This window comes from Gopherus flavomarginatus, chromosome 2 (genome assembly GCF_025201925.1).
Source record: "Gopherus flavomarginatus isolate rGopFla2 chromosome 2, rGopFla2.mat.asm, whole genome shotgun sequence".
NCBI classification, from domain to species: Eukaryota; Metazoa; Chordata; order Testudines; family Testudinidae; genus Gopherus; species Gopherus flavomarginatus.
Genome location: NC_066618.1, coordinates 1,305,818 through 1,426,762, shown reverse-complemented (window position 1 = coordinate 1,426,762; position 120,945 = coordinate 1,305,818). Strand labels below are relative to the sequence as shown.

Sequence of the window (120,945 nt, the reverse complement as noted above, 5' to 3'; positions counted from 1 at the left end):
CAAGAGGGGATGCCATTTTAGATTTGGTTTTGGTGAGTTGTGAGGACCTCATAGAAGAAATGGTTGTAGAGGACAACCTTGGTTCGAGTGATCATGAGCTAATTCAGTTCAAACTAGATGGAAGGATAAACAAAAATAGATCTGGGACGAGGGTTTTTGATTTCAAAAGGGCTAACTTTAAAGAATTAAGGAAATTAGTTAGGGAAGTGGACTGGAGTGAAGAACTTGTGGATCTAAATGCGGAGGAGGCCTGGAATTACTTTAAGTCGCAGCTGCAGAAACTAATGGAAGCCTGCATCCCAAGAAAGGGGAAAAAAGCCATAGGCAGGAGTTGTAGACCAAGCTGGATGAGCAAGCATCTCAGAGAGGTGATTAAGAAAAAGCAGGAAGCCTACAAGGAGTGGAAGAAGGGTGGGATTAGCCAGGAATGCTACCTTAGTGAGGTCAGAACATGTAGGGATAAAGTGAGAAAGGCTAAAAGCCATGTAGAGTTGGACCTTGCAAAGGGAATTAAAACCAATAGTAAAAGGTTCTATAGCCAGATAAATAAGAAGAAAAAAAGAAAGAAGAAGTGGGACCGCTAAACACTGAGGATGGAATGGAGGTTAAGGATAACCTAGGCATGGCCCAATATCTAAATAAGTACTTTGCCTCAGTCTTTAATAAGGCTAATGGGGAGCTTAGGGATAATGGAAGGATGACAAATGGGAATGAGGATATGGAGGTGGATATTACCACATCTGAGGTAGAAGCCAAACTTGAACAGCTTAATGGGACAAAATCGGAGGGCCCAGACAATCTTCATCCAAGAATATTAAAGGAACTGGCTCATGAAATTGCAAGCCCATTAGCAAGAATTTTTAATGAATCGGTAAACTCAGGGGTTGTACCGTGCGACTGGAGAATTGCTAACATAGTTCCTATCTTTAAGAAAGGGAAAAAAAAGTGATCCGAGTAACTATAGGCCTGTTAGTTTGACATCTGTAGTATGTAAGGTCTTGGAAAAAATTTTGAAGGAGAAAGTAGTTAAAGACATTGAGGTCAATGGTAATTGGGACAAATTACAACATGGTTTTACTAAAGGTAGACCGTGCCAAACCAACCTGATCTCCTTCTTTGAGAAGGTGACAGATTATTTAGACAAAGGAAATGCGGTAGACCTAATTTACCTCAATTTCAGTAAGACATTTGACATGGTTCCACATGGGGAATTATTAGTCAAATTGGAAAAGATGGGGATCAATATGAGAATTGAAAGGTGGATAAGGAACTGGTTAAAGGGGAGACTCCCATTGGTCGTACTGAAGGGTGAACTGTCAGGCTGGAAGGAGGTTACTAGTGGAGTTCCTCAAGGATCAGTTTTGGGACCAATCTTATTTAACCTTTTTATTACTGACCTTGGCACAAAAAGCGGGAATGTGCTAATAAAGTTTGCGGATGACACAAAGCTGGGGGGTATTGCTAACACGGAGAAGGACCGGGATATCATACAGGAAGATCTGGATGACTTTGTAAACTGGAGTAATAGTAATAGGATGAAATTTAATAGTGAAAAGTGCAAGGTCATGCACTTAGGGATTAATAATAAGAATTTTAGTTATAAATTGGGGACACATCAGTTGGAAGCAACAGAGGAGGAGAAGGACCTCGGAGTATTGGTTGATCACAGGATGACTATGAGCCGCCAATGTGATATGGACGTTAAAAAAGCGAATGTGGTTTTAGGATGCATCAGGCGAGGTAGTTCCAGCAAAGATAAGGAGGTGTTAGTACCGTTATATAAGGCGCTGGTGAGATCCCACCTGGAATACTGTGTGCAGTTCTGGTGTCCCATGTTCAAGAAGGATGAATTCAAACTGGAACAGGTTCAGAGACGGGCTACTAGGATGATCCGAGGAATGGAAAACCTGTCATATGAAAGGAGACTCAAAGAGCTTGGCTTGTTTAGTCTAGCCAAAAGAAGGCTGAGGGGGGATATGATTGCTCTTTATAAATATATCAGAGGGATTAATATTAGGGAGGGAGAGGAATTATTTAAGCTTAGTACCAATGTAGACACAAGAACAAATGGGTATAAACTGGACACTAGGAAGTTTAGACTTGAAATTAGACAAAGGTTTCTAACCATTAGAGGAGTGAAGTTCTGGAACAGTCTTCGAAAGGGAGTAGTGGGGGCAAAAGACATATCTGGCTTTAAGACTAAGCTTGATAAGTTTATGGAAGGGATGGTATGATGGGATAGCTTAACTTTGGCAACTGATCTTTGATTATCAGCAGATAAGTATGCCCAGTGGTCAGCGATGGGATGTTGGATGGGATGGGATCTGAGTTACTGCAGAGAATTCTTTCCTGGGTGCTGGCTGGTGAGTCTTGCCCACATGCTCAGGGTTTAGCTGATCGCCGTATTTGAGGTCGGGAAGGAATTTTCCTCCAGGGCAGATTGGCAGAGGCCCTGGAGTTTTTTCGCCTTCCTCTGCAGCGTGGGGCACAGGTCACTTCCTGGTGGATTCTCTGCAGCTTGAGGTCTTCAAACCACAATTTGAAGACTTCAATAACTCTGACATAGGTTAGGGGTTTGTTATAGAAGTGGATGGGTAGGGTTCTGTGGCCTGCTTTGAGCAGGAGGTCAGACTAGATGATCACATTGGTCCCTTCTGACCCTAAAGTCTATGAGTCTATGAGGAACTTTTTCCTAATGTCCAACCTAAACCTCCCTTGCTGCAGTTTAAGCCCATTGCTTCTTGTTCTATCATTGGAGGCTAAGGTGAACAAGTTTTCTCCCTCCTCCTGATGACACCTTTTTAGATACCTGAAAACTGCTATCATGTCTCCTCTGAGTCTTCTCTTTTCCAAATTAAACAAACTCAATTCTATCAGCCTTCCTTCATAGGTCATGTTCTCAAGACCTTTAATCTTTCTTGTTGCTCTTCTCCTGACCCTCTCCAATTTCTCCACATCTTTCTTGAAATGCGGTGCCCAGAATTGGACACAATACTCCAGTTGAGGCCTAACCAGCGCAGAGTAGAGCGGAAGAATGACTTCTCGTGTCTTGCTCACAACACACCTGTTAATGCATCCGAGAATCACGTTTGCTTTTTTTGCAACTGCATCACACTGTTGACTCATATTTAGCTTGTGGTCCACTATGACCCCTAGATCTCTTTCTGCCATACTCCTTCCTAGACAGTCTCTTCCCATTCTGTATGTGTGAAACTGATTGTTCCTTCCAAAGTGGAGCACTTTGCATTTGTCTTTATTGAACTTCATCCGGTTTACCTCAGACCATTTCTCCAATTTGTCCAGATCATTTTGAATTTTGACCCCGTCCTCCAAAGCAGTTGCAATCCCTCCCAGTTTGGTATCATCTGCAAACTTAATAAGCTACTTTCTATGCCAACATCTAAGTCATTGATGAAGATATTGAACAGAGGCGGTCCCAAAACAGACCCCTGTGGAACCCCACTTGTTATACCTTTCCAGCAGGATTGGGAGCCATTAATAACTACTCTCTGAGTACCGTTATCCAGCCAGTTATGCACCCACCTTATAGTAGCCCCATCTAAATTGTATTTGCCTAGTTTATCGATAAGAATATCATGCGAGACCGTATCAAATGCCTTACTAAAGTCTAGGTATACCACATCCACCGCTTCTCCCTTATCCACAAGACTTGTTATCCTATCAAAGAAAGCTATCAGATTGGTTTGACATGATTTTGTTCTTTACAAATCCATGCTGGCTATTCCCTATCACCTTTCCACCTTCCAAGTGTTTGCAGATGATTTCCTTAATTACTTGCTCCATTATCTTCCCTGGCACAGAAGTTAAACTAACTGGTCTGTAGTTTCCTGGGTTGTTTTTATTTCCCTTTTTATAGATGGGCACTATATTTGCCCTTTTCCAGTCTTCTGGAATCTCTCCCGTCTCCCATGATTTTCCAAAGATAATAGCTAGAGGCTCAGAGACCTCCTCTATTAACTCCTTGAGTATTCTAGGATGCATTTCATCAGGCCCTGGTGACTTGCAGACATCTAACTTTTCTAAGTGATTTTTAACTTGTTCTTTTTTTATTTTATCTTCTAAACCTACTCCTTTCCCATAAGCATTCACTAGGTTAGACATTCCTTCAGACTTCTCAGTAAAGACCGACACAAAGAAGTCATTAAGCATCTCTGCCATTTCCAAGTTTCCTGTTACTGTTTCTCCCTCCTCACTGAGCAGTGGGCCTACCCTGTCCTTGGTCTTCCTCTTGCTTCTAATGTATTGAAAAAAGTCTTCTCGTTTCCCTTTATTCCTGTAGCTATTTGAGCTCATTTTGTGCCTTTGCCTTTCTAATCTTGCCTCTGCATTCCTGTGTTGTTTGCCTATATTCGTCCTTTGTAATCTGACCTAGTTTCCATTTTTTATATGACGCCTTTTTATTTTGTAGGTCATGCAAGATCTCGTGGTTAAGCCAAGGTGGTCTTTTGCCACATTTTCTATCTTTCCTACCCCTCAGAATAGCTTGCTTTTGGGTCCTTAATAGTGTCCCTTTGAAAAACTGCCAACTCTCCTCAGTTGTTTTTCCCCTCAGTCTTGATTCCCATGGGACCTTACCTATCAGCTCTCTGAGCTTACCAAAATCCACCTTCCTGAAATCCATTGTCTCTATTTTGCTGTACTCCCTTCTACCTTTCCTTAGAATTGCAAACTCTATGATTTCATGATTACTTTCACCCAAGCTGCCTTCTACTTTCAAATTCTCAACGAGTTCCTCCCTATTTGTTAAAATCAAGTCTAGAACAGCTTCCCCCCTAGTAGCTTTTTCAACCTTCTGAAATAAAAAGTTGTCTGCAATGCAGTCCAGGAACTTATTGGATAGTCTGTGCCCCGCGGTGTTATTTTCCCAACATATATCTGGATAGTTGAAGTCCCCCATCACCACCAAATCTTGGGCTTTGGATGATTTTGTTCGTTGTTTAAAAAAGCCTCATCCACCCCTTCCACCTGGTTAGGTGGCCTGTAGTAGATTCCTAGCACGACATCACCTTTATTTTTTACCCCTTTTAGCCTTACCCAGAGACTCTCAACACTTCCGTCTCCTATGTCCATCTTCCCAGGAGCTTTTCTAAGCAACAATTCACCCCTCACAGAAATTCTGCTCTTACCCTCTTCACCTAGGGCTTGCTCTAAAGGAACACTTTTCTGAGCCACCACAGGCTTGGTCTACACTACGCGTTTAAACCTATTTTAGCAGCGTTAAACCGATTTAACGCTGTACCCATCCACACTATAAGGCCCTTTATATCGGTTTCTGTACTCGTCCCCAACGAGAGGAGTAGCGCTAAAATCGGTATTACCATATCGGATTAGGGTTAGTTTGGCCGCAAATTGACGGTATTGGCCTCCAGGCGGTATCCCACAGTGCACCACTGTGACTGCTCTGGACAGCAATCTGAACTCGGATGCTCCGGCCAGGTAAACAGGAAAAGCCCCGTGAACTTTTGATTTTCATTTCCTGTTTGCCCAGCTTGGAGCTCTGATCAGCACGGGTGGTGATGCAATCCCAAATCCAAAAAGAGCTCCACCATGGACCGTACGGGAGATACTGAATCTGATCACTGTATAGGGAGACAAATCTGTTCTATCAGAGCTCCGTTACAGAAGACGAAATGCCAAAGGATTTGGAAAAAAAATCTACAGGCTACACAGTGCTGCGTGACAAGCGTAATGGGAAGCCAGAGACTCAAATGGATGCTCATGGAGGGAGGGAGGGGGTACTGAGGACTCCAGCTATCCCACAGTCCCCAGCAGTCTCTGAAAAGTATTTGCATTCATGGCTGAGCTCCCAATGCCTGTAGGTTCAAACACATTGTCCGGCGTGGTTCAGGGAATAGATCGTTAATTTACTCCTCGCACCCCCTATGTAAAAGAAAAGGGAAAGAAATTGTTTCTTGACTTCTTTCAATGTCACCCTTTGTCTACTGAATGCTGCTGGTAGACGTGATGCTGCAGCAGTGAAGAGCAGTATCCACTCCTCTCCCCTGCCTGGTGGCAGATGATGCAGTAGGACTGGTAACTGTCCTTCTTATCAACCCGTGAGTGCTCCTGGCTGGCTTCAGGTGAGGCTGGCCGGGGGCACCTGGGTGAAAATAGGAATGATTCTCGGTCATTCCCAGTAGATGGTACAGAACGGCTGGTAACTGCTTTCATCATAGCAACTGGGGGCTGAGCGCCATCAGTCCTCTCCCTTTCCTGTGTAAAGAAAAGATTCTGTCCTGCCTGGACTGTCATAACCCCGGTAGGCTGCCTCCCCCTCATTTTATCTCACTAACAAGTCACTGTTTCTTATTCCTGCATTCTTTATAACGTCATGACACAAATGGGGGGGACACTGCCACGGTAACCCAGGAAGGTTGGGGGAGGAGGGAAGCAACGTGTGGGGTTGTTGCAGGGGCACCCCCCATGAATGGCATCTAGCTCATCATTTCTGCAGGATCTGACATGGAGCAGCTGTGCTCTCTGATACACTGCTTCTCTAGTACACTTGCCCCATATTCTAGGCAGGACTGACTCTATTTTTAGAAACCATAAAGGAGGAATTGACTCAGGGAGTCATTCCCAGTTTTGCCTTTGTGGCCCCAGCCAATCTTAGCCGGGGCACCCATGATAGCAGCAGACAGTACAGAAGAACAGATAACCATCATGTCATTGCCAATTTACACCGGCAGCAGATGGTACAGAATGACTGATAACCATCATCTCATTACCAATTTACACTGGCAGTAGATAGTACAGAACAACTGGTAACCATCTCTGCTATCACACAAAAGCAAATGAATGCTGCTGTGTAGCGCTGGAGTATCACCTCTGTCCGCGGCATCCAGCACACATACAGTGACTGTAAAAAAAAAAAAGCTGAACGGGCTCCATGGTTGCCGTGCTATGGCGTCTGCCAGGGCAATCCAGGGAAAAAGGGCACGAAATGATTGTCTGCCATTGCTTTCCTGGAGGAAGGAATGACTGACGACATTTACCCAGAACCACCCGCGACAATGATTTTTGCCCCATCAGCCACTGGGCTCTCAACCCAGAATTTGAAGGGGCGGGGGAGACTGTGGGAACTATGGGATAGCTATGGAATAGCTACCCACAGTGCAATGCTCCGGAAATTGACGCTAGCCTCGGACCATGGACGCACACCGCTGAATTAATGTGGTTAGTGTGGCCGCGTGCACTTGACTTTATACAATCTGTTTTATAAAACCGGTTTATGTAAAATCGGAATAATCCCGTAGTGTAGACCTACCCACAGACTCTCTCCGGGTCTCACTTACATCCAGGATCACGACTGGCCCATGAGCCAGATTCTTACACAATCCCCTTTCAGGTAAATTCATAGACTTCATAGTTAAAAGGTTAGAAGCCTTCTCCTTCTTGCTACAAGTTTCCCAACTGTCAGTAGGTAACACAATCAGATCACCTTCATGCTCTCCTTGTGCCCTGGCTAGGGTATCACCCTGATCAGACAGAGCTGCTACACCCTTTTCCAACCACACAGTAGCAACTGGCAAATTACAAGCACCAGAGTTGTCTGGTCTCTGGGATTTTGCTTCGACACTAACTGGATGCATCCTAGTCACAGGGCTATTCTCCCCAGCAGACACAAACTTAGGACCATTCCCTTCCTGGGCTTTAGCTGTATTTACAACCAACTCTGAGACAACTGCACTATTCTCAACCCTCTCAGGCTGAAAGGCACCTTCTGTCTGCTCCACAGACAAAGAAAAGCTGGAGACACTTTCTCCTTCACCAGACACACAGCTTGGGATTTCACTTCCCTTGTCCCAGCACACAGGGCTGTTCACAGACAACTGCTTGGAGACCGGGGTAGCTTCCTCCATAGGCAAGTCAATACCTCTGACAAAAACTTGTTTGCTTATATCACAAGACCTGAGAAAACACCTCCCCTTCTACCTCTACCAATGCCGGCTGCATTTCCAAGCTCTGGTCATTTACATATTTTCCTAACAAGTCTGGGAGTGAATTAACTCTTTCTGGCCCTGTCACCTTCCAAAGAGATATTAGATCACACTCATAATGTCACAGCCCCCTCCAACAGCTCTTCTGGTGCCCCTCGCTCCTGACCTGCAGCCCCTGCTAGCCCAACTCTGTGCCCCCCACCAGCTCTTCTGGTGCCCCTCACCCCCAACCCACAGCCCCTGCTGTCTCAGCCCTGGGCCCCCCAGTCACTGCTCTGCTGGTGCCCCTCACTCCGACCCGCAGCCCCTGCTAGCCCAGCCCTGGGCTCCTCTTGGTTGCCGGCTGTACTGCCAGCGAGCCCAGGCCACACTATGTGGATAATCCTGATAGCAAGTATCTGGGCAGGGCCTGGCAGGATGCACAGAACTGCAGACGTGTGGCACTGAAAGGGACCCTCCATAGGTCAACCAGTCCCATGCCCGGCACTCAGGCAGGGGGACATGCCAGTGCTTTGCAGGACAGGCTTAAAATTCAAACGGCTCTGGACAAACTGGAGAAATGGTCTGAAGTAACTAGGATGAAATTCAATAAGGACAAATGCAAAGTGCTCCCCTTAGGCAGGAACAATCGGTTGCACACACACAATGGGCAGTGACTGCCTAGGAAGGTGCCCTGTGGAAGGGGAGGTAAATTGTTCTCCTTAACTTCTGAGGACAGGACAGGAAGCAAAGGGGTTAAATTGCAGCAAGGGAGATTTAGGTTGGACAGTAGGAAAAGCTCCCTAGCAGTCAGGGTGGTTAAGCACTGGAATAAATTGCCCAGGGAGGTTGTGGAGTCTCCGTCACTGGAGGTTTTTAAGAGCAGGTTGGACAAACCCGTCGGGGACGGTCTGGATAATCCTTAGCCCTGGCGTGAGTGCAGGGGACTGGACCAGGTGACCCCTCGATGTCCGTTCCAGTTCTGCGACTCTGTGATTCTACATAACTAGACCATCCTGCCCCTCTGTCCCTGTACAGCCCCCAGGAACCGTGGCGTTCCCATGGAACCCAGCTGGCAGCCAAGGCCCGGCTTCCCATGTGCCCCGCAGACGCTGTGGCATGAGCAGAGCAGACAGGGCTGGAGGGAGCGGGGGAAGGGGCCCTGGCATGTGCCCGGGAGGGTGACCAGCTGAGGAACTGGGGCTGCCCGGGGCCCTGTGGGGAGGGTGGGCTCCTGGGATGGGGTGCAGTGTGGGTTGCCCAGGCTGTCAGCCCCACAGCTGGCCCTGTGGTGCTGCCAGCCCATGGAGGCAGCCCCCAGCAGTTTCCCCTGCAGAGCCAATGACCCGGCCCCTTGGGGGGCTGAGCCCAGGGCTGCTGAGCAGGGCACGGAGCCCCCAGCTGGGTGTGCAGAGCCCAGTGTGACCCGTGTGGTGCGGCTGGGGCTGGGGCTGGGCAGGGGCAGTGGGACCAGGCTGGGCATGGCTCCTGGCCCCTCTGACCAGCCCCTCGTGGTGCCCAGGTTCCCAGCGGAAGGATGTGGCTGGAGACCCTCCAGTGGGTGGTGGCAGCGCTCGGCGTCCTGGCCAGCGCCAGTCCCATCCCCGCGCCCCAGCTGGGGGCATCGATCTTTGCTGATCTGAGCCCGACGGAGCTGCGGGCGGTACGGACCTTCCTGCTGAGCCGGCCGGAGCTGGGCCTGGCGGCCGACCACAGGGACTCGCTGGCCAGCAACAGCCTCTTCCTGGTGGAGCTGCAGGTGCCCCGGAAGAGCCAGGCCCTGCAGTTCCTGAATGGGGGCAGCCCCCGCCCGCCACGCCTGGCCCGCGCCATTGTCTTCTTCGGGGAGCAGGCCCAGCCCAACGTCACCGAGTTCGTGGTGGGGCCCCTGCCCTGGCCCAGCTACTACCGGGCAGTGAGCTACAAGGGCGGGCGGCCCATCCCCTTCGCCGCGCGGCCCGTCACCCTGCTGGAGTACGAGCTGATGCACCGCAGGCTGCTGGAGCTGACAGAGCCGCTGTACCGGCTGCTGCGCGACACCACCGGCTTCTGGTACCACAACTGCAGCCAGCGCTGCCTGACCTTCTCGGACGTGGCGCCGCGTGGGCTGGGCCCTGGTGAGCGCCGCTCCTGGCTCATCCTCCAGCGCTTGGTGGAGGGGCACTTCCTGCACCCCGTGGGGCTGGAGCTGCTGCTGGACCACCGCTCCCGCGACCCCCGGCGCTGGGCCCTGCAGCAGCTCTGGTACAACGGGCAGTACTTCGCCAGTGCCCAGGAGCTGGCCTGGCGCTACGAGCGCGGGGAGCTGGCCCTGGCCCGCCCGCCCACTCCCGAGCTGCTCTTCTCCACCTACGTGCCCCGCGGCCACTTCAGCACCGGCACCCCCACGGCCGTGCACGGGGCCAAGGTGTGCGAGCCGCAGGGCAAGCGCTACCGGCTGCAGGGCAACCTGGTGGAGTACGGGGGCTGGCGCCTGGCCCTGCGGCTGCGCTCCTCCGCCGGCCTGCAGCTCTTCGACCTGCGCTTCAACGGCGAGCGGCTGGCCCACGAGCTGAGCGTGCAGGAGGCTGTGGCCTTCTACGGGGGCAGCACGCCCGCCGCCATGCAGACCAAGTACATTGACGGTGCCTGGGGCATGGGCACCCTGGCCCACGAGCTGGCGCCCGGCATCGACTGCCCGGAAGTGGCCACCTACCTGGACGCGCATCACCTGTACGACGCGGCGGGGCCGGTGCGCTACCCTCGCGCCCTCTGCCTCTTCGAGCTGCCCACGGGGGTGCCCCTGCGGCGCCACTTTGACAGCGACTTCCGGGGCGGCTATCGCTTCTACGGGGGGCTGGAGGGGCAGGCGCTGGTGCTGCGCACCACGGCCACCGTCTACAACTACGACTACATCTGGGACGTGCTGCTCTACCCCAACGGCGTGCTGGAGGCCAAGGTGCACGCCACCGGCTACGTCCACGCCACCTTCTACACGCCGCAGGGCCTGCGCTACGGCTCCCGTCTGCACCGCGACGTGCTGGGCAACCTGCACACGCACCTGCTGCACTACAAGGTGGACCTGGATGTCGCCGGTGCGTCCTCCCACCCCCTGCGCTGGCCAGGCCTTCTCTAGGGCGGGCCCCTCCTCCTCCCCCCACCAGCCGGGCCTTCCTCAGGGCGGGCCCCTCCTGCTGGCTGGTTCTGCCCCAGGGAAACTCTCCCATCCTTCCCCAGGGCAGCCCCCTTCCCCCCCCCCGCTGGCCAGTCCTTCCCTAGGGCAGCCCCACCCCCAGCTGGATCCTTCCCCAGGGCAGCCCCCACCACGCATCCTTCCCCAGCCCAGCCCTGCTCTTGCCCTGCTCCCTGGTGGCTACTGGGCTCCCTCCCTGGCCAGGACCTGCTCCTAGATGCCCCCCACCCCACCAAGCTGAGGTTGGAGGGACCCAGGAGTCCTGTTCCCATGACACTGATTGGGCCAAAGGGAGCGTCAGCCCCAGCCCCCTGCCTTGGCCCTTCAGGGCGTCGGTCCCCAGGGCGGGGGTGGGGGCAGGGCCGGGGCCCCCCTCACGGCCTGTCCCCCCCGCAGGCACCCAGAACAGCTTTGAGACGGTGGACGTGCACTTCGAGAACATCTCCAACCCCTGGAGCGCGGGCGAGCGGGTCGTGCAGCCCCGGCTGCACCGGCGGCCACGCCGCAGCGAGCGCCAGGCCGCCTTCCCCTTCGGCAGGGCCCTGCCCCGGTACCTGCTGTTCTCCAGCCCGACCCAGCGCAACCGCTGGGGGCACCCGCGCAGCTACCGTGTCCAGCACAGCTCGCAGGCCAGCCGCGTCCTGCCGCGCGGCTGGAGGGAGGAGCGGGGCGTCGCCTGGGGCCGGTAAGGCTGTGGTGGCGGATGTCCCGGTGTTACAGGGACAGGCCCGATTTGGGGGGCTTTTCTTATAAAGGCTCCTATTACCCCCCCCGACCCGATTTTTCACACTTGCTGGCTGGTCGCCCTAGGTAAGGCTGGGACCCAATGGCCAGCGGGGCCCCACCCCACGAGAGGGAGCAGCTGGTGCCCTGGGCCGAGCGGTACCTGGGGCTGGGACAGCCGGCTCCGGCAGGGGCCGTCCTGGGGTCTCGGGCTGGCGGGGGCGGTCTCAGGGCGGCTGCCCAGTGATGGAGGCGGGGGGGGCATGCCTGTGGGGGGGCCTGCCCAGTGGTGGTTTCTCCCTCGAGCCCACAGGGCCACGCCCCATGGGGGGCCGGGGCTCAGCTGGGGGATCCCTGGGGCGAGCGTGCCGGGGGGGGCCTGCCCGGTGGTGGTTTCTCCCTCGAGCCCACAGGGCCACGCCCCATGGGGGCCGGGGCTCAGCCATGGGCTCCTCGCCGGCAGGTACCACCTGGCAGTGACACGGCACCACGAGAAGGAGGCGACCAGCAGCAGCCCCTATGCCCAGCACGACCCCTGGCAGCCGGCCATCGACTTCGAGAGCTTCATCCGCAACGACGAGAACATAGAGAACCAGGTGTGGGGCGGGGCCTGGGCTGGTGGGGGGCGGGGCCTAGTGTCACGGAGTGTGGGGCAGTCGGGGCCCTGCACCCCACGTCCTGCGATTCCCGGGACTCTCCGCCAGCCAGTAACACAGAAGGGTTATTAGACGACAGGACACAGTCCCAACAGGGCTTGTAGGTACAACCAGGACCCCCCCCAGCCAGGTCCCTCTAGGGGGGCAGGGAGCTTAACCCCAGTCCTGGGGTTCCTGCCTCTTCCCAGCCAGCCCCAAACTGAAACCCCAAACCCTTCCAGCCGGCTCTTCCCCTCCTCTCCCTCCTCCCTTTGTCCAGCTCCCCAAGCAAAGGTGTCGCCTCGCCCCACCCCCCCTCCCGGCTCAGGTACCGTCCCTCACCTAGAGTCACCCCCTGCTCCCCCCCCCCCGCATGCAGAGTCCCTACTGCGTCACACCTAGGCGGAGGTGGAGCTGGTGTGGGGCAGGGCCTGGGCCAGGCCGGAGTTGAGCCATGGGGGGCACAGAGCCTGCCTCAGCCAGGGGATGGCTGTGGGGTGGGCCCCTGAGGGTCTGCTCCCTGCAGGGGGGCGGGAGAGACAGTGCTGGACCCCCAGTGTGTGCAGGGGTGATGGCTGTGGGGGGACAGTGCTCGGGCCCCGGGGGCCCAGGGACTGTGTGGAATGGGGCTGGGGCCCTGGGGGGGGCCAGGGGGTCTCCAGGCTGTGGGGGGCCCCGGTGACCGTGGCTCTCGTCCGTGGCAGGACCTGGTGGCCTGGGTGACGGTGGGTTTCCTGCACATCCCGCACGCCGAGGACGTTCCTAACACGGCCACGCCCGGCAACGCCGTCGGCTTCTTCCTGCGCCCCTTCAACTTCTTCGACGAGGACCCGTCGGTGGCGTCGCGCGGCCCCGTCATCGTGCGGCCCCAGGACCCAGCCTTCGCCCATGTGGCTATCCAGCGCTGGACGCCCGCCAGCCCGGGGCCCTGCGTCTCCGCCGAGCCCTTCACCTACAACGGCACCTACGGGCAGGAGTGAGCCAGGCCCTACCGGGGCCTGCGGGCATCACTGGCGAAGGGGCCCCGGGCTCTGCTCTGGCTGGCTGGGGCCAGGGCAGCTCGGCAGCTGCTAGCCCCCGGGGGTCGCCCCCAGAGAGCTGGGCCTGGGGGGGCACAGAGGTGGGGGGACGCAGAATGAAGGGGTCAGCCCCTCGCCAACGGGACTGTAGTCGGTAAATACACGTGTCTTTCCCAGCCAGGGGTGTCAGTGGGGCTGTCGGGGCTGCAGGCCCCCGGGCGGAATGTGGGGAGTTCTGAGGGGCTGTGCTGCAGGCGTGGGGGGCGGGTGTGTGTCAGCGGGTGGTGGCTCTGTGAGCCGGGCGCTGGGTGTGTCCGTATGGGGAGCTGGGGGAACACCATGTCTGCAGGCAATGAGGGGCACTGGGGGGCTGTGTGTCTGCGGGCGTGGGGGGCTGTGTCTGTGGATGTGGAGGGGTGTCCGTATGGGGAGCTGGGGAGCACCGTGTCTGCAGGCAGTGGGGGACTGTGTCTGCAAGTGTGTGGAGGGTGGGGGGGCTTTGTGTCTGCAGGCGTTGGGGGGCTGAGGGGGGCTGTGTGTCTGTAGGCATTGGGAGGGTGGGGGGGCTGTGTCTGCGGGTGTGGGGGGTGTCCGTATGGGGAGCAAGGGGGGCACCGTGTCCGCAGGCATTGGGGGGCTGAGCGGGGCTCTTGGGCCGGTGTGGCACCCCGGGCACAACCAGCTGCTGCAGTGCTGGGTTCCATCCCCAGGCCTCGCACACCTCACAGAGCAGGACAGGGGCTGCGCCGGGGCCCCCAACACTGGCAGGACTCAATGGGGGGGCAGCAGGTGCAGACAGCGGGGGGGGGGAATAGGGGAGCAAAGGGGGGGACACACCAGGGGGTGCTGGGCTGCAGGAGCCCTGGACATCATTTCCTGACAAGCTGGTGCTTGTAGTGACCGGCCCTGCCCCACCCCCTGGCAGAGCCGCGTCCCAGGGCTGGACCCGCCCTCATCCCCCCGGTCCCAGCGCTGGACCCCCTGTCCCCCCTGAGCCGCGTCCCAGGACTGCACCCTGCCGCCCCCCCTCCCCCGAGCCCTGTCGCAGTGTTGGATCCCCCCCCAGTCCCCCATCCCGCGTCCCAGGGCTGGACCCCCCCCATCCCCCTTGAGCTGCGTCCCAGGGCTGAACCCTCTCGCCCTCGCCCGAGCTGTGTCTCAGGGCTGGACCCCCCGTGAGCCGAGTCCCACGGCAGTACCCCCCCATCCCCCTTGAGCTGCATCCCAGGGCTGAACCCTCCCGCTCTCGCCCGAGCTGTGTCTCAGGGCTGGACCCCCCGTGAGCCGAGTCCCATGGCAGTACCCCCCCATCCCCCTTGAGCTGCGTCCCAGGGCTGAACCCTCCCGCTCTCGCCCGAGCTGTGTCTCAGGGCTGGACCCCCCGTGAGCCGAGTCCCATGGCAGTACCCCCCCTGCCCCACGTCCCAGGGCTGGACCCCCATGCGAGCCGCATCCCAGGGCTGCCCCCCACCCAGGCCGGCGCGTTTCCGTGGTGCCCCCCCAGGCAGAGGCAGAGGGAGGCGTGGTCGGCTGGTTTATTGGAGCGCTGGGGGCGGGTCGCGTGAAGGCGCCATGCGGGGCCGTGGGGGGGGGGGGGGCACAGACCGGGCAGCGCCCGTTACAGGACACGGCACGAGGATGCACTCGCCACATGGAGCTGCCGGCGGGTCGGCCCCAGGCTGGGCTGCTCCCCCCACCCTCCCTGGAGCTGCCCCCCGGCGGGTTCGGGGCGGTACCTGCCACAGCTGGGGAGCAGCAGCCCAGAGGGGGTGCAGGGGGGGCACTAGCAGGAGACGGGTCCGTGGGCAGGGGCCACCTTGTCAACAGGGATGGGGAGCAGCCCATGGCCCTGCCAGTCCCTCCCCCCACAGCAGGGCCAGCCTTGTGCGCTGCACCCCCACAGGGAACGGGGCCCCCCAGACACACACAGGGAACCCCCCCAAACACACACACTGGGAGTGCCCCCATAGACACACACAGGGAACCCCCCCGAGACACACACACACACACACACACACACATTGGGAGTGCCCCCATAGACACACACAGGGAACAGCCCCTCCCATAGACACACACACACAGGGAACCCCCCCCAGACACATACACACACAGGGAACACCCCCCCCTCCCCACAGACACACACAGGGAACACTCCCCCCCCCAGACACACACACACACAGAGGGGAAACAATCTCCGCCAGACACATATCCAGGGAACAGCCACCCCACCCCACCCCCAAACACACACATCCAGTGAGCAGGGCCCAGACACACACACAGTGACCCAGCTGCCCCCCTCCCCAGCTACAGGGAAAAGCCTCCCCCACTCCAAACAGCAGAGGGACATCTATCTATAGACACACACACACACACACAACAGCCCCCCCCAGGGAACAGGGACACACACAGACACAGAGAACAGGGCTCTCCCGCAGGGAACAGGGCTGTGTGCACGCACACACAGACACATACACAGAACACAACTGTGCACACACAGACACACAGACACACAGAACACAGCTGCATGCACACACACACACACACACAAACACAGCCATGCACACACAGCCACACACACAGAACACAGCCACACACACACAGCTACACAGAACACAACTGTGCACACACAGAATACACACACACACAACACAGCCGCGCACAGCCACACACACAGAACACAGCCGCACACACACACAGACACACAGACAGACCACAGCTGCGCACAGCCACACACAGAACACAGCTGCGCGCACACACACGCACACACACACACACAATACAGCCGTGCGCACACACACACAGAGAACACAGCTGTGCACAGCCACACACGCACAGCCACACGCACACACAGCCACATGCAGAGAACAGAGCCGTGCACAGCCACACACACAGAACACAGCTGCACACACACACACACACACACACACACACACACACACACACACACACACACACAGAACACAGCTGTGCACAGCCACACACACACAGCCACACACAGAGAACACAGCTGCGCACAGCCACACACAGAGAACAGAGCTGGGCACACCCAGACACACACACAGAACACAGCCGCACACACCCAGACACACCCAGAGAACACAGCTGCGCGTACACACAAACACATACACACAGAACACAGCCACGCACAGCCACACACACAGAACAGAGCTGGGCACACACAGAACACAGCCGCGCACACACACACACACAGACACACAGAACACAGCCGCGCGCGCACACACACACACACACACATACAGAACACAGCTGCGCATACACACACACACACACACACACACACAGACACACACACAGAACACAGCCGCGCACAGCCCCACACACAGAACAGAGCTGGGCACACACAGACACACACAGAACACAGCCGCACACACCCAGACACACCCAGAGAACACAGCTGCGCATACACACAAACACATACACACAGAACACAGCCACGCACAGCCACACACACAGAACAGAGCTGGGCACACACAGAACACAGCCGCGCACACACACACACACAGAACACAGCCGCGTGCGCGCACACACACACACACACACACACAGAACACAGCTGCGCATACACACACACACACACACACACACGGCCACACACACAGAACACAGCCGCGCACAGCCACACACACAGAACAGAGCTGGGCACACACAGAACACAGCCGCACACACACACACACACACAGAGAACACAGCCGCGCACCCACCGACCCATTCCACACCCCTCCGCCAGCGGCGCACACGCGTGCTCATAGCAAGGCACCCACGGGGCAGCCAGGCAGGTGAGACCTGGGCCCCCGGCCTGCTCAGCCCTTTGGCCCGCCCGCCTGGCACCCATGGGGGCCAGCCCTGGCCGCGGGGACTGCGCTCTTGGTCCCGCCCCATGGTAGTTCCAGGGTCCCGGGCTGCGGGTCCGTCCCCGGCCAGGCTGCTTCTTCGTACCAGTCTCTGGGCAGCGCCGGGCGCGCGGGTCCCGTCCCGGATCCGTTAGGCCGGCTAACGTCCTGGCAGCGTGGGCTCGGCCGTGGGTCCCGCTTGGCTAGCGTGCGGCCAGGCCCTCAGCCTGGCAGCACAGTTGTCCCTGGGGGCGGGGAGGGGGCAGCAGCCCTGAGGCCCTGGCCACCCTGTGCAGGGCTCTGTGCCCCAGCCCCGGCCCCGTCCTGCCGATTAACTGCCCGGGTCGGAGCAGTGTCTCTGTAGGGTCTCTGAGTCCGGCGTCTGGGCCAGCTGTCCGGGGAGGGAGCGGCGCCGGGGGGGTGTGGGCGACGGCTCCACCAGCAGCACCACCTCCGCGGGGAGGGGCGGCTCGCAGGGCAGTGCTGGGCTGGGCGGCTGCGGGGATGGGAACGGCGCCGGGTAACACAGAACCTGCCGGGGGTGAGATGCTGTCAGCCAGGGAACCGGGCAGAAAACACCACGACCGAGCGCAGCCCAGAACTCACCGAGCCGCGGGCACTGCAGAGGGGCAGGGCTGGGCTGGCAGGGGCTGCGGGTCGGGAGTGAGGAGCGCCGGCGAAGAAGGGCCCAATGTGCCCCAGGGATCTCGGCTGGGATCCCGCCCCGCCCCACGTCCCCGGGGGCAGAGCCCCGGCCGGTGTCCCTCGGTGGTTGGCCGCAGGGGGTGTGCCAGACCGACGCTGCACGGGGGGGCTCACCTGGGGGCAGGGCTGGAGGGGGGTGATGGGCAGGACGGGCGGTGGGGGGCGCTTCGGGCCGGGGAGCGGCGACGACACGGTGCTATAGGCCGGCGGCACCAGCCCAACCTGCCGCTGCAGCAGCTGCATGATGGCGCCCACGTCGGCGGCCATGCGGGTCTCCAGCCTGCCGGGAGAGGGGGGGTGAGCCGGAGGGGGGGGCCGGGGTGCCCCCCCTCCAGCCCAGGGACCCTGCCACACACCAGAGACGCCCCCGGGCATCACCCTACCACCGCTCGGCAACGCCTCGGCCGGCAGGAGCCCCCAGCCCCGCCGGCACCTGGCCAGGCCTGAGGGCTGGAACTGGGGGGCTTCTAGGGGGCCCCTCCGGGGCCTTTCCCTGCCATGTGCCCCCCTCACCTGTCCTCTGGGGCCTTTCCCTGCCATGTCCCAACCCCCCGCACTTACCCCGCAGGGCCTTTCCCTGCCATGTCCCAACCCCCCCCCACCTACCCCGCAGGGCCTTTCCCTGCCATGTCCTAACGCCCCCCACCTGCCCCCCAGGGCCTTTCCCTGCCATGTCCCAACCCCCCCACCTGCCTCCCAGGGCCTTTCCTTGCCATGTCCCAACCCCCCACCCCACCTACCCCCCAGGGCCTTTCCCTGCCATGTCCCAACCCCCCCCACCTACCCCTCGGGGCCTTTCCCTGCTATGTCCCAACCCCCCCCACCTGCCCCCCAGGGCCTTTCCCTGCCATGTCCTAACCCCCCCCACCTGCCCCCCAGGGCCTTTCCCTGCCATGTCCCAACCCCCCACCCACCTGCCCCCCGGGGCCTTTCCCTGCCATGTCCCAACCCCACCACCTGCCCCCCGGGGCCTTTCCCTGCCATGTCCCCAAACCCCCCCCTCACCTGCCCTCCGGGGCCTTTCCCTGCCATGTCCCCAACCCCCCCCACCTGCCCCCCGAGGCCTTTCCCTGCCATGTCCCAGCCCCCCACCTGCCCCCCGGGGCCTTTCTCTGCCATGTCCCCACTCCCCCACCTTCCCCCCTGGGCCTTTCCTTGCAATGTCCCCCCACACCTGCCCCCTGGGGCCTTTCTCTGCCATGTCCCCACTCCCCCACCTTCCCCCCGGGGCCTTTCCTTGCAATGTCCCCCCACACCTGCCCCCCAGGGCCTTTCCCTGCCATGTCCCAAACCCCCCCTCCTGCCCCCCGGGGCCTTTCCCTGCCATGTCCCAGCCCCCCACCTGCCCCCTGGGGCCTTTCTCTGCCATGTCCCCACTCCCCCACCTTCCCCCCGGGTCCTTTCCTTGCAATGTCCCCCCACACCTGCCCCCCTGGTACCTTTCCCTGCCATGTCCCCACCCCCTCACTTGCCCCCCCCTCAGGATCTTTCCCTGGCATGTCCGCATAAACCTTCCCACATGCGGCCTGCGAGTGCCATCAAGCACACCCGACCTAAGGGAGGGCGTGAGACTGGACTGTCCTGGTGTAACTCACACCAAGGAATGGGAGAGATGCTGGGGCATCTATGGGAACGTTGATGGGTTCGAACTTCCCCAGGTCACTGGCTGGAGTGACCTGGCTCAGTCTGATCTCGAAGGGGGGAGAGATGTGAGGAACTGGGACTGTTCTTAATGTTTTCTCTGAATACTGTGTTGGTGCCTCAGTGTCCCCTCTGCAGTTCTTAAGTATCCAGGTGGTGGGATAAGGATGTGTGATTGCTACAGAGCAAAGGGCCAGTGCACCTAAATGCCTGGCACTCGGTCTCCTAGAAACTGATGGCCTGGACCCCTCCCCTGCAAAGAGGAGGGTCTGGACGGGGTTGTTAGTCTGAAGCTGGCTGGGGACAAGGTGTGAAGAGCAGACGTGGGGGTCTGGCTCACTGACCCCCACAATGGACCCAGCCGAGGGGTCCAGTTCGCTGTACCTACAAACTCTGTTGTAGCCCATGTTCCTGTCATCGAATAAACCTCTGTGTTACTGGCTAGCTGAGAGTCACATCTGACTGCAAAGTAGGGGTGCAGGACCCTGTGGCTTCCCCAGGACCCTGCTGGGGTGGGCTCGCTGTGGGAAGCGCACGGAGGGGCAGAGGATGCTGAATGCTCCAAGGAGAGACCCAGGAGGTGAAGACGTGTGAGCTTCTTGCCCTGAACAAGTCTGCTCCGAGGGAGAGGAGGCTCCCCAAAGTCCTGACTGGCTTGGTGGGGAGCAGTTCCAGAGCATCACCCAGTGACTCCGTGACAACTGGTGGCAGCGGTGGGATGTACTGCACCCCGTGAATGGCGCTGCTTGCAGTAAGTGACTGGGGAGCAGTAAAACAAAGGAGGGATAATGAGGACCAGGCGTGCTGAAGGCTCAGAGAGGGACGGTTTCAGGGGGCAGTTAACCTCTGGAAGTGTGTGACCAGCGAGAAGGACTGTTGGAGTAACGGGGTCCCCCTGAGGACTGCAGCGAGCAGTCTCGCGGTGGAGGAGCTTGCCGCTCGACCCTGGGAGAGAGAAGGATTTTTGCAGTAGCACGGTTCCCCTGGGGATTGCAGGAGCAGTCCCAGGGGTGGAGGAGTCTGCAGCTCGACCCTGGCAAAGAGGTGGTGATCACGAGAAGGGCTGGCACACCAGGGGTTCTTCCTGGAAACCATGGGGGAGCCAAGAGCACACAGGCCTGTGAGTCCAGAGCCACTTGGGAACGGTGAAGTGATGGCCTATCACCATCTCCTTGAGAAGGACATTGTGATCCTGTGCACAAAGAGAGGGTTACGCATGGGGAAGTTCACCAAGGCACAGTTAATCGTGCAGTTGGAGGAGGAGGACCGCTCTGAGGAGCAGATTCCTGGCCCAGATGGGGCTACAAGAGGATCTGGGAGCAGCTGGAGCAGCAGCCAGGCATCCCCGAGAATCTGGTCCCCAACCAGATGAGGGTCTTCACAATTGGATTCCCCATCAGGAGATTGGAGACGGATGGGATGGGAGCAGAGTCCGAGAGAGAGAGAGGATCGTGACAGAGACCAAGAGCCGGAGGAAAAGCTGCAGGAGAAGCAGCAGCAGCATGGACTGGCGATGGTGGAGCGGAGAGACATAGGGGGCTGCCCAGGGGTCAGTGGGGAAACATGCCTGGGGTGGCGAGATCCTGGGACAGAGGGAACTGTGGTGGTGCAGCCCCAGATGCTGAGGGACTGTGGGACCTGGGTAAAGGTCCCTGGGGTGAAGCCCCTCGCCCTGCATTTGGCTCGGATCCCTGTACAGACCAAGGAGGGGTCGGGCTGGCTGGTTGTTGCGATTCTCCAGGATATCGGCTGGGAGGCCCTGTTGGGGGGTGACTGTGTCTCCTTGGGACAGGATCCACGCTGGCTTTGATGCTGTGACCAGAGCAGAGAGTTCGCTGCCTGCCCCCACTGGGACTGCAAGGGCAGTGCTGAGCACGGGGGGAGCTGAGACCCCAGCTGAGTGGGGGGACACCCAGGCAGGGCAGGTCGGCTGCTAACCAGGTTTGCCTGGTCCAGACGTGCTGCTGGGAAGTGATTACACAGCAGAGAGGGAGCTACCAGGGACAGGGCTCAGGGGGGCTGTGACCCCAGGACCAGCCAGCGAGAGGGAGCAGATCCCACTCCCTTCCCCAGCAGCTGAATCCCAGACCGAGCTGCAGAGGGATCCCTCCTTGGAGAAGCTGAGGGAACTTGCTGGCCACAGCGCTGCAAACCCCCTTGGGGAAGGCTGCAGGGACAGAGTCCTGCGGAGAAGGGATTCCTGTACCGGGAATGGGCTCCCCAAGGGGAAGTAGAAGTGGGGGGAATCGCGAGGCAGCTGGTGGTGCCCCAGGAATCCACAGGGTTCATCCCATTTGAGCTGCTGGATGGGAGGAGAGTGAGGGGACCCCTGGACCTGAAAGGGGAGGATTGGGAGGAGAAGGGGGAAGACCCCCTGAGGGATCTCTTCCCTGAGGTGGGAGCCAATCTCCTCATCAGGTGTTCCCCGTTCAGAGTCACTGGGAAAGCAGCCCAGAACCTGGAGAGAGAGGTCAAGGACCTGCTGGCTTTAGATGGGATCCAGCCGTTTTACAGCCCATGGGCCTCACCGGATGATCTGGTTTAGTAGGGACCTTCGGAAGCTTAAAGCCATCACGGTGTCCGATGCCGACCCCATGCCTAGGCCTGGGGAGATTCTAGACAAGCTGAGGGGGATGGAGAACTTGGCCCTGGCAGACACTGATAACATGTGCATCTTTAGCCAGACCTGGGAGGAACAGGTGTCCCAGGTGAAGAGCGGGCTGGGCTGCCTCAAGGAGGTGAGACTGACGGTAAAAGCTGGGAAGTGTAAGGTGGGGACGGCAAAGGTGTTGTGTCTGGGTCACAAGGTGGGGAGTGGCTGCCCAAGCCCAGAGCTGGCCAAGGCCAAGATGGGGGCTCTTTACCAAGAGAGCCCGAATCGCAGCCCAGAGGGCTGGGAGAAGACCCCGTCCCAGTTTGAACCCCAGGGGTATTGGGGTGGCAAAAGGGTTCAGGCTGCAAAAACCTTCCCACATGCGGCCTGCAAGTGCCATCAAGCACACCCGACCTAAGGGAGGGCGTGAGACTGGACTGCCCTGGTGTAACTCACACCAAGGAATGGGAGAGATGCTGGGGCATCCATGGGAACGTTGGTGGGTTCGAACTTCCCCAGGCCACTGGCTGGAGTGACCTTGCTCAGTTCGGTCTCGAAGGGGGGAGAGATGTGAGGAACTGGGAATGTTCTTAATGTTCCCTCTGAATACTGTGTTGGTGCCTCAGGGTATGGCTACATTTGGAATTTCAAAGCGCTGCCCCGGCAGTGCTTTGAAGTGTGAGTGTAGTCGGAGCGGCAGCGCTGGGAGAGAGCTCTCCCAGCTCTGCATGTAAACCACATCCCTTACGGGTGTAGCGTGCAGCGCTGGGAGCCGTGCTCCCAGCGCTGCCGCCCTGATTACACTGACACTTTACAGCGCTGTATCTAGCAGGGTGTTTTTTCACACCCCAGTTGCAGTGCTGTAAAGTGTGAGTGTAGCCAAGGCCTCAGTGTCCCCTCTGCAGTTCTTAAGTATCCAGGTGGTGGGATAAGGGTGTGTGGTTGCTACAGAGCAAAGGGCCAGTGCACCTAAATGCCTGGCACTCGGTCTCCTAGAAACTGATGGCCTGGGCCCCTCCCCTGCAAAGGTGCCAACTGAAGGTGTTGGAGACAAAGAGATCAGGTGACCTCCTGGCCCGGGAAAGGAGCTGAGCAGAGAGGAGGGGCGGGGGGGGGTGGTTAGTCTGGAGTTGGCTGGGGTCAAGGGGGGAGGGCAGACCTGGGGGTCTGGCTCACTGCCCCACAGAATGGACCCGGCCGAGGGGTCTGGTTCGCTGTACCTACAAGCTCTGTTTTAGACCCTGTTCCTGTCATCGAATAAACCTCTGTTTTACTGGCTGGCTGAGAGTCACGTCTGACTGCAAAGTGGGGTTGCAGGACCCGTTGGCTTCCCCAGGACCCCGCTGGGGTGGACTCGCCGTGGGAAGCGCACGGAGGGGCAGAGGATGCTGAATGCTCCAAGGAGAGACCCAGGAGGTGAAGACGTGTGAGCTTCTTGCCCTGAACAAGTCTGCTCCAAGGGAGAGGAGGCTCCCCAAAGTCCTGCCTGGCTTGGTGGGGAGCAGTTCCAGAGCATCGCCCGGGGACTCTGTGACAGTCCTCACCTCCCCTCACCTGCCCCCCAGGGCCTTCCCCTGCCATGTCCCCCCCTCCTGCTCCCCGCACTCCCCGCTCAGGCAGCTGCCCGGTATAAGACCCCCCCCAGCTACCTGTTGAGCTGCTGCTGCAGCTGGTCCAGCCGGCTCTCCACCTCGGCGTGGGGCCAGCGGGCCCGGGGGGGCAGGGCCATGCTGAGGCCGGCGTGGCCAGGGACGGTGCAGCGGGGCAGCTCCTGGTACCTCTGCTCCCGGCTCTCGCCCCAGAAACTGAAGATGTTGGATACCCCCGAGAAGGCCCCTGAGGGGAAGGGAGAGATGGGTCAGGGCTGTGCCCGAGGGCTGCTGAGCTCTGAGACACAGACCTCAGGTGGGGCTCGACTGGCATCGGGCCCAAGGGACTCACCGCAACCTGTGGAGCCCACATCCCTCCCCCGCTGTCTCTGTGGGGCCCGCACCCCCCACTGTCCCTGTGGGGCCCGCACCCCTCCCCCGCTGTCCCTGTGGGGCCCGCACCCCCCACTGTCCCTGTGGGGCCCGCACCCCTCCCCCGCTGTCCCTGTGGGGCCCGCACCCCCCACTGTCCCTGTGGGGTCTGCACCCCTCCCCCGCTGTCCCTGTGGGGCCCGCACCCCTCCCCCGGTGTCCCTGTTGGGCCCGCACCCCTCCCCCACTGTCCCTGTGGGGCCCTCACCCTGCACTGTCCACATGGGGCCTGTCACCGTCCCGTGCCAGGCCTTTTCTCACCCCCACCATACATATGGGACCCTCCCCCGCTAGTGCCATGGGGCCTGTGAGGACTGTGGGCGGGGGGGCTGCACGAGTGCCGATGTCGGGGTGTCTCATCCCCGGGCTGCTGATGTCATGGGGCCGGGGCCGGGGTCGGGGCCAGCTGGCAAAGGGCCCCTGAGGTTGGACTTGCTCTGCACAACGGGCTGTCAGGGGAGGGGCGCAGGCACCCAGGGCACCCGCCAGCCTGAGCCCCTGGCCCGGCAGAGGGGAGCAGGTGGCTGTGAGGAACTGGGCATGTTCTTAATGGTCCCTCTGAATACTGGGGGGGGGGGGGCGCTGCCTCAGTTCCTGGCCGACCCACTGTCACCTGGCAACTAATGGCCAGGCCCTTCCCCCCGCAAGGGGATCCTAAGGTGGGGGAGACAGAGAGCTCAGGGGCCTCCTGGCCTGGGAAAGGGGCTGAGCAGAGAGGAGGGGCTGGAGGGGGGTTCAGTCTGGAGCTGGCTGGGGATGAGGAGTGAAGTGCAGACGTGGGGGTCTGGCTCACTGACCCCCAGATTGGACCCGGCTGAGGGGTCCGGTTCGCTGTATCTACAAGCTCTGTTTTAGACCCTGTTCCTGTCATCAAATAAACCTCTGTGTTACTGGCTGGCTGAGAGTCACGTCTGACTGCAAAGTGGGGGTGCAGGACCCGGTGGTTCCCCCAGGACCCCGCTGGGGTGGACTCGCTGTGGGAAGCGCACGGAGGGGCAGAGGATGCTGAATGGTCCAAGCAGAGACCCAGGAGGTGATGCCGTGTGATCTTCTTGCCCTGAACAAGTCTGCTCCAAGGGAGAGGAGGCTCCCCAAAGTCCTGCCTGGCTTGGTGGGGAGCAGTTCCAGAGCATCGCCTGGTGACTCCGTGACAACTGGTGGTAGTGGTGGGATGTACTGCACCCCGTGAATGGCGCTGCTTGCAGTAAGTGACTGGGGAGCAGTAAAACAAAGGTGGGATAGTGAGGACCAGGCGTGCTGAAGGCTCAGAGAGGTACGGTTTCAGGGGGCAGTTAACCTCTGGGAGTGTGTGACCAGCGAGAAGGACTGTTGGAGTAATGGGGTCCCCTGGAGTACTGCAGTGAGCAGTTTCAGGGGCGGAGGAGCTTGCTGCTCGACCCTGGGAGAGAGAAGGATTTTTGCAGTAGCAGGGTTCCCCTGGGGATTGCTGGAACAGTCCCAGGGGCGGAGGAGTCTGCAGCTCGACCCTGGCAAAGAGGTGGTGAGCACGAGAAGGGCTGGCACACCAGGGGTTCTTCCTGGAAACCATGGGGGCGCCAAGAGCACACAGGCCTGTGAGTCCAGAGCCACTTGGGAACGGTGAAGTGATGGCCTATCACCATCTCCTTGAGAAGGACATTGTGATCCTGTGCACAAAGAGAGGGATACGCATGGGGACGTTCACCAAGGCACAGTTAATCGTACAGTTGGAGGAGAAGGACCGCTCTGAGGAGCAGATTCCTGGCCCAGATGGGGCTACAAGAGGATCTGGGAGCAGCTGGAGCAGCAGCCAGGCATCCCCGAGAATCTGGTCCCCAACCAGATGAGGGTCTTCACGATTGGGTTCCCCATCAGGGAATCGGAGACAGATGGGATGGGAGCAGAGCCCGAGAGAGCGAGAGGACCATGAGAGACAGCAAGAGGCTGAGGAAAAGCTGCAGAAGCAGCAGCAGCATGGACTGGCGATGGTGGAGCAGAGAGAGATAGGGGGCTGCCCAGGGGTCAGTGGGGATAGACCCCAGGCTGCCAGTTCCGCAGGGAACCTCAACACTAAATTGCTGTGCCTGGTTAAGGAGGGAGGGATGTGGGTACCCACTGTACTGCCTTCGAGCCGGTGGGTGATTTGACCCAGGGGAACCCTGCGGAAAAGCCCCGGTATCTAGCTTCCTTGCTGGGTCCCAAGGCCATAGCCGCTGTCAGCCAGATGGGTGGGGTGGTGGACAGGCTCCCACTCCTGGCCCCGGCCTATATGTCTGCGTGGAGTCTCCTGGGCTCAGGCCTCTTGACCCCCAGTGGGAGTAGAAGGTGGTGGTCAGTGGGGAGACACGCCTGGGGTGGCAAGACCCCTGGGACAGAGAGAACTGTGGTGTTGCAGCTGCAGATGCTGAGGGGCTGTGGGACCTGGGTGATGGTCCCCGGGGTGAAGCCCCTTGCCCTGCCTATGTCCCGGATCCCTGTGCAGACCCAGGAGGGGTCAGGCTGGCTGGTAGTTGGGGTTCTCCAGGATATCGGCTGGGAGGCCCTGTTGGGGGGTGACTGTCTCCCCATGGGACAGGATCCAGGCCTCGCTCCTGTAACGGCCGAGGGTTTGCATTCAAATCCAGGGAACCAATTGGCTAGGATGGAAATGGTCAGTGAAAATGCAAATGACCTGGCTGGCAGGGGGGAGGGGCTGCTGGGCTCAGGATACCTGCCTACCTGTAACCAGCCCCCTGGGGCTGAGTGGGAGGGAGAGATGCTCCCCGCCCCCCTGCACACAGGAGAGGAGAGGGGGCTCACGCTGGCTCTGATGCTGGGATCAGAGCAGAGAGCTCGCTGCCTGCCCCCACTGGGACAGCAAGGGCAGCGCTGAGCACGGGGGGAGCTGAGACCCCAGCTGAGTGGGGGGACACCCGGGCAGGGCAGGTCGGCTGCCAACCAGGTTTGCCTGGTCCAGACGTGCTGCTGGGAAGTGATTACACCGCAGGGAGGGAGCTACCAGGGACAGGGCTCAGGGGGGCTGTGACCCCAGGCCCAGCCAGCAAGAGGGAGCAGGTCCCACTCCCTTCCCCAGCAGCTGAATCCCAGACCGAGCTGCAGAGGGATCCTTCCTTGGAGAAGCTGAGGGAACTTGCTGGCCACAGCGCTGCAAACCCCCTTGGGGAAGGCTGCAGGGACAGAGTCCTGCAGGAGGAGGGATTCCTGTACTGGGAATGGGCTCCCCAAGGGGAAGTAGAAGTGGGGGGAATCGGGAGGCAGCTGGTGGTGCCCCAGGAATCCACAGGGTTCTTCCCGTTCGAGCTGCTGGATGGGAGGAGAGTGAGGGGACCCCTGGATCAGGAAGGGGAGGATTGGGAGGAGAAGGGGGAGGACCCCTTGGGGGATCTCTTCCCTGAAGTGTGAGCCAATCTCCCCATCAGGTGTTCCCCGTTCAGAGTCACTGGGAAAGCAGCCCAGAACCTGGAGAGAGAGGTCAAGGACATGCTGCCTTTAGATGTGATCCAGCCATTCAACAGCCCATGGGCCTCATCCATGGGGCTGGTCCCCCAGGAAGACAGGATGATCTAGTTCTGTGGGGACCATCAGAAGCTTTAAGCCATCACAGTGTCCAATGCCGGCCCCATGCCTAGGCCTGGGGAGATTCTAGACAAGCTGGGGGGATGGAGAACTTGGCCCTGGCAGACACTGATAATGTGAATCTTTAGCCAGACCTGGGAGGAACAGGTGTCCCAGGTGAAGAGCGGGCTGGGCTGCCTCAAGGAGGTGAGACTGACGGTAAAAGCTGGAAAGTGTAAGGGGGGACGGCAGAGGTGTTGTGTCTGGGCCACAAGGTGGGGAGCGGCTGCCCAAGCCCAGAGCTGGCCAAGGCCAAGGTGGGGGCTCTTAACCAAGAGAGCCTGAACCGCAGCCAAGAGTGCTGGGAGAAGACTCCGTCCCAGATTGAACCCCAGGGGTATTGGGGTGGCAAAAGGGCAAAGTCCACATAAACCTTCCCACATGCGGCCTGCGAGTGCCATCAAGCACACCCGACCTAAGGGAGGGCGCAAAACTGGACTGTCCTGGTGTAACTCAAACCAAGGAATGGGAGAGATGCTGGGGCGTCCATGGGAACGTTGGTGGGTTCGAACTTCCCCAGGTCACTGGCTGGAGTGACCTCGCTCAGTTCGGTCTCGAAGGGGGGAGAGATGTGACGAACTGGGAATGTTCTTAATGTTTTCTCTGAATACTGTGTCGGTGCCTCAGTTCCTGGCCGACCCTCTGTCTCCGGGCAACTAATGGCCAGGCCCTTCCTCCCTGCAAGGGGATGCTAAAGATGGGGGAGAACAAAGAGGTCAGGTGACCTCCTGGCCCAGGAAAGGGGCTGAGCAGAGAGGAGGGGCTGGGCGGGGGGTTCAGTTTGGGGCTGGCTGGAGACGAGGAGTGAAGTGCAGACATGGGGGTCTGGCTCACTGCCCCAAAGAATGGACCCGGCTGAGGGGTCCGGTTCGCTGTATCTACAAGCTCTGTTTTAGACCCTGTTCCTGTCATCGAATAAACCTCTGTGTTACTGGCTGGCTGAGAGTCAGGTCTGACTGCGAAGTGGGGGTGCAGGACCCTGTGGCTTCCTCAGGACCCCGCTGGGGCGGGCTCGCTGTGGGAAGCGCACGGAGGGGCAGAGGATGCTGAATGCTCCAAGGAGAGACCCAGGAGGTGAAGACGTGTGAGCTTCCTGCCCTGAACAAGTCTGTTTCAAGGGAGAGGAGGCTCCCCAAAGTCCTGACTGGCTTTGTGGGGAGCAGTTCCAGAGCATCGCCTGGTGACTCCGTGACAGTGGCACAGGGCAGGAGCCCTGCCCGGCTGGACAGAGGGACCTGGGGTGCCAGGGCAGGGGGCTAACAAGGTGAGCAGGGGGTGAGCCAGGAAGGGGGCTGCGCCTTTAGGAGTCTGATCTAATATCTCACTGGAAGGTGACAGGGCCAGAAAAAGAGGGTTATTCACCTCTGTAACTGTTGTTCTTTGAGATGTGTTGCTCAGATCCATTCCAGTTAGGTGTGTGCGCGCTGCGTGCACGTTTGTCGGAAGACTTTTTACCCTAGCAACACTCGGCGGGTCACCCCTGGAGTGGTGCCGCTATGGTACCGGATATATACCCCTGCCGACCCAGCCACCCTTCAGTTTCTTCTTGCCGGCTACTCCGACAGAGGGGAAGGGGGGTGGGTTTGGAGTGGATATGAGCAACACATCTCGAAGAACAACAGTTACAAAGGTGAGTAACCGTCTTTTCTTCTTCGAGTGATTGCTCACATCCATTCCAGTTAGATGATTCCCAAGCCTTACCTAGGTGGTGGGGTCGGAGTGAGATGTGGTAGAGTGCAGAACTGCTGAGCCAAAGGCTGCATCATCTCTAGACTGTTGGACCAGAGCATAATGAGAATCAAAGGTGTGGACCGGGGACCAGGTAGCTGCGTGACATATCTCCTGGATTGGTACATGGTCCAGGAAGGCAGCAGATGAAGCCAGAGCCCTGGTAGAATGTGCAGTGAGATGGCCCAAGGGAACATAAGCCAGGTCATAGCACGTGCGGATGCACGCCGTCACCTAAGAGGAGATCCTCTAGGAGGAGACAGGTAGGCCCTTCATCCGGTCTGCCACTGTGATGAAGAGTTGGGGCGATTTACGAAAGGGCTTCGTCCGTTCGATATAAAATGTGAGCTCCCTACGGACATCTAGGGAGTGCAACTGTTGCTCCCGTCGTGATGAGTGCGGCTTCGGGAAGAAGACCGGAAGGAAGATGTCCTGATTGGTATGGAAGGCCGACACCACTTTAGGGAGGAACGCTGGGTGTGGTCGCAACTGCACCTTGTCCTTGGGAAAGACAGTATACGGTGGGTCCACCGTGAGTGCCCGAAGCTCGGAGACTCGTCTGGCCGATGTAATGGTTACGAGGAAAACTGTCTTCCAGGACAGGTATAGCAGTGAGCAAGTTGCTAACGGCTCGAATGGTGGAGACATAAGTCTGGTTAAGACCAGGTTGAAGTCTCAGGTAGGGGCAGGGTGGCATAGTTGGGGGTATAGAGGCTCCAAGCCCTTGAGGAACCTGGAAACCATAGGGTGTGAAAACACGGAGCAGCCACTCTCCCTGGGTGGAAGGTAGAAATGGCCACCAAGTGCACCCTCAATGACGATACCGCTAATCCCTACTGTTTGAAAGACCAGAGGTAGTCCAGCATGGTGTGGATAGAGACCTCGGTGGGAGTAACATTTTGCGTTTCGCACCAGCAGGAGAAACGCTTCCACTTGGCCAGATACGTAGACCGAGTGGAAGGTTTCCTGCTATCCAGAAGTATTTGTTGTACTGAGGCAGAGCAGTATAACTCTGACTGGCTCAACCACGCAGGAGCCACGCCTTGAGGTGAAGGGACTGCAGGTCTGGGTGGTCCTGAGTTATGAGGTCTAGGAGAAGAGGCAGGGTAATTGGGCTGGCTATCGACAGGTCGAGCAACATGGTGTACCAGTGCTGCCTGGGCCACGCTGGAGCGATCATGATCAAGTGAGCTCCGTCCCTGTGGAGCTTTAGCAAGACCCTGTGAACCAGCGGGAACGGTGGAAAGGTGTAAAGCAGTTGGCTCGTCCACGGTATCAGGAAAGCGTCAGAGATCGAGCCCGGGGACGGACCTTGGAAGGAGCAGAACATCTGGCATTTCCTGTTCTCACAGGAAGTGAAGAGGTCTATGTGGGGAAAGCCCCACTTCCAGAAAACAGAATGAATAATATCCGGACGGATCGACCACTCGTGAGAACGGAAGGATCTGCTGAGTCGATCTGCCAGAATGTTCCGAACCCCTGGGAGAAAGGAGGCTACCAGGTCTATCCAATGGGCTATACAAAAGTCCCAGAGTTGAATGGCTTCCTGACAAAGGGGGGGAGGACCGTGTCCCCCCCGTTTGTTTATGTAATACATGGCCGTTGTGTTGTCTGTGAACACTGAGACACAACGACCTTGCAGATGCTGTTGAAATGCCTGGCATGCAAGGCGGACTGCTCTCAACTCTTGGACATTGATGTGCAAGGCCAGCTCCTGAGATGACCAAAGGCCTTGAGTGTGAAGATGTCCGAGGTGAGCACCCCATCCAAGAGATGACACATCCATTGTCAGGGCCATAGAAGGCTGGAGCGGATGGAACGGCATCCCTGCACACACCAGGAAGGGCGTCAACCACCAGTCGAGGAAGCCTAGGAGTCTCGGGGGAACTGTGAGGATAAGGTCTACATTGTGTCTCCCCCGGTGGTATACTGAGGAGAGCCAAGTTTGAAGGGGACATAGGCGTAGCCTGGTGTGCTTGGTCACGAACGTGCAGGCAGCCATGTGACCCAGGAGGCCGAGACAAGTTCGAGCTGAAGTGGTTGGGAATTTTTGTAGGCCTTGTATAATCGATATCATTGCGTGAAACTGCGGCTGTGGTAAGCAGACCCTGGCGAGATTGGAGTCCAGAATGGCCCCAATGAACTCTATTCTTTGTGTGGGAACCAGAGTAGATTTCTCTAGGTTGATCATCAGGCCTAGTCAGATGAATAGGTCCTTGACGATGCCGACGTACCGCGTTACTTGGGTCTCGGAGACCCCGCGAATGAGCCAATCGTTGAGATACGGGAAGACGTGTATGCGTCGACGATGGAGAGAGGAGGCGACTACGGCCATATACTTTGTGAACTGTGGAGAGGCCAAACGGAAAGACCGTAAATTGGAAATGTTGACGGTTGACCACAAACCTGAGGTACCGTCTGTGTGGAGGATAAATGGCAATGTGAAAATATGCGTCCTTCATATCGAGGGCGGCATACCAGTCTCCAGGATCCAAGGATGGGATGATGGTCCCCAGGGATACCATGCGGAACTTCAACTTTATCAAGAACTTGTTGAGTCCCCGCAGGTCTAGAATTGGTCTGAGACCTCCCTTCGCCTTGGGGATTAGGAAACAGCGGGAGTAGAACCCCTTGCCCATCAAGTCCTCCGGTACCTCCTCTATAGCTCCCATGGCAAGGAGGGAGGACCGTACCTCCTGCAAGAGGATTTGCTTGTGAGAGGGGTCCCTGAAGAGGGACAAGGATGGGAGGTGGGGGGGGGGGCAAAATAAACTGAAGGTGGTATCCAAATTCTACCATGCGTAAGACCCAACAATCTGAAGTTAGTTGGGTCCACGCAGGGAGGAAAGAGGAAAGGTGGTTGCAAAAGGGAGGGAAAGGATCCTGTTGAACAACTGGTACATCGCCCTCGGGCGCACCTTCAAAAGTTTGGTTTAGGTCCCGCAGGGGGTTTGGTGGGGCCATGATTCTGACCCCCTTGGGGTATGGACTGCCGTCTAAGATTGCCTCGGCCACGCCTCCTGCCGAAGTCCTGCCGCTGTCTAGGCGAGGGTTAAGGGCGCTGAGGCTGGGGCCGGAAGAGTCCGCGCTGAGTCTGCGGTGTGTGCATCCCGAGTGAGCGCATGATCACCCTATTGGCCTTCAGACTCTGCAGCCTAGGGTCAGTATTTTCCGAAAATAGGCCCTGACCTTCGAAGGGCAAGTCCTGTATCGTATGCTGCAATTCAGGTGGAAGGCCTGACACCTGAAGCCACGATATTCGCCTCATGGTAATTCCTGCAGCCAGAGTTCTGGCCGCGGAGTTGGCTGCGTCTAACGAGGCCTGGAGAGAAGTTCTCACCACCTTCTTTCCTTCCTCCAAAAGGGCCGCAAACTCTTGATGCGAGTCTTGGGGGACTAGCTCTGTGAATTTCTCAACTGCTGCCCAGGTGTTATAGTTATAGCGGCTAAGCAGGGCTTGTTGGTTTGCCACCCTGAGTTGGAGGCCCCCAGCAGAGTAGATTTTATGCCCCAATAAATCCATGCTCCTAGCCTCCTTTGTTTTTGGGGCAGGGGCTTGCTGGCCATGGCGCTCCCTTTCGTTAAACGGTTGGACGACGAGGGAGCAGGGAGGAGGGTGTATGTACAGGTACTCGTACACCTTAGAGGGCATCATGTACTTCCTCTCAACTCCCCGAGCCATGGGCGGAATAGATGCTGGATGCTGCCAGATGGTATCAGCCTTCGCTTGGATCGTCCGAATAAATGGTAAGGCCACCCTTGTGGGAGTGTCAGCCGATGAAATATCTACCACTGGGTCCTCTATCTCCAGAACCTCCTCCACCTGGAGGTTCATATTCAGAGCCACCCATCTCAGGAGGTCTTGATGTGACCTTAGGTCAATTGGAGGAGGGCCCGAGGAGGACGTCCCCGCCACCGCTTCATCTGGAGAAGAGGAAGAGGAAAGGTCAGGCACAATCAGGTCCTCTGTTGTCTCGTGGACTTGGGCGACGTCCGGCTCCGGTGGGACCTGAGGGTCTGGTGCCTGAATGGGAGCGTCCTCCATAGCTGCAGGAGGGGGGCGGCTAACAGTAGCCTCCAGCACCCAGTGCTCTGACAGTACGGATCGTGAGGGCACTGGAGGTCCACCTTGGGCTTGGTGATATGTCCAAGGTGTCCAGAAGGACCACTGATGAGGTCCTTGGTCTTGAGCCTGAGTCTCTTGAAAGACACGGCTGGGAACATCTAAGTTACGGTCCTGTGCATAGGAAGCACTGTCCGCATGGGATGACATAGGTGCATGACAGGACAGCGGAGGAGAAGCTGAAAACCCCTGAGAAAGGTCTCCATCCCTGGGTAGTCTGTCTGTACCCTGCAGTGGAGAGCGGTACTGGGCGCTATACCGGCATCAGGAATGAGACTGGGACCTGCGACCGGAACGGTGCCGGGAGGTCGACCGGGACCTCGAAGCTCGACGCCGGGAGCGGCTGTGAGAGGTGCGGTGCCGTGAGCGGTGCCGCGAGCTTGATCGGTACCGAGAGTACCAAGCCAGTGAACTGGGTCTTGAACGGTGCCGTGAGTGCGACCGGTACTGAGATGGAGAACGGTACCGGGACTGCGAGCGGCGTCGGGACCGAGATCGCGATGGGACTGAGAACGCCGGTGGGACTGCGATCGTGATCGGTGCCTCTCAGCGGTGCCGACGGAGGATGGTCTCAGTAGGGCAGGCTTGCCTATGGACTGTATAACCCGCACCGGCGGTGCCGGGGATTGAGGCAGCGCAGACTCCATCAGTGCAATCAGTTCCCTCGCCGTAGAGAAAGTCTCCGGCGTGCAGGGAATAGTAAGCTCAACCACGGCACGTGCCGGGCAGCTGCCAGGCACCGGATTTGACGGCTCTTGCGGGACTGGAATCGACGGTGCTGAAGTTGTCGGTGCCACGGCAGTTGTTGGTGCCGGGCGGTCCGACTTAGGCGGGTGCTCCGACTGCGGCGTGGACACAGAAGCCGCAGGAGTCTTATGTTTTTTTACCCGCGGGGAGAGGGAGCGGTGCCGAGCAGACATCTGGGCCGGCGATGGTTGGTGCCGAGGGGCCTTAGCGGTACCGGTGCGCTCCGGTGCCGAAGATGCACTCCTCCCCGGTGCGGACTGTCCGGCGCTCAGTGCCAATGGTGGAGGAGTAAGAGCTGCCTCCATCAGGAGCTGTCTGAGATGAAAGTCCCACTCCTTTTTGGTCCGCGGCTTGAAGGCCTTGTAAATGCGGCACTTATATGCGAGGTGGGATTCCCCGAGGCACTTAAGGCAGGAGTCGTGAGGATCTCCTGTCGGCATCGGCTTGTGATAGGCTGAGCACGGTTTGAAACTCGGTGAACCGGTCATGGGCCCCAGCCACGGCACCGGGTGAGGGGAAGGGGCTAATCCCCGAACCCCTCTTAACTATATACACTAACTATGTTAAAGAAAATAATAAACTAACTGCAAGTATAAAAATTTTGAACTATATACACAATAACAACGAGAAAACTACGAGTAGCTAGGGAGGTGGAGATCAGCTAAGCCATGCTCCACTGTTCCAACGACCAACACGGGCGGTAAGAAGGAACTGAAGGGTGGCTGGGTCGGCAGGGGTATATATCCGGCGCCATGGCAGCACCACTCCAGGAGGCGCCCAGCCGACCAACCGAGTGTTGCTAGGGTAAAAATCTTCTGACGAACGTGCACGTGGCGTGCGCACACCTAACTGGAATGGATATGAGCAATCACTCGAAGAAGAAGAGTTAATTCACTCCCAGACTGGCCAGACCCAGGGCCCAACTTTAGAGACTGGTTAGGAAGATCTGTAAATGAACAGAGCTTTGAGATGCAGCCGGCATTAGTAGAGGTAGAAGGGAAGGTGTTTGCTCAGGTCTTGGGATGTGCGCAAACAGGTCTTGTCTATTGCTATAGCTTTAATTCAAAGATCAGAAAAGGAATATTAGCATTTAGGAAGACGCATGAGGGAAATAGGATTATTGCCTATGTGTCTCTTTCAAGGTTGTGGTGACCTGTATCTGAACTGTTTAATGGATAAATTACCCTGTGCTAATTGCCAGGATGTTTGGAAGGAGAGTTAGGCCTATTGTTGTCTCTGGCCAAAAGGTTGCTGGAAGCGTATAAAAACTCATCATCTCTGCTCTGTATCTGGACTTCAAGAATTGAATTCAAGTCTGTCTGTAGATTGATCTTTTAACCAACTCTCTCTCTCTCTTTTCTTTTTTAATACATTTTGGTTTAGTTAACAAGAATTGGCTGTAGCGTGTATTGTGGGTAAGATCTAAGTTATAATTGGACCTGAGCATGTGGCTGATCCTTTGGGATTGGAAGAATCTTTTCTTTTATAGGATGTGATAAGATTTTCAGGAATCATCAGCATATGTTTGACAGGCGTGTCTGGACGGAGGCCTGAGGCTGGGTACTTTAAGGGAACTGCGTGGTTTGGACTCTGAGTAACCAGTGAGGTAATACAGGAGCTGTTCTGTGCTGGTTGGTAAATCTAAGTATTGGAAGATCCACCAGCGTTTGGGGTTTGTCTGCCCCGTTCTGTTTGCAGTTCACCCTGATCGAGTGACCTCAGCTGGCTCCCCCGGGCAGCACCGGCACAGGGGCTCTGGGGAAGTGCGAGGGCTGCTTGCCCAGCATTAGCCAATGACTTTTGGGCAGGGGATGGGGGGGGCCCAGAGCAGGAAGGCTGCATGACTGTTGGTGCCCAGGAATGGGCCTGAGAGGCCAAGGGAGGGCCTGGCGCTGTAGCCTGCTCTCCCCATACACTGGCAGACAGGTATTAGGTCATACCCAGGCCTGACCTCACTGTCCCTGCCGCACTCACAGTTGGGCGCAGCCGGCTGCCCATGGGCCAGGCCGGTCAGACACATGGCAGCATCGCTCGGCTGTGCTCAGCATGGCCATGGCCTGGCACTGGTCGAGGGGGGTGCCTGCAGGCCTGAGCCACCCCAGGCAGCCATCAGGCTTGTGACGAGCCTGCACCCCCTGGCACCAGTTCCCTGGAGCCCCTCCCCTCCCCCCATGCTGTCCCTCATGTTCCTCTTGGTGTCCCCCCAGGCACCCAGTCCCAGGGAGCTCCCCACACCGCACCTGTCCTCGTGCCATGCCCTGTCCCACCTGAGAGGGGGCTGCACGTCTCGCTGCCACTGGGCTGCCCATCGCCCTGGATCAGCAGCTCCCCGTTGGCGCGGAGGGGTGACAGCTGGCCGGCGCTGGTGATGGGCGTGGGGCGCTTGCCCTCGTCGCTGGAGGGTGAGCTGGAGGGCTCCCAGTCGGGCTGATCCCCCGGGACCCCTGGCACCTGGTGGTTCCGACCTGTCCTCAGTGGCTTCTGGCTACTCCTCAGTTCCCCAGCATTCTCTGGGTCTGCGGAGTGGGGGACAGAGAGTGAATGTACTGCAGAGCCAGGCTGGGCAGGGCGCTGGCTGCTGGCCGGGAGCCAACTGGGGGTCCAGTGCCAAGGTGGAGCCTTCTGTGCCCTGGGCAGGGCACGGAGCCTGCGCTGGGATGTGGGTTTACTCCTGGGGAATTCTGCGCCACTGCACATGTGCCTAATTAATTAGCTGTGCATATTTTTTATTTTTTGCACAGAAAAAACTTCCGCTGAAATGTTGCTGCAGTTCTGCCTTTTGCCCACCAGAGGCCACTGTGACACTAGAACCGAGCAGCAGCTCCTGGCCAGCTAGGGAAGAGAAAGAGCCTGCCTTCTTCACCATGCCAGTCAGGCCAGGTCAGGAGACAGATGCTTTGGTGAGACAGCCAGTGTAGGGTGCTTGGGGCGGGGGGGTTAGACAAGGGCTCATAAGGACTAATGGGGGAGGACAGCCTGGGGTGGGAGTTGAATGGGAGTGGAGGTGCAGGGCCACATGGTGATGGGAGAAGGGGTGCAGAGCTACGTAGGGACAGGTAGTGGCTGAGTGGGGGCACAGAGACACACTGGGTTGGGGAGGGGGTACAGGGGCACATGGGGATGGGGGGAGTGGGTGTCCAAATGGGGGTGGAGGGACACATATGGACAGGTGGTGCAAGGACACATGGGGGTACAGGAACACATGGAAACAGGGGCAGCTGTGCCTGACTGAATGGGAGAGGCTATGGGTCAGCCAGGGTCTGCAGGGGGAAGCTCCCCAACAATCCCTCCCCACTCCCCAAAACCTGTTCCATACTCTTCTCACCCACACCCAACAACCCTCCAAGTTCACACCCAGGCTCCTTCCCTCTCCCTCAGCTCCTCCATTAGCCGACTCCCGCCAGCCTTTGCTCTGCTTACTGTTCTGTGCTGTAGTTTAAATGAATTATTGCTCAGTTCTGTAGGAATACGCCTAGTAAGGAATCTATTTGTCAAAAAACATTTCCTGAATCTTTGTTGTTGTCTGCATTGTTACAGACACACCTGCTGGTGGGTGTTTTGGAATAAATGACCAAAAATAGTTGAAACTGGTGTGATTACAGTGTGTTATTTTGACAAAATATTCAGAATTTTGAAGAATTTTAAAATATTGCGGACAGAATTTTTAATTTTTTGGCACAGAATTCCCCCAGGAGTAGGGGCTGGTGTTCTGGGCAGAGCCACTGACCCTGTGCTGGGAGAGGGGCTGGTGCCCTCAGCAGGGCACAGAGCCTATGCTGCAGGAGGCCCCCGGCCCCTCGTACTTGCTGCCCCCCCCACTCACCCTTGTCCGTGCGCCGGCGGAAGGACAGTTTGTGGCACCGCAGCCGGTTGAAGCCGCCATCCAGCTCGGTGCTTCCAGGGGAGCCAGGGATCATGTTGGTCTGCAAGGAGGGAGAGCCGTGAGCCGGGCCAGGAACTGGGGAGGACGGAGAGGGGGAAATGGATACACTGGTGGTTAGGTGGGTGGGGGTGCTGGTAGGTGGGGGACAGGTTGGTGGATGGCACAGTGGGTGGGTGAATACACTGGTGGTTAGTTGGGGGCAGGGTGGATGGCTGGGTGGGGGTGCAGTGGGGTCAGAAGCAGGTGGGGTTGTCCCCCTCAGCCTGGCTGAGAGCCCACAGAGTCCCCCCAAGCCTGTCTGAGCACCCCTGAAGCTCTTCCCCCCCAGCTTGGCTGAGCACCCTCGAAGCTCTCCCCCCCCCCCCCCACAGCCTGTCTGAGTGATCCCAGAGCTCTCCCCTCCGAGCCTGGCTGAGCACCCCTGAAGCTCTTCCTCCCCACAGCCTGAGTGACCCCAGAGCTCCCCCCAGCCTGGCTGAGCACCCCCGAAGCTCTTCCCCCCCAGCCTGTCTGAGCACCCCTGAAGCTCTCCCTCCCCACATCCTGTCTGAGTGACCCCAGAGCTCCCCCCAGCCTGGCTGAGCACCCTTGAAGCTCTCCTCCCTGGCCTGGCGTCCCCAGAACTCTCCCCCCTGGCCCTGGCTGAGCACCCCCAAAGCTCTCCCTCCCCACAGCCTGAGTGACCCCAGAACTCTCCCCCCTGGCCCTGGCTGAGCACCCCCAAAGCTCTCCCTCCCCACAGCCTGAGTGACCCCAGAGCTCTCCCCCCTGGCCATGGCTGAGTACCCCCTGAAGCTCTCCTTCCTGGCCTGGCGCCTCCAGAACTCTCCCCCCAGCCTGGCACCCCCCCACTTCCCCTGCCCCACTGAGCCCCCCGAAGCTCTCCCCCAGCTCTCACGTCCCGCAGGTTGAAGGTGATCTCCAGGCTGGCCCAGAAGCGGTCAGAGAACTCGGGGTACATGTCCAGCACCTCCAGCAGCTCCTCCCGCTGGATCTTGTGAAGGTCGCAGTAGGTCAGAGCCCGCACGTCCGCGTTGGACTTGCCCGGCCGCGCGTACAGGTTCAGTGGCTCCCCAAATATGTCGTTCTTCCCTAGGGGCAGCACGGCAGGGTCAGCATGGGTTTCCCCCCGGGGCAGACACCGGGGTGGGCTGGGCAGGATGATGGCGGGGCTGGGCGGGGGGGGCACAAGCCAGGGGTGGGCTGTGCCAGGGGGGTACTGTTAGGTTCTCCTGGGTGCCAGGCTGGGGGCTGTGCCATGGGGTGAGGAAAAGACGGTTACTCACCTTTGTAACTGTTGTTCTTCGAGATGTGTTGCTCACATCCATTCCAGTTAGGTGTGCGCGCCGCGCGTGCACGTTCGTCGGAAACTTTTTACCCTAGCAACTCCAGTGGGCCGGCAGGTCGCCCCCTGGAGTGGCGCCGCCATGGCGCCCAATATATATCCCTGCCGGCCCACCCGCTCCTCAGTTCCTTCTTGCCGGCGACTCCGACAGTGGGGAAGGAGGGCGGGTGTGGAATGGATGTGAGCAACACATCTCGAAGAACAACAGTTACAAAGGTGAGTAACCGTCTTTTCTTCTTCGAGTGATTGCTCACATCCATTCCAGTTAGGTGAATCCCAAGCCATACCTAGGCGGTGGGGTCGGAGCGAGAAGTCGCGGCATGGAGCACAGCAGATCCGAAGGCCGCATCCTCTCTAGACTGCTGGACCAGGGCGTAGTGGGAAGCAAAGGTGTGGACCGATGACCAGGTCGCTGCCCGACAGATTTCCTGGATGGGCACACGGGCAAGGAAAGCCAGCGACGACGCCTGCGCCCTGGTAGAATGCGCAGTCACACGGCCCGTAGGGACGTGGGCCAAGTCATAGCAGGTCCTGATGCAGGACGTTACCCAAGAGGATAACCTCTGGGAGGAGATAGGAAGCCCTTTCATGCGGTCCGCTACTGCCACGAAAAGCTGGGGGGATTTGCGGAAGGGCTTAGTCCTCTCCACGTAGAACGCGAGAGCCCTACGGACATCAAGCGAGTGGAGCTGCTGCTCCCTGCCTGAGGAGTGAGGTTTCGGGAAAAAAACTGGGAGGAATATCTCTTGGTTGACGTGGAAGGCTGAGACCACCTTGGGGAGAAAAGCAGGGTGTGGTCTCAGCTGCACCTTGTCCTTGTGGAAGACCGTATATGGGGGGTCTACCACAAGAGCCCGGAGTTCCGACACCCGTCTAGCTGAGGTGATAGCTACTAGAAAGGCCGTCTTCCAAGAGAGGTAAAGCAGGGAGCAAGTAGCTAACGGCTCAAAGGGGGGCCCCATGAGCCGGGACAACACCAGGTTAAGATCCCAGGTTGGAGCAGGGGGACGGACGTTAGGGTATAAACGTTCCAGCCCCTTAAGGAATCTAGACACCGTCGGGTGGGAAAAAACAGAGCGACCATCCGCACCCGGGTGAAAGGTGGAGATAGCTGCTAGGTGGACTCGTAACGACGATATGGCCAGACCTTGCCCTTTGAGGGACCAAATGTAGTCTAAGATGTCGGCTACTGAAACTTCCATAGGGCGGAGATTTTTCTCCACGCACCAAAAGGAGAAGCGCTTCCATTTGGCCAAATATGTCGCCCTTGTGGACGGCTTCCTGCTGCCCAAGAGCACCTCCCTCACCGGCGTGGAACAGCGCAGCTCAGAGCCAGTCAGCCACGCAGGAGCCACGCCGCTAGGTGCAGCGACTGCAGGTCCGGGTGACAGAGGGTCCCGTGCTCCTGGGTAATCAGGTCCGGATGAAGGGGCAGGGGAACTGGGTCGGCTATGGTCAGGTCCAGCAGCATGGGGTACCAGTGCTGTCTGGGCCATGCCGGGGCTACCATGATCACGTGAGCCCTGTCCCTGCGCACCTTCAGAAGGACCCTGTGGACCAACGGGAATGGGGGAAACGCATAGTACAGGTGGGTCGACCACTGGATGAGAAAGGCATCCGCTATCGACCCGGGCTCCCTGCCCTGAAAGGAGCAGAACGCTTGGCACTTCCTGTTCCCTTTGGACGCGAAGAGGTCCACCCGGGGATAACCCCACCTCCGGAAGATGGAGAGGGTGACGTCTGGGCGGAGGGACCACTCGTGTGACAGGAAGGATCTGCTCAATCGATCCGCCAGCGTGTTCCGTACTCCGGGGAGGAAGGAAGCCATGAGGTGAATGGAGTGGGGCTACACAAAAGTCCCAGAGTCGTATCGCCTCGTGGCACAGGGAGGAGGATCTGGTGCCGCCCTGCTTGTTGATATAATACATGGTCGTCGTGTTGTCGGTGAACACCGCGACACAACGACCCTGGAGCTGATGACAGAACGTTTGACAAGCAAGACGGACCGCTCTCAACTCCCGCATGTTGATGTGTAGCCGCACCTCCTCCTGGGACCACAGGCCCTGCGTCCTCAGGGTCCCTGCGTGGGCCCCCCCAGCCGAGATCTGAGGCATCTGTTGTTAGGGACACCGAGGGCTGAGATGGGTGGAAGGGGAGACCCGCACACAACACTGACTGGTCCAGCCACCAGTCGAGAGAATCTAAGACCCCCTGGGGGATCGTGATTAACATATCTAGTGGCTGTCTTGTCGGCCTGTAATGACCGATGAGCCACAGCTGGAGTGGCCTCATGCGGAGCCGAGCGTAATTGGTCACGAAAGTACAGGCCGCCATGTGGCCTAACAGGGTTAGACACGTCCTCACTGACGTCAAGGGGGCTGTCTGTAGCCGTTGCACGATGGCCGACAAGGCCTGGAACCGCTGCAATGGCAGCAAGGCCCTGCCCACAGTGGCGTCCAGGACGGCCCCGATGAATTCCACCCTTTGTGTGGGGGCCAGGGTGGACTTGTCTGTGTTCACCAAGAGGCCCAGAGCGGCGAACATGTCGGTGATCACACGGACATGGCTGCAGACTTGTTGGTGCGACGTGCCTCGAATCAACCAATCGTCCAGATACGGGAACACGTGGATACGACTGCGCCGAAGCTGCGCCACAACAACTGCCATGCATTTCGTAAACACTCTCGGGGCCGTGGACAAGCCAAATGGGAGGACTGCAAATTGGTAATGCAGAGACCCCACAAGGAAGCGAAGGAAACGTCTGTGGGGTGGCCAGATAGCAATGTGAAAATACGCGTCCTGCATGTCGAGGGCGGCGTACCAGTCTCCCGGATCCAGGGATGGGATAATGGTCCCCAAGGAAACCATGCGGAACTTCAACTTCACCAGGTACTTGTTGAGCTCTCGCAGGTCGAGGATGGGCCTGAGGCCTCCCTTGGCCTTGGGGATCAGAAAGTAGCGGGAATAAAACCCCTTGCCTTTCTCGTTCTCCGGCACCGCCTCTATAGCTCCTTTGCCGAGGAGCGTCTGCACCTCCTGCCGAAGGAATTGCTCGTGAGAGGGGTCCCTGAAGAGGGACGAGGAAGGGGGGCGGGGAGGAGGAAATGAAACAAACTGCAGGCGGTATCCCGAATGCACCGTGCGTAAGACCCAGCGGTCTGATGTTATTAGGGACCACGCCGGGAGGAAAAAAGAAAGGCGGTTGGAAAACGGGGGGAAAGGATCCAATGGGGAAACTGTTACTGCGCCCTCGGGCGCACCTTCAAAATGAAGGCTTGGGACCAGGCGGGGGCTTAGAGGAGCCTTGGTTTTGGCCCCCTTGGTTCCCCGAGTGCCTGCGCCTTCCGTTCCTGCCGCGGCGCCTGTTAAGGTCCTGCCGCTGGCGGAACTGGAGATACGGCCTGCGCTGTTGTTGCTGTTGCTGCGGCCGGGAAGGGTCTGCGTTGCGTCACTGGAGTGTGCATCCCCAGTGACCTCATGATGACTCGGTTGTCTTTTAGACTCTTGAGTCTAGGGTCTGTCTTATCCGAGAACAGCCCTTGGCCTTCAAAAGGAAGGTCCTGTATTGTGTGCTGGAGCTCCGGCGGAAGGCCGGAAACCTGCAGCCAGGAGAGGCGACGCAATTGTTACACCCGACGCGAGGGTACGGGCAGCCGAATCCGCAGCGTCCAGAGAGGCTTGCAAGGACGTGCGTGCGACCTTCTTGCCTTCCTCTAAGATGGCCGCAAACTCCTGACGAGCATCTTGTGGCAACAGCTCCTTGAATTTGTCTGCTGCCACCCAGGAGTTAAAGGCGTATCTGCTTAACAGGGCCTGTTGGTTGGAGACCCTGAGTTGCAGCGCCCCTGCCGAGTACACCTTACGGCCGAGGAGATCCATCCGCCTGGCTCCCTGGATTTGGGGGCTGGAGCTTCCTGACCATGACGCTCTTTATCATTGACGGATTGGACCACCAGGGAACACGGAGTCGGGTGTACGTGGAGGTACTCGTAGCCCTTAGAAGGAGCCATGTACTTCCTCTCGACGCCCTTCGCAGTGGGAGGAATGGAGGCCGGAGACTGCCAGATGGTGTTGGCGTTGGCCTGGATGGTCCGTATGAACGGCAGGGCGACCCTGGTGGGAGCGTCTGCCGAGAGGATGGTGACAATAGGGTCCTCTACCTCCGAGACCTCCTCGGCTTGCAGACTCAGGTTTTGGGCTACTCGCCGGAGGAGGTCCTGGTGCGCCCTGAGGTCCAGCGGGGGGGGGGCTGTTGGAGGAGGTCCCAGCCACCGCTTCATCAGGGGAAGAAGATGAGGAGACCCCCGGCAAGAGGGTGTCTAAAGGGGGGTCTCCCTCGGCCCTCGCCTCTGCCTCAGGAGCCAAAGTGGAGTCCTGGTGCTTGGATCCTTCCTCCCCATCCGGGGAGGGAGGGGGGCGAGACAACGAGGCCTCAGGTGCCCTGCGCTCCGCAGTCGCCGGCCTAGCAGGGAGCTGTTGGGGGCCCTGGGCCTGATGATATGCCCAGGGTGTCCAGAAACCCCATTGCTGCGGGGCTGGGTCCTGCTGTGGAGGCTCGCTGAACAGCGCCGCCTGCCGGTCGGTGCCCAGCGCGTACCCACTGTCCGCCAGCGAAGACACGGACGGCTGCCTAGAGGGCCATGGCGGGGCGGACCCTGGATGGTAAGGGTCCGCGCGGGCCGGCACGGGCGATCTTCTCGGTGCCGGGGACCGGTGCCGGGAGTCGTAACGGTGCCGGGAGCGGGACCGAGTTCTGCCACGGTGCCGGGATCTGGATCGGTACCGGGCGCCGCTTCGGTGCCGGGATCGGGACCTGCCACCGGTTCAGTACCGGGAGGTCGACCGGGACCGGGACCTGCCACCAGCTCGGCGCCGGGAGGTCGACCGGTGCGGCGAACGTCTGGATCGGCTCCTGGACTCGCGGTGCCGGTAACGACGGCTGGAGTCTGACCGCGATCGTCTCGGTGTCGACCCGGACGCCGCGAGTGCGACCGGTACCGCTGAGGGGAGGCGGTGCCGGGACTGCGAGCGGCGGCGGGATCTGGAGGCGACCGTGACGTCGGGACCTGGAGCGAGAACGAGAGTCCCGGGACGGTGCCGACATCATAGGCTTGCCTCTGGACACGACCCGCACCGGAGGTACCGGGGGTGGTAGCTGAGTGGGCTCGGTCATGGGCTATGAGGTCCCGTGCCGAGGCGAAGGTCTCTGGTGTAGATGGCACCACTATCTCGACCCCAGATGTCATGGGGGAGCTTGGGCGGCACCGGACTCGACGGACCCGCCGGGCCCGGAGTCGACGGTGCCGGCGGCGCCGCGGCCGATGCTGAGGCCGGGCGCTTCCACTCGGGTGTGCCTGGCCGGAGTAATGGACTTCGACGGCCTAGGCTCTGTCCCCGGTGCCGGAGAAGGTCGGTGCCGGGGAGTCTTCTCGGTGCCGGTGCGATCCGGTGCCGGCGCCGAGATCACGGCCTGCGAAGCCGCCGGGTCAAGTGCCGCCTCCATGAGGAGAGTCCGGAGCCTTTGATCCCTCTCCTTCTTAGTCCTTGGCTTAAAAGCCTTGCAGATGCGGCACTTGTCGGATCTATGCGATTCCCCCAGGCACTTCAGGCACGCGTCGTGGGGGTCGCTGGTAGGCATAGGCTTCTTGCAGGCCGCACACTGCTTGAAGCCCGGCGAACCAGGCATGAGCCCGGTGCCGGGTGCCGGGAAGGGCTAAGCCCCCGGCGAAAAACTATTTACAACTACTTAACACTTAACTACTACTATCTAACTTAACAGTCTAATTAACAACTACAATAGAGATAACGATAGAAAAACAAGGAGAGCTAGGGACGTGGAGGACAGCTATGCCGCGCTCCACAGTTCCAACGACCGACACGGCGGTAAGAAGGAACTGAGGAGCGGGTGGGCCGGCAGGGATATATATTGGGCGCCATGGCGGCGCCACTCCAGGGGGGCGACCTGCCGGCCCACTGGAGTTGCTAGGGTAAAAAAGTTTCCGACGAACGTGCCCGCGCGGCGCGCACACCTAACTGGAATGGATGTGAGCAATCACTCGGAGAAGAACAGAGAGCCCATGGCCATGCCCCCCCCAGCTGGCAGTGCCACCCCACAGCTCCTGCCCCCCGGCAGTGCCCACCCCCTGGTCAGCAGTCCCTCACCTCAACTGGCAGTGCCCCCCCAGCAACATCCACTGCCCCCCCACAGCTCCTGCCCCCACCCAGTCTGGCACCGCCCATCCAGCAGCCCCCCCAAACCCGGCAGTGCCCAATGCCCTCCCCCCCAGCTGGCAGCATCCGCCCCCCTCACCCCACACGCCCACCACCCTGCCTGCCCAGCAGCCCCCCAAACCCGGCAGCGCCCGCCCCCTCACCCAGGATAGCCACCACCATGTCGCGGCGCAGGATCTCGATGGAGCCGCGGGAGATGAAGTAGAGCGCAGTGAGCACGTCGCCGGCGTGCACCAGTGTGTCGCCGGGCGGGGCGTGCGTGGTCTTGAACTTCATGGCCAGGGCGCGCAGGCAGCCCTTGCTGGCCCCCTGGAAGGGCCGGCAGCTCTGCAGCAGGGTGCGATTCAGGTGCAGGCAGATGTCGGCCTGCAGGCACTCGGGGAAGCCCTTCAGCACCTGCAGGCGGGTGGAGAGACCCCATTACCGGGGAGGGCACCGCGCAGCGGGGGCAGAGAGCAGGGGCTGGCCGCGGGCAGGACAGCTGCCCACGGCCGTGGGCTGGTCTGTGGGGGCCGTTTGGATTGGTTGTGGCTCTGTTAGGGTGAGCAGACAGGGGGTGGGGAGTAATAGACGTCTGTATAACACAAAGCCCCGAATATCGGGACTGGCCCTATAAAATCGGGACATCTGCGCACCCTAGGTTCTGTGCGTGTACATGTGTCTCTGGGTTTCAGTGTGAGCGGGTGTGACCGAGTGGGGAAGTTGTTTTTCCGTGTTTTCCAGTGGGTTGCATGCAGAGCGGGTGGGACTCAGTGTCCCCGGGTGTTACTGGTTTAACGAGGGAGGGGAGAGGGAGTTTGTTGTTACAGAGGCCTGGAGAGGGAACTTGGGACCCCGGCTGATGGCCTGGAGGATGGAGACCCCAGCGACTGGTAACTCAGAGGTCCAGCTCAGGAGTCACAGCCAGTTCTGGCCAGTGGAAGGACAATGGGCTGCACGGAGAGGACCCCGGTGACCTGACCAGCCGGTTCCAGCCCGAGGGGCCAGAGGGGAGCTGAGAGGAGAGGAGGCCAAGGCCACCCTATTTACGATCCAGTTACCTGGAGAGAAGACAATGGACAGAGGGGGCTTGGGGCCAGGGATATTGGACGCCCAGCTGGGAAGCAGGCGGGCGCTGGGCTGGAGAGGGGGAGCAGGCAGAGCCCACCTGGCTGCAGGGGGACTGGGATGTGCTGGGCTGAGGGAGCCAGGCCTGAGACCCTGAGAGTTTCCTGTGCTGGGTTCAGATGCTCAATAAACCCTCCTGTGTTACGCTGGCTGAGAGTCGCTGCGGTCTGGAGAAGAGGGCGTGTGTGTGTGTGTCGTGGTATTATTCTCTTCGGGGGGTAGAGGCCCCAAGGGTCCAGAGCAAGGGGACTCCCTGAGGGGCCCACGGTGAGAGACAGACGTGCTAAGGCTCAGAGAGGTGTGGCTCCAGGAGGTGGAGGGGCCGGACCCCAAGAGAGAGTGGACCCCCGAGAAGGGCTGTCGCACTGAAACGGGCACTCCCACCCCCACGGACCGCACGGAGCCAGGAGTGGGCACGATCTGTGAGTCCGTGACAATGCATATACAGGTGTGGGTGGGTGAGCTCATGTGTCTGTGTGTGTACGTGTGTGTGTGTACGTGTGCGTATGGGTCTGTACATCTGTATGTGTGTCTGTACATCCCTGGCTGTGTAGAGGGGTGTATGTGTGTCTGGATGTGAAGGGGTGTGTGTGTGTGTCTCTCCGTTTGGGGTGCGGGGTCTGTCGGGGAGCTGGGTGCATCGGGGGAGCTGCGTGCATCGGGTCAGTCGGGGAGCTGGCTGTGCTGAGTGTGGGGCTGGTGCTGCGGGGTCTGTCGGGGACGAGGTGTGACGAAGTGGGACTGTTCTTAATAAGAACATAAGAACGGCCATACTGGGTCAGACCAAGGTCCATCTAGCCCAGTATCCTGTCTGCCGACAGTGCCCAATGCCAGGTGCCCTAGAGAGAGTGACCCTAACTGGCAATGATCAAGTGATCTCTCTGTTCCCTCTGAATACTGTGTGGGGGCCTCAGTTTCTGGCCGACCCTCTGTCACCTGGCAACTAATGGCCAGGCCCTTCCCCACTGCAAGGGGATGCTAAACCTCTGGCTGGCTGAGAGTCACGTCTGACTGCAAAGTGGGGGGGCAGGACCCGGTGGCTTCCCCAGGACCCCGCTGGGGCGGACTCGCTGTGGGAAGCGCACGGAGGGGCAGAGGATGCTGAATGCTCCAAGGAGAGACCCAGGAGGTGAAGCCGTGTGAGCTTCTTGCCCTGAACAAGTCTGCTCCAAGAGAGAGGAGGCTCCCCAAAGTCCTGACTGGCTTGGTGGGGGGCAGTTCCAGAGCATTGCCCGGGGACTCTGTGCAGGGCCATCCTTAGGATTTATGGTGCCCTAGGTGGGATAATTAAACTGGTGCCCTTGTGCCTGTCTTGCTCTTAGAAACACAAACATAAGTTTACACTATTGGAAAACTTGCCACATGCATGTTATTAAAACCATTTTAACGTAGTTAAACACACTGTAACGCTGATGGACTAGCACTGAAGAAGCAGCACTATAGAAAAAATTCTGATTTGTCAGAATGATGCAAATAATATAATTTTTTTAATTTGTCAACATTTTATTGGAAATTTCTATGAAGAGGTATTGAAACAAGGATTTGTTTTTAATTAAAAGCAATCGTTCTGGCTTTTTGGGCTGCAAAATCAGTAATAATGTCATCGTATGACAAAGACGAAGTGATGTCTTGCTTGATTGCAAGACTAGCAAGACCAGTCAAGTGTTCCTGACTCCTTGTAGAGCGGAGATAGTTTTTAATGAACTTTAGTTTTGAGAAACTCCGTTCTCCTGATGCTCCTGTTACAGGAATTGTCAGTAGAATACGACTGGAAATGGACACATTAAGATATATGTCAACAAGTTTGCTGGTACGAGTAAACTGTACAATGTCCATCATCGATTTTACATGTGGCAACATTGATGACATGTGATGAACTAGGAATGTTCTTAATGTTTTCTCTGAATACTGTGTTGATGCCTCAGTGTCCCCATGGCAGTTCTTAAGTATCTGGCAGAGCAAAGGGCCAGTGCACCTAAATGCCTGGCACTCTGCCTCCTAGCAACTGATGGCCTGGGCCCCCCCCTGCAAAGGTGCCAGCTGAAGGTGTTGGGGACAAAGAGATCAGGTGACCTCCTGGCCCGGGAAAGGGGCTGAGCAGAGAGGAGGGGCTGGGGGGGTTGTCAGTCTGGAGCTGGCTGAGGGCAGACGTGGGGGTCTGGCTCACTGTCCCAAAGAATGGACCCGGCCGAGGGGTCCAGCTCGCGGTACCTACAAGCTCTGTTTTAGACCCTGTTCCTGTCATCGAATAAACCTCTGTGTTACTGGCTGGCTGAGAGTTACGTCTGACTGCGACGTGGGCAGGCAGGACCCTGTGGCTGTCCCAGGACCCCGCCTGGGTGGGCTCCCTGTGGGAAGCGCACGGAGGGGCAGAGGATGCTGAATGCTCCAAGGAGAGACCCAGGAGGTGAAGCCGTGTGAGCTTGCCCTGAACAAGTCTGCTCCAAGGGAGAGGAGGCTCCCCAAAGTCCTGCCTGGCTTGGTGGGGAGCAGTTCCAGACCATCGCCCGGTGATTCCATGACATGACAGTGTACTCAATTCTTCATACAGTTCAAGTCCATTTAAATCAAAATGATCGCCATGCTTCAGGAGGCTCTCTAGGTCAGGGGTCCCCAACGCGGTGCCCGTGGGTGCCATGGCGCCCACAGGGGCTTCTCAGTGTACCTGAGTGCTGGCCGGTGGACAAGCATCCGCCGAAATGCCACCGAAATTTGGCAGCATTTTGGCGGTGACACCTCTGAATGACACCACTTGCCGCCGATAAGCAACGTCATCCAGAGGCATCACCACTGAAATGCCGCCAAATTTTGGCGGAATTTCGGCAGATGCCCGTCCACTGCCACGCTCCTTGGTCTGGCGCCTGCCAGACGAAACGAAAAAAGTTGGGGACCACTGCTCTAGGTTCTTGCACTCTGTCATTAGTTGCTCTTGTTTTCCTATTTCGTTGAATTTAGTCCCGCTCAGCCCACTGCCAGCTGAGTGAATGGAACCCCAGGCCGACAGCAGGTTGAGTGGCTCAGCCAGGGCATCAGCCGCTGGCCTGCTCAGCCTGCTGCCAGCCTGGGGTTCCTTGCGGGTCCACAGGCCAGCAGCAGGTGCTGAGTGGGACCAGCGGCCGGGACCCCGGGTGGCAATGGGGCAGCAGCCAGAACCCCAGAGCAGCAGTGGACTGAGCCACTCAGACCTCTGTTGCGTGCCATAAAAAATCAGCTCGCGTGCCACCTTTGGCATGTGTGCCTACCTTTGCCGACCCCTGCTCTATACGCTAGAAAGGAGATGAGCATATTACAGTTGTTGGACGGCTCCATTTAGCAGTAACAGGGCTATAGGAGCAAAGAATCCTGTGGCACCTTATAGACTAACAGATGTTTTGGAGCATGAGCTTTCGTGGGTGAATACCCACTTCGTCAGATGCATGTAGTCACATGCATGTAGGGCTATAGGAAAGTCAGTCAACATTTTTTGTTTCTCTGATGAAAATTGGCCCACTCCCTTCCCCATACCAAACTTGTCACAAATAATTGTCAACAACTTAATTTTCTGTTTTTGGCTAAGATACTGATTTTTTTTTTAAATATTGAAACTGAATTCAGGATTGTTAGCAAGTATTTTTGGCGAACAAATTTGTTAAATGACAATCTAAATGGCAACACAGCACTGCTTTCCTGCTTGGCTCACCCCCCAGCCTGCTGGTCCAACAGCTGCAGTAGAGGAGGAGATAGGTGGAAAACTGCAGGACCCCAAAATCCACCTCTTGGGGTGCAGAGTGGCAATAGCAGCAGCAAACCCTCAGCTCCAATCACACGGCAATGGGCACCGCCGCCAGCCCAACGGACCATGGTGAAGTTAGCACAGCATCTGATCTCAGGGACGGGGCACCCATGGAGCCACAGCAGCTCATCCTGCCCTGTGCAGCTCCCCCTGGATGAGATGGATCGCTGAGAGCCTGGGGGAGAGACGCGCTCCCCAGCTAGGGTGACCAGACCCAGATGTCCTGATTTTATAGGGCCAGTCCCAATATTTGGGGCTTTGTCTTATATAGATACCAATTACCTCCACCTAGGGTGACCAGACAGCAAATGTTAAAAATCGGGAGCGGGGTGGGGGGGGGAATAGGAGCCTATATAAGAAACAGACCCAAAAATCAGGACCGTCCCTATAAAATTGGGACATCTGGTCACTCTGCAGGTAAATTCTTTCCCCCACCCCTTCCCAGAGACCCCAACAGCCAATCCTCTCCCTCAGACTGTGCTGCATTTGGTTCTGTCTAGGACCCAGCAGCCCTGCTCTTACACGCTCCACTGCTTCCCGTCTTTCTGGGCTCCCGGTAGAGCGGTGCCCCCAGACCTAGTGGTGCCCCAGGCAGCTGCCTGTTCTGCCTATGGCTAAGGACGGCCCTGACTCTGTGACACGCAGGGTCCGTCAGGGGAGCTGGGTGTGTCGGGTCCGTCGGGGAGCTCGGTGAATCGGGGAGCCGGCCACGCCGAGTGCAGGGGCCGTGCCACAGCTCACCGCGTTCATGTCGATGCCGTTGGTGTAGGACCAGGCGTGCTGGAAATACTCCTCCAGGCGCTGGCGCAGTGGGTTGGGGATCTGGTGGAAGCGGATGAACTCACGGACCCGCAGCATCTGGGTGTGGTAACGGGCGGTGCCAGAGTAGAGGCGCTGGATGATGGCCGAGACGTTCCCGAAGATGCTGGCGTACATCAGGGCTGGAGGCAGAGAGGCAGCAGGTGAGCATGCGGACGCACACACACGTGCACGAGCATACACATATGCAACCCCCTTCCCCGCCACACCTCCCAGCATGCTCCCCTGGGCGGGTGGGATGGGGCAGGAGTGGGGCAGGCAGGGATGGGCGAGAGGCAGGCGCAGGTGTGGGTGAGGCAGGGAGTGGGGGGTGGCAGGCAGGGGACAGGTGTGAGGCAGGCAGGGGGCAGATGGGGTCAGGCAGGGGGCGGGGCAGGCAGGGGCAGGCAGGCAGGAGGCGGGCAGAGTGGGCAGGCAGGGGGCAAGGGGCAGCAGATGGGAAGGGCAGCGCAGGTGGGGTAGGCAGGGGGTGGGCGCAGACAGGGCAGCACAGGGAGGGGGTAGGCAGCACAGGCAGGCAGGGGTAGGCAGGGGGCGGGTGCAGGCAGGAGGCAGGCAGGGCAGCACAGGCAGGCAGGCGTAGGCAGGGGGCAGGCAGGGGGCGGGCAGGGCAGCGCAGGCAGGGGGCAGGCAGGGCGTAGGCAGGGGGCGGGCGCAGGCAGGGGGCGGGCAGGGCAGCGCAGGCAGGCAGGGGTAGGCAGGGGGCAGGCAGGGGGCAGGCAGGGCAGCGCAGGCAGGGGGCAGGCAGGGCGTAGGCAGGGGGCGGGCGCAGGCAGGGGGCGGGCAGGGCAGCGCAGGCAGGCAGGGGTATGCAGGGGGCGGGCAGGGCAGCGCAGGCAGGGGGCAGGCAGGGCGTAGGCAGGGGGCGGGCAGGCAGGGCAGCGCAGGCAGCACAGGCAGGGGGCAGGCAGCACAGGCAGGGGGCAGGCAGGGGGTAGGCAGGGGGCAGGCAGCACAGGCAGAGGGCAGGCAGGGGGTAGGCAGGGCGTGGGCAGGGGGCGGGCAGGCAGGGCAGCGCAGGCAGGGGTAGGCAGGGGGCGGGCAGCACAGGCAGAGGGCAGGCAGGGGGTAGGCAGGGCGTAGGCAGGGGGCGGGCAGGCAGGGCAGCGCAGGCAGGGGGCAGGCAGGGGGCAGGCAGCACAGGCAGGGGGCAGGCAGCACAGGCAGGGGGAAGCCAGGGGGCAGGCAGGCAGGGGGCGGGCAGGGCAGCGCAGGCAGGGGGCAGGCAGGGGGGCGGGCAGGGCAGCGCAGGCAGGCAGGGGAAGGCAGGGCGTAGGCAGGGGGCAGGCAGGGAGTAGGCATGGGGCAGGCAGGGGGCAGGCAGGGTAGCACACGCAGGGGGTAGGCAGCGCAGGCAGGCAGGGGTAGGCAGGGGGCGGGCGCAGGCAGGGGGTGGGCAGGGCAGTGCAGGCAGGGGGCAGGCAGCACAGACAGGCAGGGGGCAGGCAGGGCGTAGGCAGGGGGCGGGCAGGCAGGGCAGCGCAGGCAGCACAGGCAGGGGGCAGGCAGCACAGGCAGGGGGCGGGCAGGCAGGGGACAGGCAGGGGGTAGGCAGGGGGCAGGCAGGGGGCAGGCAGCACAGGCAGGCATGGGGCGGGCAGGCAGGGGGCAGGCAGGGGGCAGGCAGGGCGTAGGCAGGGGGCAGGCAGGCAGGGCAGCGCAGGCAGGGGGCAGGCAGCACAGGCAGGCAGGGGGCAGGCAGGGGGCAGGCAGGGCATAGGCAGGGGGTGGCAGCGCAGGCAGGCAGGGGGCAGGCAGGGGGCAGGCAGGGCGTAGGCAGGGGGCGGGCAGACAGCACAGGCAGGGGTAGGCAAGGGGCAGGCAGCACAGGCGGGGGGGCAGGCAGGCAGGGCAGCGCAGGCAGGGGGCAGGCAGGGGGCAGGCAGCACAGGCAGGGGGAAGGCAGGGGGTAGGCAGGGCATAGGCAGGGGGCGGGCAAGGGGCAGGCAGCACAGGCAGGGGGCAGGCAGGGCATAGGCAGGGGGCGGGCAGGCAGGGCAGCGCAGGCAGGGAGTAGGCAAGGGGCAGGCAGCACAGGCAGGGGGCAGGCAGGGCATAGGCAGGGGGCGGGCAGGCAGGCAGCACAGGCAGGGAGTAGGCAAGGGGCAGGCAGCACAGGCGGGGGGGCAGGCAGGCAGGGCAGCGCAGGCAGGGGGCAGGCAGGGGGCAGGCAGCACAGGCAGGGGGCGGGCAGGGGGCAGGCAGCACAGGCAGGGGCAGGCAGGGGGCAGGCAGGGGGCAGGGCAGCGCAGGCAGGGGGCAGGCAGGGGGCAGGCAGCACAGGCAGGGGGCGGGCAGGGGGCAGGCAGCACAGGCAGGGGGCAGGCAGGGGGCAGGGCAGCGCAGGCAGGGGGCAGGCAGGGGGCAGGCAGCGCAGGCAGGGGGCAGGCAGGGGGCAGGCAGCGCAGGCAGGGGGCAGGCAGGGGGCAGGCAGCACAGGCAGGCCCCCGCAGGCAGCACCCCGCCCGGCCCCGCCCGGCACTCACAGCCAATGAGCATGACGCAGATGGAGAAGATCTTCTCGGAGTTGGTGTTGGGGGAGACGTTGCCGAAGCCCACGCTGGTCAGGCTGCTGAAGGTGAAGTACAGCGCTGTGACGTACTTGTCCCTGATGCTAGGCCCCGGCAGCGAGGTGTTGGCGCCCAGGGGCTTGCCGATCTGCTCGCCCAGCGCGTGCAGCCAGCCGATGCTCTGCTGCTCCATGTTGCCGATGGCGTACCAGATGCAGGCCAGCCAGTGGGCGATGAGGGCGAAGGTGCACATGAGCAGGAAGAGCACGGCCGCCCCATACTCCGAGTAGCGATCCAGCTTACGGGCCACGCGCACCAGACGCAGCAGCCGGGCCGTCTTCAGCAGCCCGATCAGCGTGGTGGTCTGAGGGCAGAGGGGCAGGGGTCAAAGCCACGGGGACCATTCCGCCCACCCCGGCCGGCTTCCCGCAAAGCCCGGGGCCCCTGCTTCCAGCTGGGCCTGTCCGGACTCCCTCCGGGGCCCCTGCATCGTCAGGCGTGTCCGGGCTCCCCCCGGGGCCCCTGCATCCATCCGGTCTGTCTGGGCTCCCCCCGGGGCCCTTGCATCTAGTCAGGCGTCTCCGGGCTCCCCCCAGGGCCCCTGCATCCATCTTGTCTGTCTGGGCTTCCCCCAGGGTCCCTGCATCCATCCAGCCTGTCCGGGCTCCCTCCGGGGCCCCTGCATCCATCTGGACCCTCCAGGGTCCCCCCGGGGCCCCTGCATCTGGCCAGGCGTGTCTGGGCTCCCCCGGGGCCCCTGCATCCATCCGGTCTGTCTGGGCTCCCCCTGGGGCCCTTGCATCCATCCAGCCTGTCTGGACTCCCTCCGGGGCCCTTGCATCCATCCGGCCTGTCCGGGCTCTCCCCGGGGCCCCTGCATCCGGTTAGGCGTGTCTGGGCTCCCCCCAGGGCCCCTGCATCCAGCTGGGCCTGTCCAGGCTCCCCCTGGGGCCCCTGCATCCATCCAGCCTGTTCGGGATCCCCCCGGGGCCCCTGCATCCATCCAGCCTGTTCGGGATCCCCCCGGGGCCCTTGCATCTATCCGGCCTGTCCGGGCTCCCCCCCGGGGCCCCTGCATCCGGCCAGGCCTGTCCGGGCTCCAGGGCTGGCTTTAGGAAGTGCGGGGCTCAATTCGAATGGTTTCGAAGGGGCCCTGGCAGGGATGACTAAAAAAAAACCAAACCAAACCAACAACAAAAAACACCTGTAGAAAACCACGTGGGACTTGTACTCACCGGGCGGTGCTCTGAGTCTTCGGCGGCGCTTCGGCGGTGGGTCCTTCACTCGCTCCAGATCTTTGGCGGCACTGAAGGACTCGCCGCCAAAGTGCCACCAAAGACCCAGAGCAAGCGAAGGACCCACCGCCGAAGTGCCCCGAAGACCCGCGGCGGGGGCCCCCCGCCCGCGAATTACTGCCGAAGCGGGACCCACCGCCGAAATGCAGCCTGCTCTTCGGCGGTAATTCGGTGGCGGGGGGCTCCCGCCGCGGGTCTTCAGGGTACTTCGGTGGCAGGTCCCTGAACGGAAGGGCCCCCCGCCGCCGAATTACCGCCAAAGACCGGGTTGCACTTCAGCGGCAGGTCCCGCTCCGGCGGTAATGCGATGGCGGAGGTCCTTCCGCCCCGGAGCGCCAGCGAAGACCGGGAGCAGAAGAAGCTCCGGGGCCCGGCCCTGCAAGAGTTTTCTGGGGCCCCCGAGCGAGTGAAGGACCCCGCTCCAGGGGCCCCGAAAAACTCTTGTGGGGGCCCTTCCGGGGCCCGGGGCAAATTGCCCCTCTTGCCCCCCCTCTGGGCGGCCCTGCCCCCGGGGCCCCTGCATCCGGCCTGGCGTGTCCGGCTGAGCCAGAACAGGGCTGTTAGAGACGCCTGCGTTCAGCCGCTTTCCACACAACCCCCAGGTCCTTCCCCAAGCTGCTGCACCCCAGGCTATAGCCCCATCTGGGGACGCGACCCCCCAGCCCCAGCTGCCCCTGCAGTGAGTCGGATTAACGCACATTACAACCGGCCAGGATGGGCCAGCGGCTCGCCAACGTTTGTCCTGGTGCCCCTGTCACAGCCCCCCATACATTACACCACGGTTTGAATCTTTAACACCATTAGAAATGCTGGCGGCAGAGTGGGGCTGGGGGCAGCTCCTCCACTTAACCTCGTGACCCCCAGAGCCAGGCCTGGCCAACCTGGGGTTCCTCAGAGGTTAACACGCGGCTCCTTGTACATGTCCCAACGCCGGGGCTGGAGCTACAGGCGCCAACTTTCCAGTGTGCCGTGGGGGCTCACTGCTCAGACCCTGCTCTGCCCCAGGCCCTGCCCCCACTCCACCCCTCCCCGCCCCCTCCCCAAAGTCTCCTGCTGACCGGGAGGTGTGGGGAGGGAGGGGGTGCTGGTGGGTGGGAGGCGCTGGGAGCGGGCTGAGGTGGGGCTGCTGACGTGTTACTGGGGCTCTTTGGCAATGCACATTGGGAAATTCTGGCTCCTTCTCAGGCTCAGATTGGCCACCCGTGACGGGGTCCCGACCCCGTTTCAGAACTCCTGGCCTGGGGAATACTTAGTCCTGCCCCGTGTTCAGGGGAATGGACTAGGCGACCTCGTGAGGTCCCTCCCAGCCCTACAGCGCTGTGATTCTCTGATCTTGTTCACACGAGCCTGGGACAAAGTTTCTGCAACATCTTTATGACGGCTGTGTGTGCCTCAGTTTCCCCACATGCTGCACTGTTACCTGGGGATGGGGAGCTGCTCTCAGGGCAGGCAGGGAGTCACTTGCTGCCGGGGCCCTAACCCCAGAGCAGTGCAGCATGAGAGGACAATGGCAAATCCAATTCCTGGGACGTGGAGCTAAAGCCCCCAGTTCGGGATCACAGGATGGGGAGGGGGGTTACATGGGGGTCGCGGAAAGCAGTCGGGGCTCTCACCTGGACTCTGACCAAGGAGGCCGCACAGACAGACGGACGGAGCCGGACCCGAGGGTTCCCCACAGCCGGGCTGGGCTCGGGGCTGGCCAGGACGGACCCTGCTTCACCCTTCACTGCCCCGGGCTGCCTGACGGGCCCCTAGGCCGGGCGCCAGCTAACGAGTGAACCCGGCTGTGCCCGTGCTGAGAGTGGCCCTGCTGGGGCTGGGTGAGGGGCCCTGATCCCTGAGAGCGGCCGAGTCTCCCTCAGGGGCTCTCTCGGGGGACTTGCTGCCCGGAGCTCATGGGGGGGGGGGTGGTTCAGGCCCAGAGAGCCAGTCTAGGGAGTGATGAGGCCGCGTGGCTCACCCTGGAGGCAGAACAGGACCCCCAGGGGGCTGGGCCAGTGAAGGGGCCGCCCAGAGACTGTCCCGGGGGGGCACAGCCCCGACCCTGTAGGTCTGTGACAGGGGGCGAGGCTGGAAGGCAGCTGGGTGGGACAGGGCTGGGCTGGAAGGTGGGTGGCTTAGATGGGAGTTGGGCTGGAAAGTTCCTGGGTTGGACGGGGGTGGGATTGGATCAGATGGGGCGGGGCTGGAGAGGGCCGGGGTTATACAGGGGTGAGGCCAGCCCCCCATCCCCACGGCAGGGCTGGAGTCGCGCCAGGGCCAGCGCGGTCGTTACCTCCTCGGAGCCGGAACCGGAGCCGAAGACGAGCAGGTCGAAGGGGATGGCGGCCACCATGTCGATGAGGAACCAGCCTTTGAAGTAGTGGATGGCGATGCGGCCCGGCTGGCTCACCACCTCCTCGTTGGAGTTGACGTAGGTGGTGCGGAAGTTGATGAGGATGTCGATGAGGAACATGATGTCCACCAGCAGGTCCACTACGGTGAGCGGGCTGCAGGAGTAGCCGCAGCTGCGCCGGATGTCCTCCTGCTCCTCGCTGAGCAGGAAGGCGGCCGAGTAAGGCGTGAAGACGGCCGTGTAGATGACCAGCAGCAGGATGAGCCAGTCCCACACTGCCTTGAAGGGGCTGTAGTGCAGGATGGTCCATCGGTGGATGCGCGGTGCCTGCAGCTTGTACTCTGGGAGCACGTCGGCCCCAAGGGACAGGACCTGTGGGGACACACGGGGCTGGGGAGCCGGGCGACAAGCCTGCCAGGCAGGGCCATGGGCATCCCACGGCGTGCCCAGAGCCTGGCTCCCAGCATGCAATGCTCCAGCCTGCCCGAGCCCCCGCCCGCTCCCCAAACACCACGCCGCCTGCTTGGCCCCCGTCCACTCCCCAAACACCACGCTGCCCGCTCAGCCCCTGCCCGCTCGCTGAGCCCAGCTCCCAGCATGCAATGCTCCAGCCTGCCCGAGCCCCCGCCCGCTCCCCAAACACCACGCTGCCCACTCGGCCCCCGCCCGCTCCCCAAACACCACGCCGCCTGCTTGGCCCCCGTCCACTCCCCAAACACCACGCCGCCTGCTTGGCCCCCGTCCACTCCCCAAACACCACGCCGCCCGCTCGGCCCCCGCCCGCTCCCCAAACACCACGCCGCCTGCCCGAGCCCCCGCCCGCTCCCCAAACACCACGCCGCCCGCTCAGCCCCCGCCCGCTCCCTGAGCCCGGCTCCCAGCATGCATTGCTCCAGCCTGCCCGAGCCCCCACCCGCTCCCTGAGTACCACGCTGCCCACTCGGCCCCCATCCACTCCCTGAGTATGACATCCCCCCGAGCCTCCCCATTCCCTGAGCACGGTGCCCCCTACTGAGCCCCCATCCTGCTCCCCGAGCACGGCTCCTCCCGCTGAGCCCCCGTCCACTCCCCAAGAATGATGCCCCCATTAAGCTGATCCCCCCATTCTCTCCAGGACGGCACCCGCTGCTGAGCCCCTCCTCCCTTCGGCCCAGTGCCTCCTACCGCTGCACTGACTGAGAGGGGACGGTGCCCCCAGGCCTGGTGCCTGTGTCCCTGGACTGTTCTTTGCTGCTCCCCATCTAAGAGCTGCACCCAGTGCAGGCTGGGAGCAGGGCCGGTGCTGAGAACCCCCCAGACAGACAGCCCTGCAGCTCTCGAGCACCCAGGCAGCACATCAGCTCTCTCTGGGGTGTGGGGGGGCGATGGCCACACACACTGGGCCCCGGCGCAGGAGCACGGGAGCTGCCGGTGCGCCAGGAGCGTTAAGTCGGAAGCAGTTGTGCTGCTGAGCTGTGACGTTATCGATATGAACTGGGACCACATAGATCATTGTTGCAACCAAGGTCCTGTAGTGGCACCAGGGCTGCCCGGGGTGGGTGGGGGGGAATTTGCCCCAGGCCCCGCTGGGGCCCCCATGAGAATATAGTATTCTGTAGTGTTGCAACTTTTTTATGGAAGGGCCCCCCTGAATCCTCTGGGCAGCCCTGGGCGGCACCAAATCTTGTATAAAGGGGCTCACATAAGGTGTCTAAGACCAGGTTCTGGGTTGCTGGTTATGGTTATGCTGTCTGGGTGTGTGTATTGTTTTTGTATGTAAAGTTATAAGTATTGGCGATATCCTGACTGTGACAGTGCCCCCATAAGGCTTTATGGGATATGCTTACGAATGTCTATGTGACATAACTGGCATATGTTCTGTGCTACGTGTGCCATGTGACATCTCTCTGCGAAGGTTCTGCTCTACCGAATCTCTTCCTCCTCTCTGTAGGCATGTGTCACTGGTGGATTCCAAGATCTGAATACTGGCTGGGTACTGGTTTGATTTTAAATAACTGTAGTAAGGCATTTGGGCAGCTTCTTTAGGAAGGAATTTTAAAATTAAGTGCCCAGTCAAGAAGCATTTAACAAACAATGGATGTTGGAAGGCCCCAAGCCACATAAGTCTACCTGGAAACATTCAAGATACCATGTGGGCAACGGCTGCTGCCTGCAAAAACTGAGTCATGCATGGACATGTGACTTGCCCAGGTGACTCCAGAACTCCATCTTGGCGCTGGACTTTGCATAGGAGAGAGGAGGGGGTCTCCACCCACAGGAGAAAGTCTATTTAAACCCCTGGGAGCCCCCTCCATTTTCTCTTCAGCTGGCTCCACCCCCTAGGATACCTGAAAGAAACTGGAACAAAGGGCAGTGACTGCAGGGGTGGGAGCGATTGCTGGACCCAGACTAGCAGGAGACTGGTCTGTAAAAGGAAGCTCACTGGAACTGGTGAGGTGTTATTTGGATTCAGTTTTCTTAGAGAGAGACTTGCATGTTCTATTTTATTTTGCTTGGTAATTCACTTTGTTCTGGCAGTTACTACTTGGAACCACTTAAATCCCACTTTCTGTATTTAATGCAATCACTTTTTACTTATTAATTAACGTGGAGTATGTGTTAATACCCGGGGGAGAGGGGGGGCAAACAGCTGTGCATCTCTCTCTATCAGTATCAGAGGGGTAGCCGTATTAGTCTGGATCTGTAAAAGCAGCAAAGAGTCCTGTGGCACCTTATAGACTAACAGACATATTGGAGCATGAGCTTTCGTGGGTGTTATAGAGGGCGAACAATTGATGAGTTTACCCTGTATAAGCTTTAAACAGGGTAAAATGGATTTATTTGGGGTTTGGACCCCACTGGGAGTTGGGCATCTGCGTGTTAGAGACAGGAACACTCCTGTGAGCTGCTTTCAGTCAAGCCTGAAGCTGTTAGGGGACGTGGGTCAGACCCGGGTCTGTGTTTGCAGCAGGCTAGTGGGTCTGGCTCAAACCAGGCAGGGCACTGAAGTCCCGAGCTGGCAGGGCAGGAAAGCAGGGGCAGCAGTCTGGGCACATCAGTTGGCAGCCCAAGGGGCGTTCTGGGATCCAGCCCATTACACTCTGTATTTCAAATTTGTGCTCTGCTTCTGGATGACACCCCAGACAAGTTGATGTCAGCTCGGCTTAGCCTGCTTGATGGCCCATTAAGGACCATCAGCTACACAACTGATCCATGGAGAGAAGCAGATCTGCCTTGTGGCTCAGCAAGGCAGGGACATGCCTATGGACAGAACGCTGAGGTTTTTCCAGGCCATGTGCTGGGCAGCTTGTCTTTGGAACAAAGAAAGCAGAGACCACATGGCAAAAGACTATAAAAAGCTGCTGCATCTCCTCCATCTTGAACTCAATCCTGCTTCTTACCTCTGGAGGGACCTTGCTACAAACTGAAGCTCTGAACAAAGGACTGAATGACCCATCCCAGGAGGGGATGTTCCAGAGACTTGATTCGAACCTGCAGTTTACTCCATCACTGCTACAAGCCTGAACTAAGAACTCTGCCATCACTGCATGTAATTGATTCCATGTAACCAATTCTAGCTCTCATCTATATTTCTTTCTTTTTATGAATAAACCTTTAGATTTTTAGATTCTAAAGGATTGGCAACAGCGTGATTTGTGGGTAAAATCTGACTTGTCTATTGACCTGGGTCTGGGGCTTGGTCCTTTGGGATCAGATCTGTTTGCAGGCGGCAGCCATTGCTCACATGCTCCCTTGAACGTTCCCAGGCAGACTTCTCATGTGGATTGGAGTCTCCCAAGGCCTATTGTCAGTTAAGTGTTTCTTGATCGGGCACTTAACTTGCAAATTCCCTTCTCAAGAAGCTGACCAAATGCTTCACTGAGGCTACTTAGAATCAAAACACACTGAGATACCAGTACAGAGTCAATATTCATAACTTCAACTACAGAAATGATACAGACAGCACAATCATACCCAGAAAACCAGAGGCTTTCCACAGACACGTCACACGACAACCTTTGTACAATATTTGCTCCAAATATATAACAGTGGTTGCACCAATGATCTGTAAGGTCGCAGGTTATATTAATAACGTCACAGTGACCCAAGTGCTTTCAACAGTAGATTTACAAGACAGAGAATGGCGATAGGCTTCTCTGAATGTAGTAATAAAAGTATTCACCAGCCTCACTACTTGGATCCATCCTATCTTGGTGGATACCTTCCAAAGCCAGAAATAACGGCTGCAGTAATTTTAAGACAACAGTCAAGAATCGCTCATGAGAAAGCCAGTGAGTTTCCCAGGTTGGACTAATCTGAACTTCAATCCCAGCGTATCTTCTATTTATTTCCAAGACACTGAGTCCTTTTGGACACTTGCTGAAAAAGAGTATAAAAAAGCCATTAAATGTATGGCTTTTTTATGTCTTTTGAAGATTCTGCAGCTTGTACTAGCGCTAGTTGGAGTAGGTGGCCTCTGCAGTGTGTATAGGAGAGATTAGGGTTACACTTTTCTCTGAGCAAAGCCTGTATCCACCATGTCTTCCAGAGAAGTTTGCAGCTCCATCAGATGCACAAGCAGCCATCTGTTTGGGGTCCAATCGACAAGCATTTAACTCTTGTAAGATGTCACAGATGCAGCCGATGTGTCTTCTATAACCAGAACATCTAGAAACACATCTACTGGCCTACCCCTGACATCAAGATAACATACGCCATGACTTAACACTTGATGTCCATTTGCATCAGTGCATTCATCAGCCATGTATGCATATCGAATACGGTGAGAGAGGTCTTCACATTTCCATTGCTGAGTCTTTCGCTGTTGCACTGCATTTTTCTAGCCAGTCAGATGAGTTTCTTGCAGAAAGACAGCGAGCGTTTGCTGGTCTTGTTCGGAACCAGTGTTCAGCTTCAGTATGAACAAGTGACAATGCCCTTAACATTGGCCTCCAGTTTGTAGTGTGCGGTATCTCTTGCTTAAATAGGATGTAGGATGCCACAGCCTTGTTTCGTTCACATAAACTGAGTCATGTCTCCACCATTCTTAACAGCCTCATTAAGTTCTACAATTGGCTTTGATAGTGACTGGCTTATAAGGCTTTCTGCATGTCGATGCAGTCCAGAGGATTGGTGTTTTCCAGCCTTTTCATATAGGTTGCCAGTATTGGCTTAGCTGATCAGTCTGGCAAACCAAGATCCTCCACTTTTACTATATACATCCATGGTATGCTCACACCGTGAATACTGTGTGCAGGTCTGGTTACCCCAGCTCAAAAAAGATATATTGGAATTGGAAATGGTACAGAGAAAGGCAACAAAAATGATTAGGGGTGTGGAGCAGATTCTGTAGGTGGAGAATCCTAGAATTTCAGGGTTGGAAGGGACCTCAGGAGGTATCTAGTCCAACCCCCTGCTCAAAGCAGGACCAAGCCTCAGACAGATTTTTGCCCCAGTTCCCTAAATGGTCCCCTCAAGGATTGAGCCTGGGTTTAGCAGGCCAATGCTCAAACCACTGAGCTCTCCCTCCGCCCAAGAGATTAATAAAACTGGGACTTGTCAGCTTGGAAAAGAGACGACTAAGGGGGATACGATAGAGGCTTATAAAATCTTGATTGGTGTGGAGAGAGTGAATAGAGAAGAGTTATTTACCCTTCACTTAACACAAGAACTAGGGGTCACACAATGAAATGAATAGGCAGCAGGTTTAAAACAAACCAAAGGCAGTATTTCTTCACACAACACACAGTCACCCGTGGAACTTTTTGCCAGGGATATTGTGAAGCCCAAAATTATAACACAGTTCAGGAAAGTACTAGATAAGTTCATGGAGGTTAGGTCCATCAATGGCTATTAGCCAGGGTGCTCAGGGATACAACCCCATGCTCTGGGTGTTCCTAGCCTCTGTCTGCCAGAAGCTAGGAGTGAATGATGGGGTGGATTGTTCGATGATTCTCTGTTCAGTTCATTCTCTCTGATACACCTGGAATAGTCACTGTTGGAAGACAGGATACTGGAATAGATGGACCATTGATCTGACCCAGTATGGCCGTTCTTACATAAAAATAATTATAATACTAAAAAAATGTAGTACCGAAACTCCCCAAGATAATGACCTCTTGAAATAGCGATGCTATGAGATAATAACCTTGGCAAATAATGCACTTTTAAAATCTTGGCCTACTAGGAAATGTATTTACATAAGTTTCCCAGTTACAAATCTAACATTGTGGAGTGAAGTTGTAGATAAATCTCTGCATTAAGCATCTTCACATAACTTTCATATGACTTTGTATTACGCCTCTATTCATACAACTTTGTGTCAGATCCTTATATAGAAAACTTTGTACTGAGCCTTGGTATAATGTTAAAAAGAAAGTCTTTTCCCTAGGAACAGAATAAGATCCATCCCCCTCTTTAATCAATTGCCCTGTTGAATGAACGAGGTGTGGATGAGCCAGGCGTGGAAGGCAGCACCTCCACACAGCTGCAACCCTTGGAGAGGGGCTGGGAGCCAGACTCAAGGACAATAAAATGTGTCAAGTGGGCTCACTGAAGAAGAGCAGACACACTGATGGCCTCGGAGGGTGGGGGGTGTTAGAAGCCAGCAAAGAATCCTGTGGCACCTTATAGACTAACAGACGTTTTGGAGCATGAGCTTTCGTGGGTGAATACCCACTTCCTCAGATGCATGTAGTGGAAATTTCCAGGGGCAGGTATATATATGCTAGCGAGCAAGCTAGAGATAACGGGGTCAGTTCAATCAGGGAGGATGAGGCCCTGTTCTAGCAGTTGAGGTGTGAAAACCAAGGGAGGAGAAACTGGTTTTGTAGTTGGCAAGCCATTCACAGTCTTTGTTCAATCCTGAGCTGATGGTGTCAAATTTGCAGATGAACTGAAGCTCAGCAGTTTCTCTTTGAAGTCTGGTCCTGAAGTTTTTTTGCTGCAGGATGGCCACCTTAACGTCTGCTATAGTGTGGCCAGGGAGGTTGAAATGCTCTCCTACAGGTTTTTTGTATATTGCCATTCCTAATGTCTGATTTGTGTCCATTTATCCTTTTCCGTAGAGACTGTCCAGTTTGGCCGATGTACATAGCAGAGGGGCATTGCTGGCATATGATGGCATATATTACATTGGTGGATGTGCAGGTGAATGAACCGGTGATGGTGTGGCTGATCTGGTTAGGTCCTGTGATGGTGTCGCTGGTGTAGATATGTGGGCAGAGTTGGCATCGAGCTGTGTTGCATGGATTGGTTCCTGAGCTAGGGTTATTATGGTGCGGTGTGCAGTTACTGGTGAGAATATGTTTCAGGTTGGCAGGTTGTCTGTGGGCAAGGACTGGCCTGCCACCAAAGGCCTGTGAAAGTGTGGGATCGTTGTCCAGGATGGGTTGTAGATCCTTGATGATGCGTTGCAGGGGTTTTAGCTGGGGGCTGTATATGATGGCCAGTGGAGTTCTGTTGGTTTCTTTCTTGGGTTTGTCTTGCAGTAGGAGGCTTCTGGGTACACGTCTGGCTCTGTTGATCTGTTTCCTTATTTCCTCGTGCAGGTATTGTAGTTTTGAGAATGCTTGGTGGAGATTTTGTAGGTGTTGGTCTCTGTCTGAGGGGTTAGAGCAGATGCGGTTGTACCTCAGTGCTTGGCTGTAGACAATGGATCGTGTGATGTGTCCGGCATGGAAGCTGGAGGCATGAAGGTAGGCATAGCGGTCGGTAGGTTTTCGATATAGGGTGGTGTTAATGTGACCATCACTTATTTGCACCGTGGTGTCAAGAAAGTGGACCTCCCGATTTCAGCAGCTTCCACCCCACCATCAACCTCAGCCTGGACCAATCTACACGGGAGGTCCACTTTCTTGACATCACGGTGCAAATAAGCGATAGCCACATTAACACCACCCTATATCGAAAACCTACCGACCGCTATGCCTACCTACATGCATCTGAGGAAGTGGGTATTCACCCACGAAAGCTCATGCTCCAAAACGTCTGTTAGTCTATAAGGTGCCACAGGATTCTTTGCTGGCTTCTAACACCCCCCACCCTCCGAGGCCATCAGTGTGTCTGCTCTTCTTCAGTGAGCCCACTGGGATGATCATGGGCTAAGCTTAAGAGCTTCTCCCGGTACTTAGTTGGAACCACCAACTGTTTTGCGGCTGCCATTCTTCCCGGTGTCCACCAGAAAGAATTTCCTTGTATAAAAGTCCTTGGTCTATAACAAACCGGGATCGATTAGAAGAGCTGAGAGGCGGTGGGGTGCTCCGTGCCGCCGCCCATGCTTTCTGAAGGCTGTCATCTGCTTCCTGCTCAGCCTGGAACTGTTCCCTTGAGGCTGGGGTCACCAGTTCTTCCTCAGACTTGTGGACTTGGGCTTGGTCCCTCTGAAGCGATGTAGGTGATGGGGTTGTTTCCGTTGCTGGTGAACCGCTCTCCGCTGGTGCACCTGAGGGTATTCCAGGCTCTGGCTGAGCCTTTTGGGTATGGCTGTCTGTTGCTTCTGCCAGTTGTGGCTCACTGGCGCCCACTGGCGTTGAGTTTGAAGATGTGGTTGCACTTGCTGGTGCTGGTTGCTGTTCCAGTTCCGGGCCTGGGACTGGAGATGCTGTGGCTGTTTCAGTGGTAGGCATGGAATCCGGGCCCACTACCTCTGTCTGGGTCTCTGGTAACACAGACGGGGCCTCTGTGGACGGCTCAGGAACAGGAATGGGTCTGGAAGCTTGCCTGGTTTGGCTACGTGTAACCATTCCCACTCTCTTGGCCCGCCTCACCTGGTTGGCCAAGTCTTCCCCCAGTAGCATGGGATAGGATAATTGTCATAGACTGCAAAAGTCCACATTCCTGACCAGCCTTTGTACTGGACAGGCAGTTGAGCTGTAGGCAAGTCTACAGCTTGTGACATGAAGGGGTAAATTGTAACTTTGGCCTTTGGGTTGATGAATTTGGGGTCAACGAAGGATTGGTGGATAGCTGACACTTGTGCCCCCCGTGTCTCTCCACGCAGTAACCTTCTTTCCGCCCACTCTCAAATTTCCCTTCGCTCCAAGGGTATTTGAGAGGCATCCCGGGCCTGGGGATCTTTGGTGTGATGGTGGTGTAATGAATTGCACTCGCATGGTGTTCTTGGGACAGTTGGCCTTGATATGTCCCAGTTCATTACACTTAAGCATCTTCCATCTGATGGGTCATGGCCCGAGGTGAGTTACTGGAGACTGGTGAGGTGGAAGGGTAGGGTGTTCTGTGGCTTTACTTGGGTGGTATGTGGGGTGTTTTGGCTGTTCTCCGTTGTAGGGTTTATGGTCTGTGTTGCCCCCTGGGGTAATCGTTCCCCTTGACAGTAGCTTTCTTGCTTTCTTGCCAGTTCCATCCATTTGGCTCCAATCTCCCCCGCCCTCAGCGATATCTTTGGGTTTCCATCTTGTATGTACCGTGTGATGTCTTCAGGAACACCATCCAAGAACTGCCTCCATTTGTATGAGGAGGTGCAGTTCTTCCAAGGTTTGAACGTTGTTTCCTGTTATCCAGGCCTCATAGTTTTTTGCAATGTAGTAGGCGTGTTTGGGAAATGACACCTCTGGTTTCCACTTTTGGGTTCTGAAGCGCCGACGGGCATGATCTGGGGTTATCCCCCATTCTGTATCTGGCCTTGGTTTGAAAAAGTTTATAGTCATTCATTTGCTGCTTAGGCATTTCAGCTGCCACCTCTGCTAAAGGTCCACTGAGCTGTGACCTCAATTCTACCATGTACTGGTCTTCAGGGATGTTGTACCCAAGACAGGCTCTTTCAAAATTTTCCAAGGCGGCCTCGGTGTCATCACCTGCCTTGTAGGTGGGAAATTTCCTGTGCTGTGGAGCAATAATTGGCGCCGGGTTGTTAGGGTTGGCTGGCACATGCAGCCCAGCTTTTGCCAACTCCAGTTCATGTTTTCTCTGTTTTTCCTTCTCTTCATTCTCTTTTTGTTGTTTTTCCATTTCTTTTTGTTGTTTTTCCATTTCTTTTTGGTGTTTTTCCATTTCTTTTTGGTGTTTTTCCATGTCTCGGCGGTGGGCCGCCTCTTCTTCTGCTTGTTTCCTTCGGTAGGCCACCTCTTCTTCTTCTAGTTTTCTTTTGTGTGCTGCCTCTTGGGCTGCCTGTTCTCTTTGGAAGGCTGCCAGTTTGATGCTTTCTTCCTTTCTTTCATCTCCATCTGTCGCCTGTGTTCAGCTTCTTTGAATTGCTCTTCAGCCTCAATTTTTGCCTTAGAAGTCATGATTCCTGTTTTCTTGTGTTGGGGTGCCCTCCGGTGTTTATCTTCTGAACTGCAGGCTCTCTGTTGCCTCCTGAAGTCTGCCTAGCAACAATGCTTTTTTCCCTTTCTCTCTCTAGCTAATGTTCAATGAAAAGAAACCAGAAAAACCACTTTATTTGCATGCATATAGTGCTGGTACTTGCCTCCTAATGGGAGGGCTATTGTGTGACAAAAGACCCTTAACAGTCTCTTAATGGCTTCTCGCTTAACATGCAAGCCACAAACTGCCAGAGAGAGCAGAGAAAAAAAAATCTCTTTGGTTCCCTTTTAAAACCAAACTGTTTCTCTCTGCTAAAAAGCCCTTAGCAGAGAAAAGAAAAATATAATATTCCTACTGGCTTCTGGATTCTGTGTATATCCCACCACTGCTACACCATGTCATAACCTTAGTCCCAGATTTGGACCTTAGCGTCCAAAATATGGGGGTTAGCATGAAAACCTCCAAGCTTAGTTACCAGCTTGGACCTGGTACTTGCTGCCACCACCCAAAAAATTAGAGTGTTTTGGGGCACTCTGGTCCCTCTGAAAAACCTTCCCTGGGGACCCCAAGACCCAAATCCCTTGAGTCTCACAACAAAGGGAAATAATCCTTTTTTCCCTTCCCCCCTCCAGGTGCTCCTGGAGAGATACACTGACACAAGCTCTGTGAAACTACACAGAGTGACTCCCCCTCTCTGTTCCCAATCCTGAAAACAAAAAGTACTTTCCTCTTCCCCCAGAGGGAATGCAAAATCAGGCTAGCAAATCCAACACACAGATCTCCCCCTGAATTCTTCCTCCCACCAATTCCCTGGTGAGTACAGACTCAATTTCCCTGAAATTTCCCAGTAAAGAAAACTTCAACAGGTCTTAAAAGAAAGCTTTATATAAAAAAGAAAGAAAAATACATACAAATGGTCTCTCTGTATTAAGGTGACACAACACAGGGTCAATTGCTTAAAAGAATATTGAATAAACAGCCTTATTCAAAAAGAATACAAATCAAAGCACTCCAGAACTTATATTCATGCAAATACCAAAGAAAAGAAACCATACAACTTACTATCTGATCTCTTTGTCCTTACACTTAGAAACAGAAGACTAGAAAACAGAAACTACTTCTCCAAAGCTCAGAGAAAGCAGGCAGCCAGAAAACAAAGACTTAGACACTCAATTCCCTCCACCCAAAGTTGAAAAAATCCGGTTTCCTGATTGGTCCTCTGGTCAGGTGCTTCAGGTGAAAGAGACATTAACCCTTAGCTATCTGTTTATGACAGGGGCATTGCCAGCAGATAGAGGGACGTGATCATTCCCCTCTATTTGACATTGGTGAGGTCTCATCTGGAGTATTGTGTGCAGTTTTGGGCCCCACACTATAAGAAGGATGTGGAAAAATTGGAAAGAGTCCAGCGGAGGGCAACAAAAATGATTAGGAGGCTGGGGCACATGACCTATGAGGAGAGGCTGAGGGAACTGGGATTGTTTAGTCTGCAGAAGAGAAGAGGGAGGGGGGATTTGATAGCTGCTTTCAACTACCCGAAAGAGGGTCCCAAAGAGGATGGATCTAGACTGTTCTCAGTGGTGGCAGATGACAGAACAAGGAGCAATGGTCTCAAGTTGCAGTGGAGGAGGTTTAGGTTGGATATTAGGAAACACTATTTCACTAGGAGGGTGGTGAAGCACTGGAATGGGTTACCTAGGGGAGGTGGTGGAATCTCCTTCCTTAGAGGTTTTTAAGTCCCTGCTTGACAAAGCCCTGGCTGGGATGATTTAGTTGGTGTTGGTCCTGCTTTGAGCAGGAGGTTGGACTAGATACCTCCTGAGGTCCCTTCCAACCCTGAGATTCTATGATTCTATGATCAGCGCAGAGTAGAGCAGAAGAATTACTTCTCGTGTCTTGCTTCTAACACTCCTGCTAATACAGCCCAGAAGGATGTTTGCTTTTTTTTTGCAAGTGTTACACAGTTGACTCATATTTAGCTTGTGATCCACTCTGACCCCCAGATCCCTTTCTGCAGGCCTCCTTGGTAGTCACTGCCCATTGTGTGTGTGCAGCCGATTGTTCCTGCCTAAGCGGAGCACTTTGCATTTGTCCTTATTGAATTTCATCCTAGTTACTTCAGACCATTTCTCCAGTTTCTCTAGATCATTTTGAATTTTAATCCTTATCCTGCAAAGCACTTGCAGCCCCTCCCAGCTTGGTATCGTCCGCACACTTTCTAAGGGCCTGGCTACACTTGCAGGCGTCGAGCGCTGGGAGTTTAACCCGCCCTCGGAGGGCGCAGAGGGAAAGCGCTGCAGGTTGTCCACACTGGCAGCTGCCAGCGCACTGGCGTGGCCACATTTGCAGTGCTTGCAGTGGCACTGGGAGCGGTGCATATGGGCAGCTATCCCAGCACGCAAGTGGATGCAGTGTGCTTTTCAAGTGGGGGGATGGAATGTGAGAGGGAGCGTGAGGTGCGTATGTGAGGGGAGAGAGTGGGCTTTGGGGGGGCTGAGAGCATGTCAGCATGCTGTCCTGTAAGCTCAGACAGCGGCAGAGCCCCGGCCGCTCTCACACCGCATTGCACACCAAGCGTGGCTGTTAACCGGAGCTTTAAAAGGGCATTGCCGCAGCCTGCAGCGAGGTCAGAACCATGGCAAGAGCGGCCCCCTTACTTAGGGGATTACGGGACGTTTCTGGAGGCCGATCAGACCATAGAAACCCAACTACTCCCGAGTACGCACCCAGCGCCGCCGTGACACCACCCCCCGGGTACACACCCAGCGCCGCCGTGACACCGCCCCCCGGGTACGCACCCAGCGCCGCCGTGACACCGCCCCCCGGGTACGCACCCAGCGCCGCCGTGACACCGCCCCCCGGGTACGCACCCAGCGCCGCCGTGACACCGCTCCCCCACCCCAGGTACGTGCCCCGACCCGCTGCGACACCGCCCTCCACCCCCAGGTTCGTGCCACCATGACACCGCCCCCTGCCCTCCGGGTATGCGCCCCGACCCGCAGTGACACTGTCCCCCCAGGTATGTGCCCAGCACCGCTGTGACAGCGCCACCCCGTGCTGCCGTTGGGGTGACCAGCCCCCCCGGCAGTGTGGGTGAGCGGGAGCAGCCTGGGGTCCATCAGGGTGGCGGGGGTGGGTGGGACGCGCCGTAGGGTGGTGACCAGCCCCCCTGGCAGTGTGGGTGAGGGGGGGGAAAGCTGGGGTCCGTCAGGGCTGCAGGGGTGAGCAGGACGCGCCATGGGGCGGTGACCGGTGTGCCTGGCAGTGGGGGGGGGGGCAGGCTGGAGTCTGTCAGGGCTGCGGGGGTGGGTGGGATGCGCCGTGGGGCGGTGACCAGCCCCCCTGGCAGTGTGGGTGAGGAGGGGGCAAGCTGGGGTCTGTCAGGGCTGCAGGGGTGGGTGGGATGTGCCGTGGGTCGGTGACCAGCCCCTCTGGCAGTGTGTGGGGGGGCAAGCTGAGGTCCGTCAGGGCTGCAGGGGTGAGCAGGACGTGCCGTGGGGTGGTGACCAGTGTGCCTGGCAGTGTGGGGGGGGGCAGGGCAGGCTGGAGTCTGTCAGGGCTGCGGGGGTGGGCGGGACATGCTGTGGGGCAGTGTCCAGCCTCCCTGGCAGTGGGGTGCGGGGTAAGCTGGGGTTCGTCAGAGCTGGGAGGGTGGGCGGGACATGCTGTGGGGTGGTGACGAGCCCCTCTGCCAGTGCGGATGGGGGGGGCAAGCTGGGGTCCGTCAGGGCTGCGGGGGTGGGCGGGACGCGCCGTGGGTGGTGACCAGCCCCTCTGGCAGTGTGGGTGAGGGGGGGCAAGCTGGGGTCCGTCAGGGCTGCAGGGGTGGGAGGGATGTGCCGTGGGGTGGTGACCAGCCCCTCTGGCAGTGCGGGTGGAGGGGGCAAGCTGGGGTCCGTCAGGGCTACGGGGTGGGCGGGACGCGCCGTGGGGCGGTGACCAGCCCCCCTGGCAGTGCGGGTGAGGGGGGGGCAAGCTGGGGTCCGTCAGGGCTATGGGGTGGGCGGGACGTGCCGTGGGGCGGTGACCAGCCCCCCTGGCAGTGCGGGTGAGGGGGGGGGCAAGCTGGGGTCCGTCAGGGCTGCAGGGGTGGGTGGGACGTGCCGTGGGGCGGTGACCAGCCCCCCTGGCAGTGCGGGTGAGGGGGGGGCAAGCTGAGGTCCGTCAGGGCTGCGTGGTGGGCGGGACGCGCCGTGGGGCGGTGACCAGCCCCCCTGGCAGTGTGGGTGAGGGGGGGGCAAGCTGAGGTCCGTCAGGGCTGCGTGGTGGGCGGGACGCGCCGTGGGGCGGTGACCAGCCCCCCTGGCAGTGTGGGTGAGGGGGGGGCAAGCTGAGGTCCGTCAGGGCTGCGTGGTGGGCGGGACGCGCTGTGGGGCGGTGACCAGTGTGCATGGCTGGCCAGGACCCGTCTTACCCGTTGGCGTTTGGCCCGGAGGCTCCTGCTCCCAGCAGCAGCCAGTGCTCGATCCGAGGCGGCTCACGGCCTGGCACTGTGCTGTGTCCCCCGGGATGGGGGCCGGTGCAGGGCGGGTGTGTGGCCGCATGTCTTGCCAACGTGCTGTCCGGGACCACCAGAGCCGTGCCAGCTGCCAGGGCAAGGTGTGTGTGCTGCCCAATGGCTCTGGGACGCCCCAGCAGCTGCTCCCATCTGTCCCCCAGCTCGCGGCACGGGGATTAGCTGTGCTGGCAGCTGAGGCACCGAGGCTATAAATAGGGCCCCCAGAGACATGGGGAGGGGCCCGGACACCCCTGCCCTGGCCACACCCGACTGCACAGGTGAAGGATCAGTTGCTGCAGGCTCTCCACTGAATACTGGATACAGGGTCCAGCTGCTGTCACGGAGTCCCTGGGTGATGCTCTGGAACTGCTCCCCACCAAGCCAGGCAGGACTTTGGGGAGCCTCCTCTCCCTTGGAGCAGACTTGTTCAGGGCAAGAAGCTCACACGTCTTCACCTCCTGGGTCTCTCCTTGGAGCATTCAGCATCCTCTGCCCCTCCATGCGCTTCCGACAGGGAGCCCACCCAGGCGGGGTCCTGGGGGAGCCACAGGGTCCTGCCCCCCCACGTCGCAGTCAGACGTGACTCTCAGCCAGCCAGTAACACAGAGGTTCCCCTTGCCGGGGGAAGGGCCTGGCCATTAGTTGCCAGGTGACAGAGGGTTGCCCAGGAACTGACCCCCCCCCAGTATTCAGTGGGAACATTAAGACCAGCCCCGCTTCGTCCCAGCCCCAGGGCGAGAGGCTCCAGGGAGAAGAGGGGGAAGGCTCGGTGGACGGTGTGAGGAGAGCTGGGGCCTGCCCCCCAGGTCAGCACACAGACTTCAGGCTGAGGCACCGTTCTGCCCACCCCACTCGGTCTCCCCCAGGACTCCTGCATCCGGCCCGGCCAGCTGAGCTCTGTCACGGAGTGAGGGGGGGTCCGGGCCCTGCACCCCACATCCTGCGATGCCCTGGGACTCTCTGCCAGCCAGTAACACAGAAGGGTTATGAGACGACAGGACACAGTCCCAACAGGGCTTGTAGGTACAACCAGGACCCCTCAGCCAGGTCCCGGTTCTGGGCCTCCCTCCGTTTCCCCAGCCAGCTCCAAACTCACACTTCCTCCAGCAGCCTCCGCCAGCCCTCCCCCGGCTCCTCCCCCAGCCTTTGTGCAGTTCCCCAGGCCGAAGGTGTCACCTGGCCCCCCCACCCCTGGCTCAGGTTACAGGCTGAAGTCACCCCCTGGTATCCCACCCCCATCAGTATTGATGCAGACAGTCCCGGTAACACCCCACCCAACATTCCCAGGTCAGTCCTCCCTACTCGGTCACATCACTGACCCTGCATTAGAAGCAAGAGGAAGACCAAGGACAGGGTAGGCCCATTGCTCAGTGAAGAGGGGGAAACAGTAACGGGAGACTTGGAAATGGCAGAGATGCTTAATGACTTCTTTGTTTCGGTCTTCACTGAGAAGTCTGAAGGAATGTCTAGTATAGTGAATGCTTACGGGAAGGGGGTAGGTTTAGAAGAGAAAATAAAAAAAGAGCAAGTTAAAAATCACTTAGAAAAGTTAGATGCCTGCAAGTCACCAGGGCCTGATGAAATGCATCCTAGAATACTCAAAGAGTTAATAGAGGAGATATCTGAGGGTATGGCTACATTTGGAATTTCAAAGCACTGCCCCAGCAGCGCTGCGGGAGCGCTGCCGCGGCAGCGCTTTGAACTGTGAGTGTAGTCGGAGCGGCAGCGCTGGGAGAGAGCTCTCCCAGCGCTGCATGTAAACCACATCCCTTACGGGTGTAGCTTGCAGTGCTGGGAGCGTGCCCTGATTACACTGACGCTTTACAGCGCTGTATCTTGCAGCGCTCAGGGGGGTGTTTTTTCACACCCCTAAGCACGAAAGTTGCAGCGCTGTAAAGTGTGAGTGTAGCCATGGCTTGAGCCTCTAGCTATTATCTTTGGGAAATCATGGGAGACGGGGGAGATTCCAGAAGACTGGAAAAGGGCAAATCTAGTGCCCATCTATAAAAAGGGAAATAAAAACAACCCAGGAAACTACAGACCAGTTAGTTTAACTTCTGTGCCAGGGAAGATAATGGAGCAAGTAATTAAGGAAATCATCTGCAAACACTTGGAAGGTGGTAAGGTGATAGGGAATAGCCAGCATGGATTTGTAAAGAACAAATCGTGTCAAACCAATCTGATAGCTTTCTTTGATAGGATAACGAGCCTTGTGGATAAGGGAGAAGCGGTGGATGTGGTATACCTAGACTTTAGTAAGGCATTTGATACGGTCTCGCATGATATCCTTATCGATAAACTAGGCAAATACAATTTAGATGGGGCTACTATAAGGTGGGTGCGTAACTGGCTGGATAACCGTACTCAGAGAGTAGTTATTAATGGCTCCCAATCCTGCTGGAAAGGTATAACAAGTGGGGTTCCGCAGGACTCTGTTTTGGGACTGGCTCTGTTCAATATTTTCATCAACGATTTAGATGTTGGCATAGAAAGTACGCTTATTAAGTTTGCGGACGATACCAAACTGGGAGGGATTGCAACTGCTTTGGAGGACAGGGTCAAAATTCAAAATGATCTGGACAAATTGGAGAAATGGTCTGAGGTAAACAGGATGAAGTTCAATAAAGACAAATGCAAAGTGCTCCACTTAGGAAGGACACATACAGAATGGGAAGAGACTGTCTAGGAAGGAGTACGGCCGAAAGAGATCTAGGGGTCATAGTGGACCACAAGCTAAATATGAGTCAACAGTGTGATACTGTTGCAAAAAAAGCAAACATGATTCTGGGATGCATTAACAGGTGTGTTGTAAACAAGACACGAGAAGTCATTCTTCCGCTTTACTCTGCGCTGGTCAGGCCTCAGCTGGAGTATTGTGTCCAGTTCTGGGCACCGCATTTCAAGAAAGATGTGGAGAAATTGGAGAGGGTCCAGAGAAGAGCAACAAGAATGATTAAAGGTCTTGAGAACATGACCTATGAAAGAAGGCTGAAGGAATTGGGTTTGTTTAGTTTGGAAAAGAGAAGACTGAGAGGGGACATGATAGCAGTTTTCAGGTATCTAAAAGGATGTCATCAGCAGGAGGGAGAAAACTTGTTCACCTTAGCCTCCAATGATAGAACAAGAAGCAATGGGCTTAAACTGCAGCAAGGGAGGTTTAGGTTGGACATTAGGAAAAAGTTCCTAACTGTCAGGGTGGTTAAACACTGGAGTAAATTGCCTAGGGAAGTTGTGGAATCTCCATCTCTGGAGATATTTAAGAGTAGGTTAGATAAATGCCTATCAGGGATGGTCTAGACAGTATTTGGCCCTGCCACAGGGCAGGGGACTGGACTCTGGACTGTTGCTGCAGAGAATTCCTTCTTGGGTGCTGGCTGGTGACTCTTGCCCACATGCTCAGGGTTTAGCTGATCGCCATATTTGGGGTCGGGAAGGAATTTTCCTCCAGGGCGGATTGGCAGGTGCCCTGGAGGTTTTCGCCTTCCCCTGCAGCGTGGGACACGGGTCGCTTGCTGGTGGTTTCTCTGCAGCTTGAGGTCTTCAAACCATTTTTGAGGATTTCAATAACTTGGTCCTGGGATAGGGGTTGTTATAAAATTGGATGGGTGGGGTTCTGTGGCCTGCCTTGTGCAGGAGGTCAGACTAGATGATCAGATTGGTCCCTTCTGACCTATGAGTCTATGAGACTCGATGACCTCTCGAGGTCCCTTCCAGTCCTAGAGTCTGTGAGTCTATGACAGAGACACACACACACCCCACACCCCATCAGTCGTTCCAACGGGGGCAACCCTCCCTGGGGAAAATCGACTCCTTATTCCCAGTCAGGATGGGTCCAGTTCAGCTCCAGCCAGGGGCTCTCATCTGGGCCCCGCCTGCCAGAGCCAAGGGCCATCTGTCGCACAGCCCCCTCCCCTGCCCAGACCAGGCTCTGGGCACCTGCAGCCAGCGCTCACGGCACCGTTGACCCCTCCCCTGCCCAAACCAGGCTCTGGGCACTTGCAGCCCGCGCTCACGGCACCACCGACCCCTCCCCTGCCCAGACCAGGCTCTGGGCACTTGCAGCCAGCGTTCATGGCACCGCTGACCCCTACCCTGCCCAGACTGCGCTCATGGCACCACTGACCCCTCCCCTGCACAGACTGCGCTCATGGCACCACTGACCCCTCCTCTGCCCGGACCACGCTCACAGCACCGCTGACCCCTCCCCTGCACAGACTGTGCTCACGGCACCGCTGACCCCTCCTCTGCCAGGACCACGCTCACGGCACCGCTGACCCCTCCCCTGCACAGACTGTGCTCATGGCACCGCTGACCCCTCCTCTGCCAGGACCACGCTCACGGCACCGCTGACCCCTCCCCTGCACAGACTGTGCTCATGGCACCGCTGACCCCTCCTCTGCCAGGACCACGCTCACGGCACCGCTGACCCCTCCTCTGCCAGGACCACGCTCACGGCACCGCTGACTCCTCCCCCACCCAGCCCGCGCTTGCGGCACCGCTGATCCCTCCCCCGCTCAGCCACGCTCACGGCACTGCTGACCCCTCCCCCGCCCAGCCGCGCTCATGGCACCGCTGACCCCTCCCCTGGGGACACTAACGGGAGGCAGGTTTCCCAGCACTCGGCTCGGCCCTGTGGCCCTTTGCTGAGAGTGGCCCCAGCACAGCTCCTCACACCTGGTCTCACTGAGCAGCCCACATAGTCAATTCCACCTCCAGCCATTCCTGACCCACAGCCCTTGCCGATGCCTCTCACTCCTGATCTGCAGCCCCTGGCAGCCCAGCCCTCTGCCCCCCCAGCTCTGCCAGCGCCCCTCACTCCTGACCCGCAGCCCCTGCCAGCCCAGCTCTGCCGATGCCCCTCACTCCTGACCTGCAGCCCCTGCCAGCCCAGACAGGGGTTCTGCCCCCTCGGCTCTGCCGATGCCCCCCACTCCTGACCTGCAGCCCCTGCCAGCCCAGCCCTCTGCCCCCCCAGCTCTGCCAGCGCCCCTCACTCCTGACCCGCAGCCCCTGCCAGCCCAGCTCTGCTGATGCCCCTCACTCCTGACCTGCAGCCCCTGCCAGCCCAGACAGGGGTTCTGCCCCCCCGGCTCTGCCGATGCCCCCCACTCCTGACCTGCAGCCCCTGCCAGCCCAGCCCTCTGCCCTCCCAGCTCTGCCAGCACCCCTCACTCCTGACCCGCAGCCCCTGCCAGCTCAGCTCTCCCGATGCCCCTCACTCCTGACCTGCAGCCCCTGCCAGCCCAGACAGGGGTTCTGCCTCCCCAGCTCTGTCGATGCCCCCCACTCCTGACCTGCAGCCCCTGCCAGCCCAGCCCTCTGCCCTCCCAGCTCTGCCAGTGCCCCTCACTCCTGACCCGCAGCCCCTGCCAGCTCAGCTCTGCCGATGCCCCTCACTCCTGACCTGCAGCCCCTGCCAGCCCAGACAGGGGTTCTGCCTTCCCAGCTCTGCCGGTGCCCCCCACTCCTGACCTGCAGCCCCTGCCAGCCCAGCCCTCTGCCCCCCCAGCTCTGCCAGCGCCCCTCACTCCTGACCCGCAGCCCCTGCCAGCCCAGCTCTGCCGATGCCCCTCACTCCTGACCTGCAGCCCCTGCCAGCCCAGACAGGGGTTCTGCCCCCCCAGGCTCTGCCGATGCCCCCCACTCCTGACCTGCAGCCCCTGCCAGCCCAGCCCTCTGCCCCCCCAGCTCTGCCAGCGCCCCTCACTCCTGACCCGCAGCCCCTGCCAGCCCAGCTCTGCTGATGCCCCTCACTCCTGACCTGCAGCCCCTGCCAGCTCAGACATGGGTTCTGCCTTCCCAGCTCTGCCGGTGCCCCCCACTCCTGACCTGCAGCCCCTGCCAGCCCAGACAGGGATTCTGCCTCCCCAGCTCTGCCGATGCCCCCCACTCCTGACCTGCAGCCCCTGCCAGCCCAGACAGGGATTCTGCCTCCCCAGCTCTGCCGATGCCCCCCACTCCTGACCTGCAGCCCCTGCCAGCCCAGCCCTCTGCCCCCCCAGCTCTGCCAGCGCCCCTCACTCCTGACCCGCAGCCCCTGCCAGCCCAGCTCTGCCGATGCCCCTCACTCCTGACCTGCAGCCCCTGCCAGCCCAGACAGGGGTTCTGCCCCCCCGGCTCTGCCGATGCCCCCCACTCCTGACCTGCAGCCCCTGCCAGCCCAGCCCTCTGCCCTCCCAGCTCTGCCAGTGCCCCTCACTCCTGACCTGCAGCCCCTGCCAGCCCAGACAGGGGTTCTGCCTCCCCAGCTCTGGCGATGCCCCCCACTCCTGACCTGCAGCCCCTGCCAGCCCAGACAGGGATTCTGCCTCCCCAGCTCTGCCAGCGCCCCTCACTCCTGACCTGCAGCCCCTGCCAGCCCAGCCCTCTGCCCTCCCAGCTCTGCCAGTGCCCCTCACTCCTGACCTGCAGCCCCTGCCAGCCCAGACAGGGGTTCTGCCCCCCCAGGCTCTGCCGGTGCCCCTCACTGCTGGCCCCACATATGCAGCCCATCTCTCCTGGCCCCCTCACCCGCTGCGGTGCAGGCTATGGTCCTGCTCCGTTGGGCATGTCTGAGCCAAGCCAGGCAGCTCTGGGCCCTGGGGCAGGTCGGGGGCTCCCCACAGCTCTCTCCCCTCCAGTAGGGAGTCACAGCCCTGCTCAGAGCTGGCTGACGCGTGCCAACTGCGGGCAGGTGGGGAGTGTGGGCGCAGGTTTATGTAATGACCCGAAACAAGGAGCAAATGCAGCCAAATCTGTAAACACCGTCCACCCCGTCCACTGGTCCCCTCCCCCGGCACAGAGCCCTACAGCGGGGTCCCCTCCCCCGGCGCAGAGCCCTATGGGGGGGTCCCAACCCCTGGCACAGATCCCTACAGCAGGGTCTCCTCCCCCGGCACAGAGCCCAGCCGGGGGGTCCCCTCCCCTGGTGCAGAGCCCTACAGCGGGGGCCCCTCCCCTGGCACAAAGCCCTACGGGGGGGTCTCCTTCCATGGCACAGAGCCCTACAGCAGGGTCCCCTTCCCCAGCACAGAGCCCTACGGGGGGGGGGTCCCCTCCCCCGGCACAAAGCCCTACAGCAGGGTCCCCTACCCCGGCGCAGAGCCCTACGGCAGGGTCCCCTTCCCCAGCACAGAGCCCTACGGGGGGGGGGGTCCCCTCCCCCGGCACAAAGCCCTACAGCAGGGTCCCCTACCCCGGCGCAGAGCCCTACGGCGGGGTCCCCTCCCCTGGCGCAGAGCCCTACAGCAGGGGCCCCTCCCCTGGCACAAAGCCCTATGGGGGGTCCCCTTCCATGGCACAGAGCCCTACAGTGGGGTCCCCTTCCCCGGCACAGAGCCCTAAAGGGGAGGGTCCCCTCCCCCGGCACAAAGCCCTACAGTGGGGTCCCCTACCCCTGCGCAGAGCCCTACAGCGGGGTCCCCTCCCCCCACACAGAGGTGGCACCCCCAATCCCGCAGGGCTCTCCCTGCCCTGATGACGTGAGTCCAGCCACATGCAGCGGGAAGCCCAGCGAGATGCCTGATCTGGCCCCATGTAAACCCCCACGGCAGCAGCATCATTAGAGGTGGAACCCCGGTGTCCGGGACCCTTGGGGTACGTTCCAGCTCCCACACTCAGCAGACACAGAGACTTCACCCTCCCTCCAGCCCCCCAAGTCAGCACCAGGCTCTCCTGTCTCTGAGCAGCAGGGGGTGCTCTCATCCATGCACCCACCACCCCACAGGGCTCAAGCCCCCAGCCCGGGCCCCAAGACTGTGCTGAGCAGGCAGAGCCCGGCCCTCCCCAGGGCAAACCCACAGCGGGGAGAGCAGCTGGGAGCCATGGGGCAGCTGATTCTACGCACCCCGCCCCAGAGGGGACAGGCCCCGCCCCATTCCCCACCCCCCTATGGATCGCAGCCCCCAGAGGGGACAGGCCCCGCCCCATTCCCCGCCCCCCTACCAGCCAGACCCCGTCCCGGAGCGGGATTGGAGCCCCCAGAGGGGACAGGCCCCGCCCCATTCCCCACCCCCTACCAGCCAGACCCCGTCCCGGGGCAGGATCGGAGCCCCCAGGGGGACAGGCCCCGTGCCCCATTCCCCGCCCCCCTATGGATCGGAGCCCCCGGAGGGGACAGGCCCCGCCCCATTCCCCTCCCCCCTACGGATCGCAGCCCCCAGAGGGGACAGGCCCCGCCCCATTCCCCGCCCCCTACCAGCCAGACCCCGTCCCGGGGCGGGATTGGAGCCCCCAGGGGGGACAGGCCCCATGCCCCATTCCCCACCCCCCTACCGGCCAGACCCCATCCCAGGGTGGGATTGGAGCCCCCAGGGGGGACAGGCCCCATGCCCCATTCCCCACCCCCCTATGGATCGGAGCACCCAGAGGGGACAGGCCCTGCCCCATTCCCCTCCCCCCTACAGATCGCAGCCCCCAGAGGGGACAGGCCTCATGCCCCATTCCCCGCCCCCCTACCAGCCAGACCCCGTCCCGGGGCGGGATCGCAGCCCCCAGGGGGGACAGGCTGCCCAGGTCTGGCTCTGCTCCCAGACCCAGCTTGTTCACTGCTGCCTGGCAGCAGAGGGACCACACGCCAGCCCCTCCAGTCTGGGAACAGTCTGTACCTTCTCGTCCCGGCTCTGCCCAGCTCCACTGGGCACATCGTTATCCAGGCAGAGGCAGGTGCCACCCAGGGAGATGCCAGGCATGGGTCCCGCTCTGGCCTAGGGAGTGGTGCTGGGGGGGGCTGAGAACTGGAGCAGCTGCAGGAGGGAAGCCAGCATCCTCACGGCCGCCCTGTGTGCCACGCTGAGCCCATGGTGCGGCGTCCATGCTCACCCCAAGCCACATGCCCATGGACCACCCATGGGGCACCGGGAAGCCAGCACGCTGCCGTCCTGCTGCCCCTGTGCAGAACCCACATGGGCAGCTCCTGCCTGCGGGCACCCTGGGCAAAGGGCATGGGCATCCGTGGGGAGCAGGGACCCAGGCGGGAGAGAGGACGGAGTGAGTGACAGAGCTGCCAGCCGGCAAGGGAGCGAGGGAGACGCGCCGAGTGGAGAGGAAAATTATTGGGGCGGAAATTTTACCCAGCCTGCCCTGCTCTCCCAGCAACAAAGAGCCAACGGGCGCGCGGGCCGGACCCAGCCGGAGCCTGGGCACCCTCCCTCCCCTGCCCGTTAACCCTGAGACAGCCGGGGCTCCTGCCCACATGCAGCTGGGTGTGCACGGATGGATGTCACAGCAATCGCGGAGCGGTGTGTGAGTGGTGCCCACGCAGGTGTCTTTGTGTAAGCGTGTGTGAGCCTGGGCACCCGTGTGTGAACCTGGGCACCAGGGTGTGAGCCTGGTGCCCTGCGTTTAGCCTGGGCTGCTGCTTGTGAACCTGGGCACTGGGGTGTGAACCTGGGCAGCTGCGTGTGACCCGATGTGATGAAGTGGGGGAGTTTCTTGTTTTTCCGTGTTTTCCAGTGGGTTGCATGCAGAGGGGGTGGGACTCAGTGTCCCCGGGTGTTACTGGTTTAACGAGGGGAGAGGGAGTTTGTTGGTACACAGGACCGGAGAGGGGACTTGGGACCCCGGCCGATGGCCTGGAGGATGGAGACCCCAGCGCCTGATGACCTGGTGACCCAGAGACCCGGCTCAGGAGTCGCAGCCGGTTCTGGCCAGTGGAAGGACAATGGGCTGCGGGGAAAGGACCCCGGTGCCCTGACCAGCAGGTTCCAGCCCGAGGGGGGCTGAGAGGAGAGGAGGCCGAGGCCACCCTGTTTATGACCCTGTTTCCCTGGAGAGAAGACAATGGACAGAGGGGGCTTGGGGCCAGGGATATTGGAGGCCCAGCTGGGAAGCAGGGGGGCTCTGGGCTGGAGAGGGGGAGCAGGCAGAGCCCACCTGGATGTACTGGGCTGAGGCATGCTAGGCCCCCCCAGCCCGAGACCGATGTGCTGGGCTGGAGAGGGGGAGCAGGCAGAGCCCCCCTGGAGGCAGAAGAGACCTAGATGTGCTGGGCTGAGGGAGGCCAGGCCTGAGGCCGGAGAGTTTCCTGTGCTGGGTTCAGCTCTCAATAAACCCTCCTGTGTTACGCTGGCTGAGAGTCACTCCGGGCTAGAGAACAGGGGGCATCAACCCCTTCTGGGGTGGAGGCCCGGGGACTCCAGAGCGAGGGGACTCCCTGAGGGGGCCCACGGCACAGACAGACGTGCTGAGGCTCAGAGAGGTGCGGCTCCAGGAGGTGGAGGGGCCGGACCCCGAGAGAGGGTGGCCCCCCGAGAAGGGCTGTCGCACTGAAAGGGGCACCCCCTACGGACCGCACGGGGCCATGAGTGGGCATGATCTGTGAGTCCGTGACAATGTGGCCATCAACGTGTGAGCCTGGTGCCCCACGTGTGAGCCTGGGAACTGGTGTGTGAATCTGGGCACCAGAGACCTGGCCAGCCAGCCCTGGGTGAGCAGGGGAGAGGCAGGCCAGGTCCTGGGACAGAACCCCACTTCCCCATCCCCACCTCTGCAGCCTCCCTTAAAGGCACAGTCAGAGCTCCTCTCCCACCCCGGGGCATGGCTCTGCTCTGGGTCAGTGTGTGTGCGTTTGTGTGTGACACACAACAGGAGGAGGTTACGGGGTGCATGTGACATGACAGGCGTGAGGGGGTTGTGGGGCATGTGGGGACAAAGGAGGTAATGTATTTGCTAGGGGGGTCGGTGGGTCACCCCTAGCTCCCTGGGCTGCCCGGCGGCGCTGCCCCTTTAAGAGGGAGCTACTCTCTCTCGCCTCCTGTTCCATTTTGAGCTGGGCTGGGCGGGGGGGGCGGAGGGGCAGGGGGCCGGTTACCTAGGCACCAAGCCAAGCAGCCGGCTCTGGGCCCCCCCGGGACATGCCAAACTGGGACAACGGCTGGGCAATGGCGGGGGCAGGGGGCTGGGCCTCGGGCCCAGGGGCGCAGGTTCACACACCCGGGATTTGCTTTGGCATTTGCTACGTTTCGCCAGCTGTTTGTCGGCAGGTCCCTGGGCACCGACCCCGGCGCAGAGCTGCACATTTCGGCAGGGACGAGCCGGCACTGGGCACAGGACGGAGCTGGATTCTGTCCCAGGCCAGGGCACAACGTGCACAGCTGTTACCACCACAGCTCGCTGGGAGGGCACCACACCAGCTGCGCGGCGCCGCTCTGGCTGCACGGCTGGGGCCTCAGAACCCGGCCTGGCCCGGGCCCCCATGGGCCTCTGCGAGGCAGGAACAGGGCACCCAGGGGACACCCTGTCCGACCCCTGTGCCAGCCCAGGGCCTGGCTGGGCCCTGGCATCGCCGCCTCTCCCAGCGTCTGGGCCCAGCCCCCTGCACCGGGGTGTTGGGCTCCCCTTGGCAATGAGAGGCAGCTGCCTCTGCGGAGGGGCACAGCAGCTCTGACACGCAACAGTGTGGGGCAGGAAGTGAAGGGAAGCCAGCTGTGGCTCCCCCCAGAGAACCTGTCCCTGCAGCCCTGCACCCCCTGGCACCGCCAGCCCTGACAGAGGAGAGAGTGCGCCCTGCTCAGCTCCTGCTCCCCGCAGCCCCACACCCCCTGGCACTGCCAGACCTGACAGGGGAGAGCGCGCCCTGCTCAGCCCCTGCTCCCCGCAGCCCCACACCCCCTGGCACCGCCAGCCCTGACAGAGGGGAGAGCGCGCCCTGCTCAGCCCCTGCTCCCCGCAGCCCCACACCCCCTGGCACCGCCAGCCCTGACAGAGGGGAGAGCGCGCCCTGCTCAGCCCATTCCCCGCAGCCCCACACCCCTTGGCGCTGCCAGCCCTGACAGAGGGGAGAGTGCGCCCTGCTCAGCCCATTCCCCGCAGCCCCACACCCCCTGGCACCACCAGCCCTGACAGGGGAGAGCGCGCCCTGCTCAGCCCCTGCTCCCCGCAGCCCCACACCCCCCTGGCACTGCCAGACCTGACAGGGGAGAGCGCGCCCTGCTCAGCTCCTGCTCCCCGCAGCCCCACACCCCTTGGCGCTGCCAGCCCTGACAGGGGGGAGAGCGTGCCCTGCTCAGCTCCTGCTCCCCGCAGCCCCGTGCTCCCTGGCACTGCCAGCCCTGACAGAGGGGAGAGCGCGCCCTGCTCAGCCCATTCCCCGCAGCCCCACACCCCTTGGCGCTGCCAGCCCTGACAGAGGGGAGAGCGCGCCCTGCTCAGCCCATTCCCCGCAGCCCCACACCCCCTGGCACCACCAGCCCTGACAGGGGAGAGCGCGCCCTGCTCAGCCCCTGCTCCCCGCAGCCCCACACCCCCTGGCACTGCCAGACCTGACAGGGGAGAGCGCGCCCTGCTCAGCTCCTGCTCCCCGCAGCCCCACACCCCTTGGCGCTGCCAGCCCTGACAGGGGGGAGAGCGTGCCCTGCTCAGCTCCTGCTCCCCGCAGCCCCGTGCTCCCTGGCACTGCCAGCCCTGACAGAGGGGAGAACGCGCCCTGCTCAGCCCCTGCTCCCCGCAGCCCCGTGCCCCCTGGCACTGCCAGCCCTGACAGAGGGGAGAGCGCGTCCTGCTCAGCCCCTGCTCCCCGCAGCCCTGCACCCCCTGGCACTGCCAGCCCTGACAGAGGGGAGAGCGCGCCCTGCTCAGCCCATTCCCCGCAGCCCCACACCCCCTGGCACCACCAGCCCTGACAGAGGGGAGAGCGCGCCCTGCTCAGCCCATTCCCCGCAGCCCCACACCCCCTGGCACCGCCAGCCCTGACAGAGGGGAGAGCGCGCCCTGCTCAGCCCCTGCTCCCCGCAGCCCCACACCCCCTGGCACTGCCAGTCCTGACAGAGGGGAGAGCGCGCCCTGCTCAGCCCCTGCTCCCCGCAGCCCCACACCCCCTGGCACCGCCAGTCCTGATAGAGGGGAGACCGCGCCCTGCTCAGCCCATTCCCCACAGCCCCACACCCCCTGGCACCACCAGCCCTGACAGAGGGGAGAGCGCGCCCTGCTCAGCCCCTGCTCCCCGCAGCCCCGTGCCCCCTGGCACTGCCAGACCTGACAGAGGGGAGAGCGCGTCCTGCTCAGCCCCTGCTCCCCGCAGCCCTGCACCCCCTGGCACTGCCAGACCTGACAGAGGGGAGAGCGCGCCCTGCTCAGCCCCTGCTCCCCGCAGCCCCGTTCCCCCTGGCACTGCCAGACCTGACAGAGGGGAGAGCGCACCCTGCTCAGCCCATTCCCCGCAGCCCCACGCCCCCTGGCACTGCCAGCTCTGACAGAGGGGAGAGCGCGCCCTGCTCAGCCCCTGCTCCCCGCAGCCCTGCACCCCCTGGCACTGCCAGACCTGACAGAGGGGAGAGCGCACCCTGCTCAGCCCCTGCTCCCCGCAGCCCCGTTCCCCCTGGCACTGCCAGCCCTGACAGAGGGGAGAACGCGCCCTGCTCAGCCCCTGCTCCCCGCAGCCCCGTTCCCCCTGGCACTGCCAGACCTGACAGAGGGGAGAGCGCGTCCTGCTCAGCCCCTGCTCCCCGCAGCCCTGCACCCCCTGGCACTGCCAGCCCTGACAGAGGGGAGAGCGTGCCCTGCTCAGCCCCTGCTCCCCGCAGCCCTGCACCCCCTGGCACTGCCAGCCCTGACAGGGGGGAGAGCGCGCCCTGCTCAGCCCATTCCCCGCAGCCCCACACCCCCTGGCACTGCCAGACCTGACAGAGGGGAGAGCACGCCCTGCTCAGCCCCTGCTCCCCGCAGCCCCACACCCCCTGGCACTGCCAGCCCTGACAGAGGGGAGAGCGCGCCCTGCTCAGCCCATTCCCCGCAGCCCCACGCCCCCTGGCACTGCCAGCTCTGACAGAGGGGAGAGCGCGCCCTGCTCAGCCCCTGCTCCCCGCAGCCCTGCACCCCCTGGCACTGCCAGCCCTGACAGAGGGGAGAACGCGCCCTGCTCAGCCCCTGCTCCCCGCAGCCCCGTTCCCCCTGGCACTGCCAGACCTGACAGAGGGGAGAGCGCGTCCTGCTCAGCCCCTGCTCCCGCAGCCCTGCACCCCCTGGCACTGCCAGCCCTGACAGAGGGGAGAGCGTGCCCTGCTCAGCCCCTGCTCCCCGCAGCCTGCACCCCCTGGCACTGCCAGCCCTGACAGGGGGGAGAGCGCGCCCTGCTCAGCCCATTCCCCGCAGCCCCACACCCCCTGGCACTGCCAGACCTGACAGAGGGGAGAGCGCGCCCTGCTCAGCCCATTCCCCGCAGCCCCACACCCCCTGGCACTGCCAGCTCTGACAGAGGGGAGAGCGCGCCCTGCTCAGCCCCTGCTCCCCGCAGCCCCACACCCCCTGGCACTGCCAGCCCTGACAGGGGAGAGCGCGCCCTGCTCAGCCCATTCCCCGCAGCCCTGCACCCCCTGGCACTGCCAGCTCTGACAGAGGGGAGAGCGCGCCCTGCTCAGCCCCTGCTCCCCGCAGCCCTGCACCCCCTGGCACTGCCAGCCCTGACAGAGGGGAGAACGCGCCCTGCTCAGCCCCTGCTCCCCGCAGCCCCGTGCCCCCTGGCACTGCCAGACCTGACAGAGGGGAGAGCGCGTCCTGCTCAGCCCCTGCTCCCCGCAGCCCTGCACCCCCTGGCACTGCCAGCCCTGACAGAGGGGAGAACGCGCCCTGCTCAGCCCCTGCTCCCCGCAGCCCCGTGCCCCCTGGCACTGCCAGACCTGACAGAGGGGAGAGCGCGCCCTGCTCAGCCCCTGCTCCCCGCAGCCCCGTGCCCCCTGGCACTGCCAGCCCTGACAGAGGGGAGAGCGCGTCCTGCTCAGCCCCTGCTCCCCGCAGCCCCGTGCCCCCTGGCACAGCCAGACCTGACAGAGGGGAGAGCGCATCCTGCTCAGCCCCTGCTCCCCGCAGCCCTGCACCCCCTGGCACTGCCAGCCCTGACAGAGGGGAGAACGCGCCCTGCTCAGCCCCTGCTCCCCGCAGCCCCGTTCCCCCTGGCACTGCCAGACCTGACAGAGGGGAGAGCGCGTCCTGCTCAGCCCCTGCTCCCCGCAGCCCTGCACCCCCTGGCACTGCCAGCCCTGACAGAGGGGAGAGCGTGCCCTGCTCAGCCCCTGCTCCCCGCAGCCCTGCACCCCCTGGCACTGCCAGCCCTGACAGGGGGGAGAGCGCGCCCTGCTCAGCCCATTCCCCGGCAGCCCCACACCCCCTGGCACTGCCAGACCTGACAGAGGGGAGAGCACGCCCTGCTCAGCCCCTGCTCCCCGCAGCCCCACACCCCCTGGCACTGCCAGCCCTGACAGAGGGGAGAGCGCGCCCTGCTCAGCCCATTCCCCGCAGCCCCACGCCCCCTGGCACTGCCAGCTCTGACAGAGGGGAGAGCGCGCCCTGCTCAGCCCATTCCCCGCAGCCCCACACCCCCTGGCACTGCCAGACCTGACAGAGGGGAGAGCGCGCCCTGCTCAGCCCCTGCTCCCCGCCAGCCCCACACCCCCTGGCACTGCCAGCCCTGACAGGGGAGAGCGCGCCCTGCTCAGCCCATTCCCCGCAGCCCTGCACCCCCTGGCACTGCCAGCTCTGACAGAGGGGAGAGCGCGCCCTGCTCAGCCCCTGCTCCCCGCAGCCCTGCACCCCCTGGCACTGCCAGCCCTGACAGAGGGGAGAGCGCGCCCTGCTCAGCCCCTGCTCCCCGCAGCCCCGTGCCCCCTGGCACTGCCAGACCTGACAGAGGGGAGAGCGCGTCCTGCTCAGCCCCTGCTCCCCGCAGCCCTGCACCCCCTGGCACTGCCAGCCCTGACAGAGGGGAGAACGCGCCCTGCTCAGGCCCCTGCTCCCCGCAGCCCCCGTGCCCCCTGGCACTGCCAGACCTGACAGAGGGGAGAGCGCGCCCTGCTCAGCCCCTGCTCCCCGCAGCCCCGTGCCCCCTGGCACTGCCAGCCCTGACAGAGGGGAGAGCGCGTCCTGCTCAGCCCCTGCTCCCCGCAGCCCCGTGCCCCCTGGCACAGCCAGACCTGACAGAGGGGAGAGCGCATCCTGCTCAGCCCCTGCTCCCCCCAGCCCCGTGCTCCCTGGCACCGCACTGGGAACTGGGGCCAGCCGTGACAGGGGAACACGACCCTGCTGAGCCCCCTACCCTGCAGAAGCATCAATGGCTGCCACACCTGCCCTGCCCGCGCCTGCTCTGGGGTCCCTGGCTGGAGCTGGGGCTGGGGCTGGGGCCGGGGCTGGCAGGTGGCAGAGAAAGCGGCGCTCGTCCTTGGGGGAGGAAGGATGGACAGACAGAGGGCAGCTGCAGCCAGGTAGTGCGCCCTTGAGATGAGCCCAGCCCTGCCCCCAGCGCGGGGGGTGCTCACTAGGATTCCCCTCAGCTTTGTGCCCTTCCCCAGCACCGGGCCAGGCTCTCGTCTCCAGCCCGTCACAGTGGCGTCCCCAGCTGCTGCAATTGTGGGCACCGCTACCCCCGGGCAGAGGAGGTAGGGTGGGGGCATCCCATCCCCCAGCCCCCCAGCCAGGCCGTGCTCCTCGGCCTCCGCTCAGGGCACCGAGGGCATGCCGGGGAGTGGGCATGGGGCCCCAGGCCAGGCCAGGGAGCCCTGGCGCTGGCGGGGGCGTCGGACCGAGCTGGCATGCTGCGCTGGGCAGAGGGGATCCGCCCCTCCAGGGTGGGCTGTGCCCAAGGCACTCCCGGTCACGGTCACTCGGGTGCCCCAACTCGCTGCGGCCCTTGTGAGGCAGTCAACCCCGGTCGGAGGGACCCCGGCAGAGTCACTCAGCCAGACCCCCCTGCCCTTTCCATGGCACACAGCTCCGCAGCCTGCTCCACTCCGCTCTGCCCTCCCCGCAACAACCCCACCAATACGCAACACCCATCCTGATACACACACTGATCCTCGACGTCACCCTGACACACAGACACTGCAACACCCATCCTGATACACACACTGATCCTCGACGTCACCCTGACGCACATACAGACACCGCAACACCCATCCTGATACACACACTGATCCTCGACGTCACCCTGACGCACATACAGACACCGCAACACCCTTCCTGATACACACACTGATCTTCGACGTCACCCTGACGCACATACAGACACCGCAACACCCATCCTGATACACACACTGATGCTCTACGTCACCCTGACACACAGACACCGCAACACCCATCCTGATACACACACTGATCCTCGACGTCATCCTGACACACACACAGACACCACAACTCCCATCCTGATACACACACTGATCCTCGACGTCACCCTGACGCACATACAAACACCGCAACATCCATCCTGATACATACACTGATCCTCGACGTCACCCTGACGCACATACAGACACCGCAACACCCATCCTGATACACACACTGATCCTCTACGTCACCCTGACACACACACAGACACCGCAACACCCATCCTGATACACACACTGATCCTCTACGTCACCCTGACACACAGACACCGCAACACCCATCCTGATTCACACACTGATCCTCGACGTCACCCTGACACACACACAGACACCGCAACACCCATCCTGATACACACACTGATCCTCGACGTCACCCTGACACACAGACACCGTAACACCCATCCTGATACACACACTGATCCTCGACGTCACCCTGACACACAGACAGACACCACAACTCCCATCCTGATACACACTCTGATCCTCTACGTCACCCTGACACACACACAGACACCGCAACACCCATCCTGATACACACACTGATCCTCAATGCCATCCTGACACACATACAGACACGGTAACACCCATCCTGATACACACACTGATCCTCAATGTCATCCTGACACACATACAGACACCGCAACACCCATCCTGATACACACACTGATCCTCGAGGTCACCCTGACACACATACAGATACTGCAACACCCATCCTGATACACACACTGATCCTCAACGTCACTCTGACACACATACAGACACCGCAACACCCATCCTGATACACACACTGATCCTCGACGCCACCAGCACACACAGACACCGCAACACCCATCCTGATACACACACTGATCCTTGACGTCAGTCACCCTGACACACATACAGACACTGCAACACCCATCCTGATACACACACTGATCCTCGACGTCACCCTGACACACGTACAGACACTGCAACACCCATCCTGATACACACACTGATCCTCGACGTCACCCTGACGTACATACAGGCACCACAACACCCATCCTGATACACACACTGATCCTCGATGTCACCCCGTGTGATGTTATTGATATAATCTGGGGCCATATAGAACATGGTTGCAACCAAGGTCCTGTAGTGGCACCAAAAATATTATGTAAAGGGGGTCATATAAGGTGTCTAAGACCAGGTTATGGGTTGCTGGTTATGATTATGCTGTCTGTATGTCTGTATCATTGTGTAGTTGAAGTTATAAGTATTGGCTCTATACTGTCTGTATTTCAAACTTCTGCTGTGCTGCTGGGAGACATCCCAGACAAGTTGGTGTTAGCTCTGCCTAGCCTGCTTGATGGCCCATTAAGGACCATCAGCTACACAACTGACCCATTGAGAGGAGGCAGATACGCCTTGTAACTCAGCAGGGTGTGCAGAAACTGGCCCATGTGCCTGCAAACTCCATTTTGCTGTAATTTTCCACAGTAAGAACAAAGAAGTGTTCTTACACCTGGAAGTGCCTATATAAGGCTGATGCCTCATCTCCATCTTGTCTTCAGTCCTGCTTCTTACCTCTGGAGGGACTTTGCTACAAACTGAAGCTCTGCACAAAGGACTGAATGACCCATCCCAGTGGAGGAGTTCCAGAGACTTGATTCGAACCTGCAGTTTACTCCATCACTGCTGCAAGCCTGCACTAAGAACTTTGCCATTACTGTATGTAATTGATTCCATGTAACCAATTCTAGCTCTCATCTCTATCTTTTCCTTTATGAATAAACCTTTAGATTTTAGATTCTAAAGGATTGGCAACAGCGTGATTTGTGGGTAAGATCTGATGTGTATATTGACCTGGGTCTGGGGCCTGATTCTTTGGGATCGAGAGAACCTTTTTCTTTTACTGGGGTGTTGGTTTTCATAACCATTCATCCCCAGGACGGGTGGGACTGGTGGTGATACGAGGAGACTGGAGTGTCTAAGGAAATTGCTTGTGTGACTTGTGGTTAGCCAGTGGGGTGAAACCGAAGTCATTTTTGTCTGGCTGGTTTGGTTTTCCTTAGAGGTGGAAGAACCCCAGCCTAGGGCTGTGACTGCCCTGTTTAAGCAATTGGCCATGAATTGGCACTCTCAGTTGGGTCCTGCCAGAACCGCATCGTCACATCCCGACACACACACAGACACTGCAACAACCCTGTCGATATACACACTGATCCTCAATGTCACCCCGACACACACACAGACACCGCAACACCCATCCTGATACACATACTGATCCTCGACGTCACCCTGACACACACACAGATACCTCAACACCCATCGTGATACACACACTGATCTTCAATGTCACCCCGACACACACACAGACACCACAACACCCATCCTGATACACACACTGATCCTCGATACACAACACCCATTCTGATACACACACCTATCCTCGACGTCACCCCGACACACACATAGACACAGCAACAACCCTGCCTATACACACACTGATCCTCGATGTCACCCTGACACATCCACCCACCGCAACACCCATCCTGATACACACACTGATCCTTGACATCACCCTGACACACACACAGACACTGCAACAACCCCGTCGATACACACACTGATCCTCAACGTCACCGACACACATACAGACACAACACCCATCCTGATACACACACTGATCCTCGATACACAACACCCATCCTGATACACACACTGATCCTCGACATCACCCCGACACACACATAGACACTGCAACAACCCCGCCGATATACACACTGATCCTCGATGTCAGCCCGACACACACACAGACAACGCAACACCCATACTGATAAACACAGTGATCCTCAACATCACCCCGACACACACACAGACACTGCAACACCCATCCTGATACACACACTGATGCTCGATGTCACCCCGACACACACACAGACACTGCAATACCCATCCTGATACACACACTGATCCTCAACGTCACCCTGACACACATACAGACACCACAACACTCATCCTGATACACACACTGATCCTTGACATCACCCCGACACACACACACACAGACCACAACACCCATCCGGATACACACACACTGATCCTTGACATCACTCTGACACACACAGACACTGCAACACCCATCCGGATACACACACTGATGCTTGACATCACGCTGACACACTGTGACGAGCTGGGACTGCTCTTACTGGGGGCTGGGAATGCTGAGTGGGGGGTTGGCCTGGGAGGCTGGTCTGCACGGGGGGATGGGAGACTGGCTGCAGGGAAGATACCTGAGCAGGTAACAGGAGAACCAGGAAGGGGTTAGAGGCCAGGTGACACCTCTGCCCGGGAAGCTGAACAAAGGCTGGGGGAGGAGACGCTGGGGCGGGGGGCGGGGGGGTCAGGATGTGGCTGGGGAATGGAGGGAAGCGCAGACGGGGCTCTGACCCCCCAATGGGGCTGTGATGCCCCTGGGACCCCAAGATGGACCCAACTGGGGGGATCCTGTTGTCTGTGCCTGCAAGACCTGTCCTGGCCTGTGTCCCTGGCATCTAAATAAACCTTCTGCTTTCCTGGCTGGCTGAGAGTCCTGGGGAATCGCAGAAAGCCGGGGGGTCAGGGCCTGGTTTCCCCCCACGCTCCGTCACACACACACACACACACACACACACACACACACACACACACACACACACACACACACACACACACCGCGAGAACTCCTCCTGTTACACAAAGTGATCCTTAATGTCACCCCAGCACACACACAGGCACCACAACACCCCCACCAAGTATGCACACTGATCCTTAGTGACACCCTGACACAACACACACATCGCAATACCGCCTCCAAATACACACATTGATCTTTGACATACACAGACACCACAACACGCACACAGACACCACAACAACCCCTCCAGATACACACACTGATCCTTGATGTCACACTGACACACACACAGGCACAGCAATCACCCTGCCAATATGCACACTGATCCTTGACATCACACCGACACACACAAAAACACCACAACATCCCCTCCAGATACACACAGTGATCCTTGGTGTCACCCCGACACACACACAGACACCGTAAACCCCTCCAGAAACACACAGCAACCCCATACACACATAGGCACCGCAACACCCCGTCCTGATACACACAATGATCCTTGACATACACTCTGACACAACCTAGGCACCACCCTACCTCCCAATACACACAGTGATCCTAGACATCACACCAACACACACATGCAGACACAACACTCCCTCCAGATACACACAGTGATCCTTGACATACACCCTGACAGACACACACAGGCACCACGACACCCCCTTCTGATACAGACAGCAACCCCATATACACACAGACAGGCACAAGCACCACAACACCCCCTTCCAATACACACAGCGACCCCATGTATACACACACACAAGCACCACAACACCCCCTACCAATACACACAGCAACCCCATGTACACACAGACACACCCAGGCACCACAAAACTCCCTCCTAATACAAACAGGAACCCCTTGTAAACACAGACACACCCAGGCACCACAACACCCCCTCCCGATACATACAGCAACCCCATGTACACACAGGCACCACAACACACCCACCCGATTGTGATGATGCGATTCTGGCGGGACCCAACTGAGAGTGCCAATTCAGGACCAATTGCTCAAACAGGGAAGCCACAGCCCTAGGCTGGGGTTCTTCCACCTCTAAGGCACCAAACCAGCCAGACAAAAAGGACTTTGGTCTCACCCCACTGGCCAACCACAAGTCACACAAGCAATTTCCTTAGACACTCCAGTCTCCCTGTGTCACCACCAGTCCCACTCGTCCTGGGGATGAATGGTTATGAAAACCAACACCCCAGTAAAAGAAAAAGGTTCTCTCGATCCCAAAGAATCAAGCCCCAGACCCAGGTCAATATACACATTAGATCTTACCCACAAATCACGCTGTTGCCAGTCCTTTAGAATCTAAAATCTAAAGGTTTATTCATAAAGGGAAAAAGATAGAGATGAGAGCTAGAATTGGTTAAATGGAATCAATTACATACAGTGATGGCAAAGTTCTTAGTTCAGGCTTGTAGCAGTGATGGAGTAAACTGCAGGTTCAAATCAAGTCTCTGGAGAACATCCCCCGCTGGGATGGGTCATTCAGTCCTTTGTGCAGAGCTTCAGTTTGTAGCAAAGTCCCTCCAGAGGTAAGAAGCAGGATTGAAGACAAAATGGAGATGAGGCATCAGCCTTATATAGGCTTTTCCAGGTGTAAGAACAGCTGTTTGTCCTGCTGTGGAAAGTTACAGCAAAATGGAATTTGCAGTCACATGAGCCAGTTTCTGCACACCCTGCTGAGTCACAGGGCGGAAGGGCCTTCTCTCGATGGGACAATTGTGCAGGTGATGGTCCTTAATGGGCCATCAAGCAGGCTAGACAGAGCAGACATCAACTTGTCTGGGATCTTTCCCAGTAACACAGCACAAGTTTGCAATACAGACAGCATACAGCCAATATTCATAACTTCAACTACAAAATGACACATGCACCCAGACAGCACAATCATAACCAGCAACCCAGAACCTGGTCTTAGACACCTTATATGACCCCCTTTACATAAGATTTGGTGCCACTACAGGACCTTGGTTGCAACCATGTTCTGTATGGTCCCAGTTTATATCAATAACGTCACACCGATACACACAGCAACCCATGTACACACAGACACACACAGGCACCGCAACACCCCCTCCCAATACACACAGCGACCCCACACGCACACAGACACACACAGGCACCACAACACCTCCTCCCGATACACACAGTGACCCCCCCATGCACGCAGACACACACAGACACCGCAACACCCCCTCCTGATACACACAGCGACCCCCCATGCACACAGACACACACAGGCACCACAACACCCCGTCCCGATAGACACAGTGACCCTCCCACACACACAGACACCACAACACCCTGTCCCGATACACACAGTGACCCCCCACGCACACACACACACACAGACACAACACCCTGTCCCAATACACACAGTGACCCCACACACACACACAGACACCACAACACTCCGTCCCGATACATACAGTGATCCCCCACTCACACACACACACACACACAGACACAACACCCCGTCCCGATACACACAGTGACCCCCCACGCACACACACACACACAGACACCACAACACCCCCTCCCGATATACACAGTGACCCCCCACGCACACACACAGCATTCTCAGTCCACGGGCCGCCGTTCACCTGCCGAGGTGCCCAGCAGTGCCAGCGCCCTTGGCTGGAGAGCCGGGCTTTGGGCTGGGAGCTCTGGGGTTGTGGACATGCCCCTCGCAGAGCAGCTGTAGCAGGGTATCACCACTCATGTCCCTAGACCTGCATATACAGACATGTCCTGACAGCCAGCCACGGGCTCCAGCTCCTTTCACCCCTTGGCTCCCCTTGCTGAGCTCACCCTGCTCACAACAAGGCACTGTACTGACATGAAACTGGATCGGCAGGTGGGTCTCTGTGCCGGCGGCTAGCACGGTATCACTGACACAGCCACAACAGCCACACTAACCCACACACCCAGCACCACCGCGGCTCAGCAACCCAACCCTGCCATCATCCAACACCCGACGCAGAGCAGCACAGATGAGGTGACCCAAAGCCCACGGCAAGTTGGATACCAAACACCCTCCATGCCCCAGCACACATGGCAATCCAGATACCAACAAGCTCTGCGACCCAGATGCAGTGAGTAGAACCTCACAGTTACAAACTGACCCGTCCACCACACACCTCACTTGGCACCAGCAATTCGCAAGCAGCCAGCAGCAAAGTGTGAGGAAGTGGGAATGTTCTTGATGTTTTCTCTGAATCCTGTGTGTGCCTCAGTTTCCCCTATGTGTTATTCAAGTGTCTAGGTGGTGGGATCAGGGTGTGTGATCGTTGCAGACACCTGTAGAGGGCAGGTGTGATGCCAAGTGGCTGCCAGGGCGACACTCTGCATCCTGGCAACTGATGTTCAGGCCCCTTTCTCTGTGATAGAGACCAAGTGACCTGTTCGGGGCGGGAGTTGGAGGGACACAAAGCCCTGAGACAGGACAGCTGGAAGGGGTCAGTCTGGTTTGGGACTCAGGGGGGAGAGCCCAGGGCTCTGGATCCCCCAGGATGGACTTGGCTGTAACTGCCGGTTTCCTGTGCTAACAAGCTCTGCTCTACGCTGGGCTCCTGATGACTGATAACCCGTCTGTCTCACACGCTGGCTGGGAGTCCCTGCTGGCTGCGGAGTGGGGGGCAGGACCCTTTGGGAGTGTGGGAGGCTCCCCAGGTGTCCCATTCAGGTGTGGGGTGCTCACGGGGTGAGCAGGGGGCTGATCACTCCAAGGTCAGACCCAGGGGTCACTGAAGCCCAGGAGGTGGCCATGGGGAGGGTGCGCTCTGAGATGAGTCACTGTCTGACTTCAGTGTCAGCCATAGGTGCCGACTCTGGGGGTGCTCCGGGGCTGGAGTGCTCAGCATCCCCAGCAGCTCCCCCCCGCGACCCCCGCTGCGTCCTGCTTCTCCCCCCTCCCTCCCAATGCTTGCGCCCGCGAAACAGCTGATTCGAGGGGCGGGGAGGGAGGGGGAGGAGGGGGAATGTGGAGCGCTGGGGGAAGAGGTGGGGCCGGGGTGGGGATCGGGAAAAGGAACCAACAGGGGCTGAGTGGGGGTGGAGTTAGGGCAGGGACTTTGGGGTGGGGTTGGAATGGGGGCGGGGCCAAGGAGGGGAAAGGGTGGAGGAAAAGGGGCTGGGGGGCACGGACACCCCCGGCGCCGGAGAAAGTTGGTGCTCATGGTGCGAGGGGCTCCGGAGCACCCAGCCTGGGACCCCGGGACAGCGACACAAAGAACAGCCCACGTGAAATGCAAACCGCGAGAAAGGGGGTTTAAAACGACAAAATAATAAAACTGGTTCTGGGCTTGTTTAGTCGACATGAAGCAGTTAAAAGCAGCATTTGTGTGTGCACAGTAAAGCTCCAAAGCTGTGTGAAGTCGCCGCTCAGCTGGAAACCACAACGTTGTGTTCAGAGTTAGCAACAACCTCCGCTCGCCAGGGGCTCGCAACGCTGAGCTTCTGCTGTACCCAACACTTCCTGTGACCAACGCCCATGGCGTCCCACATACCCAGCGCCCATACGACTCGCGTACCTGATGCCCACACGACCCGCACACTCAGCGCACACAGGGACCCGCATACCTGACGCCCACGCGACATGCATACCCAGCGCCCACACGACTCGCGTACCCGATGCCCACAGGACCCGCATACCCAGGGCACACAGCGACCCGCATACCAGACGCCCACGCGACCTGCATACCCAGCGCCCACACGACTCGCATACCCGACGCCCACACGACCCGCACACCCAGCGCCCACACGACCCGCACACCCAGTGCCCACGCGACCACACACCCAGCACCCACACGACTCGCGTACCCGATGCCCACACGACCCGCACACCCAGGGCACACAGCGACCCGCATACCTGACGCCCACGCGACCTGCATACCCAGCGCCCACACGACTCGCATACCCGACGCCCACACGACCCGCACACCCAGAGCCCACGCGACCACACACGCAGCGCTGACGCGACCCGCACACCCAGCGCCCATGCGACCCGCACACCCAGCGCCCACGCGACCCGCACACCCAGCGCCGATGCGACCCGCACACCCAGCGCCCACGCGACCACACACCCAGCACCCACACGACCTGCATACCCAGCGCCCACGCGACCACACACCCAGCACTGACGCGACCTGCACACCCAGCGCCGACGCGACCCGCACACCCAGCACCCACGCGACCCGCATACCCAGCGCCCACGCGACCCGCATGCCCAGCGCACACAGCGACCTGCATACCTGACGCCCACGCAAACCAGATACCCGACACCCACGTTACCCGCATACCTGACACCCACTCAGCCCAGATACCCAACACCTACATAACCCACATACCCAACACCTGCGGATTCCCACATACCCAACATCCAAGCAACCCAGATACCCAACATTCCTGCAACCCGCATACCCAGTGCACACAGCGACCTGCAAACTGAACACCCACACAACCCAGATGCCCAACACCCACTTTACCCACATACCTAACGCCTGCGGCTTCCCACATACCCAACACCCACGCAACCCAGACACCCGACACCCACATTACTTGCATACCCAGTGCACACAGCGACCTGCATACCCGACACCCATGCATCCCAGATACCCGACACCCACGTTACCCACATACCCAAAGACCATGCGACTCACATATCCGACACCCACGTTACTCACATATCCAAAGCTTGCGGCGTCCCACATACCCAAAACCCACGCAACCCAGATACCCGACACCCACGCGACCCGCATACCCGACGCCCACGCAACCCAGATACCTGACACCCACACAACCCGCATACCCCATGCCCACACAACTCGCATACCCAAAGCCCACGCAAAGATACCCGACACCCACGCGACCCGCATACCCCACGCCCACACAACTCGCATACCCAAAGCCCACGCAAAGATACCCGACACCCATGCGACGCGCATACCCCACGCCCACACAACCCGCATACCCAAAGCCCACGCAACCCAGATACCCGACACCCACGTTACCCACATACCCAAAAACCATGCGACCTGCATACTCGATACCCACGTTACCCACATACACAATGCTCAAGGCGTCCCACATACCCAACACCCACGCAACCCAGATACCCAACACCCACGTTACCCACATACCCAACACTCACGAGACCCAGAAACCCGACACCCACGTTACCCACATACTCAGCTGTGACGAACTGGGAATGTTCTTAATGTTTTCTCTGAGTACTGTGTTGGTGCCTCAGTGTCCCCTATGCAGATATTAAGTATCTGGCAGAGCAAAGGGCCAGTGCACCTAAATGCCTGGCACTCTGTCTCCTAGCAACTGATGGCCTGGGCCCCTCCCCTGCAAAGGTGCCAGCTGAAGGTGTTGGAGACAAAGGGATCAGGTGACCTCCTGGCCCAGGAAAGGAGCTGAGCAGAGAGGAGGGGTTGGAAGGGGTGGTTAGTCTGGAGCTGGCTGAGGGCAGACGTGGGGGTCTGGCTCACTGACCCCCAGAATGGACCCGGCCGAGGGGTCTGGTTCTCTGTACCTACAAGCTCTGTTTTAGACCCTGTTCTTGTCATTGAATAAACCTCTGTGTTACTGGCTGGGTGAGAGTCATGTCTGACTGCAAAGTGGGGGTGCAGGACCCGGTGGTTCCCCCAGGACCCCGCTGGGGTGGACTCGCTATGGGAAGCGCATGGAGGGGCAGAGGATGCTGAATGCTCCAAGGAGAGACCCAGGAGGTGAAGACGTGTGAGCTTCTTGCCCTGAACAAGTCTGCTCCAAGGGAGAGGAGGCTCCCCAAAGTCCTGCCTGGCTTGGTGGGGAGCAGTTCCAGAGCATCGCCCGGGGACTCCGTGACAACTGGTGGCAGCGGTGGGATGTACTGCACCCCGTGAATGGCGCTGCTTGCAGTAAGTGACTGGGGAGCAGTAAAACAAAGGAGGGATAATGAGGACCAGGCGTGCTGAAGGCTCAGAGAGGGACGGTTTCAGGGGGCAGTTAACCTCTGGGAGTGTGTGACCAGAGAGAAGGACTGTTGGAGTAACAGGGTCCCCCTGAGGACTGCAGCGAGCAGTCTCAGGGGTGGAGGAGCTTGCCGCTCGACCCTGGGAGAGGGAAGGATTTTTGCAGTAGCAGGGTTCCCCTGGGGATTGCAGGAGCAGTCCCAGGGGCGGAGGAGTCTGCAGCTCGACCCTGGCAAAGAGGTGGTGATCACGGGAAGGGCTGGCACACCAGGGGTTCTTCCTGGAAACCATGGGGGAGCCAAGAGCACGCAGGCCTGTGAGTCCAGAGCCACTTGGGAACGGTGAAGTGATGGCCTATCACCATCTCCTTAAGAAGGACATTGTGATCCTGTGCACAAAGAGAGGGTTACGCATGGGGACGTTCACCAAGGCACAGTTAATCGTGCAGTTGGAGGAGGAGGACCGCTCTGAGGAGCAGATTCCTGACCCAGATGGGGCTACAAGAGGATCTGGGAGCAGCTGGAGCAGCAGCCAGGCATCCCCGAGAGTCTGGTCCCCAACCAGACGAGGGTCTTCACGATCGGGTTCCCCATCAGGGGATCGGAGACGGATGGGATTGGAGCAGAGCCCAAGAGAGCGAGAGGACCGTGAGAGACAGCAAGGGCCCGAGGACAAACTGCAGGAGAAGCAGCAGCAGCATGGACTGGCGATGGTGGAGCGGAGAGACATAGGGGGCTGCCCAGGGGTGAGTGGGGAAACACGCCTGGGCTGGCGAGGCCCTGGGACAGAGGGAACTGTGGTGGTGCAGCCCCAGATGCGGAGCGACTGTGGAACCTGGGTGAAGTTCCCTGGCGTGAAGCCCCTCGCCCTGCCTATGGGCCAGATCCCTGTGCAGACCCAGGAGGGGTCGGGCTGGCTGGTAGTTGGGGTTCTCCAGGATATCAGCTGGGAGGCCCTGTTGGGGGGTGACTGTCTCCCCATGGGACAGGATCCAGGCCCCGCTCCTGTAACGGCCAAGGGTTTGAATTCAAATCCAGGGAACCAATTGGCTAGGATGGAAATGGTCAGTGAAAATGCAAATGACCTGGCTGGCAGTGGGGAGGGGCTGCTGGGCTCAGGATACCTGCCTACCTGTAACCAGCCCCCTGGGGCTGAGTGGGAGGGAGAGATGCTCCCTGCCCCCCTGCACACAGGAGAGGGGGCTCACGCTGGCTCTGATGCTGTGACCAGAGCAGAGAGTTCGCTGTCTGCCCCCACTGGGACAGCAAGGGCAGTGCTGAGCACGGGGGGAGCTAAGACCCCAGCTGAGTGGGGGGACACCCAGGCAGGGCAGGTCGGCTGCCAAACAGGTTTGCTTGGTCCAGACGTGCTGCTGGGAAGTGATTACACAGCAGGGAGGGAGCTACCAGGGACAGGGCTCAGGGGGGCTGTGACCCCAGGCCCAGCCAGCGAGAGGGAGCAGGTCCCACTCCCTTCCCCAGCTGCTGAATCCCAGACCGAGCTGCAGAGGGATCCCTCCTTGGAGAAGCTGAGGGAACTTGCTGGCCACAGCGCTGCAAACCCCCTTGGGGAAGGCTGCAGGGACAGAGTCCTGCAGGAGAAGGGATTCCTGTACCGGGAATGGGCTCCCCAAGGGGAAGTAGAACTGGGGGGAATCAGGAGGCAGCTGGTGGTGCCCCAGGAATCCACAGGGTTCTTCCCATTCGAGCTGCTGGATGGGAGGAGAGTGAGGGGACCCCTGGACCCGGAAAGGAAGGATTTGGAGGAGAAGGGGGAAGGCCCCCTGAGGGATCTCTTCCCTGAGGTGGGAGCCAATCTCCCCATCAGGTGTTCCCCGTTCAGAGTCACTGGGAAAGCAGCCCAGAACCTTGAGAGAGAGGTCAAGGACCTGCTGGCTTTAGATGGGATCCAGCCGTTTTACAGCCCATGGGCCTCACCCGTGGGGCTGATCCTCAAGGGAGACAGGATGATCTGGTTTTGTGGGGGTTATCGGAAGCTTGAAGCCATCACAGTGTCCAATGCCGACCCCATGCCTAGGCCTGGGGAGATTCTAGACAAGCTGGGGGGATGGGGAACTTGGCCCTGGCAGACACTGATAACATGTGCATCTTTAGCCAGACCTGGGAGGAACAGGTGTCCCAGGTGAAGAGGGGGCTGGGCTGCCTCAAGGAGGTGGGACTGACGGTAAAAGCTGGAAAGTGTAAGGGGGGACGGCAGAGGTGTTGTGTCTGGGCCACAAGGTGGGGAGCGGCTGCCCAAGCCCAGAGCTGACCAAGGCCAAAGTGGGGGCTCTTAACCAAGAGAGCCCGAATTGCAGCCCAGAGTGCTGGGAGAAGTCCCCGTCCCAGTTTGAACCCCAGGGGTATTGGGGTGGCAAAAGGGTTCAAGCCGCATAAACCTTCCCACATGCGCCCTGCAAGTGCCATCAAGCCCACTCGACCTAAGGGAGGGTGTGAGACTGGACTGCCCTGGTGTAACTCACACCAAGGAATGGGAGAGATGCTGGGGCATCCATGGGAACCTTGGTGGGTTCGAACTTCCCCAGGTCACTGGCTGAAGTGACCTCGCTCAGTTCGGTCTCGAAGGGGGGAGAGATGTGATGAACTGGGAATGTTCTTAATGTTCCCTCTGAATACTGTGTTGGTGCCTCAGTGTCCCCATGGCAGTTCTTAAGTATCTAGCAGAGCAAAGGGCCAGTGCACCTAAATGCCTGGCACTGTGTCTCCTAGCAACTGATGGCCTGGGCCCCTCCCCTGCAAAGGTGCCAGCTGAAGGTGTTGGAGACAAAGAGATCAGGTGACCTCCTGGCCCGGGAAAGGAGCTGAGCAGAGAGGAGGGGCTGGGGGGGGGTTGTTAGTCTGGAGCTGGCTGAAGGCAGACGTGGGGGTCTGGCCCACTGACCCTCAGAATGGACCCAGCAGATAGTCCGGTTCTCTGTATCTACAAGCTCTGTTTTAGACCCTGTTCCTGTCATCAAATAAACCTCTGTGTTACTGGCTGGCTGAGAGTCACGTCTGACTGCAAAGTGCGGGGGCAGGACCCACTGGCTCCCCCAGGACCCCGCTGGGGTGGACTCGCTGTGGGAAGCGCACGGAGGGGCAGAGGATGCTGAATGCTCCAAGGAGAGACCCAGGAGGTGAAGACGTGTGAGTTTCTTGCCCTGAACAAGTCTGCTCCAAGGGAGAGGAGGCTCCCCAAAGTCCTGCCTGGCTTGGTGGGGAGCAGTTCCAGAGCATCGCCCAGGGACTCCGTGACACCAGCACACACAGCGACCTGCATACCCAACACCCACGTAAACCAGATACCTGACACCCACGTTACTCACATACCCAGGGCCTGCGGCATCCCACATACCCAGCGTCCATGCGACCCGCATGCCCAGTGCACACAGCGACTTGCATAACCGATACCCACGCAACCCAGTTACCTGACACCCACCTTACCCACATATCCAATGCCTGCGGAGTCCCACATACCCAACATCCACGCAACCCAGATACCCGACACCCATGCGACCCACATACCCAACGCCCGCAGCATCCCACATACCTGACACCCACGTTACCCACATACCCAGCGCACACAGCGACCTGCAAACCCGACACCCACATTACCCTCATATCCAAAGCCCGCGGCATCCCAAATACCCAACATCCACGCAACCCACATACCTGACACCCACGTTACCCGCATACCCAGCACACACAGCGACCTACATACCCAACCCCACGCAATCCAGATTCCCGACACCCATGTTACCCACATACCTAGGGCCCGCAGAGTCCCGTATACCTAACACTCACGCAACCCAGATACCCGACACCCACGCGACCCACATACCCAATGCCCGCGGCATCCCACATACCCAACATCCACACAACCCACATACCTGACACCCACGTTACCCACATATCCAACGCCTGCGGCGTCCCACATACCCAACATCCACGCAACCCACATACCAGACACCCACATTACCCGCATACCCAGCACACACAGCGACCTGCATACTCGACACCCACGCAACCCAGATACCCGACACCCACGTTACCCACATACCCAGCGCCCGCAGAGTCCCACATACCTAACACCCATGCAACCCAGATACCCGACATCCACACAACCTGCATACCCGATGCCCACGCAACCCAGATACCCGATACCGACATTACCCGTATACCCAGCGCACACAGCGACCTGCATACCCGACACCCACGCAACCCAGATACCCGACACCCAAGTTACCCACATACCCAACGACCACGCAACCCAGATACCCAACACCCACGTTACCCACATACTCAACGCCCGCGGTGTCCCACATACCCAGCGCCCACGCGACCTGCATACCCAGCGCCCGCGCAACCCGCATACCCCACGCCCACACGTCCCACATACCCGACGCCCATGTGACCCACATACCCAATGCCCACGCGACCCACATAGCCCACGAACACAGCGACCTGCATACCCAACGCACACGCGACCCACAAACTCATCCACCACGCGACCTGTATACCCGATGCCCATGCGATCTGCATACCCAGCGCCCAAAGCGACCCACATACCCTACGCACACAGCGACCCGCGTACCTGACACCCACGTGACCCGCATACCGATGCCCACGTGACCCACATACCCAACCACCATGCGACCTGCATACCCAATGCCCACGCGACCCACATACCCGACACCCACATGACCTACATACCCAGCACACACAGTGACCCGCGTACCCGATGCCCATGTGACCCGCATACTGATGCCCACGCGACCTACATACCCGAAGCCCATGCAATCCGCATACCCAACACCCACACGACCCGCATACCCGATGCCCATGTGTGACGTTATTGATATAAACTGGGACCATATAAAACATGGTTTGCAACCAAGGTTCTGTAGTGGCACCAAATCTTATGTAAAGGGGGTCATATTAGGTGTCTAAGACCAGGTTACGGATTACTGGTTATGATTATGCTGTCTGTATGTCTGTAGCATTTTGGTAGTTGAAGTTATGAATATTGGCTGTATGCTGTCTGTATTGCAAACTTGTGCTGTGTTACTGGGAAAGATCCCAGACAAGTTGGTGTCAGCTCTGTTTAGCCTGCTTAGCCTGCTTGATGGCCCATTAAGGACCATCACCTACACAGTAGTCCCATCGAGAGAAGGCCGTTCCGCCCTGTGACTCAGCAGGGTGTGCAGAAACTGGCCCATGTGGCTGCAAACTCCATTTTGCTGTAACTTTCCACAGCAGGAACAAAGGAGTGTTCTTACACTTGGAAAAGCCTATATAAGGCGGAGGCCTCATCTCCATTTTGTCTTCAATCCTGCTTCTTACCTCTGGAGGGACTTTGCTACAAACTGAAGCTCTGCACAAAGGACTGATGACCCATCCCAGCGGGGGATGTTCTCCAGAGACTTGATTTAAACCTGCAGTTTACTCCATCACTGCTACAAGCCTGAATTAAGAACTTTGCCATCACTGTATGTAATTGATTCCATGTAACCAATTCTAGCCCTCATCTCTATCTTGTTCCCTTTATGAATAAACCTTTAGATTTTAGATTCTAAAGGATTGGCAACAGCCTGATTTGTGGGTAAGATCTAATGTGTATATTGACCTGGGTCTGGGGCTTGGTCCTTTGGGATCGAGAGAATCTTTTTCTTTTACTGGGGTGTTGGTTTTCATAACCATTCATCCCAGGACGGGTGGCACTGGTGGTGATACTGGGAGACTGGTGTGTCTAAAGAAATTGCTTGTGTGACTTGTGGTTAGCCAGTGGGGTAAAACCGAAGTCCTTTTTGTCTGGCTGGTTTGGTTTGCCTTAGAGGTGGAAAAACCCCAGCCTAGGGCTGTAACTGCCCTGTTTGAGCAATTGGTCCTGAATTGGCACTCTCAGTTGGGTCCCGCCAGAACCACAATGTCACAGTGGCGTAGTCGGCAGGATCCACAGAACCAGGTCAATTAAGCTTTGGGTCAGAACCTCACGCTATCCAAATTTGAATTTTGGAATTGAGAGTTTGGTTGGTTAAAGATCAGTGACCATGAGCCAGAAAGCATCAGCAAAAGCAATGAAACTGCAAGCCCTGATGGACAGACTGCAGTTTGAATATGAGCAAAAACTGGCAGGAATTCGAATGAGAGAGAAGCTATCCTTGGCCCAGCTGAAGGAAGAGGCTGCTGAACGAGAGAGAGAAGCTGCTGAACGAGAGAGAGAAGCTGATGAGAGAGAAGAAAGAGCCCGTAAAGGGCGTCCGGAACTGCTGGCTGCTGAGGAGAAAGCTCGACAGAGGCAACAGAAGATGCAACAAGAAACCGCCAGACTTCAGCTCCAAGTCAAAGAAGCAAGGGAAGAACAGCAGAAACTGTATCCTCTTGAAAGCCCAGTTTATAACAACGATGGTATGTTGTATAACTCTGAGCAGTTGTCTGGGAGTAACCAAATTTACTCCAACACTGCCACCTTTTATGTCAATGCTGTTACTTTGGGTTCAGTAGAAGGTGGGTCCATAAATTGTGCCAATGCTATGTATGAGAAGGGTAATGAAAAATTCCTAGAGTGTGTAAAAGTCAATGGTAAAAGCTGTTTAGGGCTAACGATGGCATCTAACATCACTCTTGTTAAAGCAGATCTGGTCAAAGAGGAAGATTATTTACCAAATCAGAGTGTGAATGTTGTGATCCTCTATGAGTTTACTGTCCGTGTGCCTTTAGCCAGAATCCACCTCGAATGGAATGGGGCTAAGCATGAAGTTATAGCTGGGGTAAGGAAGTTATTGCCTAAAGATCTTTTAATTGGGGAAAATGTTAAAGCTTTGTTCAGTTCAGGTAGCCAGTCACAGGGCAGGAATGATCTTACACCTGTGCCTATTGTGGGCAAGGGTTTGCCTGAGGAGGGTTGCTCCAAAGGTTTGTCTGTGCAAGAAAGCAGCGTGTCTGTGAATGGAGTGTCTGAATGTCTGTCTGATGTCTCAGAAGTGAATCTGGAGTTAGATCAAGAGCAGAAAGATCTCATGGGGGAGGAAAATGTTTCTCAGAAGCAGATTAAAGTAAATGGTCAGGTGGAAGCCCTAACTGAGGGAGGAAAGGGTAGATTTGTGATGGGTGATGGATTGGTGGCTAGTGCAGCTTGTAAAAGTGAACCTGAAATGGGTAACTGTGATTTGCTGGAAGTAGCTCAGTGTGGTAAAAAAAGCAGCAGTTTATCTGTTGGGAGTGGCAATGTGCCTGGTAGGGAAAGTCTGAATGAGCCTAGGCAGCCTTGTGAGCTGATGGCTTTGTCTAGTCAGCAGTGTGGGAAGACAAGGATAGTGGAAAATAAGTGTCACTATCCCTTACCTGTTACCTGTGTGGAGAAATGTGACAGTGAAGGGAATGTGTCTGTGTCTGTCAGGGGTATTGACTTGCCTATGGAGGAAGCTACCCCGGTCTCCAAGCAGTTGTCTGTGAACAGCCCTGTGTGCTGGGACAAGGGAAGTGAGATCCCGAGCTGTGTGTCTGGTAAAGGAGAATGTGTCTCCGGCTCTTCTGTGTCTGTGGAGCAGACAGAAGGTGCCTTTCAGCCTGTGATGGTTGAGGGTAATTCAGTTGTCTCTGAGTTGGCTATAAATACAGCTAAAGCCCAGGAAGGGAATGGTCCTAAGTTTGTGTCTGCTGGGGAGAATAGCCCTGTAACTAGGTTGCATCCAGTTAGCGTCATAGCAAAATCCCAGAGACCAGACAATTCTGGTGCTTGTAATTTGCCAGTTGCTAATGTGTGGTTGGAAAAGGGTGTAGCAGCTCTGTTTGATCAGGGTGATACCCTAGCCAGGGCACAAGGAGAGCAAAAAGGTGATTTAATTGTGTTACCTACTGACAGTTTAACAACTGGTAACAAGGAGGAAATGATTCCTAAACTTGTGTGTGTTGAGCCTGACAACTTGCAAGTTGCCAGTGACTATAAGGAAAGTTGCAGAGGGAAGGAGAGTACCTCTAACCTTTTATCTAGTGAGTCTATAGGTTTGCCTGAAAGGGGATGGTGTAGGAATCTGCCTGATAAACCAGAGGTAATTCTGGATGTAAGTGAGACCCAGAAAGAATCTGTGGGGGCTCAGAGAAGTGTTCCTTTAGAGCAAGCCCTAGGTGAAGAGGGTAAGGGCAGAATGTCTGTAAGGGGTGAATTGTTGCTTAGAGAAGCTGCTAAGGAAAGAAATCCTCATGGTAGCCTGTGCAAGCAGTTTGCTGCAACTGAAGGGTGTAAAAGTAATTTAATCAATGAAGTTTCAGTTCCTAACAGCCAGAAATTTTCTGTTGTGAATGGATCCACTGACCTTCCTTTTGAAAGATCCAGTGGGGGCAGCTTTGAAAAGATCTCAGATGAAGTAGAAGCTGTTAAGGAAGCTGCGCAGCCATATAACCGTGTGGCTGGGTTTGGCCAGCTTGTTGGGAAGACAATGGTGTTGGAACAGGACTGTCTCCACGCTGATTCTGTGAGTGAGCAGTCTGTGCTTCAGGGTCTGAGAACAGATTGGGTTACTGGTGTTTCAAAGCAGAATGGTTTTATGGATAAAGGCTTGAGGATGCAGGGGAGAGCAAAGAAACTCTCACTCTCAGACCCTTTGGATTTGTGTGGTATCTCTGTAAGACAGAGTCCAGCCTTGGAATTGGTGGCAGCTAAGAAGTTAAAAGCTGGTGTTTGTGTTAATACAAATTACCTGGCTGGCAGGGAGAAGAACTTGCTAATAGCTGTTAGCACAGAGAGCCCCCCCGATCAGCCAGTAAATTTGGTTAAGCAAGAGAGATCAGGGTTTGATCCTGCAGGACAAGGAGGAAAGAGAAAACTGAATTTTGCAAAGGGAAGCCAAAAGTTAACCCTAAAATGCCCAAACTCCAATGGTATTGAGCCAAAGGTGTGGCATAACCAACATAATTGTAAATGGACACCGGCAATGAATTTGTTGTTATTGCTAATGGTGATTTTTGTAACTAATGTGCTGCTATTACCGAGAATTGTAAGAATGTGCAATGTGCCCAATCCTTTGGAACGTGTTGAAAGCAGTACATGAGAACACACTTTATGTTAAAAGGCCTTGTTATACTGATGTTTCACTGCTAGTGCCTGTAAGCAGTATTGAAATTTTTCACAGGGGAAAAGACATTCCAGACCTGATGTACACAAGGAAAGGGGAAACTGAGGCACACTACCATATGGCTTTCATGGCTAAATGCCAGAAGTCCTGGACTATGAACAAAAGACGGTTACTCACCGTTGTAACTGTTGTTCTTCGAGATGTGTTGCTCGTATCCATTCCAGGTAGGTGAACGCGCTGCGCGTGCACGTCTGCCGGAAACTTTTTACCCTAGCAACCCCAGTGTGCCGGCAGGTCGCCCCCTAGAGTGGCGCCAGTATGGCACTAGATATATAGCCCTGCCGGCCCGCCCGCTCCTCAGTTCCTTCTTGCCGGCTACTCCGACAGTGGGGAAGGAGGGCGGGTGTGGAATGGATGTGAGCAACACATCTCGAAGAACAACAGTTACAACGGTGAGTAACCGTCTTTTCTTCTTCGAGTGATTGCTCATATCCATTCCAGGTAGGTGATTCCCAAGCCTTACCTAGGCGGTGGGGTCGGAGTGAGAGGTCGCGGCCCGGAGTACTGCAGAGCCAAAGGACGCATCATCTCTGGACTGCTGAACCAGGGCATAATGGGAAGCGAATGTGTGGACCGATGACCAGGTCGCCGCCCTACAAATCTCTAGGATTGGGACGCGGGCAAGGAAAACCAGCGATGATGGCTGTGCTCTGGTGGAGTGAGCAGTCACACGGCCCGTCGGAATGTGGGCCAGGTCGTAGCAGGTCCTGATGCAGGAGGTAACCCAGGAAGATATCCTCTGGGAGGAAATCGGCAGCCCCTTGACCCGGTCCGCTACCGCCACGAATAACTGGGGGGACTTGCAGAATGGTTTGGTCCTGTCCACATAAAATGCTAGCGCCCGACGGACATCTAGCGAGTGGAGCTGTTGCTCCCTGCGGGACGAATGGGGCTTTGGGAAAAAGACTGGGAGGAAGATCTCTTGGTTAACATGGAAAGCTGAGACCACCTTGGGAAGAAAGGCAGGGTAAGGCCTCAGCTGTACCTTGTCTTTATGGAAGACGGTATACGGTGGGTCCACTGTGAGGGCCCTCAGCTCTGACACTCGTCTAGCTGAGGTAATGGCCACTAGGAAGGCGGTCTTCCACGAGAGGTAGAGCAGGGAGCAAGTAGCTAATGGCTCGAATGGAGGGCCCATGAGCCGAGTTAGGACCAGGTAGAGGTCCCATGAAGGGGCAGGAGGGCGGATTTGTGGATAGAGCCGCTCCAGTCCCTTCAGGAATCTCACCACCATAGGGTGGGAGAAGACAGAACATCCGTCCACTCCAGGATGAAACGCGGAGATGGCCGCTAGGTGGACCCGGAGGGACGACAACGCCAGACCCTGGGTCTTGAGGGACCAGATGTAGTCTAAAATAGTGGTGACGGGAGTCTCCATAGGGCGAAGACCTTTCTCCGAACACCAGCAGGAGAAACGCTTCCACTTAGCTGAGTAAGTCGCCCTGGTGGAAGGCTTTCTACTGCCCATGAGAACCTCCTGAACCGGGGTAGAACAGCGCAACTCGGAGCCTGTCAACCACGCAGGAGCCATGCCGTAAGGTGTAGAGACGGAAGGTCCGGGTGACAGAGCCTGCCGTGGTCCTGGGTGATCAGGTCCCGATGTAGGGGCAGGGTAACTGGGTTGGCTACTGAGAGGTCCAGCAACATGGGGTACCAATGCTGTCTGGCCCGTGCTGGGGCTATGAGAATCACCCGGGCTCTGTCTCTGCGCACCTTGAGGAGAACCCTGTGTATCAGCGGAACGGGAGGGAATGCGTAACACAGGTGGGCTGTCCATGGGATCAGGAATGCATCTGCTAGAGACCCTGGCTCCCGACCCTGGAAGGAGCAGAATGCTCGACACTTCCTGTTCTCCCTGGACGCGAAGAGGTCCATCCGGGGACGACCCCACCTCTGGAAGAGTGAGAGGGCGACGTCCGGACGGAGGGACCACTCGTGCGAACGGAAGGATCTGCTCAGCCGATCCGCTAGAGTGTTCCGCACTCCCGGGAGATAGGAAGCGGAAAGGTGAACCGAATGGGCTATGCAAAACTCCCAGAGGTGCATTGCCTCGAGACACAGGGGAGAGGACCTGGTGCCGCCCTGCTTGTTGATGTAAAACATGGTCGTCGTGTTGTCGGTGAACACCGTGACACAACGACCTTGAAGGAGATGGACAAACGCTTGACAAGCAAGGCAGACCGCTCTCAACTCTCATATGTTGATATGGAGGTTGATCTCTTGAGGTGTCCACAAGCCGTGAGTTCTCTGGGTGCCGCAGTGTGCCCCCCAGCCCAGATCTGAGGCGTCCGTGGTCAGGGATGCCGAGGGTTGGGGCGGATGGAACGGAAGCCCCGCACAGACTACGGACTGGTCCAGCCACCAGCGAAGGGAGTCCAGCACCCTCTGAGGAACGGTGACGACTGTGTCCAACGAATGTCTGGCCGGCCGATACTGGGCGATGAGCCATGATTGAAGAGGCCTCATGCGGAGCCGGGCATATGCCGTTACGAACGTACAGGCTGCCATGTGGCCTAGAAGGGCCAGACATGTTCGTAGAGAGGTCAGCGGGGCCGCCTGCAAGCGCAGAAGGATGGCCGACAGCGACTGGAACCTGGGCAAGGGTAGCAAGGCCCTGGCCAGGGTAGAGTCCAGAACGGCCCCGATGAACTCTATCCACTGCGTGGGGAGCAGAGTAGACTTGTCCACATTGATGACGAGGCCCAAGGCAGCAAAGAGGGTGCTGATCCTGTCGACATGGTCGCGGACCTGCAGCTCCGATGTGCCTCGGATCAGCCAGTCGTCTAGGTAGGGGAAGACGTGAATGCGGCAATGTCGAAGGTGTGCGACGACGACTGCCATGCATTTTGTAAACACCCTCGGGGCCGTAGAGAGGCCAAACGGGAGGACGGCAAATTGATAATGTTGGCGGTCGACCACAAAGCGGAGGAAACGTCTGTGTTGGGGGGCAATGGAGATGTGAAAGTAAGCGTCCTGCATGTCGAGGGCGGCGTACCAGTCTCCGGGATCCAGGGATGGGATGATGGTTCCAAGGGATACCATACGGAACTTCAACTTCACGATATACTTGTTGAGTTCCCGCAGGTCGAGGATGGGCCTGAGGCCGCCGTTGGATTTGGGGATTAGAAAGTAGCGGGAATAAAACCCCTTGCCCTTCTCATTTTCCGGAACCGCCTCTATGGCTCCCTTGACAAGGAGCGCGTGCACCTCCTGACGGAGGAATTGCTCGTGAGAGGTGTCCCTGAAGAGGGACGGGGATGGTGGGTGGGAGGGGGGGGCGAAGAAAACTGCAGGCGATAACCGGCCTGCACCGTACGCAAGACCCAGCGGTCCGACGTTTTTCGGGTCCACGCCGGGAGGAAAAAAGAAAGACGGTTGGAAAACTGCGGGGAGGGATCCGGAGGGGAAACTGGTACTGCGCCCTCGGGCGCACCTTCAAAATGAAGGCTTAGGCCCTGGAGGGGCCTTGGCAGAGCCTTGGTTCTGCCCCATTTGGCCACCAGACTGCCTGCGGCGGTTGTTCCTGCCGCGGCGCCTAGAGAGGTCCTGCCGCGGGCGGAACTGAGGGTACGGCCGCCGCTGCTGCTGCTGGTTTTGCTGCCGGAATGGCCTGCGCTGTGTCGCAGGCGTATGCATTCCCAGCGACCTTATTATGACCCTGTTGTCCTTGAGGTCTTTTAGTCTAGGGTCTGTTTTATCGGAAAACAGGCCTTGGCCTTCAAAGGGGAGGTCCTGGATAGTATGTTGGAGCTCCGGTGGAAGGCCAGAGACCTGCAGCCAAGAAATTCGGCGCATCGTGAGCCCCGAGGCCAGGGTCCGAGCGGCCGAGTCAGCAGAATCAAGGGAGGCCTGTAGCGATGTTCTTGCTACTTTCTTGCCCTCGTCCAGGATGGCGGAAAACTCCTGGCGGGCATCCTGTGGCAAGAGCTCCGCGAACTTCCCTGCCGCTACCCACGAGTTGAAGGAGTAGCAGCTGAGGAGGGCCTGTTGGTTTGAGACCCTGAGCTGTAGCGCCCCCGCCGAATAGACCTTGCGGCCCAGGAGGTCCATTTGTCTCGCCTCCTTCGACATGGGCGCTGGGGCCTCTTGCCCGTGGCGCTCCCTGTCGTTCACCGACTGGACCACCAATGAGCAGGGTGTCGGGTGAACGTAGAGGTATTCATAGCCCTTCGAGGGGGCCATGTACTTTCGTTCCACCCCTCGAGCGGTCGGAGGGATGGAGGCCGGTGACTGCCAGATGTTAGTGGCGTTGGCCTGGATTGTCTTTATAAAGGGCAGGGACACTCTGGTGGGCGCATCGGCGGAAAGGATGCTCACCACCGGGTCCTCAATTTCAGACACCTCCTCCGCTTGCAAGTCCAGGTTCTGTGCCACCCGGCGGAGGAGGTCTTGATGCGCCCTAAGATCCAGCGGGGGAGGACTGGAGGACGAGGTACCCGGCACTGCCTCATCCGGAGAAGAGGACGAGGAAACCCCCAGCAACAAAGTGTCCACGGGGGGTTCCGTGTGGGGCTGCACCTCCGTCTCTGGAGGGAGCTCTGGGTCCCGGTGACTGGACCTGCCGTCTGCTTCCGGGGAGTGAGGGGGTCTAGATACCGTCACCTCCGGTGGTCTGCGTTCCCCGTAGGGCGGGGGGTGATGTGTTGCGGATCCTGGGCTTGTGAATACGCCCATGGGGTCCAAAACCCCCACTGTTGAGGCCCTCGCTCTTGTGGTGGAGGGTCCTGGAACAGGGCCGAGTGTCTGTCCTGGCCCATGGCATAGGCGCTGTCAGTCTGGGAAGAGACCAATGGCTCCCTAGAAGGCCACAGAGGCGCTGAGCCTGATTGGTATGTGACTCTATGCGCCGAGACCGACACTCCCCTCGGTGCCGAGGCTCGGTGCCGCGACCCACATCGGTGCTGGGATCGGGATCGGGAACGGCGTGATGACTGGTGCCGGGATCCGGATCGGGAGCGATGTCGGTGCCGGGAGCGGGACCGCGACCTTCGATGAGCGCGGTGCCGGGACGGCAGCGGAGACCGGGACCTGCCACCGACGCGGTGCCGGGAGGTCGACCGGGATCGGGACTTACCACCGGTTTGGTGCCGGGAGGTCGACCGAGGAGCCGAACGCCGAGGTGAACGGCTCCTGGAGTCTCGGTGCCGGCGGTGAGAGGAGCCCGACCAGGACTGTGCAGATGGCTATCGGTGCCGCGAGTACGACCGGTACCGCCTGGGAGAACGGTGCCGGGACTCCGAGCGGCGCCCCGAGTGCAAGCGTTCACGCCTCCGGGGTGATCGGTGCCAGGACTCGGGAGACAGCGCTCGAAGCATCGGTTTACCCCTGGAGGTTACGCGTCCCGGGGGTGTCGGCTGAGGCTGCGATGGCTCCGTCAATGCGATCAAGTCCCGAGCCGAGGCAAAGGTCTCCGGCGTAGACGGTACCCGGAGCTTGACCCCCGATCTTAAGGGGGAGCTAGGAGGGGCTGGACTCGACGGACCTTCCGGGCCCGGAGTCGACAGCAGCCCTGCAGGCGGTGCCGCGGCCAGGGTAGGTGCCGGGCGCTCCACTCGGGCCTGCCTCGACGGTGTTGCAGATGCCGAGGGACGTGAGTCTGCTCCCGGTGCTGGAGATAGTTGGTGCCGGGGAGTCTTGCCGGTGCCGGCGCGGTCCCTTGCCGGAGTAGAACTGGCCAACTGCGCTGCCGGTGCCGGAGTCAGAGCCGCTTCCATAAGGAGAGAGCGGAGTCTTTGGTCTCTCTCCTTCTTCGTGCGAGGCTTAAAGGCCTTGCATATACAACACTTCTCGCTGATGTGTGATTCCCCCAGGCACTTAAGGCATGCGTCGTGGGGATCGCTCGTAGGCATCGGCTTCTTGCATGCCGAGCACTGCTTGAAGCCTGGCAAACCAGGCATGAGCCTGGTGCCGGGGAGGGCAACGGCCCACCTGCAAGCGATGTTAGACAACTATATACAAGATTCTAACTAACTACTATGCTAACAGTCTATCTACTACTTAACTATGAACTATTCACAACTAAAAACGACGAACAAGTACAGGAGAGCGAGGGACGTGGAGGTCAGCAAGCCGCACTCCACAGTTCCAGCAACCGACACGGCGGTAAGAAGGAACTGAGGAGCGGGCGGGCCGGCAGGGGTATATATCTGGTGCCATACTGGTGCCACTCCAGGGGGCAACCTGCCAGCCCACTGGAGTTGCTAGGGTAAAAAGTTTCCGGCAGACGTGCACGCACGGCGCGTACACCTACCTGGAATGGATATGAGCAATCACTCGAAAAAGAACATTAATATCTATGTTGATTTACTGTTAATTGGGTTCCAAACATTTACCAGAGTGTGTACGAATAAAGTAGCTATGTTCTTCAGCTCTTGGCAAGATCACATGAGACATATAGGAATCCTGCTGCAAGAGCAGGTCCAATCCACTATTGTTCTAACCAAGTTTGGCCTTAAGTTTGTAAAGAAATTCAATCATGTTATTGAACATGACTTTGATAAACCATTTCTGTTATACACTGTTATGGCTTCTAACCCAACACTAGCTGTAGTGAGACAGACCCAGGGATGGGGCACTTTTGGGATGCAGTCAGTGATGTCTGTGTCATCCCTTCCTGCATCAATTTTGTGTTTGGGGTGTGACGTTATTGATATAAACTGGGACCATATAGAACATGGGTTGCAACCAAGGTCCTGTAGTGGCACCAAATCTTATGTAAATGGGGTTATATAAGGTGTCTAAGACCAGGTTACGGATTACTGGTTATGATTATGTTGTCTGTATGTCTGTAGCATTTTGGTAGTTGAAGTTATGAATATTGGCTGTATGCTGTCTGTATTGCAAACTTGTGTTGTGTTACTGGGAAAGATCCCAGACAAGTTGGTGTCAGCTCTGTTTAGCCTGCTTGATGGCCCATTAAGGACCATCACCTACACAATAGTCCCATCGAGAGAAGGCAGTTACACCCTGTGACTCAGCAGGGTGTGCAGAAACTGGCCCATGTGGCTGCAAACTCCATTTTGCTGTAACTTTCCACAGCAGGAAGAAAGGAGTGTTCTTACACTTGGAAAAGCCTATATAAGGCGGAGGCCTCATCTCCATTTTGTCTTCAATCCTGCTTCTTACCTCTGGAGGGATTTTGCTACAAGCTGAAGCTCTACACAAGGGACTGAGGACCCATCCCAGTGGGGGATGTTCTCCAGAGACTTGATTTAAACCTGCAGTTTACTCCATCACTGCTACAAGCCTGAACTAAGAACTTTGCCATCACTGTATGGAATTGATTCCATGTAACCAATTCTAGCTCTCATCTCTGTCTTGTTCCCTTTATGAATAAACCTTTAGATTTTAGATTCTAAAGGATTGGCAACAGCGTGATTTGTGGGTAAGATCTACTGTGTATATTGACCTGGGTCTGGGGCTTGGTCCTTTAGGATCGAGAGAACCTTTTCCTTTTACTGGGGTGTTGGTTTTCATAACCATTCATCCCAGGACGGGTGGCACTGGTGGTGATACTGGGAGACTGGAGTGTCTAAGGAAATTGCTTGTGTGACTTGTGGTTAGCCAGTGGGGTGAGACCAAAGTCCTTTTTGTCTGGCTGGTTTGGTTTGCCTTAGAGGTGGAAAAACCCCAGCCTTGGGCTGTGACTGCCCTGTTTGAGCAATTGGTCCTGAATTGGCACTCTCAGTTGGGTCCCGCCAGAACCACAACGTCACACCATGCTACCCGCATACTCGACGCCCATGCTACCCGCATACCCGACGACCCTGTGACGCAGTCCAGCAGTACTGCAGGTCCTGCGACCCCTGCCAGAGGGTGGAGAAGGCCCGGAATAAGGGTGAAGCCCCCTTGAGACCCTTGTCCACCACAGAGGAACCCTTCCAGCAGGTGGGTATAGACATAGTGGGGCCCCTCAGCAAGACAACCCGGCCAGGGAAGAAATACATCCTGGTGGTGATGGATTTCACCACCCACTACCTAGAGGCAGTGGATCTGTCCTCCACCAAGGCAGACACCATGGCAGATGCGCTGCTGACCATCTTCAGCACAGTGGGGGGCCCTAGTGAGGTCCTTACAGACCAGGGGTCCAATTTCACGTCAGCCCTGCTCTCGGCTTGTGGGAGAAGTGTGGGGTCTCGCCCACCTGGGTCTCTGCATATCACCCTCAGTCCAACAGGCTGGTGGGGAGATTTCATGGGACCCTGAGGATGATGCTGAGGACTTTTATGAGTCAGCATCCACAGGACTGGGACAAGTTACCTGCCCCACCTGCGCTACAGGGAAGTGCCCCAGGAACCCCCAGCGTTCTTCCCTTTGGAGTTGCTGTATGGGAGGAGAGGGAGGGGACCCTGGACCTGGAAAGGGACGGTTGGGAGGAGAAGGGGGAAGATCCCTTGGTGGATCTCTTCCTTTTCCAGGGCAGGGGCCCAGGCCATCACTTGCCAGGAGACAGGGTGTCAGCCATTCTCTGCGCAGGCACCATCACCCCTGCCCTCTAGGGCTCTGCAACAATCACCCCTATCCCACCACCTACATACCAAGGAACTGCATAGGGGAAACTGAGGCACCCACATAGTATTCAGAGGAAACATTAAGAACATTCCCACTTCATCACAGACCCACATAACTGATGCCCACAGCGACCCACATACGCAGCTGCCATGGGCACACATACATCCAACACCCGCAGTGATACCCAGCAACTGTGGGCAAACAGATACCAAATAGCCATGGTGACAGCCAGCACCTGCAGCCACACAGATATCTCCTACCCCTATTCAAAACCCAGAACCCAGAGACACACATATACCCAACACCCGCAGTGACACCCAGCACCCACAGGCACACAGATACCCAACACCCGCAGTGACACCCAGCACCCACAGGCACACAGATACCCAACACCCGCAGTGACACCAGCACCCACGGGCACACAGATACCCAAAACATGCAGTGACACTCAGCACCCACAGGCACACAGATACCCAACACCCGCAGTGACACCCAGCACCCACAGGCACACAGATACCCAACACCCGCAGTGACACCAGCACCCACGGGCACACAGATACCCAACACCCGCAGTGACACCAGCACCCACGGGCACACAGATACCCAACACACGCAGTGACACCCAGCACCCACGGGCACAAGGATTCCCAGCACCCGCAGTGACACCCAGCACCCATGGGCACATGGATACCCAGCACCCGCAGTGACACCCAGCACCCATGGGCACACAGATACCCAACACCCACAGTGACACCCAGCACCCATGGGTAAACAGATACCCAACACCTGCAGTGACACCCAGCAACCACAGGCACACAGAAACTCAACACCCACAATGACACCCAGCACCCACAGGCACACAGACACCTAACACCCGCAGTGACACCCAGCAACCACAGGCACACAGAAACTCAACACCCACAATGACACCCAGCACCCACAGGCACACAGACACCTAACACTCGCAGTGACACCCAGCACCCATGGGCTCACAGATACCTAACACCAGCAGTGACACCCAGCACCCATGAGCACACAGAAACCCGACACCCACTGTGACACGCAGCACCCATGGATAAACAGATACCCAACACCTGCAGTGACACCCAGCACCCATGGGCACACAGATACCTAACACCGGCAGTGACACCCAGTGCCCGTGAGCACACAGATACCTAACACCGGCAGTGACACCCAGCACCCATGGATAAACAGATACCTAACACCAGCAATGACATCCAGCACCCATGGACTCACAGATACCTAACACCAGCAATGACATCCAGCACCCATGAGCATACAGAAACCTGACACCCACAGTGACAACCAGCATCCATGGATAAACAGATACCCAACACCCGCAGTGACACCCAGCACCCATGGGCACACAGATACCTAACACCGGCAGTGACACCCAGTGCCCGTGAGCACACAGAAACCCGACACCTACAGTGACAACCAGCACCCATGGAGAAACAGATACCCACCAGCTGCAGTGACACCCAGCACCCATGGACTCACAGATACCTAACACCGGCAGTGACACCCAGCGCCCGTGAGCACACAGAAACCCGACACCCACAGTGACAACCAGCACCCATGGAGAAACAGAAACCCAACACCCACAGTGACACCGAGCACCCATGGGCACACAGATACCTAACACCGGCAGTGACACCCAGTGCCTGTGAGCACATAGAAACCCGACTCCCACAGTGACACCCAGCACCCACAGGCACACAGATACCCAACACCCGCAGTGACACCCAGCAGCCACGGGCACACAGATACCTAACACCGGCAGTGACACCCAGCGCCTGCAGGGAAACCCAGCTGTGACAGAGTACGGAGTGGGTTGGATTGACCTGGGGATGTTGTGTGGGAGTTTTATGGAGACTGTCTGCATTGGTGAGGGGATACCAGGGTGAGGATACCTGAGCCCAGGAGGGGGGGTGGGGCCAGGTGACACCTTGTGCCCAGGGAAACTGGACAAAGGCTGGGGAAGGAGTTGGGGGCAGTGGCTGGAGGAGGCTGCTGGAGGGGTTTCAGTTTTGAGCTGGTTGGGGAAATGGAGGGAGCCCCAAAACTGAGGGATAAGCTCCCTACCCCCTGGGGACTTGATTGAGGGGTCCTGGTTGCACCTACAAGCTCTGTTTGGCACTGTGTCCTGTCATCTAATAAACCTTCTGTTTTACTGGCTGGCTGAGAGTCCCGGTGAATCGCCAGAATTGGGGGTGCAGGGCCCTGACACACACAAACCTCGTGACACCCACCACCCACAGGGTCAGCCAGCAGCCACAGAGACACAGATACCCATCAGGCCCAGGGACATCCAGCACCCATGGTTACACCGATACCCAACACCACCAACCAGACACCTGCTGGGACATAGATTTTGAAATGTGAACCCAGCAACCCCCCAAGGCAGGGCAAAGCCATTCCCTTGACACACGCCACACCCAGCACCAGGAGGATGCAGTGACTTCCCACCCGAAACCCTGCTCCCTGGCAACCCCACCCCTATGGGGGGTAGTGGGGTGGGGATGTCAGGGGGTGCCAGGCTCTGCAGGGGAGGGGAGCAGGGGAGGGGGCGCTCGGGGGTGCTGGGCTCTGCAGGGGAGGGGAGCAGGGGAGAGGGGTACTGAGGAGATGCCGGGCTCTGCAGGGGGAGGGGAGCAGGGGAGTGGGGGCTGAGGGGGTGCCAGGCTCTGCAGGGGCAGGGGGCAGGGAAGAGGGGTGCTCAGGGGGTCCTGGGCTCTGCAGGGGGAGGGGGCAGGGAAGAGGGGTGCTCAGGGGGTGCCGGGCTCTGCAGGGGGAGGGGGCAGGGGAGGGGGCGCTCGGGGGTACCAGGTTCTGCAAGGGGAGGGGGCAGGGGAGAGGGGCACTCTGGGGGTGCCGGGCTCTGCAGGGGGAGGGGGTAGAGCTTGGGGGGGCAGGGGAGAGGGGCACTCAGGGGGTGCCGGGCTCTGCAGGGGGAGCGGAGCAGGGGAGGGGGTGCTCGGGGGTGCCGGGCTCTGCAGGGGGAGGGGGCAGGGCTTGGGGGGCAGGGGAGGGGGGGCTCAGGGGGTGCCGGGCTCTGCACGGGG

The 120,945-nt window shown here is 58.7% G+C and overlaps 2 protein-coding genes across 8 annotated transcripts; one reads left to right on the top strand and one right to left on the bottom strand.

Moving 5' to 3' along the window:
* The first annotated feature begins 9,477 nt into the window (after positions 1-9,477).
* Positions 9,478-13,450, top strand: AOC1 (amine oxidase copper containing 1). Its single transcript, XM_050942544.1, has 4 exons — positions 9,478-11,014; positions 11,509-11,797; positions 12,299-12,431; positions 13,175-13,450. Exons 1-4 carry the CDS (start codon positions 9,478-9,480, stop codon positions 13,448-13,450), a joined length of 2,235 nt encoding a protein of 744 aa, XP_050798501.1.
* Positions 13,451-16,077: 2,627 nt separating this feature from the next.
* LOC127045828 (potassium voltage-gated channel subfamily H member 2-like) lies at positions 16,078-81,747 on the bottom strand. Of its 7 annotated transcripts, none has more exons than XM_050942500.1 (13): positions 81,118-81,747; positions 57,730-58,161; positions 54,136-54,523; positions 51,572-51,771; positions 46,095-46,347; positions 39,274-39,467; positions 38,316-38,415; positions 36,760-37,008; positions 23,929-24,115; positions 18,160-18,325; positions 17,096-17,872; positions 16,769-16,840; positions 16,078-16,591 (listed from the first exon to the last, which is right to left on the bottom strand). In XM_050942500.1, the coding sequence occupies exons 1-11, from the start codon at positions 81,199-81,201 to the stop codon at positions 17,672-17,674; spliced, it is 2,454 nt and encodes an 817-aa protein (XP_050798457.1). In that variant the 5' UTR covers positions 81,202-81,747; the 3' UTR covers positions 16,078-16,591; positions 16,769-16,840; positions 17,096-17,671. The 7 variants fall into 7 exon arrangements, with proteins under 7 accessions (XP_050798457.1, XP_050798459.1, XP_050798455.1 ...); XM_050942502.1 differs by having other exon boundaries at positions 16,078-16,496; XM_050942498.1 differs by lacking the exon at positions 16,769-16,840 and having other exon boundaries at positions 16,078-16,657; positions 17,043-17,872.
* Positions 81,748-120,945: the final 39,198 nt, after the last annotated feature.

Excerpts from the sequence above, each read along its gene's own strand:
- AOC1 (XM_050942544.1), top strand. The coding sequence starts at position 9,478 with ATGTGGCTGGAGACCCTCCAGTGGGTGGTGGCAGCGCTCGGCGTCCTG. Across the intron at positions 11,015-11,508 it reads GGTGGACCTGGATGTCGCCG|GCACCCAGAACAGCTTTGAG; the intron begins GTGCGTCCTCCC and ends TCCCCCCCGCAG. Across the intron at positions 12,432-13,174 it reads ACGAGAACATAGAGAACCAG|GACCTGGTGGCCTGGGTGAC; the intron begins GTGTGGGGCGGG and ends CGTCCGTGGCAG.
- LOC127045828 (XM_050942498.1), bottom strand. The coding sequence starts at position 81,201 with ATGCCTGGCATCTCCCTGGGTGGCACCTGCCTCTGCCTGGATAACGAT. Across the intron at positions 46,348-51,571 it reads ACGGCATCGACATGAACGCG|GTGCTGAAGGGCTTCCCCGA; the intron begins GTGAGCTGTGGC and ends ACCCGCCTGCAG. Across the intron at positions 38,416-39,273 it reads TCACCTTCAACCTGCGGGAC|ACCAACATGATCCCTGGCTC; the intron begins GTGAGAGCTGGG and ends CCCTCCTTGCAG.